Genomic DNA, 106,019 nt, shown 5'->3' with positions numbered 1-106,019 from the left:
GCCCAGGAAGGCAGTGGAAGATGGCCCAAGTGCTTGGGCCCTGAACCCGCATGGGAGACCAGGAGGAAGCACCTGGCTCCTGGCTTTGGATCAGCTCCAGCTGTAGTGGCCATTTGAGGGGGGTGAACCAACGGAAGGAAGCCTTTCTCTCTGTCTCTCTCTGTCAAATAAATAAAAAAATGAGGGGCCTCTTTGGGGGCTGGAGGGTGGATGGTGGAGGGCACCCCCAGTGTCCCCCACCTCGGAGCGTTCACATCCTATATCACCCCCGCTCCCAGAGCTGCTGGACATAATGAGCCTTCCGGAAACCAAGAGCCCAGGAAGGAGGTGCTCCGCGCTCCTCACTCCTCACCTGGCTCCTGCGCTTCCGCCCGTGACCTTGCAGCAGCCGTGACCTCTGCGGTGGCTGCTGAGACTGCCAGCTCTGGGTCCCTGGGTTCTCACCTCCTCCCAGCTCGCTCTGAGAGCACTGCCTGGCTGTGCTTGGCCTGCAAACTTTCTTCTCCCTTCCAGAAACCTCACACGCAGAAGAGCCAGGAAGGCGTAGGCTTTGTCGAAGAGCCAGGGAAGTCAGAAGAGACTGTCTGTTGAGGGCCCCGCCTCCCTTGGGAGCCCGGGATCCTCCCCACGGAGGTTGTGCCCGTCCTCAGTCACCTACACCTGGTCACTGGCCTCTTCCTCATCTGAAGGCTGTAGGTGTCTTCGGGCTGTGTGGGAGCTGGGATGATTGACAGCTGGAGCTCCTTGTGGGGCTCATTAAAGGAGGCTGGGTGGGGGGTCTTGGAGAGCTGCTCCCGCCCACCAGCCCCCGGTTCAGGCAGCGAGCTGGGCAGGGGCAGGAGAGGGGGTCGGAGCCCCCGAGGCTGGATGTCCTGTGCAGCCTGCCAGCTCGGGCCCCAGCTGGGCGCGTGGCAGGCCTGGAATATTCATGAGGGCGACCCTCCTGCTGCTGGGCCTCAGAGCCCCTGCTCCGCCCTTCCCCGCCTTCTGCTGCACAGACCCGGTGAGCCCCGTGCTCTGCACCCAGCGCTTCCTCCTCCTCGTCCTAGGCCTCTCTTCCCACCTTGCCCAGGCCTGCCGGACCCAGGCCTGCCTGCCCTCGATTGGATTTCCAGCTCTCATTGCCAAGGAGCTGGGTGTAATGAGTAGTGTTAAAAAGCAGATGTGGGCCGGAGTCGTGGCTTAACAGGCTAATCCTCCGCCTTGTGGCGCCGGCACACCGGGTTCTAGTCCCGGTCGGGGCGCCAGATTCTGTCCCAGTTGCCCCTCTTCCAGGCCAGCTCTCTGCTATGGCCCGGGAAGGCAGTGGAGGATGGCCCAAGTGCTTGGGCCCTGCACCCACATGGGAGACCAGGAGAAGCTCCTGGCTTTGGATCAGCGCGGTGCACCGGCCGCAGCAGCCATTGAAGGGTGAACCAATGGCAAAAAGGAAGACCTTTCTCTCTGTCTCTCTCTCATTATCCACTCTGCCTGTCAAAAAAAAAAAAAGCAGATGTGGACCCCTCCTTCCCTGTCTATGTCCTTTTGTGCTGCGCAGAGATTCTTTAGTAAATTTCCAACTTGGGAAGAACAACGAATATTTCCAGCTTGGAAGGAGAAAAGGCTGTTAATTAGAACAAAGACTCCGGAGCCTGTTGAACTGCGTTTGAATCTCTATCCCTGGTGACCCTGAGCAAACCACTTAACCTTAGAGTTCTCGCGTGTGAAATGAGTGAAGCACATTCCTCACTCAGGGGATTCCAGGATTAAACAAGCCAAGGTGCATCGAGTTCTTCCTGATACACAGTAGGTCCCACCTATGTATTTAAGTGAATTTTTTTTTTTTTTACAGGCAGAGTTAGACAGTGAGAGAGACAGAAAGGTCTTCCTTCCGTTGGTTCAAGCCAGGAGCCAGGTGCTTCCTCCTGGTCTCCCATGCAGGTGCAGGGCCCAAGGACTTGGGCCATCCTCCACTGCACTCCCTGGCCACACAGAGAGCTGGACTGGAAGAGGAGCAACCGGGACAGAATCCGGCACCCCAGCTGGAACTTGAACCCAGGGTGCCGGCGCCACAAGGCGGAGGATTAGCCTAGTGAGCCGCAGTGCCGGCCTAGGTGAAAATTTGAAATTGAGCTCACTGCCCTGGAAGGCGACAGGTGACCCAGGTGCGAAGGTGTCTGTCTCAGCCCCTGCTCTCATCTCCCCCTGCCCTGGCCCTTCCTTCCCAAGGTCCAGACATTGGAATTTGGGCCACTCCTAGTGCCTATTCCAAGCTACTGGCCCAAGACAGTGCCCAACCCCTGGGTCCCTGGCAGGTGCTGTGTGCCTTCAGTCACCCCAGTCCTCTGCCCTGGGCTTCACCTGTGGGTCATCAGGGCCTGAGGACAGGCCACCCACATCCCAGTTACTCTCCCTTTCAGTATCATTGAATCCCACCGTTGCTGGACCACCTTGCCCTGCTGTGAAGACAGCGGTTCCTTCCCAAGGGCCTGATCTCTGTCACCGTCCTGTCTCAGCCCTTGCGCTACTTCTCTTGGGACACAGATGAACTTGAGGGTCTGTCACTGGCCCAGCCGGCCTCTGGCTGCAGAGGTGTGTGGGCAGAGACTAGTATTGGGACTGTGGGCAGAGCCAGGGGCAGTGAGAGGGCACACTGAATGGTCAGGGGTGTTTCTAACAGAAGAAGAGATGGGGCTGAGGGCATACGAGGGTGAGCAGTTGGGAACAGGGCAGCTGGGAGAGAAAGACAGCTAGTGAGGGAGAGCACTTCTGGGCTCCTTGCTTGAGAAGTGATTCCTCTTCTTTGTTTTTCTTTTCTTTTTAAAAAAAGATTTATTTATTTATTTGAAAGTCAGAGTTACACAGAGAGGAGAGGCAGAGAGAGAGAGAGAGAAAGAGAGAGAGAGAGAGAGATAGGTCTTCCATCCAATGGTTCACTCCCCAACTGGCCGCAATGGCCAGAGCTGTACCAATTTGAAGCCAGGAGCCAGGAGCTTCCTCCACGTCTCCTACATGGGTGCAGGGGCCCAAGGACTTGGGGCATCTTCTACTTCTTTCCCAGGCCACAGCAGAGAGCTGGATCAGAAGTGGAGCAGCCGGGTCTCGAACCGGTGCCCATATGGCATTAACCCATTTTGCCACAGCTCCGGCCCCTCCCCCCCTTTTTTTTCTTTTTTAAAGATTTACTTATTTTAAAGGCACAGTTATAGAGAGAGAGGGAGAGGCAGAGGAAAGAAAGGTTTCCATCTGCTGGTTCACTCCCCAAATGGTTGCGGCCAGGGCTGAGCCAGGCCAAAGCCAGGAGCCAGGAGCTTCTTCTGGGTCCCCAATATGGGTGCAGGGATCTAAGGACTTGGGCCATCTTCTATCACTTTCCCAGGTACCTTAGCAGAGAGCTGGGTCTGAAGTGGAGCAGCCAGGACATGGCACCCATATGGTGAATTTACCCACTACACTCCAACACTTGCCCCAAGACGTGATTCTAGAAGCATCTGTGTGACAGGTGTCTTTGGGCAGCAAGCGCCTCTGAGCTTCGGTCTGCTCACCGTGATACGGGATGCTGATGCCTTCCTCAGAGACCAGCTGAGAAGATGCAGTGAGATGACGCTGTGGTGACGATGAAGGGCTTAGTGCAGTGCCTGGCTTGATGGGTGCTTAAAACGAACACAGAAAACGCTTGGGGAGCAGGCGTTTTGTGCAGTAGTTAAGATGCCACTTGGGATGCCTGGATCCCATATTGGAACATCCACCCTGTGTTCCAGCCTCTGGCACTGTGGGAGGCAGCAGATGATGGCTCAAGTCATTGGGTCCCCTGCCACCCACATGGGAGACCCAGATGGAGTTCCCAGCTCCTGGCTTTGGCCTGGCCCAGCCCTGACTGTTTCAGTCAACTGGGGAGTGAACCAGAGGAGAGGAGAGGTTTCTCTCTCTTTGCCTTTCAAATAAATGAGAATAAATAAAAACTAAAAATAATTTTTGATTGTTGCAAACAAGGCCTGGGAAGTGGGCCCTAGAATCAGACACTGACTTTGAGGGAGGTGGCTATAGGCCAGAGATGTCACAAAGTCTAAGAGATGGGAGGTGGGTCTGGTATTGGCAGCAGCTCTTTTTTCCCCTGCCCTCTCCTCCCCTCCTTTTCTCTCCTCTCATCCCCACCCTTCTCCTTCTTCAAGATGTATTTGTTTCTTTGAAAGGCAAGTTACAGATAGAGAGAGAGAGAGAGAGAGAGAGAGAGAGAGAGATGGAGAGACAGATCTTTCACCTGCTGGTTCACTTCCCAAATGGCTGAAACGGCCAGTGCTGAGCCAGGCTGAAGCCAGGAGCCAGGAGCTTCTTCTGGGTCTCCCATGAAGGAAGCAGGGGCCTAAGCACTTGGGCCATCTTCCACTGCTTTCCCATGCACACTAACAGCGAGCTGGATCGGAAGTGGAGCAGCCGAGATTCGAACCGGTGTCCATGTAGGATGCTGGTAATGCATATGGCAGCTTGCCTAGCCACAATGCCAGCCCCGGCAGCTCTGTTTTCTTGACATTAGCTCCCCAAGGCATTCTCTGCCCCCAGATTTCTTCTCCTCTCTTTTGAATGCAGTTAAGGGATTCCTGCGGCTGAGCTGGGACAAGCGTTCCCAGGATGTGTAAGCAGTTTCCCCCGTCGGTGCTCACAGGGCACTGAGCAGGCTGCTCTCCCTGGAGGACAGCCCTGTCCTCTCTTGAGGAGGCACCAGGCACAGCTTCCCCTATCACCTGAATGCAAATCTACAGAGACAGATGTAGAGGTATTGGGAGGAGGAAGGAGAGAAAAGGGGGAGATATATATTTTTTTAATGGATACACAGTTTCTGTTTGGATAAAAGTTTTGCAAATGGATAGTGGTGACAGTTGCATAACCTTGAAATGACACTGGAGAAAGAAAGAGAGAGAGAGAGAGAGAGAGAGAGAGAGAGAGAGATCTTATTCACTGTTTCACTCCCCAAATGGCTGAAAAGGCCAGGGCTGGGCCAGGCAGAAGCCAGGAGCCTGGAACTCCATTTGGGTCCTCCATGTGGCTGGCAGGGGTCCAAGCACTTGTGCCTGCTTTCCCAGGCACATCAGCAGGGAGCTGGATTGAAAGTGGAGCAGCTGGGTTGGCGCTGCGGCTCACTAGGCTAATCCTCTGCCTGCAGCACCGGCACACTGGGTTCTAGTCCCGGTTGGGGCGCTAGATTCTGTTCCGGTTGCTCCTCTTCCAGGCCAGCTCTCTGCTATGGCCCAGGAGTGCAGTGGAGGATGGCCCAACTGCTTGGGCCCTACACCTGCATGGGAGACCAGGAGAGGCACCTGGCTCCCGGCTTTGGATCAGCGCAGTGCGCCGGCCGCAGTGGCCATTGAGGGGTGAACCAACAGAAAAGGAAGACCTTTCTCTCTGTCTCTCTCTCTCACTGTCCACTCTGCCTGTCAAAAAAAAAAAAAAAAAAAAAGTGGAGCAGCTGGGACTTGAACTGGTGCTCATATGGGATGCTGGCATCCCAGGCAGTTGGCTTAACCTGCTGTGCCACAATGCTTGCCCTGAATTGGATACTTTAAAATGATCAATTTAATGTTATGTGTATATTTGTATATATACATACACACAGTTTTCTCAAGTGTGCATAGAACATTCCCCAGGATAGAACATGTTAGCCAAAAAAGAAATTTTAATAAGTGTTTTTTTTTTTTAATTAATTTTAAGAGATGAGAATCATGGGGTGGGTGTTTGGTACAATGGTTAGGTAGCTTCTTGGGATACCCTTGTGCCATATTGGAGCTTCTGGGTTTGAGTTCTGGTTCTGTTTCCTGCCACCACCCACCCTCAGAGGCAGAAGATGTGGGCTCAAGTGCTTGGGTCCCAGCAGCCACACGGGAGACCACATTGAGCTCCAGACTCTTGGCTTCAGCTGGCCCAGTCCTAACTATTGCAGGCAATTGGGGAGTGAACTAGTGGATAGATCTTTCAAATAAAAATAAAAATTAAGCCGACGCCGTGGCTCACTAGGCTAATCCTCCGCCTTGCGGCGCCGGCACACCGGGTTCTAGTCCTGGTCGGAGCACCGATCCTGTCCCGGTTGCTCCTCTTCCAGTCCAGCTCTCTGCTGTGGCCAGGGAGTGCAGTGGAGGATGGCCCAAGTCCTTGGGCCCTGCACCTGCCTGGGAGACCAGGAGAAGCACCTGGCTCCTGCCATCGGATCAGCGCGGTGTGCTGGCCGCAGCGCGCCTACCGCGGCGGCCATTGGAAGGTGAACCAACGGCAAAAAGGAAGACCTTTCTCTCTGTCTCTCTTTCTCTCTCACTGTCCACTCTGCCTGTCAAAAATTTAAAAAAAAATTAAAATAATTGTTTTAAAAGATAGAAATCATATACATACCTTTTAAAAAGTATTTTTAGTTTAAAAAATATAGCTTTTAATTCATTTGAGAAACAGGGAAAATGAGACAGAGCAAGACAAAGAGAGGGAAAGAGTGACTCTCTTTGTTGGTTCACTCCCCAAATGCCTGTAATTGCTGGGACTGGGCTGGGTTGAAGCTGGGAGCTGGGAATTCAATATAGGTCTCCCACGAGGGCAGCACAAACCCCATTACTTGAGGCACCATCACTGATGCCTCCCAGGGTCTGCATTAGCAGGAAACTGGAGTCAGGAGCCTAAGGCAGGCATCAAACCCAGGCACTCAGATATTGGATGCGGGAATCCCAACTGGTGGCCTAACTGCTTGACCAAATGCCCATCCCACAAAATGTCTTTTCTGAGCACAATAGGATAAAAGCAGGAGTCCATCACAAAAGGAAAAATGGAAGTGACACAAATACTTGGGAATTAAACCAGACTTTTAAAACAACAGGGCCCAGGACTGCCCTGTTTCTGAACACCGACTGCAGGCAGCCTGCTTCTCCCACAGCCTCAGAGAACCAGGCTGAAGCAGGTTAAGGAAGAAATTAGAAGGGCTTGAGGAGATTGTGCCAAAGAAGATATCCAAATGGGCAATAAGCACATGAAACCATGCTCAACAGCATTAGTCATTAGTGAAATGCAAAACCACAGTGAAATGTCCTGTCACACTCACTCATGTGGGAACAATATAACAACACAAAACAAAAGCCAAAAAAACCACAAAAGAGCAAGTGTTGGTGACAGTGTGAAGAAACTGGAATTCTTATACATTGTTGGCATGAATGCAAAATGCTGCAGCCGCTATGGCAAATAGTTTGGCAGTTTTTCCAAAAAAGTTAAACACAGAATTACATGACATAGCGATTCCAGTCCTAGGTACTTACTCAAAAGATTTGAAAATAGGAATTCAGGGGGCTGGCAGTGTGGCACAGTGGGCTAAGCTCCTGCTTGCCATATTGGAGTGCCAGTTTGAGCCCTGGCTACTCTGCTCCTGATTCAACTTCCTGCTAATGCACCTGGGAAAGCAGGAGGTGATGGCCTGAGTGTTTGGGCCCTGCCACCCACGTGGAAGATGCAAACGGAGCTCCTGGCTTTGGCCTGGCCCAGACCTGGCTATTGCAGCCATTTGGGAAGTGAATCAGTAGATGATTCCTTGTTTGCTCGCTCTCCTACTCTGCCTTTCAAATAAATAAATACATCTTTAAAGAAAGAAATACTGCATGTACCATTTGCACATGTTCAAAGATGGAGATAACCCAAATGTCCTCACATGGATGAATGGATTAACAGATTGTGGCATATAAATACAAGGAGATATTCAGTCATGAAAAGAATTGAAGAGGCACATAGCTGGTTAAACCACCACCTGCCAACACTGGCATCCCATATGGGTGCCAGTTCAAGTCCCAGCTACTCCACTTCCCATCCAGTTCCCTGCTAGGCAACTGGGGAGTGAACCAGCAGATAGATCTCTGTGCCCTGGGAAAGCAGCAGAAGATGGCCCAAATGCTTGGGCACCTGCTACTAACGTGGGAGAACTGGAAGAAGCTCCTGGCTCCTGGCTTTGGCCTGGCCCAGCCCCAGCCATTGCAGCCATTTGGGGAGTGAACCAGCAGATGGAAGACTTCTCTCTCTGCAACTCTGCCTTTCAAATAAATAAAAATAAATATTTTTTAAAAAGGGATTGAAGAACTGGTCCATGCTACAACATGTACAGAAGGCCTTGAAAACATGCTAAGTAAAAGAATACAAAGTCAAGGCCAGTGTGGTGTAGTAGGTTAAACTACAGACTATGGTGATGGCATCCCATGTTGGAGTCCTGGCCGCTCTGCTTCTGATTCAGCTCCCTGCCACTTTGCCTGGGAAAGCGACAGATGATGGCCCAAGTACTTGAGCCCCTGCCACCCATGTGGGTGATTTGGATGAAATTCTAGGCTCCTGGCTTCAACCTGGCCCAGCTCTGGCTGTTGTAACCATTTGGGGGAGTGAACCAGTAGATGGAAGATCGCCCTCTCTCTATCTTTGCTTCTGTCACTCTGCTTTTCAAATAAATAAATCTTAAAAAAAAAAAAACCCACAAGGTCACAGTGTACGATTCCATTTATGAGCAATATCTACAATATGTCAATCCATAGAAACAGAAATCAGAGTGGCAATGCCAGGGGTTGTGGGGAAGGAAGAAAGGACAGTAACTGCCCGTTGGGCATGGCAGCAATGAAGATGTTCTAGAAATAGACAGAGGTGAAGGTTGCTGACATTGTCAAGGTGCTAAATGCCACTGGTGGTTAATTTTATGTTATGGTAGTTTAAATTCAATAAAAATGTAATTGTATAGTTCTTGGATGATGTAATAGAATCTGGTGGTAAAATAATTTTGATTACAGGTATAAATACGTAAAGTAAAACTAAACTTTGGAGAAAACATAACAAAATCTTCCTGATCTGGAGCGAGGCAAAGAGTTCTTAGACATGAAGATGTGATCAGGACACCAGACGCCAGCTGGACGAGAACAACTGAACATCATCAAAATGAAAACATTTTTCTGAGAAACACCACTAGGAAAATGAAGAGAGAGGCCACATTTTGGAACAAATTATCTGCACATTGTATATATTCTTGTATACAGAGTATATAAGAGAACTCAACCGAGTTAAAATATGGGTAAAACCAAACCAGATATAGATGGCTAATAAGGATGTGAAGGATGCTCAACTCCGTTTGTCAGTCTGGAAAAGCAACTGCAAAGCACAGTGAGATACCGTGACACACCTGTGAGTAGGTGCATTAAAAGGAGTATAGAACCTCTATTCCAGATTTGCATTTGGGAACTAGGGAAATGACCACTGAGCAGGGAAGAGCCTCAGTAGACCCTGGACTTCGCCCACAACTCCCACTTCTTGCCTCACCTCACCAGGTTCCTCGCCTAACCCATGGCCACAGTTACACGTTGGGTCTAAGACTATCAGTATCAGCTAGCGATCTGGGTCCAACCGTCCTCAAAATGCTTCAGTATCTTCCTTTTCCCAGTGGGTTCTGGGTTCAAAAACTGACAGTGTAGAACTGGGCCAGAAAGTGTGATTTTCCCACTGGGGCAGCTGCCCTTGGCTTCCTCATCACCCACCCTGGACTACCTTTGATGGCTCAGTTTGGGGAGCAACCTGGTCGGCTAACTGGCCAAGTGCCACTCACCAGCTCCGGATCTCCCCTCTGACCTGACTCTGCGGGCTGCCGTGGCAACACTGCTGCTCACTGACAGGGGCCACCCCTGGCTCCAGCAGTCAAGTGCTCCCCGAGTCCCCTGGGTGTCCCAGCCGGCTATGGCTGAGGTCACACAGCCTGACGTGGTGGCTGCAGCACCGACCACAGGGCACTGCACTTTCACCCAGTTCCCCCTGCTGCCTGGGAAAGGTGTAAATGGTTGTTCAGATAGAGGCTTCCAAGGGCTGAGCCTGGGCAACGGGGTGCGTTTCCGTTTTCATGTTGAGCCACTGCCCCCACGTGGCCACATCCTGAACGCCATCCTTGTGTGGTCCCAAACTGTAAGACTCTCACCCTGCTGCTAACACCCTCACCCCCCTCACCTGGCCTCAGCCTGGGACAGCGAGGTGTGACCTGTGGTACAGGGATAGCAGATGAATTGAAAGGACAAAATAAAACCATCCATCTAAACTCCGTAGATGGAACTAAGAGCCCAGCGAACAGCAGTGGTGGCCAGGCTTGGCTCCTTTCTTTCTGCAACGGGGGTGGCCTCACTCCCTAGCACACGTGGGCTGCGAAGTCGGCTGCAAGCAAGCGCAGGGAGTCCCCAGGGTCCATCCCGAGGCCACACCATTTTCAAGGCTCCATGAAAAACACGTGGCTGGGCTAGCCTGGGTCGGCTTGGCTGAGTCAGTCGGATGGGAGTAAAAGTGATCAAAAAGAGGAGGGAGGGCCTGGCTCAGCGCACCGAGGTCTCCGAGTCTGGGAGTGTTTAAGAGCACAAGTTCCTGGCCTGCAAGGCCCTGCTGGAAGATGAGTGGTGGTATTTGTTACAAGGGTTAAGCCATGGCTTGGGATAACTGCATCCCAGATTGCTCCCCCAAAGGGTGGCAGAGACCCAAGCACATGGGCCGTCTTCCACTGCTTTCCCAGGTGCACTAGCAGGGTGCTGTATCAGAAGTGGAGCAGCCTGGACTTGAACTGGTGCTCCTAATGGGTGCGGGTGTCACTGGCGGCAGCTTAACCCACTGCGCCACCATGCCGGCCCTCAATGTATCTTTTAATTCCATTATCCCACAACCATTCTGAAGTCCCCTCATGTGGCAAGAGACAGCCCTGCCCTCCTGCCGCTGGTGTTTGTGTGATGCGCTGACACGAGGTATGAAGGAACAAGCAGGCGGGGCCGGGGGACCAGAGAGGGCTGGGTGGGCGCAGGCCCAGGTTTCTGATGGGGTAGTCAGGGAAGGCCTCTCTGACCAAGAAAAGGGAGTGAGGGGACGTGCACCTGCTGAGAACAGGGAACTGAGAAGGCAAAATCCCCGAGGTGGGGTGTGCCTGAGGAACAGCAAGGTGGCCATGAGGCTTGGACAAGAGGAGGGAAGTGGAAAAGCGAGAGGAACCCTCCTGCAGGTCCTTAGGTCAGGGAGAGGACGCTGGCCTGGACCCTGGGAGGGAGCTGAGGTACAACCGTGCAGCTCAGGGACAGGTGTTTGGCACAGCAGGCTCTGCTGCCTCTTGGGATGCCCATACCGCATACTGGAGTGCCTGGCTCAAGTTCTGGCTCCTCTGCTTTCTGATTCAGCTTCAGCTAAGGCACCTGGGAGGCAGCAGATAATGGCCCCAAAACTTGGGTTCCTACCACTCACATGCGAGACCTGGAAGGCGTTCTGGGCTCCTGACTTGGACCTGGCCCAGCCCTGGCTGTGGCGAGCATTTGGAGAGTGAACCGTGGTTGGGAGATCTCTGCCTCTCAAATAAAAATAAGAAATAAATTCTGAAAGATGGGCCTGCTGCGGCCGGCACTGTGGCTTAACAGGCTAATCCTCCGCCTTGCGGCACCGGCACACCGGGTTCTAGTCCCGGTCGGGGCACCGATCCTGTCCCGGTTGCCCCTCTTCCAGGCCAGCTCTCTGCTGTGGCCAGGGAGTGCAGTGGAGGATGGCCCAGGTGCTTGGGCCCTGCACCCCATGGGAGACCAGGAGAAGCACCTGGCTCCTGGTTTTGGATCAGCATGATGCACCGGCCGCAGCGGCCATTGGAGGGTGAACCAATGGCAAAAAGGAAGACCTTTCTCTCTGTCTCTCTCTCTCACTATCCACTCTGCCTGTCAAAAAATAAATAAATAAAATAAAAAAAAAATTAAAAAAAGATGGTCCTGCTGCTGTGTGAAGACATTCAAGGGCTGTCAGTGGGAGGACAACGGTGGGAGGAAGGGGACAGCCTGGGCCGGGGGCAGTGCCTGGGAAGGTTGTGGAAACAGGGCAGAGACTTTGCTGATGAAGTGGATGTGGAGTGAGAATAAAAGTAGGAAATGAGAGGAACGGTGTTGGAAGTAACCAGAGAGAGCAAAGCTGTGCTATTTAGTGAGCTGGGGACATATTATGGTTTGTTTTGTTTAAGATTCATTCAATTATTTGAAAAGCAGAGTTAGAGAGAGGGAGAGACAAAGAGAGATCTCCGTCTGCTTGGTTCACTCCCCAAATGGCTGCAATAGCTGGGCCTGGGCCAGTCCAGAGTTTGGGATTCTATCTGGGTCTCCCACGTGGGTGGCACCGGGGTCCAAGTACTTGGGCTATCTTCTGCTGCTTTCCTAGGTTCATGTGCCAGGAAGCTGGATTGGAAATACAGCAGCCAGGACTCAAACTGGCGCACATATGGGATGCAAGCATCGCAGATGGTGGCTTAACCCACTGTGCCACAGCACCTGTCCTGGGACATCTATGTTTTGTTCACTGCAGAACCCTGAGGTGCCCAGAACAGTGGCTGGCACTTCGCAGGTGCTGAGATGGACTGAGGGTGGCAGGACCTGTAGGAAAGCCCACTTCCTTTTTGACACCTATGGTCACACCACCTAGAGTGTGACATTTATCCCCATGCTCTCAAACTCTTCAGATTGAGAATCGTGAGCTTTTGTGGTTTATACCAGGACACCAATCCTCATGGAGAGCCTTGCCACAGCTACTTAGAAGTGTTTGAAGGAGGTGGGGCTTGCACTCCCTGGGCTGTCTCTGGCCCTGGCTTCAAATCCTATTCTGTCTTTTGGCCACATTTGAGTGCCTGCTAGGCCGGCTGCCTTCACGCTCTTACCCTCACTTTGCACCAGGCCATGTGTGTCACACACTGTTTAATTACGGATAATCAACTTGACCGCGATCACACACTGCCCTTTGCCCTCCCCGCTCTGGATGGATGTTCCCAGTCAGGAATGTCTCTTGGGAACTCCTGCATTCGGAGGGCAACTGGACCTTTCCCACTGCAAACTCTTTTAACTACAGAGTTCCATCCTCAACTCAACTTGACTTTGAGCCCCATTCACTGCCCTTGATACAACAGCGCGCATCTCCTGACCACTGCCAAGAACTTCGGGTTTGAACATTAACCAATGAACACCATGGCTTCCCTGCTTCCTCTCCTGGGGCAAGCAATGTCAGTAATCTGGGGAATTCTGCAGATTCAAGTCCCGTCCAGAGCTGACCTTACAATTACTGCCCAGGATTTGGCTCCTGGTCCAGGTGGTTTGGGTACCTTTTTGGTGGGAAAGGACCTCAAGATGGCTAGCTGCACCCTCATTCCCAACGCTGAGGAGTCACACCTACGCTGTCAGCAGCCCAGCCACTTCTCCTTTTCAGCAACCTTGTTGCACGCTTTTTCCCCCGACTGCCACCTGTTGTGGCTGGTTATACAATTTACAAGCATCTAAGAACTGAGTGTTCTCCCAATACTTCACCATGTGCTCCCTTACATTCTAAATTGGAATGCCTTGAAACAATGTCTGCAACAGTACAGTAAGGCATGAAAACCGGTGTTCGACTGCCCTTTAAGAAATCTCAGATGGAGCTGGTGTCCATTCGTAGTGCTGCATGAAAAGAATTCCTGGCCCCAGAGCCCTGGACAAGTGCCTGGGTGTTACATTTAGCAGGTAGACTTGTTTGGGGGCTCTGTAGCCACAGAATGGCGAATACCTCAAAACACTATGGGGCTAGCGTTGTGGGCACAAGGGGGTTAAGCCACTGCTTCTGACACTGGCATCTCACATCAGAGTACTCTGCTGCCAATCCAGCTCTCTGCAGATGCACCTGGGAGAGAACGGGAAGACGGCCCAAGGGCTTGGGTAATGCCATGCTCGTGGGAGGTCCGGATGGAGTTCCTAGCTCCCTCCTGGCTTTGGCCTGGCTCAGACCTGGCAGTGGTGGCCATTTGGGGAGTGAATTAGTGGATGGAAGACCTCTGTTGCTCTTTCAAATAAATAAAAATTAAAACCATTGAGGATTAAAAGATTCACCCAAACATGCTCAACCCACTCTCCCCCAGAACACAATGGCTTAGGGGACAGTCCTAGAGCCCTAAGCTAAAGCGAAAGGCTTTTTTTGTTCAGGCCAGATGTTAAAATGTGATTTTCAATCACTTTTAACCTTACCCATTCACTGAAGGTAGCTGTGTGTCCAACAAGAGAAAAATCTCCAAAAAGTCCAGGGGAACTCTGAAGCAGGGAGGAACAGGTGAGCAACAGGCCTTCCCTCTGGTCCTGCAGGCAGGGACAGGGCCCATGGCCACTCTAAGGGAGAAGCTCCCACTCAAGGCCTTCTAGCAAACACAGCGCAGCCCTCCAACTGGGCCATGCTCCAGGGCAGCTCCAACTACTTATTTCTTAGGCGTGAGGCAGAGCCGCCAACCCTCTCATTCTAACTTGGTAGGCTTGGAGGGGTAGCTCACTTACCAGCCTGCTCCCCTATCCACCAAAGGCAATAATAGGCTTGGTGGCTTTTTGAATACCGCAGCTGGGGCAGGTGTTGTGGCACGGTGGGTAAAGCTGCCACTTGCCATGCCACATCCCATATTAGAGGTCTGGTTTGAGAACCCACTGCTCAGGTTCTGCTTCAGTTTCTGGCTAATGTGCTTGGGAGGGCAGAGGAAGTGGGGAGTGAACTCGTGGATTAATTCACACCCTGCCACCCACAGGAGACCAGATGGAGTTCCTGCTCCTGGCTTTGGGCTGGCCCAGCCCTGCCCATTGTGGCCATTTCAGGGAGTGAATCAGTGAATGGATGGTCTCTCTTGTTCTCTCCCCTCTCTTTTAAATAAAATGGTGGAGACAAGGAATCGGCCTCCAAAGGCTACAAATCAGGCATGTGCACCATGTGCACACTCAGGAGAGTAACCAGACACATAAAATCAGACTTTAGGTTCAACTGAGATCAGAGTCCTCCCCTTTGCCATTGGAAAAACCTGACCATGCACTACTCACCTGATGCACCTAAGATGGATGTAGATCGGAGCTTCTGAGATAAATCCTTTCAAAGCTGAAGCTGTCAGGTTGAGGAAGTGGCAACAAATGTCCACGTCTTTTCATGAGGTTTGCCGCAATATCCTTAATAAGGAACTCCGCTAACTTATGCAGCTGGGAGCACCGTCTGACAGCGAAGGGTCTGAGAGGCTAGCGGATCCAAGAGCTAGTGCTAACCAGAAGCAAACACTGCCTAGGCACAGGGGAAGCTGATGGATACGCAGGATTGGCTTTCTATTCTATTCTGAAAAAGTCACATGAACACGGCTTTGGAATACTGCAATGCACTATTCAGATATGGCCATGTTTAGTGCTGCAGAATTTCACAACCTACTCACAAATACCTGAAGTCTGCAAACTGCTGCTCCATCTTGCATTCTAAGCCTAAGCTCTCCTCACTTCAAGCTGGCTTCAGAGCCACTGGGATATTTCACACACGCCCTCTCCAACCCCTGCCCTACACCAGTATCAGGGAGAGAACTATTTCACTATCTTGTGCCTGTGTTATCAACCTTAAGGTAATTCTGCGAAGAACCTCAGGCTCTACTAACCTGGACAGTGCTTGCTGCACCTCAGGCTACAGGGTTCTCGGGCCTTCCTAAACCCCCACCATGCACAGTGCTGTGTCCACACTGACCGGATCAGTTGCAGCGCTCCTCTTCCTAAGGTCCTTCTCCCCAGCTGCCTCTTCCCTTACCCCACCCCTAGAACTCCCCCTTCCAAACTGATTCTTAGGACTATGAACCATGGACATCTACGCCATGCTGACAGCCATGGAGTGGGATGCTTTGTTCTGAGAACTAAGGTTTGGACCTATCCAGAAAACTCCTCTTATTTTATACGAGTCTAAGTATAATTGAAGTTAAGAATCCACTATCCTTCTAGTAGCAAACCTAGGAGCCTATTCTAAAGGTTTTTTTAAAAAAAGAATACCAATGTCATCTAAACACAAAGCCAAAGTGATGTGGCACAGCAGGTGAAGCAGCTGCTTGGGATGCCTGCGTTCCACATTAAGAGTGTCTGGTTCCAGGTTGGGTGGCTGGTAAAGTCGCCGCCTGCAGTGCCAGCATCCCATATGAGCATTGGTTCTAGTCCCGGCTGCTCCACATCCGATCCATCTCTCTGCTATGGCCTGGAAAAGCAGGGGAAGATGGCTCAAGTCCTTGGGCCTCTGCACCCGCATGGGAGACCCAAAGAAGTTCCTGGCTTCAGATCGGCAAAGCTCTGGCCATTGCAGCCATCTGGGGAGTGAACCAGCAGATGGAAGAACTCTCTCTGGCTCTCAAATACATAAGTATTAAAAAAAAAAAAAAAAAGTTTCTGCTTCCAGTCCTGGATACTCCACTTCTGATCCAAGTTCCTGATCATGTACCTCCTGAGAAGCAACAGGTGATGACTCAATTGTTCGGACCCTGCCACTCATATGAGAGACTTGGATGGAATTCTGGGCTCTTGGCTTTGGTCTGGCCCAGGCCCAGCTGTTATGGGTATCTGGGGAATGAACCAGTAGATGGAAGATTTCTCTTTCTCCTTGCCTTTATAATGAATAAAGCTTGATGCAAAGCCAACCACAGCAACTGTACCTATGCCTGCAGCTACAATAGGCAGAACAGCTCTTTCTATTTGTTCAAACACACACTTTTAGGAGAGTGGACGAGAAACAACCAAGGAAGTCATGAGCCAGATTCAACTACTTGGGTCAAACTCAAATTCCACCACTCTCTGTGCCTCAGCATCGAGGACAACGATGCCAATGGGTATTCTCACGCAGTCATGGCTTCCAGGGTACTGGAGGGGTGTGAGGCTCTTAAAACGCACTGCATATTCCATTCCTAAAGGTACACAAAAACATTCTCAGCAGATCTCACCCTTCACTGTAAAAATTTTGAATTCTCTATGAGTCAGCGAGGTCAACTTCTTGCAGAATACCTTGAGCAAAAAGATTTACATTATTTCCACACAGGAAGTAAAGACAAAGCACTGCAGAACATTTACAGACCCATACCCTAAACATTCAAAACTCAACAAAAAACAACTCTCAAAACTCAGGATCTGGTCCTTAGGAATTTGAAGGTGTAGTCAAAATAAACAATAGTATATTTTGACTTTGTCCCCTCTCCATCAAAGTCTCTGTGATTTATTTTTATTCAGTAGTACATCCAGTAGTAAGTTGTTGATTCAGAAACTAAAGAAAAAGGACACAAGGATTTGAAGGACTTAAATATATTTTATATTGATATTCTGTGTCTTTCTAAACCCTAAAATAATACATTATTATTGATTACATACAGGATGAGGTGAGGTATTTGTAAAATATCTGGTAAAAAATAATTAATATACAGTATTCTACATGAGATGGAATTTTATGAACCTTTAGGTCTTCTGAGTGTTAAATTGATCATCTAAATTAAACTGCCCTGAATGGACTTACAGTTGTTCCCCAAAACCATGTTAAAAAATGAAGGATCTTACATTTTCCCAAAATTTGTGCAGAAAAGGGAAAACACATAATTGGCAATTTCTTTTTCTCACATCCAAAGTAATGCATTCACACAAAATCAGGATCTTCATGTTTAGCATAAGAAAAAAAATACTGGATTAGAGATATAAAATCTCTGAGTAATACTTAGGCTAATTTACCAACACCAAAGAAATTCAAGTGGTCAACAGTCTTGAAAATGCTTTATTGAAATGTGTGACTTATGTGCAGAAGATGTGTTTGAAAAGACCACAGTTTGAAAAATGGTTTTTTGAAACTTCTCAACAACCAATTGAAAAAAAAGAAAATCCTTACTGGACTCGACTCCTAGTTTAACTAGAAGCCTGGTGTAAAATCTTCCTCTAAAACATCTTCCGTTACAGAAACTAAGGAAAACAAGGCTATCAGATTTGGAAATCCTTGGGGTCTGAAGTTTCAGAGGAGAAGCAACAGTTCTTGAGACATGTAGGATGACTTTTTTTTTTGGTTACATTTGGATGAACATGGATTTCACAGTTCTCAGAAGAACACCAGAGGGGTGTTCAAGTCTGTATGCTTGTCATGTGGAGGAAACAGACAGACGGGAGAGGAGAGGGAGGCTCGGGGACAGAGAACCGGAACAAGACATGATCAGGTGAAGTCTAGTTATGAATTTATCAGAAGCTGTGCGCACCTTTTTGTAAAGTCTTAAATGTACATTCCAAAAACTGCCCCCCAGCCCAGAAACCCGTTGTTCCTGCCTTGGAGCTATTGTGAAAGTCTATGCACAAAACTGGAACAGAAAATAAAAAATAACCCAGCCCTTGCAAACCCCTAAACAAAACCAAAAAAGCTGTACATTTTTTTTTACACACAGGATTAATAATATAGGCATATAGGTGGCATGATTCAATTAAAAGGCTTTACTTTTAATGCCAGGAAAAAACCCCAATAAATAAAAGGTGCTAAGGTTAGCAGTAAGAATTTGGTTGTAATATCATGACAAGATCTGGGAAGGCAAACCCTCGAAGCTCCCCTGATACTGACCTGTCTCAGCACACTACAAAGCAGATACATAACGCAAGGTATGATTGAGAATGTGAGATTTTTAAAAACAAAGACAACATAATTCAGGTTAACTTTGTTGAACAGTGAATAAATGAAATTCATCTACACCTGAATAAAACATATTTAACAATTGAAAAATTTTAAACAACCACAAAAAATAAAAACTTTAAACAAACATGAACAGGATTTGTTTTTAGGGCACACAAACGCCCCTGCAGCAGATTCTGACAGCAGCTGGACTGGCTGGTGTGTCTTCCACAGACTGAGTTAGAGACAGGTCGAGCTCCACACGGGCAGATGACTGACAGGGCGACAGGACAGTCACACAGGGCGGAGCGCCACACCAGGCTGCGACCCCCAGATCCGCTGCAGAGCCGGCTTTGTGCACAGGAGGCACACAAAGAAAGGGGATTCAGGCAGACATTATTCAAAAGCTACTTCGTCAGGCAGCCATTGAGTAATGTGCAGGAAAGCTTTGGGCTTTTTTTTTTTTAAGTTTTACTCCTTGTATTTAATTTTTTAAATAACAAGGTCACTAAAACTCATGCACGCTGCAAAAAACCTCATGCAGTAGTTAAGGTAAACCATCCAAGCAGTTTTTATTCATTAATATTCATAAATACACACAGCAGCTTCATTAGAGATTTCAATTTTCCTCTTCAGTTTGAATGTGGAGTATTAGGAGAGCCTTTGCATGTCAAGGTACAGGAAGCAGAGATCACCCCTGCACTGCTACCTACATTTACCTGCTAGAAGTAAAAATTAGTTAAGTGGAAATGATTATCGTATATATTCTCTCTTCCTTTTGCATGTACACAATGTAACAAGAGTGACAGACCTGAAGTTACAATCACCAAACAAACCCAAGACAGCTGTTGTCCACTTTCATTGGCAAATACAGCACAGAGGACATCGTCTGCGGATTGGGAGGTCATCAAAGAGGAGGTGGTGGAGGCTCATTTCCTTTATTACTCTCTTTGAGATTGAGATTTTCTAAAGCAACATCTAGAGGCATAATATCTACACAGCCCATAGCACCAAAATCTGCCAGCTCCCCCCGTTCCTCCTCGTCTGAGGACGAGCTCTCTTCGCGCACTAAAGTGGACAGAAGGAGCTCCTGGACAAACAGGCTGCGGTCTGCACGCTCGCTTTCCATGGACTGACGCTCTGTTTCAGACATTTTAGGATCATTCAACCTGTGTAAGTTAAAAAAGAAAATGCCTTATTGGTAAAAAGTCAATGAACAACGGCATCGTCAACTTCTACAGAGTCCTCCATTGTGCAAGCTTAGCACATCACAAAATTCAGAGTCACAGACATATTCCTGGAACACCTGGCTCTGATTTATCCCCTTAATTATGTTGAGATGAATCCCCCACATTGGTGGCAATAGTTACCCTGAAGTGGGAATTTGTGCCATAATTAGATTGAACAAGAAAAAAAACATACCATTTACATTTCACCTACTCCCCCCTCCAGAGAAAACTGCTGAAAATTCTGAGGAAAATAGTATTTTTAATAGGTTAGATGCTTGGGAAAGTAGTGATTTCCCTAATAGAATTTCACCTGTGGGTAGCAAAAATAGGAAAGCAGCAGCTGGTTCACAAAAACAAAATCTGTAGGGAGCAGAACAGTCAGCTGAAAAACACTCGCCAAGAATCTCCAACACGTCCACCTAACTTCCTGGAATGAAGAACGGCCAGCAGCCTGAGAGGGCAAGAAAACACACCCTCTCCTGCATCTCTCCTACCAGGGACCTGCAGCAGAGCAGGGCTGGCCCAAGATCTACCTGCACTATATTTCACATGCACTTAAGAGACTGGGACTACGCTAGGAAACGTGGCCCATCTGAACAGTCTAGACATACCAAGAGTTGAAAATTCTACTTACCACTTACTAAATGGCTTAAAAACATCAATTCTGGGGCTGGTGCTGTGGCGCAGCGGGTAAAAGCCGCCACCTGCAGTGCTGGCATCCCATATGGGTGCCGGTTCAAGTTCTGGCTGCTTCACTTTCAAACTAGCACTCTGTTATGGCCTGGGAAAGCAATGGAAGATGGCCCAAGTCCTTGGGCCCCTGCACCCATGTGGGAGACCCGGAAGAAGCTCCTGGCTTCGGATCAGTTCAGCTCTGGCTGTTGTGGCCATTTGGGGTGAACCACTGGAAGGAATCTCTCTCTGCCTCTCCTTCTTTCTGTGTAACTCTGACTTTCAAATAAATAAATAAATCTTAAAAAAAAAAATCAATTCTCCAATTAAAAACACAGGCAAATTCTGCTTAGCTTCAGTACCACTCTATACCTTCTATGGCAAAGAAAGGGAAACCAGTGGGAATAGCAGGGGTCAGGAAAAGTGAGGGAAAAGATGGGAGGACTGTGCGAGAATGCCTACTGGTCACACACGACAAGCACTTCTTCCTGACTCCACGCTTGTCACCGACCAGCACTCGGCAGAGAAGCAGCCCAAAGTCAGCATAAATGAATCTTACTGGGCCCTGACCATGGGCCAGGCTCTGTTCTAAGAGCTTTTTGGGTGTAGTAGCTTTTTTTTTTTTTTTTTTTAAGATTTATTTATTTATTTGAAGGTCAGAGTTACACAGAGAGAGAAGGAAAGGCAGCGAGAGAGAGAAAAGTCTTCCATGTGCCGATCCAAAGCCAGGAGCCAGGAGCTTCTACCAGATCTCCCATGTGGGCGCAGGGGTCCAAAGACTTGGGTCATAGTCTACTGCTTTCCTGGGCCATAGCAGAGAGTTGGATCAGAAGTGGAGAAGCCAGGACTCGAACCGGCACCCATATGGGATGTTGGCACTGCAGGTGGTGGCTTTATCTGCTACACCACAGTGCCGGCCCCTGTAGTAGCTTTTGTAATTCCTATCAGTTAGGACTTGTTATTACTAACTTTTTTTGCAGGAAAAGGAAACTGAAGCAGAGATTAAGTGACTTGCTCAAAATCTTAAAGCTCTTAAGTTTAAAACCACAACTGAATGATTAAATCTATGGCTCAGAAAACAAAAGATCAAAAATTTCAGAACTTAAAGAAAGCAAAGAATCTGAAAGGTAGTTACATAAAAGCCACTAAATCCATAGTGAAAGGTAATGATTGGTGATATTTATGGTTAAAACTAAGTGAAGAGGGGCCAGTGCTGGGCACAATGGGTTAAAGCCCTGGCCTGAAGCACTGACATCCCATATGGGTGCCGGTTCTAGTCCCCAGCTGCTCCTCTTCTGATCCAGCTCTCTGCTGTATCTTGGGAAGGCAGTAAAAGATGGCCTAAGTGCTTGGGACCTTGCACCCATGAGGGAGACCTGGAAGAAGCTCCTGGCTCCTGGCTTTGGATCAGCTCAGCTCTGGCCGTTGTGGCCATCTGGGGAGTGAACCAGTGGATGGAAGAGCTCTCCCCCCTCTCTCTGTGCCTCTCTGTAGCTCTTTCAAATAAACGAGTAAATCTTAAAACACACACAAACACACACAACTAAATGAAGAGTATCACAATAGAGTATCTAATAGGATAGGAGGTTAGGCAGTTTATTAACACACTCTCAATCCAAAACTATAGACGTGTTAAAACCTGAAATACACTGCATGTTCTTAGCTTTGGAAAAGGCCTTTGGTAACAAGGAAAAATCAAGAGAAGTCAAATCTATTACAGAAAGATTACAGGGTATATAGAAGACTACCTACAAAGTGATCAGGCAAACTGGAAACATACAGACTAAAGCCTTCTGCCCTTTAAAGAAAGCATGTGATTTTTTTTTTTTTTTTTTAAACAGGCAGAGTGGACAGTGAGAGAGAGAGACAGAGAGAAAGGTCTTCCTTTTGCCGTTGGTTCACCCTCCAATGGCCGCCACAGCTGGCGTGCTGCGGCCGGCGCACCGCGCTGATCCGATGGCAGGAGCCAGGGACTTATCCTGGTCTCCCATGGGGTGCAGGGCCCAAGCACTTGGGCCATCCTCCACTGCACTCCCTGGCCACAGCAGAGAGCTGGCCTGGAAGAGGGGCAACCGGGACAGAATCCGGTGCCCCGACTGGGACTAGAACCCGGTGTGCCGGCGCCGCAAGGCGGAGGATTAGCCTAGTGAGCCGCGGCGCCGGCATGATTCTAATATTACTGTTTTGACTTTCAGGGAAATAATTTAGAAAATGCTCCATTCCCAACGAGCATGTAAAATCTGATTCCCTGATGTGCCAAACTTCATTTGGGATCTAAAAAGGAATGCAAAGTGGTGAGGGCCTTTAATTTGGGGTTGGTAAAACTAGGTGGCTCATGGGGCCAGCGCTGTGGCCTAGTGGGTGAAGTCGCTGCCTGCAGTGCCGGAATCCCATATTCGATATCCCGGGTTCGAGTCCTGGCTGCTCCATCTAGCTCTCTACTATGGCCTGGGAAGGCAGTGAAAGATGGCCCAAGTCCCTGGGCCCCTGCACCCACGTGGGAGACCCGGAAGAAGCTCCTGGCTCCTGGTTTTGGATTGGCGCAGCTCTGGCCATTGCGGTTACTTGGGGAGTGAACTAGCAGATGGAAGACTGCCCCCTCCCCGCTTCTACTTCTCTGTGTAACTCTGACTTTCAATTAAATAAATAAATCTTTAAAATAAAAACTAGCTGGCTCCATTACAAATCTGACTTATATACTGAATCATTTTCTAAAAGGTCAACTATCTTGGACCCCCAAAAAACTGAGTATCCATCATCGATTCTAGGGCAACATGAATAGCAACTGTTGTGGGTCAAAGAAGAGATGAAAAATAAGACCCTACACATAACAGAAGAGCTTTGTGGCCAGAGACAAGCATTCCCCTGCAAACACTGCAGCTGTTCTCTTCCCTTGGAAATTCACAGTGCAGGTTAATACACTCGAAGTCCTAAGGAGTGCAATGGTCAGCAAATTCTTTAGTTTTCCTCAAACTTATTTGGCAGGAAAAAAACAGATAAGATTTGTAAGATACTATACATTTTCCTTAGAATATATACACTTTTAGACAGTTTTTGTGGAAACACTGCCTTCACTGAACCATGGATTAAATGATGCAATAAATAATGTGGAAAGCAGTCTGTAAGCTGCAAGATACTATGCAATGCACAGTATCAGGTAACAGAAGGAGGCTTCCAGAAGCTACAACAGAACCCAAGGAAAGCATGGAGGCCACCATGCCCTGGGAGCTGGATGTCAAGCATAGACAGCTGCCCAGAAAAAAATCCATAGCAGGCCACTGAGCAGTGTGGATTCAAAGAAAAACAGGGCAAGAGTGGGAAGACTTTTTTTTCAAAGACATTCCACCTGAAGTTCAATGAATACATGCATCGGTAGATCTGCCTAGACCTGGCAGAACAGTTAGTCCCTAAAGTAAGTAGTTTACATGGCAGCAAGTGGATCCATTTATGATCCTGTGATTTCTTCAGATCGAACCAGTATTTTCCAGTAGTAATCACAAACAATTACTGAGCTTGCAGAGATAATTCAAAGCTAAGTTCCCCACTTGAAACGTCCTCCTCAGACTCATAACAAATGAAAGCAACGGGTACCATTAATTGAGCCTTCACAAATGCCAGCAGCAGAGCCAGACCACATACATACCAGTATTCCATTTACTTCTCAAAATAATTCTCTCATGAAACAAAGCTGCTGGGATACTGAAGAGGACGCTGAGGTGTGGGGAAGTAAAGCAACATGCCTGTGGCCTGAAACCAGGAAGCAGCAAGGCCAGGGCTCTGGACCAGAGCACTCAAACACCTCCCATTCTGCCACTCAGCACATTATCCTAACTACACACATATACTACTGAATCGGCAGGGATATAAAAGCGTGAGATAAAGGAAATATAAGCTGCGATTACAACACTTTCTTCTAACATTCCAATGAGCAGTCATACACATTGCAATTTGGAGATAACAATGCACTATGCTAATGTCTTTTTCACTTCTTGGTTTTACTTTACATTAGACTATTTCACTAAAAGCCCAAATTAGTCCAGGTTCACTGTTGAGCTTAAGTGTCTCTCTACATCACTGCTCTTTTGAAAATTCTTTATAGGCATTTTATGGTTTTTAAGTATATAAAGTTTTGGCAGGGGAATATATTCCCCTGCTAAAAGTAGTTTCAGAAGCAATTAAGAATTGCACTCCATGCAGTGGAGAGGTTTACTGTGTGTACTGAATATTAATTACATTGAAGTAAATAATTTAAAAGTTATTTTTGGTGCCAACCATAAAAATTTAAATCCAGCTTATTTAGAAATCTTTTGGGGAAAAAAGTCCCATTGTATTACAACTTCTCTTGTATCTTTCAGTATTTCACAGGAGACTGAAATGGGCAATAAAAAGCCAAGTTGGTTATGCTAATAAATATATCTAAGATGACCTCTATATATAATGATATGGTGTTTATGTTTTATGTGTAGTATGGGCAAGAAATTTGTATTAGATGATAATATCTACTTAGAGAACAGGAAGACCAGCATTCTTACATTATCTAAAATAATAATTATCTTTCATATTAATATACTAAATATGCAGTTTTGATCAGGGATCTGGGAGTTTTAGTGGTTTGATCAAAGGTAAAAATTTTAAGGACATAATATTTGCACAAAAGAGATGATTACAGACTGCACAGTGAGAACAAAACGCTATTATACTATAATGAATAAAATTCTATTAATAAGCAAGCTAACCTTGTTAAAAGAAATTGGGAATTCTGTAGAGTTTGCTGGCTGCTTTCTGTATTGGCTGTGTTGGTTGTTGCTGTGGACTGCGTAATTGTAGTGGTGACACTGCTTGTGTTAGTACGTCGGGTTGCATTGCGTGCGGTCTCCAGTTGTTGCCGTGCTGCCTGGGCATGCTGCCGTTCGAGCTGCAGCTGCATCTGCAGTTGCTGTAACTGAGAAGCGGAAGGGCCAGAAGAATTAAGCTGTCCTCCTGCAGAACGTCTCACTCCTGATAACTGAGATAAAAGCTCTGCCAATGGAAATGAAGAGAGTTAATGTCTACTTAATGCTGAGGAAAACAAAATGCTACACATCACTTTTACACCAGAGGACTAGAAAAGAAGCATTGTGAACAGGCAGGTAACCAGGAACAACGTGGTTTCACTTAAGAGAGCTCCATACCCTGCTGAATGCCTCTGAGAGGCAGGAGTTACTAAGTATGGGGAACTCAAATATGCAGGCACTTCAAAAAGTTTGTGGAAAAGAGAATTAACAGATCTTAATTTTAGCGCTCCAAATTGTGAAATCTGCAGATGTAGGGTCTTCAAGAGGCTCATGGAGGGGTGGTGGGTGCTGTGCCACAGCAGGTTACGCCACCAGCTGGGATGTCTGTACTTCATTCTGCAGTATCTGGGATCAAGTCTCAGCTCTGCCTTCAAACCAGCTTCCTGCTAAAGTGCCTGAGAGGCAGCAGATGATAGCCCAAGTATTTGGGTTCCTGTCACTCACACGGGAGATCTGGATGGAGTTCTTGGCCTTGGCCAGGCCCAGCCCTGAAAGTTTTGGGTATTTGAGAAATGAATCAGCAGTAGAAGATCTTTGTCTCTTTAAATTAAACAAACAAATAAATACAGCAGATCTTAAAAAACAAGTTCACAGACAACACCTATTATAAAAAATTTTTGCACTAAAATAAACGCACACTTTTAAGTCCATTCTTCTGTGAACTTTCTGAAGTGCCCTCATGTAGTCCATCACTAAAATAAACTGACAGGAAAAATTTTTCACTGACAGAAAAAAAAAAAATCAAAGTAATGGAGATAATTCCTCAACTTTTAATTTTGCTCCCAGAAATTAATTTAACTTTCAGACTCTCCTTCCAAAGATAACAGGTAAACAGTCTCTTTGGACTAAGAAATATTTCTTTTAAAACCCTCAAACTCAGTTTATTGTGCTTTTTTTTTAGTTGTTGCACATGCAAATACAAAAAGCACATTTGGAATTCTACTGTGTACCTTACATTTTTAAGATTTTTTTCAGTAAGGCTGTTCTGAGTTTGTAAAACAGATTACACTTATAAACACTTCAGGTATTCTGCAAAGTGCTTTGTGGCTCCCAGGTGCACATTCCATTTTCAGAACAGTTGTTTTTCTTTTTTTAAAGATTTATTTGTTTATTTGAAAGAGTTACACAGAGAGGAGTGGCAGTGAGAGAGAGAGGTCTTCCATCCAAGGCTTCACTCCCCAGATGGCTGCAACAGTTGGAGCTGCACCGATCCGAAGCCAGGAGCCAGGAGCTTCTTCCAGGTCTCCCACGTGGGTGCAGGGGCCCAGGACTTGGGCCATCTTCTACTGCTCTCCCAGGTCACAGCAAACAGCTGGATTGGAAGTGAAGCAGCCGGTCTTGAACCAGCGCCCCTATGGGATGTCAGTGCTTCAGGCCAGGGCGTTAACCCGCTGCACCACAGCACCGGCCCAAGAACAATTGGCTTTACACTAGCATACATTGAGTCTTTCTACCTGTCTGCATCTTGCAGATCCTCAGTGACTTATTTTATTTTATTTTATTTTTTATTTGACAGGTAGATTTATAGACAGTGAGAGAGAGAAAGACTGAGACAACGGTCTTCCTTCCGTTGGTTCACTCCCCAAATGGCTGCTATGGTGGGACTTTTTTTTTTTTTTTTTTAAAGATTTATTTATTTGAAAGTCAGAGTTAGAGAGGGAGAGAGAGAGAGGTAGAGAGGAAGAGGAAGGGAGAGGCAGGGAGAGGAAGGGAGAGGGAGGGAGAGGAAGGGGGAGGGAGGGGGGAGAGAGGGAAAGAGGGAGAGAGGGAGAGGGAGAGAGGGAGAGGGAGGGAGAGGAAGGGAGAGGGAGGGAGAGGAAGGGGGAGGGGGGGGAGAGAGGGAGAGAGAGAGAGAGGGAGGGAGGGGGGAGAGAGGGAGAGAGGGAGGGAGGGGGGGAGAGAGAGAGAGAGGGAGAGAGAGGGGGAGAGAAGGGGAGAGATCTTCCATTTGGTGGTTCACTCCCCAGCTGGCCACAACGGCAGGAGCTGCACCGATCTGAAGTCAGGAGCCAGGAGCTTCGTCCAGGCTCCCCATCTGGGTGTAGGAGCCCAAGGATTTGGGCCATCCTCCACTGCCTTCCCAGGGCCACAGCAGAGAGCCAGATTGGAAGTAGAGCAGTCGGGACTCAAACCAGCGCCCATATGGTATGCTGGCACAGCAGGGGTCGGCTTTACCTGCTACGCCACAGCGCCAGCCTCTCTCTCAATGATTTCTGACATGTTATTTTGACCCTGACACTCTGCTGCTAGCTTTCAAGGTTTGTCATGCACGAAGTAGGCTTAACAACTTGGGTCATCAATTATAGGTTCAAACACGTTTAAATAAGATTTTCCAAAGTTATTAAAATATGTTTCTTTCAGTAATGTTCTACAAGAATACAGCTCTCAAATCAAGTCAAGGAATGTTTAGAAATTTCTACTTGCGGGGGGGGGGGGCAGTGTTGTGACATAGCGGGTAAAGCTGCCGCCTGCCATGCTGGCATCCCATATGGGTGCCGGTTCGAGTCCCGGCTGCTCCACTTCTGATTCAGCTCTCTGCTATGGCCTGGGAAAGCAACAGAAGATGGCCCAAGTGCTTGGGCCTCTGCACCTGCGTGGGAGACCTGGAAGGAGCTCCTGGCTCCTGGCTTTGGATTGGCCCAACTCTGGCTGTTGCAGCCATTTTGCGAGTGAATCAATGGATGGAATACTTCTCTCTCTCTCTGCCTCTCTAACTCTGCCTTTTGAATAAATAAATCTTAAAAAAAAAAAAAAAAAAAGAAATTCCTACTTTACAGTAGTTCCTCTTATCCATGGGGGATATGTTCTATGACCCCCAATGATGCCTGAAATTTCATACAGTGCTGAACTACAAATATGCTTTTTCCATGTTAACCAAGAACTTATCATACACTATGGCTTTAACTTTCAGTTTGAGGTCCAAGAATTGTTAAATTCCTTTACAATTGCATGATAGGTTCGTTTTTACTATAGATCTTAGCAACCTCAGCATAATTTCCTCCCCATTCCCTGTGAAATCGACAACTTCCACCTTTTCACTTAAAGGAAGCACTTTATGATTTCTTTTGGGCCCACTCAAATTTTCAGCATCACTACTCTTGTGCTATGGAGGCCACTGTAGGGGTTACCTCAACCCAAGAATTGTGATATTAGGACAGTGGATCTGATAAGCTGTGACAGCTACTAAGTGACTAACAGGCAGGTAACATATACAGTGTGAATATGCTGGACAGAGGAGTGCTTCATGTCAAGACCTGTACAGTGTGAGGTTTTGCCATATTATTCAGAAAGGCCCATAACTTAAAAACTATGAAATTTTTTTTGTGAGATTTTAATTCACAATTTCTGAACCATGGTAACTGCAGGTCACTGAAACCATGTTAAGTGAAACTAGTGATAGGACGAGACTAGTGTATTTTTTCCATGAAAAGAGCTTAATTCTTTAGTCTCATCAATTAGCTTTTTATCCGTGTACTTGTAGAGGTTGAACCATGGAATTTTGGAGGTCTTCCAACTTTGGACATTTTTTATGCTTTTCTGGGGTTACAAATGTTACATAAAGTCATTTATTATTATATTATGCTTTTAAGGACTTAAAGAAATGCCAGAAACAATGAATTAAATTCTGTTTAGTTTTAGGACAATTTATAAAATAATTGGGAATTTCTACATTAGGAACATAGGTGTACTATGAGGTACATAAGAGGTAAAACTAAATGGACAAATCCTTGGGGCAGGTACTTGGACTAATGGTTTAAAACTGCAGCTGGTTATGATGCCCATTTCCCACATCAGAGTACCCGGGTTCAAAACTCAGCCCTGGCTCCTAATCCAGCTTCTTTATGAAGACCTTGGGAGGCACCAATGCCTTCTCAAGTAGTTGAATCCCTACTACATATGTAGAAGTTTTGGCTTGAGTTCCTTAGTCATGGTTTCAGCCCTGGCTGCCCCCTGACCCCCTGGACATTGTAGGCATTTGGGGGAGTAAGTCAGCAGACAGGAGCTGTCTTGCTCTCTCAGATAAATAAAAAATTTACAAGAAATAACTTAAAAGGCGCTCTCCCCACACTCCTGCCCCCATTTCTTCTATTAATGAGAAACTAACTTACCAGCTATAGGATCCATGGCTTCCCTATTGCTTGGAGAATACGAACTTTGAGAAGAAGAAAGTCCACCAGTAGAACTGCTAGTAAAGTGCATGTTTGATCTGCGAGCACGAGGGCCTCCTAATCCCCGGCCAGGGTGAAACATTCTACGTACATGTCGAACACCACTCGATTCATCATAACTCAAAAGTTAAGGACCACAGTGCTTGACAGCAAGGAAAAAAAATGATTATTTCCACCTTTGTGAGACACAATTTCCTGAACCGTATGCATTTTAAAATGGCACATTTATTTTACAGTGTAAATGTGAACTCTATGAGGGCTATTCACTCTAAAAGAAGACTCAAACATAAAGCTGTGTGTGTGTAGGAGGGGGGACATTTCTTCCTGGGCTCCAGCTACGGTGACCACAGTTATGCTGCCAGTGAGGCCAAATGTTTGCTTGATCAGACAACCAAGGCGAGATTCTCCCTTACTAGATCTCGGTGTTGAATCTCATATAAATTTATATACAAGGAACCACAATTATTATTCGTTTTTACATCTGAGGAGAGTTGTACTAACATATAGCTAATGAAACTTAAATTATAACAAAAAAGGAACAGCATGAATAATTTAAATCTAGGAGATGAAAGGCTCCTTACAAATATTAGTTTTAATCTGTCTTCACTTCCTTTTACCCAATGTTGCTGATAGTAAGAGATTCAAATTTCCTGCACTCCCATCTGTGAGACACAGCTAGTGTGAGTAAAAAGGTCTGGAGTAGGTAACAGCTGTCAAAACTCACAAAGACAACTTCGCACTTTCCATGTGTGTGGAGGGGCAAGTCCAACAGTGCGGAAGGAACTTCTCTCTCACCGCAGCCAACTGTGGCTTCCCGTTTTCCAGCTGGTGGCTGTGGAATCTTTCAGCAGCCCTCAGGTGCCACTGGAATGTGCAGTTTCACGGAGCTTCCTGACATGGGCTTGCATTCCCAAGAACGTGGCATTAGGATCGCCCTATTGTTTTTAAAAGGCAGCTGGGTGTGCAGTCCACTTTAGAAGAAATCCATCAAAACAGTGAAAAAAAGAAGGAAAGTCCTGGTGCTGAGGTGGCTTACCCAGAAGACCCCTCCTGAAATCACACAAATAAAGCTCCTGGTCAGTAACACTTGAGAGACCTGACCAGGTTGTATGTTTTCAGGATAACAGCCAGGCACACCATTTCCTAGAACTTAATGGTAAGGCTCTAAAATGCAACACGCCTTTTATTGTTATGAAACACCTTATGCCTTTCTTATTGTCTTGCATAATTTAACTTTTTCTTGGTAAGCACAGACACACAGATCTTGTGAAAGTGGATGTAGATTTGGGATACTCTACTGAATGGATACAGGTATCACTACAGGTCTCTGAATTTGCAGTACAAGCTCAGGATGTCAGTTTGGTTTCAAGTTATTTGCTTAGTTTCTCTGTGAAAATGGAGTGATGTGCGGATGAAGCATACACTTCTGGGTTATTATTAGGCTGCCACTCTTGATTCCTTAGTTGGGTGACAATTCTTCATCTTTCCATTAGTTTTTGCTTATCTTCCCCTAAATCTAAGGAGTCGTATTTTCAATTAGTAAATGAGGAACTCTGAGCAAGGGACGCAAGCTGCAGGACAAGAAAACCACCAGTTTCTTCTTCAACAGGTCCAAGGCTGGATTATGACTGCCGGGAGGCAATCAAAATAATCAGAATGAAGTCTGGCAGAGAGAAAAGTTCTGATTTGAGATCTTAAATTGCTTCAACTGCAACAAATGAAAATCTTACAGGAAAACAGCACCCTAAGTTAATAGGTAATAGTTTTAGAAAAACAATTCATAACCTGAGACCAAAAGCAATGAGTCTACAAAATTAATTGCTCCAGTGGGTCAGCCATCTCAGAGAACACTGCTGGCCACTGTACACAGGGAAGGAATGAAGAAATGAAGGCAGGAAAGGAATTCGGAGCAGGGCTTGACTTCATTATGCTACTCAGAAACCAGGCAAGAAATGGCTCTCTAGAGAAGGGGATTCCAAAAGACAGGAAGGTCCCAAAATTTGACATTTGTCCCACCATGCCACCACACCACACCTATAACAGGGTAAGGCGGCCAAAGAACAGAGAAGGTAAGTGACTAAAGAACCTTTGTATTCAACAAAACAGATTTTAATTTCCTTCTTTTGTATGAAAACACTCTCCTGGAAGACCTATAACCTGATCAAACTGCCTTAAAGAAATCTGATTATAGATAGTGGGTACCAACAGAGACAGACAGAGAGGGAAGGAGGGAGGGAGGGAGGGAAAGGAACAAGTTCTCAGTGTTACACAGCATAATGGAGTGACTGTGGTTCACATACCTACTATATATTTTATGAGAAAATACAAGAGAAGAGCTCTAAGGCTGTAACCCTAGAGTAGTGTCAAAGAGGAGGAAATGTTAACTACACCTGACCTAATCAGTACACATTGTACACATATGCCAAAATATCACACTCCATACCCTATGAATATACATAATTAAATTGTTTAAATTGAAGAAAAAAAAATCTGATGGGCAAGTCAACTTTTACTTAATGAACATGGTTCATGTAATAGTCATACTTGTGTAAAAAGAGAAATAAGAAATCACCCTTTAACACTGAATGACTTCCAGGAAAAAGACCAAAAAAAAAGAAAAAGAGAAGAAAAGTTGGAGGGTGGGCATTTAGCACAGAGGGTAAGATATGGGTAGGATGCCCGCATTCCATATGGGAGTGCCTGGGTTTGAATCCCAGCTTTACCTCCCGCCAGTGCAAACACTGAGAGGCAACAGAAGGCAGCTCAAGCACCTGGGACCCCACCACTCACCAGGACCCAGACTGAGTTCTTCCCAGCTCTGTCTGGCCCAGCCCTGGCTGTTGCTCATATCTGCCTGCCTCTCTGCCTTTCAAATAAAAATAAATAAGTTAATTTGGAGGTTAATTTTTCTCTCCTGTAGGATATTATCCTTAAAAATAATCAAAATGACAAATGTTACAAACATTTCTTTCCCTTGTTGCCTCATAAAAGGATATTAAATCTCTAGGGGCTCTGTGTTCAAGTGTAAGATGAGCTGCAAAGTCATCTGTGACATGATTAGGATCGCCTCCAGGTAACGCTGCACAAATTGGACAAATCTGAAACGAAAGCATAGAGAGCAAGTTTAGTAAATGAAGACTGATCAGACATCTTTCTGGATCAATATTCTGTACAAATTTTACTATTATCAAATTTTAATCAGGCAAAACCACAGCAGATCCTGAACTAGTAAAAAATAGTAGAGGATTCAGTAAGAACTGTAGCCCATCAATTCTGTCAAACTTGATTTCTGGTAAGGCTTTCTAACAGCCTGAATCATCTAGAAAAAGTGGTGTCATAAAAAAACTTCAGAGGCGGGTGTCTGGCACAGCAGCTGTCACTTGAGATCCCTGCATTCCACAGGGATTAGAGCCTGGTTAGAGTCCTGGCTCCTCCATTTCTGACCCAGCTTCCTGCTAATGTGTGCTCTAGGAGGCAGCAGGTGATAGCTCCAGTACCTGAGTCCCTACTACCCATGTGGGAGAACCATACTGAGTTCTGAGCTCCTGGCTTCTGGCCTGGCTGTTTTAGGCATTTGTGGAGTGAAAAAGTGGATGGAAGATCTTTCTCTGACTTCCAAATAAAATGAAAAATAACTAATCATTGAAAAGAAAATTTTAAATTTATTATTTAGTGTACATTTATATCTAGAATGCCAAAGATACACAGAAGTCTGTGGCACACTTCTCCAAAGCAACCTTAAGAGACAGCAGAGGTCTGATTACAATGTAATTGTGCAACTTACTCTCTAATTCAACTTTTCTTCTGTGTAACTCATAATTTTTAAAAGCAATTACATGCTGGATTATGCATAGTTTTACTGCAGTATCATAAGACTGTGTAAGATTTTTATCCAAAGACAAAAAAGAACCACCAAAAGGAAAAGGCATTCTCCTTCTGAGATACTTCCCTTTAGATTGGCTTTTGGATAAAATCTATGCACGACCTGAAATGCACAAAGATAGCTGTAGAGCTTTAGTACTTTCAGGGCACATGCATGTTCTTAGATGAAACACAGTCACCTCGAGGATATATTTTCCTAGGAGAAAAACAGATAGCAAGCACAAATGCCAAATGTACTAAGAATGGCCAATAACCCTAAGTAACCTACAAACCAGAGAAGCACCTTTGAGTTGCGTATGTAAAATAAGAAAATCAAGATCTTTCATTAGTGTGTATTAACTTCAATTCTATGCTCAAAATCTTCTGGATTTCATTAGAGCAACTATGCTAAGACAGCAGAATAAGGTATACAGAGAGAAGTAATATAAAACCAATAAACCAACTTCCCCAGGATCAAGAATTGATCAGGATAAGGAATTACTAGGGTGCATTGAGGACCAAAGTTTGGCAGCTGGCACCGAATATGAAGAAACTGGGTTTAGAAACAAGGTGTCATGCTTGGCCTACAAGAAGTTAACTCGGACTCAGGAACTTGGAAAGGAACACTAAGCTCCAATGCCAATGGGATCAGAGGCCTGGCTGTCTTAAAATTCTACACCTTTTAAACTAAGTGAATTCATGTTTTAGTATAAAAACTCTAGTAATTCAAGGTTGTAAAGCATTCTCTGTGAGGTAATGGAGGGAATGAGGAGGAGGAAAATGAGAGCAAAGTGGGGCAGGAATAACAGAAGAGAGGTAGGGATACTTTTGCATCTCAGTGGCACAAAGACTGCTTAATTCTGAGTTTGTTCTTTATTTCCACACCCCAGTATCTAAAGCCTTTCACAGGAGGAACATTCTATGCAAAGGGTAAGCTGTTAGCCCTAAAATTATGCCATCGTGTCAACACTCATATTTATCATACGTCCAGTGTCACACGAGACAGCAATATCTACGAGGCATGCTGGAAAATTTCATATAACATCAGCTTAAAATTATGATAACTTGTGAACAACAAGTCTTATTGAACTGGTTTAAGTCAGTGCTGTTCTAAATGTGGCTAAGAATATAAATCACGTGGAGCGCTTGTTGAAAATACCTTTTCTTAGGGCTGATGCCGTGGCGCAGTATGTTAATCCTCCGCCTGCAGCCTCAGCATCCCATATGGGCGCCGGTTCTAGTCCCGGCTGCTCTTCTTCCAGTCCAGCTCTCTACTGTGGCCTGGGAAGACAGTGGAGGATGGCCCAAGTCCCTGGGCTCCTACACCCACATGGGAGACCAAGAAGAAGCACCTGGCTCCTGGCTTCGGATCAGTGTGGCTCTGGCCGTGGCGGCTATTTGGGGAGTGAACCAACGGAAGGAAGACCTTTCTCTCTGTCTCTCTCTCTCACTGTCTGCAACTCTACCTGTCAAATAAATAAAAAAGAAAATACCTTTTCTGGTGGGCTAGTGCTATGGCACAGTGGGTTAAGTCACTGCTCATGACACTGGCATTCCATACTGGAGCATCCTCAGATGCTCGTTCAATCCAGCTCCCTCCTAATGAACCTGGGAAAGCAGCATAAAAGGGCTCACGCTCTTGAGCCCCTGCTTCGCATGCAGGAAAACTGGCTAGAGTTCCAGGTTCTGGGCTTGGGTCTGGTCCAGCCCCAGCCATTGTGGCCACTGAGGAGTGCATCAGTGGATGGAAGATCTCTGTCTCTCCCTCTCTTCTGTCAACCTGCCTTTCAAATTAAAAACAACAGCAACAACAGAAACAAACCACAATTTCTGTGGTGGGTGGTAGGTGTAGGTTAAAATGCCGCTTGGGGCACCTGCATCCTATATGAGTACTTGGTTTGAGTCCTGGCTCCTCTGCTTCTGATCCAGTTTCCTTCCAATGGGAACCCCTGGAAGGTAGCAGTTGATGGTTCAGGTAGTTGGGTCTATCCCCTTGTGAAAGACTCAATTTGAAAACTTGGCACTTGGTTTTGGACCAGCCCAGCTCTGGCTATTGGGAACATTTGGGAAGTGAACCAGCAAACAGAAGATCCCTGCCCATTCTCTTCTTCTCAAATAAATAAGAATTTCAAAAAAAGAATTATATTCAAAACTGTCTAAAGTTAGATTATAAAAAAATCTGAAAAAAATCACTTTTTTTGATTTTTTAAAATTTCTTATCAAACTGGCAAAACTGGCATATACCACTATGTTATTTCAAAAGTACATTCATAAATAAAATTTTAAAAAAATGTAAATTCAGTATGTTACAAACACATCTAGGTTTTTATTAAAGAGGGAAGGAATGTACCACCAACGTATATGGAACGAATTTAAAAGCTGCAGACAACCCTAACTCCTTTTCTGAAGGGTAATTAAAATAAGGAGTAAATCAAATGAAAACTAGAAAGTGGAGTAATAGAGACTGCTGATTTACGGACCAAACAATGTGTTACAATTTTCTAGAAGTGCGATGGAACTACTGATGAGTCAAAAATATTTTATCTTTTCAGCATAATTTTCTTCATATAAATTGCAAGAAATTAAACAATGAACTAAGGAAGACTAATTACACATCACTAATGAATGGTATAGGCATGTATGAAGGCTTTCAAATTAATTGCAGTGCAAGTCAGTTCAAATCCCATATTTCAGAAAAATCAGGGAGCCCCTCTTAATATCCTTTTATGTTAAAAAAATAGATGCTAAAACAAAGCAAAGCTTCCCTAACCATGTTTGCACATCTCCCACAATCCTGGAGTTTCCTCAAGAGGTCCTTCCCATCTGCAATCCCATCTGACCTATACTGCTCACTTACACCATCAGCTCAATGGATTTTGAAAATTACAAACTATGCTACTCCTCCTTTAATTCTTCCCCAACCTACCAAATTTTGTGATAATTACGAAGCTTTTCAGAAAAGACTAGTGCTTAATTTCAAAATCACACTGTTCACCACATTTGGTGTTCATGCAAAGATTCCTGAGACTAAGCACCATACTCAATCTATACCATACTAAATTTTACTATGCAGTCTATGTCAGATGCTGTTGTATCACGGTTATTTGGTTTTGAAGAGTTCTCCATATCCTCAAATTAAGCCCCAAGTCAACTTAAGTTAATCTTAAGAAGGTGAACAAATCCTGTGTTGGAGTGTAGTCTCAAGATAAAAATGAGGCAGGAAAATATAGAAAAGGACTATAAAGTTGCTTTAACATCTACCCTTCAGCAGTCTTTCTTGCTATGTCAGGTATCAGTAAATTTTTTTTTTTTTAAAGATTTTTAAAATTTATTTTAGAGGTAGAGTTACAGACAAAGAGACGGAGAGAGAGAGAGAAATCTTTCATCTGCTGGTTCCCTCCCTAAATGGCCACAACAACCAGAGCTGGGCTTCTTCTGGGTCTCCTACAAGGGTGCAGGAGCCTAAGCACTTGCGCCATCTTCTACTGCTTTCTCAGGCTATAGCAGAGAACTGGATTGGAAGAGGAGCAGCCCCAGGACTTGAACTGGCACCCATATGGGATGCTGGCAGTGCTAACGGAGGCTTAATCCACTACACCACAGCACTGGCCCCTGCTATCAGTAAATATTTACTAGTAGTGACAGTGTTATCAGCAGTGATATATCGTATTGCCCCTGAATGTTCCAAAGGTATGCTGTTTAGAGGGGTGAGATTTTTAAGTCCTACAGGGAAATACTAATTAACAGTCAAAGGACACTTGCAGGAAACATGGGTGGGCGGGGTGGCAAAGCAAGAAAGCAAACTGAGCCTTTAGGAAGGAGAATGTTAAGAACAGAAAAGGAGATACAGTAAGTTGTTAATCCCTCACCAAAATGACATGAGTTGCTCTTGAACTTCATAAAAAATGTTTGATTCACCATAACTGGTGAACCACAGTGGGGTATGAGGCTATGCTTGGACACTGATATCTAACTGTGAATCACCTGGGTACTGACATACAAAAGCTGGCAACATGTTTTACATATAAGCACGCTTCAAAAACTTTGTGGAAAATGATGGGCACTTGGCACAATGTTTAAAGTGCCACTACAGTCGCCCACATCCCACAGAGTACCTGAGTTTGAGTCCTGGCTCTGCTTTCTGGTAATGTGTATTCTGGAAGGCAGCAGGTGATGGGCCAAGAACTGGCATCCCTGGCACCCATGTAGGAGAGCTGTACTGAATTTCTAGCTCCTTGCTTTAGCCTGGCCCTGTCCTGGATACTGTGCACTGAATCAGCAGAAAGGAGATCTCTTTGCCTTCCAAATAAGATAGAAAAATTATAGGCCAGCGCCACAGCTCAATAGGCTAATCCTCCACCTAGCGGCGCCAGCACACCGGGTTCTAGTCCCGGTTGGGGCACCGGATTCTGTCCCGGTTGCCCCTCTTCCAGGCCAGCTCTCTGCTGTGGCCCGGGAAGGCAGTGGAGGATGGCCCAGGTGCTTGGGCCCTGCACCCCATGGGAGACCAGGAGAAGCACCTGGCTCCTGCCTTCGGATAGGCGCGGTGCGCCGGCCGCAGCACACCAGCCGCGGCGGCCATTGGAGGGTGAACCCACGGCAAAGGAAGACCTTTCCCTCTGTCTCTCTCTCACTGTCCACTCTGTCAAAAAAAAAAAAAAAATATATATATATATATTGGGCTTGGGCCCTGCACCCCATGGGAGACCAGGAGAAGCACCTGGCTCCTGGCTTCAGATCAGCGCGATGCGCCAGCCGCAGCGGCCATTGGAGGGTGAACCAACAGCAAAAAGGAAGACCTTTGTCTCTGTCTCTCTCTCTCTCACTATCCACTCTGCCTGTCAAAAAAAAAAAAAAAGATTCTTGTGTGCTTGCTATTTCTCAGGTTGAAATGTCTGGGTGTGTTATGGGTGGGAACAGAGGTAGATGTGGTATTCATGCAAAGACAAGGCTAACAAGGAGGGAGAAATCCTCAAACTATTCCACAAAATCAATATGAAAAACCAGAATGGCAACTGCCTCAGGCTATGGATCAGAAGCCTAAGAACTTAATGAAGGCATACCACTGAACACAACTACAGAAGACAGGCTATAAAACCATTTGGAAAGGCAAGTATTTAATTTTCAAACTCTGTATCAAGTATTGAGGAAGCAGAAAAATTCTGACATCTATTCTCATGGAAAAAAAATAGGCAATGCTGCTAGGGGTTGAGTTCCATTTCATAAGACTAAGTAAAGTGGGGCAGGAATTGTGATGCAGCAGGTTAAGCTGCCAGCTGGGATGTGTGTATCCCCTGTCAAAAGAGTGCTGGTTCAAGTACCAGCTACTCCTCCATAAAAAAAAGTTATTTTTTGAAAGAGTGACAGAGTAAGGGAGAAGAGTTAGTTCTTCCATCTGCTGGTTCACTTCCCAAATAGCTATAACAAATGGGGTGAGGGATTCCACTTCAGGTCTCCCAAATTGGGGGAGGAGAGATGAAGACAGAGGAAAGGGTGATGGAGGAGAGAGGGGGAGGGAGAGGGAGAGAGAGGAGTGGGGAAGGAAAGAGGAGAGGTGAAAGAGGTGTAGGGAGAGGGGGAGGGAAAGGGAAGTATCTTCTAGCTACTGGTTTATCCCCCAAATGGCCCCAACAGCCGGGGCTGGGCCAGGCCTAAGAACTCTATTCCAGATTTCCTAAGTGGGTAGTAGCAGGAACTCAGGTACCCAAGCCGTCACCAGCTGTTTCCCAGGCACACTACTAGACAGACGGATCAGAAGGGGAGCACTCAATATGGGGTGCAGGTGTCCCATGCAGCAGCTCAGCCTGCTGTGCCACAACCCTGCTGTGGCTACTACTCTTCTGATCCAGTTTCCTACTAATGCATGCTGGGGGAGGCAGAGGAATTTCAGGCTCCTGGCTTTGGCCTGGGCTAGCCCTGGCTGTTGTGGGCATTTGGGGAGTGAACCCCACAGACAAAGGATCTGTCTCTGACACTTTGCCTTTTTAGGCAAATGGGAGAGAGATACCTTCCATCTGTTGGTTCACTTCCCAATGGGCCCCAATTTTCCAGTTCGAGCCAGGCTAAACCAGAAACCAGGAACTCCATCTGGGTCTCCCACATAGGTGGCAGGGGTCCAAACAATTGGGCCATCCTCCACTGCCTTCCCTGGCACATTAGCAGGGAGCTGAATTGGAAGCAAAGCAGCCAGGATTTAATGATTTTAAGAATGCTTAATTCACAAGGGAGTTTTCTTCCTCCACCCTTTGCTGTACTGTATCTAGGTAAATGAAGTGCCCAAACTTAACAGAAATTAAATCAAAGAAAAATGATCCAAAACAACCAGGATGGTATGCAATTGAATTGGGATATGTGGAACCATACCAAATGGAAGCAAATAAAAAGAACTTTCCAGAATAAAAAAAACAAACTAAGAAGAGTGGTAAACATGATGGTAGTGATCGGAGGTTCTCCTGGGTTTAAGATGAGAACTCTCCTGAGCTTTTAGTAAAATCTGGCTCAAGGATTACATAAAGTAAGCTTACCAACTGTTTAAATCTTAGAACAATGTAACATCACACTAGCAGTATCAATGGGAATGAAGGAAGACTTGTATTACTAATGACTGCAAAAGCAGAGCTGTAGTAGAGTTAGAGACTCTAGAACCTAGAGACTTTGGCTGACGTTAGACACCTGCTGCTGCTGCTTCTTACTAGCTGCATGTCCTTGAACATGATGCTACTTTATTTTTTCTGGATTTTAGTTGATTTGTTTCAAGTACATTTAGGGGCTTATTAGTTGACACATGTACAATTGTTTTGTGTCAAAGTTCTCCAAATTCATTATTATAGTTCCATACAGAATCTTCACTTTACCTATTATTACCAATGGTAAAGAGGTATGGGAGAGACTCTTTTGGGTGGACTTTATCATTTCTTGAAGTTGGATGCATGCTGACTCAGATGTCAAGTAAACAATCCAAAAAGTTTTCAAGTAAGACTGTGCATTATTCTGGATCCTTGGCTTTTAGCCACTGGAAAAGATCAGGGAAGGAAGAACTTCGGGGGACCTCAGGGCCTTGACCTAGGAAGCAAGAGATTTGACCTGATAAAAACCAAGAAAGGTCAGGGATAGGCTACAATGAGATGTGGCAATGGATTACTGCTTAATATATCACCAAAATTAAAAAATTTTCTCATAGAAGAAAAATCAAGAAGATAGCAATAGCAAGAATACAATGAAAAGGTGTGCTGCAGGGGTGTCCTCTTAACTTTTTCACAACATATTTAATGAAAGTGCTTCAAATTTGTTCAAGATTCCATGCTGTGCTCTTAGTCATAAGGCAAAAAAGGCTAGTGTGGACAAATAAAGGGCATTCTTCTAGTATAAATGCAGCCTCCAAGAATTGTAAAATTTGCTATATAACATCATTTTAATAATGATTTTGCAAATAATATCAGTATACCGAGCAGAAGACAGATGGTAGTGACCTAGCTTGATTACTGTTAGGAATAATGCACTTGACCACAGCAGTTTAGACACAAGGCTGCTTCACTTACCACCTCTGTCGATGTTTCTGCATGTTCAGAAGTAACATGTTCTTGAAGAGATGTCTCCGTATAGCCCATTTTTCCACAATAGGGACAAGTAAAAGACTGTGGCTGCTCTACAGAGAAAGCTTCCCCACCATAGTACAAATCTGAAAAAATAAAGTGCAATTGCATTGAGAAATAATTATTTTCAGTTTTTATAAAAATGTAATAATATGGTCAACAATGTAAAGTAAAAAGTATGCCTGAAGATTCCGCCAATAATCGCACTGTCAAGGAGTGCTTAGGTGCCTCTCTGTTTACATTCATAACATCTTTGTTCTCACAATGATTCCATGGCATTTGCCAAAACTCTTTACCCAGATAGCTGCTATAGGCTTAAGAGAAAACAACATAAACAACTGTTCTCCCCTTATTTAACTTTGAAGCATCACTCATTTCATTTCTGGCTCTAATTTTACTGTAATTTATTGTTTTCCTGAATAAACTGCATACACTGCTATCAACAGAGAGTCGGCAGAGTGCACACATACAAGGACACAGTGCTCAGAGGGGATAAGAAATGAACACGAGCAACATGCCAACACCCAGGTACAGCGACTTGTGCACAGAACACCTGTTCTCAGAGCAGGAAGGACCCTCACAATCAGTTTTTGCAGATGCAAACTTGAATGGGCACTACCACAACACATTCTGCCTAACTGCGCAACTAAAGAACTAACCTTATGGGGAAGAATTAGCTCACCTTGTTAGCACAGCACAGGGATTAACTCTATTTTTCTCTATGGGCAACATAAGAGAAAATGAAACCGCAAGTATATTCAAAGTGCTATGTTACTTCACTACAAAGAATTATTTGACCCTTTAAAATGAAACAAATTCCAAACTTTGAAGCATATGATCAACTTTTGTGTGAAGAAAAAAAAAGTGTTTTACAATACAATAGATTTTAGAGATTTAAACGATCTTAAAAGTATTTACCATCACAAATAAGTTAACTATTATAAGACCAGTCATGTAGACTTTGGGCTAGGTGGTGATAAACATACCAAAAAGAGCAACATACCAAAAGGAGGATTTGGCCCAGCAGTTACAGTGCCACTTGAGATTCCTGCAGCCCATCTCCAAGTGACTGCCTTCTAGTCCTAGCTCTGCTACCAATTCCAGCTTTCTGCTAACGCATATCCCTGGAGGCAGCAAAGGACAGCTCAAGAAGTTGTGTCCCTGCCACCTACCATGGAGGTCCAGACTGAGTTCCTGCCTCCTAGATTCAGCCTTGGCCACTGCAGGCACATGGGGAATGAACCAGTGGAAGGAGATTTTTTCCATCTCTTTAAAATAAACTAAATATATATATTTTTAAATTTAAATAAAAATTTTTAAATTAAAAAAATGTATGAATATATTTAGTTTAAAAAGAACAGAACCTCCTTGGTTGGTAAAGAACATCAACCAAAGACTCACAGCTAACATCATACTGGTGAAAGACTGGATGCTTTTCCCCTTAGAAAGGAGTAGGACAAACGTGTCTACTCTTGCCACTTCTATTTAGTATTTTACTGGATGATCTACCCAGAGTAAATGAAAGACACTCAGAGGGGAAGGAAGTAAAATGATTTCTGTTTACAGATGACATGACCTTGTATACAGAAAATGCAGAAAATCCTAAAGAATCCACTGAAAAGCTATTAGAAATAATAAACAAGGTCAGCAACATTACAGGGCGCAAGATTCATACACAAAAATTGTTTTTCTGTATCCTTGCAACAAATATTCCAATAATACAATTTTAAAATTCCATTTACAACAGCAAAAAGAATAAAATACTTAGGAATACATTTAAAGAAAGAAATCAAAACTTACACTACGACTTTGTCAAAAAAATTTAAAGAAGATGTAAATAAATGAAAAGATATTCCATGTTCATTGATCAGCGGATTTAATATTAAGATGGTGATACTCTCCAAACTATTATACAGATTCAACACAATCCCTATCAAAATCCCAGCTGGCTTCTTTGCAGAGATTGACAAAATGATCCTAAAATTCACACAGAAACTCAAGGGACCCAGAACACCCAAAATAATCATGAGAAAGGATACAGCTGGAAGACACACGCTTCTTAACTTCAAGACTTACTACAGGCCGGCGCCGTGGCTCAACAGGCTAATCCTCCACCTAGTGGCACGGGCGCACCGGGTTCTAGTCCCAGTTGGGGCGCCAGATTCTGTCCCGGTTGCCCCCCTTCCAGGCCAGCTCTCTGCTATGGCCCGGGAGTGCAGTGGAGGATGGCCCAAGTTCTTGGGCCCTGCACCCCATGGGAGACCAGGAGAAGCACCTGGCTCCTGCTTTTGGATCAGCGCGGTGCGCTGGCCACAGCGCGCCAGCTGTGGCGGCCATTGGAGGGTGAACCCACGGCAAAGGAAGACCTTTCTCTCTGTCTCTCTCTCTCTCACTGTCCACTCTGCCTGTCAAAAAAAACCAACTTACTACAAAGCTAAAGAAATCAAGACAGTCTAGTACTGGCATAAAGACGGAAATAAAGATTAGTAGAATTGATTCAGAGTCCAAAATAAACCTTATGGTCAACTTATTTTCAATAAAGAGTATCAAGACGATTCATTGGCTGAAAAAGTCTTTAACAAACATAACCATGTGCAAAAGATAAAGTCAGTCCTCTACCTCACACTATATATAAAAATTAATTTTTTAAAAAAATCTTTAGGGGCTGGTACTGTGGCTGCCTGTGCTGGCATCCCATATGGGTGCCGGTTTGAGTCCTGGCTGCTTCACTTCTGATCCAGCTCTCTGCTGTAGCCTGGAAAAGCAGTGGAGGACGGCCCAAGGACGGGGTCGGGGGTGTGAGGCAGGCAGGGGAGGCCCTCGTCCGGCGCAGCAGGTGGGCGCATGGTCTCCCCCTCGCCGGGTCCGCCCCCGGGGCCACAGTTCCGCACGGTGCCTCGCCTCTTGGCCGGCGCCTAGCAGCCGACTTAGAACTGGTGCGGACCAGGGGAATCCGACTGTTTAATTAAAACAGTGCACCCTGTGGGAGACCTGGAGAAGGTTCCTGGCTCTTGGCTTTGGATTGGCACAGTTCCACCCGTTGTGGCCAATAGGGGAGTGAACCAGCGGATGGAAGATCTCTCTCTCTCTCTCCTTTTCTCTGTAATTCTGACTTTCAAATAAATAAATAAATCTTTAAAAAAACACATTTTTTAAAAAAAAATTAATTTATTTACTTGAAAGTCAGAGTTACAGAGATCTTCCATCTGTTGGTTCACTCCCCAAATGGCTGCAAATGACCAGGGCTGGGCCAGGCAGAAACCAGGAGTTTCATCAGGGTCTCAAGCACTTCGGCCATCTACTGCTACTTTCTCAGCACCTGCACATCAGCAGGGAGCTAGATCAGAAGTGTAGCAGCTAGGACTCGAATTCATAGCTATATGGGATGTTTGCATTGCAGGTGGCAACTTAACCTGCTATGCCACAATGCTGGTCAATTCCAAATGGAACAAGAGCTACATGTAAGAGCTAAAACTATAAAAATCATAAAATACCATATAGGCTTAACTCATGACCTTGAATTAGGCAGTGCTCGTCTGTGTATGATACCCAAAAATCACAAAAATGGAAACTTAGATATATTCTATTATCCTAACATTACTGTTAATGTTGTACAGCAAGTAAAGCTGCTGCTTGTGATGCTGGCATCCCATGTCATAGCACCTGTTCAAGTCCTGGCTGCTCCCCTGCTAATGTGTCTGGGAAAGCAGCAGAAGACAGTCTAAACATGTAGGCTCCTGCCACTCGGATGAGCTCCGGGTTCCTTGCTTCAGCCTGGTACAGCCCAGGCTATTGCCACCATTTGGGCAGTGAAACAGCGAATGGAAGAACCTCTCTGTCTCTCACTCTCTATCATTCTGCCTTTTAAACAAAAAAACTTTAAAAACTTCAACATTATCAAACTTTTGTGTTTCAAAGTACACTAACCAAAAAATGAAAAGGACAACCCACAGAATGGGAGAAAAATTTTATAATTATCTGATAAACAACTTATAAGGAAAATATATGAAGAAATATTATATTTTAATAATTAAGATGCCTCATCCATTTAAAAAGTGAGGCAAATGATCTGAACAGACATTTCCCTAAAGCAGAAATACAAATGGCTTATAAGCATTAGATGCTTAACATCATTTGCCATCAGAGAAATGCATATCAAAATCCCCCAAGATTCCACTTCACATCTAACTAGCATTGCCGTAACCAAAAAAACTGTGACAAGTGTTGGCTATATAAGAAATGATAGCATGGAATACCGATCTTTCTTACAGACTCCCAATGTCCTCTAACCCATTGTAGAAATGATCTGCTTTCTATAACCACAGCAAGAACAATTTGATTTTTTTTCTTTTTTTTAAAGATTCATTTATTTATTTAAAGGGCAGAGTTACAGAAAGAGACAGACAGAGAGCAAGATCTTCCACCTGCTGGTTCACTCCCCAAATGGCTGCAACAGCTGGAATTGGGCCTATCTGAAGCCAACAACTTCCTCCAGGTCTCCCATGAGAGTGCAGGGTCCCAAGGACTTGGGCCATCTTCTGCTGTTTTCCCAGGAAATTAGCAGAGAGCTGGACAGGAAGTAGTGCAGCTGGTACTCGAACCAGAGTCCACATGGGAAGCCAGCACCAGCACTGTAGGCAGTGACTTTACCATGCTATACCATAGTGCCGTTCTCAACTTTACTTGTTCTTTATCGAGGCAATCTTCTGTTTCTCATCAGTTGTGTATATTTTGGAATGGCTTCATAAACAAGTAAACTGTGATTAGGGGACAGAGTTGCTTAGAATAGAAAAGCAAGATTCATTGCATTTTTAATAAACTTTGAACCTTGAGTATGCCATTGGGTATAACTTTAGAATTTTCCTCTAATACTTACCAAAATCTACCCTTGTTAATATGCACTGCATTGGGTGGTCAGTTGTATGTCTTGTTGTCGTTGCACCACTTTCATAACAAGATGCACAAAGATCGTAATCGTAGCAAATTAAACACTTGTATCTGCGACCTCGAAAGTTTCCTTTTAAACATGCATCACAGCTGACACCTATGAAAAAAGAATTATCTTTAATTAGTCACTTCATTTTTGTAAATGTTTAAGGTGCTCATTTAACCCCGTATCCTTTTCAAAATGACTAGCAACGACATAGGAAATAAGGGAATTTCCAGCAGTATGGTAGATTTGTTGCTCTGATTCATACTCCTAATGTAAATTAACTTACAATGTTACAATGTAAAAGCCCCTTTAAAAATGTTTTGCTAAGTGAGCAAAGTGGAAACATTAGGTGGCTTTTATACTGAGGGCATTTATTAAAGTAAGAATCCAGGCTTAGCCTTCCACAGCATGGCAGGGCAAGCATAGTAGCATGGCCAAGGCCCACCAAAGGCGGGGTGTCTAACAAGAGTTTCCTCATGAGGCTGAGACCTACAGTGCCCCAATGTGGCATGAGCTAGACATTTCAAGGGATTATAAAAAGTACCCTGTGAATCCCCCTCAACCCTGACGGGGAGGGGCAAAATAACAAAGAAATCTATAAAAGTTATAACCATAAACTCTCTTACAGGCTGATAGCCCAATTTCTACCCAATGGTCCAAAAACCTTGGGTCAACAATTTGGTTTAGAGTGGTCTTAAATTAGTTTACCCACCAAGAATCTGGCCAACATAAATTTAAAAGGAATGATTTCCATTTAAATCACAAAATACACAACAAAGCACCACCAAAGAGCTAGCAGAATCAGACTGTAGGAGTTCCTATCAGAACAGGATTCAAGCAACAATTCCCAATAGGTTAAAAGAAATAAAAGAGAAGTTTGAACAGGGCAACCAGCAGATCCAAAAATGAACTAATCAATTTCTAGATTTCAAAAGATATGTAGCAAAAATCAATTATTAAAAATCATGCCATTTAGGATTCCACCTATATTAGTCACATTCATAAAGCTGAATAGCAGTTACCAGGGGCTAGGAAAAGCAGAATTGAGCTACCACTTAATGGGTACAGTTTTCAGTTTGAGATGACAGAAAAATCCTGGAGCTAGATGGTGGTGATAGAGGACAAAGATGTAAATGTACTTAATGCCACTGAATTATACACTCAGAAAGCATTAAATGGTGAACTTTGTTATGTTATGTATCTTCTATAAAAAATTTTTTTTGCAACAGCATTTTTAAAAAGTGTCTATGAACAAATCTAACCAAAGACTTAGAAAAATGTATTCAAAGACATTAAAAAATATTCAGGGGCCAGCGCTGTGGCATAGGGGGTAAAGCTGCTGCCTGTAGTGCTGGCAACCCATATGGGCACCAGTTTGAGTCCTGGCTGTTCCACTTCTGATCCAGCTCTGTGCTACGGCCTGGGAAAGGAGTAGAAGATGGCCTAATTCTTTGGGCCCCTGTACCCACGTGGGAAACTCTTGGCTCCTGGCTTCGGATTAGCCCAGCTCCGGCCGTTGTGGCCAACTGGGGAGTGAACCAGCAGATGGAAGCCCTCTCTCTCTCTCTCTCTGTGTAACTCTTACAAGTAAATAAATAAATCTTTAAAAAAACAACTTAAAAAATCCAGATTCATGGACTACTAGGTTCACAATAAAGGACCAATTATTATTATTATTTTTAAAGATTTTATTTATTAATTTGACAGGTAGAGCTACATAGAGAGAGAAAGAGAGAGAAAGGTCTTCCCTCCATTGGTTCACTCTCCAAATGGCCGCAACAGCCGGAGCTGCGCTGACGCGAAGCCAGGAGTCAGGTGCTTCCTTCCTGGTCTCCCATGTGGGTGCAGGGGCCCAAGGACTTGGGCCATCCTCCACTGCCTTCACAGGCCATAGTAGAGAGCTGGATTGGAAGAGGAGCAGTGGGACTAGAACCAGCCACCCATATGGATGCTGGTGCCGCTGGCGGAGGATTAACCTAGTGTGCCATGGTGCTGGCCCCCAAGGATCAATTCTTAAGTTGATCCATGGAATCAATATAGTTCTAATTAAAATCACAAAGTAATTTTCATAGAACAAGCTGACTCAAATTTCTACACAAGTTACAAGAACAGTCAAGACACTCCTGAAGAAAAAGATGGAGGGACTTGTTTAACATTATCAAGAACTACAGTAACAAATACAATGTAAGCTGCAGTGATTAAGATAGAATATATTTGTATGAAACAAAATGACCTATGCAATACAATAGAAAGAGTAGTAACAAAGTGCTGAAAATTTTCATGACATCAGGGTCACTACAGATCAGCAGGGAAAAGAGGGAATAGACAATAACTGGTACCTACAGGTGATAATCCACATGTAGGAAAAGCAGAATTAGATCTCTTCCCTATATCCTATACACAAAAATCAACTCCAGATAGGTTAAAGACGAATATAAAAGAAAAATTAAAAACTCTCTAGAGAACAGAGGGAAATATTTTCATGAGCTCAGATTATAAAGCATTTTTAAATCTCCCTTTGCCTCAAACATACACAGTCTAAGCCACTAAAAGAAATATAACCACATTAAAATGAAGACTTTCCTCCCATGTTTTAGCACCTTAGAGTGACTGAGAAGATGAGGCTCAGAAACTAGTGATATGTACAACACACACGGCAAGCAAAGCTGGCATTCAGAATACATTAGGACATCTGACATATCAATAAGAAAATGGGCAATCATGTCAATGGGCATTATAGAGAACATAAAACACAAATGGCCTATAAATTCAAGAAAAGATAATCTCATCCGTCATCAAAGAAGTGCAGATAAAGCCATCATGAACTATCATTTTATCATTTTACATCTACCAGTTTGGTAGAAAACTGTAAGTCTTATGATATCAAGTACTAATGGAGATAAAGAACAACAGAAGCACTCATTCCTTGCTGGTGAAGTGTACATTAGAACATCACTGAAAAATCTGTTTACATTCTAGCCTAATTAAACACATATACTTCCTGGGGTGGGCATCTGGCCTGGCAGTTAGGACATACTATGTTCTACAGAGTACATGGGTTCAATTCCTGGCTCTTGTTCCTGATTTTTTGTTGTTTTGTTAAAGATTTATTTTTATTTATTTGAAAGGCAGAGTTATAGTGTGTGGGGGGGTATCTTTCATTCACTGGTTAACTTCCCAAATGTTGGCAATGGCCAGGGCTGTGCCAGGCCAAAGCCAGGAGCCCAGAGTCATCCAGGTTTCTCACCTGGGTGCAGGAAGCTAGATGAGAAGTGGAGTAGCTGGGATTCCAATTGGCACCCATACATGATGCTGGTGTCACAGGTGGCAGCTTAACTGCAATACTACAATGCTGGAACCTCTGGTTCCTGATTTTCTAATTGAGGCAGTGGTGATGGCTCAAATGACCAGATTCCTGCCTACCACGAGGGAGGCCTGGATTGAGCTTCCAGCTCCTGGTTTTGGCCTGTGGCACTGCGGGCATTTAGGATGTGAACCAGCAGCTGGGAACTCTTAAATTAAAAACAAAAACAAAACAAAAGTCTCCAGCTGTTAAATTTTTTTCCCCAAACATGCATGCTTCTTATGACACTACAAGTCTACTCAATTAAATTTCCCGAGCAATCTTCTGTTCATGGACCAGAAGAAATGGAGAACAATGTTGACAGGTTTTTTTTGTAACTAGGAAACAAACTGTTAATGACCTAAAGCCCTGTCAACAGTTCATATTCATAGAATGAATAGAAAAAGAAAAAACAAAAGGAATGAGTCATACCACGGGAGAGAACCATCTAAGAGACTCAGGTAAGTGAAAGAAGTCTCAAGAGAACACACATAGTATTCGAAAACAATAATAATCCAGTTTAAGCAATCAAACATGCAGTGAGACTAAAAACAGGAAATAAGGAACTGACAAATTTTTGATCAGTGGTTCCCTGAGGAAGGTAAGGGGGGTAGAGGTGGGCTAAGAGATCCTTAGGGATCTTAAAAATTAACTTTCTTTTTATATGTAGCAAAGGGAATGTGTTCGTTTCAAATATTCTCATATACTCTATGTATACATATACATAAAACTTCCTTTCTTCCAACCAAGAAAGGGCGGGGGGAGCAGGGACTGTTCACAATACAACCAATGGGCTGTCAGTTCAAAATAGAAAACCATCCACAATTAGTTTTGGCAGATTACAGACCCTCAGTGTTTGCTGAGTGAATATTAAAAAAAAAAAAAACAAAAAAAAACATGGGATTTTTTGTATTAGACAAATCACTTACTGTTTCCTGATCAGTTTCTTTATCTATCAAGATGTAGAAATTATGAATATGATGGGTCAACTGTATATAATTTTATTTCAGTAATATTCACAGCCTTGGGCAGGACATAATTAAGATGTCAGTTGAGATGCTCATGTCCCATATTCATGATTCAATGCTTGGCTCTGGTTCCTGACCAGCTTCCTGTTAACAAAGACCCTGGGAGGAAGTGGTGATGGTCAAGTAGTTGGTTTCCTGCCACCCACACGGGAGACCTGGACTGTGTCCCCAGCTCCCAGTTTCTACCTGGCCTACTTCCTGTCTTTGTGGGCATTTGGGGGAGGTACCACAGATGGGAATTGTTTCTCTGCCCCTCAAATAAATAAAAAGAAGTTTTAAAAATATACAGACCCAGGGCCAACACTGTGGTGCAATGGGTTAATGCCCTGGCCTGAGGCACTGGCATCCAATATGGGATCCAGCTTTCTGCCATGCCCTGGGAAAGCAGTAGAAGAAGGCCCAAGTCCTTGGGCCCCTGCACCCACGCAGGAGACCTGGAAGAAGCTCCCTGGTTCCTGCTTTTGGATCAGCGCAGCTCCGGCTGTTGCGGCCTACTGGGGAGTGAACCAGCAGATTAAAGGCCTCTCTCTCTGCCTCTCCTCTTTCTGTGTAACTCTGACTTTCAAATAAATAAATAAATCTTTAAAATAAATATACAGACCCTTTTAAATCAAAATATTCTTTAAGATTTCCAAAGTTACACTGAGATTCCACCAAATTACGAGAGTCAAATGATGGCATCAAGGCAGAAATTTTTCAGCAAATTCAGCAGATAGTGATGATCTATTAAGTAATATATTCTAGGTGTTGGGGATAAGCACTGAACAAAAGAAAGCCCCCCCCCCTAACATTTTGGTGGGTAAAGACAAGAATAAAAACAAAGTTACAGGGGCTGGTGTGCTTGCAGTGTCGCATCCCTTTTTGAGTCTGGCTGCCCCACTTCTGATCCAGCTCTTTGCTATGGCCTAGGAAAGCAGTAGAAGATGGCCCAAGTCCTTGGGCCCCTGCACCCACGTGGGAGACCTGGAAGAAGCTCCTGGCTCCTGGCTTTGGATCGGCACAGCTCAGGCCATTTGCAGCCAACTGGGGAGTGAACCAGCAGATGGAAGACCTCTCTCTCTCTGCCTCTCCTCTGTGTAACTCTGACTTTCAAATAAATAAATAAATAAATAAATAAATAAATAAATCTTTAAAAAAAGGTTACAAAACATGTTAGAAAATTAAGTGCTACTAAGAAAATTAAACAGAGGATAAGCAGTTGACAAAAAAAAAAAATCTTCACTGAGAAAGATAATGTGAGCCAGGAAAGATGGAAGGCTTCAAAACTAAAGCACTTAAAATTAGCTTCCAAGTATAAGAATGTTCTAAGCATAACAGTAAAAAGTAGTATGGACAGAAATAAATGGGGGGAGTCTTCAAAAATTCATGGAAAATGCATATTATGAAAAAACTACACGTATTTAAATTCTTTAAGAGCAAAATAAACTTTTAAAGGGTTAATTCCATCTTCCATGAACTTTTGGAAGTAACTTCATATTTATTTGAATTCACAAATCAAAGTTTAATACGACTGGGTTACAACAACCTTGACAAGCAAACATAGTGTGAACTTAGGTACAGGGAAGTGAACTCAGCTCTGAACCCTAACTATGGGTGTGGCCTGACATCAGTCTAGCCAGCCTTCTCTTTGCTGCTGACTGACAGTGCAAAGAAGCCCTGGACTGAGCACAGCAATACAGCCAAACGCCGCATCATTTTCAGTAGAAAGATCCTGGCGGTGCTTTCCCCTTGTCTGCTATTCTAATTCAAAGCTCTCTAAATGGTTCATGTGAAGGGTGGGGATGGTGGTCTCAGGCTTCACTTCTAATACAGTTAGATCCTTTATGTTGACCCTTTATGGATAAGAAGTCAGGGAAGCAAAAATGTCATAATAGCTTGCTATCTTTTCTCACTGTTTTGCTAAAAGCTCTGTCCTGATTTCCTTTTATCATCATCAACTTGTTAAGTCAATATCTAACTTTATGGAAGGTTTCACACCACCTCTCATCTGAGAGTAGCTCTAAGTCTACATAAAAAGTGCAGGCCATGCACAGCCACTGGCAGTTTCTGAGCAGCAGTCTCTTGTCCCCCTCTGCCTGCTGTTCTCATTTAGCATTGAAAGGGACCTCAGGCCCTATGCAAACCAGACCCCTTCTATGTACGGCTATCAGAATTTATTATCATTTTACAGCACAAACTAACAAAACTGGCTCCTTTAGTGTCAACTACAGGTAATCTACAGTTCCTTCCATAAGCAAGCTCTTTGCTGCTGTTCCTTGAGTAACAACAGGATTTCTGCCTGGTACCAGCAGGCTCAGGGAAATCACAACCCAAACAGAGAGGTGCCATAGGAAAACTAACGACTCCTTCACAGAAAGAATGGAGCTGCTTCGGAAGCAATACCAGGAAGTTGTATCCAAGATAATAATCAAAGCTTCTACAGAAAATTATCATGACAGAAGTAAGAGTTCAGTTATTGAGTGGCAAGGCTGGAAGACTACTACTTGTCTAGATAGCATTGAGATCTATCAGATTTTTAGAAGTCTAGGTTTCACTTATCCTAACTGCATACATCCTGTAAAACCTGAGTTAGTCAAATAACAGAATATGCAACTTATTGTTAAATAATCTATGCTAACTAGCAAAAACCACATCATAAATTTATGGTGGGATTTTTTTTTTTTTTTTAAGATTTATTTATGTGTTTGAAAGTCAAACAGAGAGAGAGGTCTTCTTTCTGATGGTTCACTCCCAATTGGCTGCAACGGCTGGAGCTGTGCTGATTTGAAGCCAGGAGCCAGGAGCCTCCCCCAGGTCTCCCACACGTGTACAGGGGCCCAAGGACTTGGGCCATCCTCCACTGCTTTCCCAGGCCATAGCAGAGCACTGGATTGGAAGTGGAGCAGCCGGGCATTGAACTGTCACCCAAAAGGGATGCCAGTGCCTCAGGCCAGGGCGTTAACCCACTGCACCACAGTGCGGACCCCAAGGTGGGATATTTATGATCCCTAACCACTTAGCAAGATAAGAGAAAATGCTCAATTTTGACACAAGTAAAACCTAATGATAACAGTGGTGTATACAAAAATGGCTCTCTGAAATTTTTATCTGTATACATTCATATCCTCAGCATTTACTGTGTTTTTAGCAGTTCTGAAGCATACATAAAAAGTATCAACAAAAGTTAGAGAAAAGGGGGGGTCTGTGTTTGGACGTAGCAGGTAAAGCCACCATCTGACTCTGGTATTCTATATGGGCACTGGTTCGTATCCTGGCTGCTCCACTTTTGATCCAATTCCTTGCTAAAGGTGTGGGAAAAGCAGTGGAAGATGGTCTAAGTCCTTAGGCCCCTCCAGCCATGCTAGGAACCCAAATGAAGCTCCCGGCCACCATCTGGGGAGAGAACCAGTGGATAGGAGATCTGTCTCTTCCTCTCTCTCTTTCAATCTGACTTTTCAAAATATAAGATTTAAAAAAAGAAAGAATATTTGAGGGAGGAGTGGGCTAATTTAGCCTAGTGGCTAACATGCCTGCATCTCACATTGAAGTATCTGAGCTGGACTCTAAGCTCCAGTTCGTTACCCCAGCTTCCTACTAATTCAGACCCTGGGAGGCAACAGTGATGGCTCAAATAATTGGGTTCTTGCTACTTGGGTAGGTGATATGGATAGTGTTCCCAGATCCTGGCTCCAGCTGGAGTCCAGCCAGGGCTACTGTAGGCATCTGAGGCGTAAAGCAGCACATGGGAACCCACCGTCTTGGTTGTTCTGCCTCTCTTCCTCTTGGAGAAAGAAAAAGAGAAAGAGAGAGAGTATGAATGAGAATATGCCCTCTAGTGAGAACAGATTTTTCTTTTTAAATTTTTTTTAAAAATTTATTTGAAAGACAGAGTTACAGAGAGAGGCAGAGAGAGAGAGAAAGAGGTCTTCCATCCACTGGTTCACTCCCCAGTTGGCCACAAAGGCTGGAGCTGCACCAATCCGAAGCCAGGAACCAGGAGCTTCTTCTGGGTCTCCCAAGTGGGTGCAGGGGCCCATAGATCTGGGCTATCTTCCACTGCTTTCCCAGGCCACAGTAGAGAGCTGGATTGGAAGAGGTGCAGCCGGGACTAGAACCGGCACCCATATGCCAGCGCTTCAGGCCAGGGTGTTAACCCGCTGTGCCACAGCACTGACCCCTAGATTTGTTTTTCATAAAAAAAAAAAAAAATTATGAAAGAGGTTTTGATATTTATTTCCTTATAGCTTTTTTCCCTGAAATATTATTTATTCATACATTCAAAAGGCATAGGCCGGCGCCGCGGCTCACTTGGCTAACCCTCCCCCTGCGGCGCCGGCACCCCGGGTTCTAGTCCCGGTTGGGGTGCCAGATTCTGTCCCAATTGCTCCTCTTCTAGTCCAGCTCTCTGCTGTGGCCCAGGAAGGCAGTGGAGGATGGCCCAAGTACTTGAGCCCTGCACCCACATGGGAGACCAAGAGGAAGCACCTGGCTCCTGGCTTCGGATCGGTGCAGCGCGCCAGCCGTGGCAGCCATTTGTGAGGTGAACCAACAGAAAAGGAAGACCTTTCTGTCTCTCTCTCTCTCTCTCTCTCTCTCACTGTCTAACTCTAACTCTGCCTGTCTTAAAAAAAAAAAAAAAAGGCCTAGTGATGGGAGGGGGCAGACACTGAGATTTTCCACCCACTGGTTCACTCCCCAAATGGTCACTAGAGCCTGGTCTGGGCAGGGCGAAGGTAGGGGCCAGGAACTCCATCTGGGTTTCTTACATGGGCGGCAGGGACCTATGGATTTGGGCCATCTTTGGCTGCTTTCCTAGGCACATTAGCGGGAAATGGGACTGGAGGCAGAGCAGCCAGATTTCACCCCTGCTCTGATATGGGATGCAGGCATCATTAAGTGGCAGCTTAACCTGTTGCACCACAGCCCAGTCCTTCCTGATAGCTTTTTTTTTTTTTTTTTAAAGATTTATTTATTTATTTGAAAGTCAGAGTTACACAGAGAGAAAAGAGGTGTGTGTGGGGGGAGAGGTCCTCCATCTGACAGTTCACTCCCCAATTGACTGCAATGGCTGGAGCTGTGCCAATCCAAAGCCAGAAGCCAGGAGCCAGGAGCTTCTTCTGAGTCTCCCACATGCGTGCAGGGGCCCAAGGACTTGGGCCATCTTCCACTGCTTTCCCAGGCCATAGCAGAGAGCTGGATCAGAAGTGGACCGGCCGGGACTCAAACTGGCGCCCCTATGGGATGCCAGCACTTCAGGTCAGGGCTTTAAGCTGCTACGCCACAGCGCCAGTCCCCCTGATAGTTTTTTAAAGGGGAAAATACCATGTTAGTACAGCTTTTATTTTTTATTGGAATTAATTTTTAGGTAAGGAATAGAGAGTTGGTGATAAGTAAAGATCAATAAAGGACAAGTTACAGGTCAACCCAGTGAAAACGAACACAGCAGGAAATTGACCCTATTTGAAATGTGTAGCCCGGATTCTAGAGAATATACAGCATTTGCCATGACAACAATTTTGACTTCTAGATACCAGGTTGTGGTGGAATGAGAAGGCCATGCCAAGATGGCCGCTGGCAAGCGAGTGTCAGTTACTCAGGAAAGGCTTTGAATCCCACCTGGCAACAGAGCCTGCCTGGCAACAGGCTGTGATTGGATGGCTTTGGAAACTGCCTGGCAGCAGGCTGTGATTGGTTGGGGCATAGACCACCCCTTGACCGGATTGGCTGGTCTTGACTATATAAGCTGTTGTACTAACTGAAATAAACGAGTCTACGGGCTGCTTGCCTCAAGCCCACTTTCACCCGACTCCCGGGGTCTGTGTGGTGACTCCACGCCTCTTGCCCCCACCACGCTCCTCCACTCAGAAACGAATCCACTGCAACATTGTTGAGAAATCCACTGCAACACCACGTCATTTGGAGTCTTTTTTATTTTTATGAAATGTCAGAGTATTATCTCTTTGAGTCCTCTGTTATCTTTCCAGTTGCTATGACTTTTCCAAAAAAGGGTAAGTCCATACATTACATATATATGCTATAAAATAATCTTAACAAGCTGCATAGAGAACTATACTAAAAGAACTACAACAACAAAGATAATTCCCAAGAATGGGCTCTTTGCATTTAGGCATTTGGAAAATCTATAACCCTTTGAAGAGGACCTCAGATGAACACAAAAACAAATAAATGAACTGCAGCAGCTCAGTGAAAAGCAGAAGTAGCCAGAATTACCTCATATAAAGATAATGGTCAAAGGATATTTCCAAAAGGAAAACTGCTGTTAGAAAGAATCTAATTTATTTTAAAGATTTATTTATTCATTTGAAAGGCAGAGAGAGAGAGAGAGAGAGAGAGAGAGAGAGAATATCTTCCATCTGCTAGTTCACTTCCCAAATGGCTGCAATGGCCTGAGCTCCTGAGCTATGCTGATTTGAAGCCAGGAGCCAGAAGCTTCTTCCAGGTCTCCCACATGGATGCAGAGCCCAGATACTTGGGCCAACCTCTGCTGCTCTCTGGGAAACATTAGCAGGGAGCTGGATTGGAAGTGGAGCAGCTGGAACTCGAACTGGCACCCAAATGGGATGCAGGCATTCGCTTTACCCACTAAGCCACAGCACTGGCCCTAGAAATCTGATTTTATAATTTTTCACAAGCTGGGTGCTTAGAGGAGGAGTAGCTCTAAGTTGCTTATCCTTCTACAGAGAATCAAAGTGAAAAAAGAAACAAGCCTGCCTTGCAAAAATTATAAAGTAGCTTTAGGGATTTCTTTAAAGGAAAAAAAAAAAAAAAAAGCTCAACTTTACTTTTATTTTATTAGAGATTTATTTGTTTTACATGAAAGAAGTTATGGGGGGGGGGGATGAGAATGAGAATCTTTCATGTGCTGGTTCACTCCCCAAATGGCTGTGATGGGCCCATCCGAAGCCAGGAGCCAGGAGCTTCTTCTGGGTCTCCCACGTGGGTACAAGGGACCAAGTACTTGGGCCATCTTCCACAGAGAGCTGGATCAAAAGTGCAGCAGCCAGGTCTCGAACCAGCACCCATAAGGGGCTGCCAGATATATACACCATTTTACATATGTATTTTAAAACTCTGCCATGTTTTCAAGGGAGAGACTCGAGAGAAAATAGGGTACAGCTGTCCATACAAATATAGCTAAGCAGACCCCAGGAACAGGGAAAGGAAAGCAAGAAAGGCATATGTAGTCAGATGAGAGGAAGATCATGAAGAAAGAACTGGGTGACTGAGAAGAACATTAGGGTAGGGGAAACATGAGAAGCTTGGTAAGTAGATTTGCAATGCATGCTCTTCACATTTAGTTCGAAACTGTAATACACTCACCCAACAATTTAAAACAACCCCGTTGCACAGCAGGTTAAGCTGCCACCTGCCATGCTGGCATCCATATGAGCACAGGATCAAGTCTTGACTGTTCCACTCGTGATCCAGCTCCCCAGTAACGTGCTGGGGAAAGCAGTGGAAAATGACCCAAGTATCTGGATCCCTGCCAGACAGAGACCCAGATGGAGTTCCAGGCTCCTGGCTTCAGACTGGCCCAGTGCCGACCTTTGTGGCCACTTGGGGAGTACATAAGCAGATGGGAGATCTCTGTCTTTCAAATAAACAAACAATCCTTAAAAAAATTACACAACCTTTTCCATACTGGGAGTCAGCTTTTCTACTTCATTCAGGTGCAATTTTGCAGGTTCTATGAAACATGACAAAAAGAAGCATTCACCCATTCATTATTTCATTATTTATGGAGTACCAACTATGAGGGTTCTTCAAAAAGATTGTGGCAAATGCATGCTGTGAAAAAATCATGCATGAATTTCAAAAAATTTTTTTTTGCACCAAAACAAACATGTTTTACTATGAACTTTCCAAAGTATCCTCATTTGTGCCAGGATACAAAATGACAAACAACTTTGCTGGAGTTGACAGCAGGAGGACTGGGCATTTCGTCTAGCAGTCAAGACACCCAGGCCCCACACTGGCATGCCTGTGTCTGACTCATGGCTCTGGCTCCTCATCTCAGTTGCCTGCTAATGCATGCACTGGGAGGCAGCAGTGATGGCTCCAATTGTTGATTTTTTTTTTTAAAGATTTTATTTGAGAAATAGAGTTACAGAGAGAGTGAGAGACAGAGAGAAAGGTCTTCCATCTGCTGGTTCACTCCTCAAATGGCTGAAAAGGCCAGAGCTGAGTAGATCCAAAACCAGGAGCCAGAAGCTTCCTTCAGGTCTCCTGCGTGGGTACAGGAGCCCAAGCACTTGGACAATCTTCCTCTGCTTTCCCAGGCCACAAGCAGAGAGCTGGATCAGAGAGGAACAGCCGAAGACATGAACCGACGCCCATATGGGATGCTGGGGCCGCAGACAGAGGCTTAGCCTACTATGCCATAGTGCTGGTCCCGACTGCTCCAGTTTATTGGTTCCTACCACCACATGGGAGACCTAAACTGAGCTCCCCACTACCAGTTTTGGCTCAGCCCAACCATAGCCAACGTGGATATGATGTGGAGGGTGAACCAATGAGTGGGAGCTTTGCCTTCTTTCTAAACAACAACAAAATTCTGGGGGGCACAGCAATGAATAAAAATATTTGCCACACACAGCTGACACTTCAGTGGTATTAGCAGCAACTTCCTGTCACTTATGTGCCAGATGCTTTACATACATCACTAATTCAATCAATTTCTACAAGGTTTGGAGATAGGTGGAAAGTGATAGAAGTTTTGTGGCTATAGATGATTCAAGGCTGGTTTAAACCTGCCCAACAAAGTGGATGGAAAGACAGGGGCTGCATATTTAAGAAATTCCTTATGAACTTTGTCAAAGAAGGAAGTTCAATTCATTTTTAAAAGTTGACAATGCAGAGGAAGTTGGTCCATTTTGGAACAGTTACTTGATGTGCCTGATTGTAAAGAACTGGTCTATACTTACTTAGTTCATAGAAATGCATCCCTGGCCTGCAAACAGAAACCTAAGTAACAGTGGGCTTACTCATGAGTGAGCTGAGGAGCAGCCTTTCAGAGGCTCTTATCTGTTAACAGAGAAGTTTCTATAGCACTCAACCTACTGTTATACTCAGCCATGAGTAGAGCTGTTTTCTGACTCACAAAAAGGTGAACAATGTGGGTATAACGAGTGCCTGGGATGATGTGTGGACTCATTGAATACCTGCTGAATGAATGAAGTGTGAAAGAGAGAAGGGGACTTTTTTCTGTAGCAATTAGAGAAAAGTTTGGAAAGGGGGATTAATATCTGTATATAATAAATTTAAGATTGACTGAATAAGGAAAGAAGAGAAGGAAAAAGAACAACAGGTACTCTCCCCCTACAGGTGGAGAAATTATGCAGGTTAAGGAATCCTTTGTCAGCCACAGTTTTGTGATTACAATTTGGTAGAAATATGAAAACCAGTATTTTCATGTATATGTACAACTCTCAGTTTATTTGTTTTAAACAACATACTCTGGACAGAAAACTGCTCCTTGTTGAAAACAGGTCTGTGGTGGAGTGTAGACAAGGCAGACAGAACTTGGTTTAAATTCTAGTTCTCCCAAAACACAAAATTCTTTAGGGAAGGCAATAATTTTTGTGAAAGTATGTAGAGCCTACATGAGCAATTCATAAAACTTTGTAAGGGAGAATACTAGTTAAAAAATAATACATTTTTGGGGCCGGCACTGTGGAGCAGTAGGTTGCTGCTCCTCTTCTGATCCAGCTCTCTGCTATGGCCTGGGAAAGCAGTGGAAGATGACCTGGACATTTGGGCCCCTGCACCCACATGGGAGACCCAGAAGAAAACTCCTGGCTCCTGGCTTCGGATTGGCTCAGCTCCAGCTGTTGCGGTCATTTGGGGAGTGAACCAGCAGATGGAAGACCTGTCTGTCTCTCCCTCTCACTGTAACTGCATCTCTCAAATAAATAAATGAAATCTTAAAAAAAAAAAAATACATTTTCAAACTTGTACTGTCCGATTTGAAAATTAACACACTTAAAAAAACCTGAACATGGCACAGGATAATCTTTTGCCAATCATCTTTGCACAGCAGCATTCCCTCAATAACCAACTGGTGAAGCAGGCATTTTGCAGAGCTGTTAGGATGCCAATATCCTACCAAAAACACACCTACGTTCAATTTCTGCCTCTGGTTCCCAACCCCAGCTTCCTATTAATGAAGAACCTGGGAGTCAGCAGTACCAGCTCAAATAATGGGGCTCCTGCCACCCATGTGTGAGCTTCAGACTGAGTTTAATGCAATAGCCTGGGCTCATCCCCAGTTGGCATGGGCATCTGGGGAGTGAATCAGTGGACAGGAGTTCTCTGTCTCTTTCTGCCTGTGCCTCTCAAATAAAATAAATAAATAAAATAACCAACTAGTGTTTAATGATTTCATGCCCAAGGCACCTGCTAAAGACTTAGTCAATCAACTGTTGTTCTTCTACTAATTAATAAACTGAGACACACAAGAGTATACAGTCATATGAGTGGTTACCTATTAAAACTTAAAAAAAAAAAAAATTTATTTGAAAGGCAGAGTTACCGAGAGGCAGAGGCAGAGAGAAAGAAAGAGGGAGAGAGAGGTCTTCCATCCACTGGTTCACTCCCCAAATGGCCGCAATAGCTTTGGCTGGACCAAACCAAAGCCAGAAGCTTCTTTTGGGGCCAAGCACTTGGGTCATCATCGGCTGCTCTCCGAGGTGGGTGCATTAGCAGAGAGCTCAATCGAAGTGGAGCAGCCAGGACTCAAACTGGCACCCCTATGGGATGCAGGTACCACGGCTTTCTCAGCAACACCACAGTGCATGTCCTGAAACTTACCCTTTTTTTCTCAAGGTTTTTATATTGCTTTAATTTTATTGAAGCAAATATCTGTTTAGTTATAATTTTATTTTTTTCCTCCAGTTTTGACCCATCACTTCCAAGAGTTACTGCTAAAGTCATCTTAGAATTAATATTGATCAAAAAAGGTTTCATATATTTACAGCTTCAGAGTTACTGTTTGCTTTTTTAACATTTGTGTTTAAATTTGTTTTATTTTTTACTTAAGTTATACAAGTTCCACGTATTTCATATATACAGATTTAGGAACACAGTGATACTTCCCTCCATCCCACCCACGTTTCAACCCTTCTTCCTCCTCCCTTTCCCATTAGAGTGGGAATGAAATGTATCTTTTAAAAAAGGTTTTGGGCCGGCGCCGTGGCTTAACAGGCTAATCCTCCACCTTGCGGCACCGGCACACCGGGTTCTAGTCCCAGTTGGGGCGCCGGGTTCTATCCCAGTTGCCCCTCTTCCAGGTCAGCTCTCTGCTATGGCCCGGGAAGGCAGTGGAGGATGACCCAAGTGCTTGGGCCCTGCACCCACATGGGAGACCAGGAGAAGCACCTGGCTCCTGGCTTCGGATCAGCGTGATGAGCTGGCCCCAGCGGCCATTGGAGGGTGAACCAATGGCAAAAAGGAAGACCTTTGTCTCTGTCTCTCTCTCTCTCTCACTATCCACTCTGCCTGTCCAAAAAAAAAAAAAGGTTTTTTATTTATTTGAAAGGCAGAGAAAAAGAGCTCTCCCATTCCTGGTTCATTCCCAAATGTTTGCAACAGCTGGGGTTGGATCAGGCCAAAGTCAGGAGCCTGGAACTCAATCCAGGTCTCTCCCACATAGGTGGCAGGGATCCCAACTACTTGAGTCATTATCTGTTACCCCTGTGACACATCAGCAGAAAAGTGGAATTGGAAGCAGAGCTGGGACTCAAACCCAGGTACTCAAAAACAGGACACAGGCATCCCAAGTGGCATCTTAACCACTGGGCCAAATGTTTATCCTGGAAACATATCTCCAGTAACAATCAGACATTTCTGTTTTCAGAAGTGGATGTCTTCAGAATTTTTAATTTATCATGGTTTAAAGATATATTTAACACCATGTTTATTATTTGCCCCAACTCTCTACCTTTTAATACCTTAATTTCTTTAAATTTTTTAAAAATTTATTGGAAAGACAAATACAGAGAGAGAAGGAGGGAGAGAGATCGATTTCCAATCCACTGGTTTACTCCTGAGATGGAAACAAATGAAGCCAGGAGCTTCATCAGCGTCTGCCACATGGGTACAGGGGCCCAAGCACTTGGGCAATTCTCGCTGCATTTATAGGCACATCAGCAGGGAGCTGGATTGGAAGTGCAGCACTCAAGACACAAACTGGCGCCCACATAAGATGCCAGCACTGCAGGCAGTGGCTTAACTTTCTTTGCCACAGTGCTGGCCCCGCCTCTTAACACCCTAATTTCATCAATCATATAATGTAGAATGGAACCTGACGTTGAGGAGCTATTCTTAAAGCAGGTTTTCATGATTTTCAAGGTTGATAATCAAATATAACTCTACCTAAATTATTCTTTTCTTTTTATAAAAATATTTATTCATTTGTTTACCTGAACCTGAATGGCAGAGCAACAGAGAAAAGTACCTGCAGGCCACTGGTTCACTCCCCAAATGGCTGCAACAACTAGGCTAGGCCGGGCTAGGCTGAAGCCCAGAGCCTGGAACTGGGACTCCCACATGGGAGGTAGGGGCCCAAGCACTTGGGCCATCTTCTGCTGCTTGAGGTTACGACTATCTGTTTTTTTTTTCCTTAAAGATTTACTTATTTATTTGAAAGTCAGAGTTACACAGAGAGAGAGAGGAGAGAAAGAAGAGAGAGGAGAGAAAGGAGAGAGGGAGAGAGAGGTCTTCCACCCGATGGTTCACTCTCCAATCTGCCACAACGGCTTGAACTGTGGTGATCTGAAGCCAGGAGCCAGGAGCTTCTTCTGGGTCTCCCATGTGAGTGCAGGAGCCCAAGGACTTGGGCCATCTTCAACTGCTTTCCCAGGCCATAGCAGAGAGTTGGATTGGAAGTGGAGCAGCCAGGTCTCAAATCGGCATCCATATGGGATGCCAGAGCTTCAGACCAGGGCATTAACCCGCTGCGCCACAGCGCCAGCCCAAGTTACTATTATCTTTTAAGTTCCTTCTCTAGTGTAGCATTTTCTCAACTCAGAAAATCCATGTCCCATACTGCAAATGTTTTCTAACCTTGCCACCTCCTTATCTTCAACTTTCTCAGTAGGCTAGAAATACAACTGGTACCCCTTCAGATCACTACAGAGTAGTAATCAATATATTATCTCTTTCTCTTTTTTGTTTTACATTTTAAACTTTTATTTAATGTGAAAGATGCATAGGAGAAAGCATGGGGCGGGCAGGGCGGGGCTGGTAGGTCAGGAAGCCACCTGCCCTGGAGGCACAGGGCTACAGCCAGCCCCCTCCTGGCAAGAGGCCAGGGAGAGGGAAATGGAGGAAAAAGCAAAATATTCTCAAATACATGATTTTAAAATTTTTGTCCCTTTCAAACAAATAAAGAAATATGGCATACCCACATCTTTGGACATGAACAAACGTGGGAATAAACAACCTATGACACATGACATAATCGCATAAAGAAATACTAAGGGGGTTGACGCCGTATTCTGTCCTGGTTGCTCCTCTTCCAGGCCAGCTCTCTGCTGTGGCCCGAGAAGGCAGTGGAGGATGGCCCAAGTGCTTGGGCCCTGCACCTGCATGGGAGACCAGGAGGAAGCACCTGGCTCCTGGCTTCAGATGGGCATAGCTCTGGCCATGGCAGCCATTTGGGGGGGTGAACCAACAGTAGGAAAACCTTTCTCTCTGTCTCTCTCTCTGTGTAACTCTGTCAAATAAATTAAGAGAGAGAGAGAGAGAGAGAGAGAAATACTAGGATACCACACTGCAATTGACTAGACTTACACATACAAGCATCATGAAAACAAATCACAAAAGATGCATACTCTATTTAAGTATATTTAAAAAATACATTACAGAGGTCACTGCTGTGGCATAGTGGGTTAAGCTGCCACCTTGCAATGCTGGCATCTCATATCAGTTCTGGTTCAAGTCCTGGCTGCTCCACTTCCAACCCAACTCCCTGCTAATGTCCTGGGAAAGCAATGGAGGATGGCCCAAACGCTTGGTTCCCTTCACCCACATAGGAGACCTGGACAAAGTTCCCGGCTCCTGGTTTCTGCCTGGCCTAGTCCCGCCTGTTGTGGCCATTTGGGGAGTAAACCAGTGGATGGGAGACCTCTCTCTGTAACTCTGCTTTTCAAATAAATAAATTAATTAAAAAAAAATCAATCAATTTCAGGTGCCCCAGATGCAAAATCCCATGATCCTTTAAAAAAATACACAAAATAAAAATACATTACAGGGCCTTGAGTGGTGCAGAGGGTTAAGCTGCTGCCTGTGTTGTTGGCATCCCATGTGAACACTGGTTAAGTCCTGACCACTCCACAATCCAGCTCCCTGCTAATATGCCTGGGGAGGCAGTACAAGGTCTGAGTACTTGGACCCCTACCACACATGTGGGAGACCCACATAGAGTTCCAGGTTCCTGACTTCGGCCTGATCCAGCCCTGGTTGCAGCCATTTGGAGAGTGTAGCAGTGCTTGGAAGACTACTCTTCCTCTCCCACCCCCACTTCCCACTCTGTAACTCTGCCTTTCAAATAAATAAATATACAAGTCTTTAAAAATATATACCACAAAAATGTACATAACTGTTGATGGGCACATATGTATATAAAAATATTGTGAAATGTGGATAGGAAGGATACATATCAACAGCAAAAAGTGATCACCTCTGGGAGGTAAGTGGGGAAGGAAATCAACTGGAATCAAGAAATCAAGAAAGGACGTATAAAGCAGCACTTGCCTGTAACTGCAATGCTTTCTTTTTTTTCCTCCCTATATTTTTTAAGTGTTTCATTAAGAACACCAAACCAATATGGACAAATTCCCCTTCCCACCCAGTGGAAAATAAAGTAGCATGTAAGATGATTTATGATGACAGGATGGCTGACTGTATGAAGGGGGATAAATGGGTAAAATAGCTGACCACAGGGACTGGCATTGAGGCATAACGGGTAAAACCACTACCTGAGACACCAGCATTGGTTCATGTCCTGGCTGCTCCAGGTCTGATCCAGCTCCCTGCTAAAGGCCTAGGAAAAAGCAGCGTAAGATGGCCCAAGTACTTGGGCCCCTGCCACACAAGTCAAAGACCCAGATGAAGCTCCTGGCTTCTGGCTTGGCCCAATCAGCCCTGGTCATTGTGGCCACTTGGGAGTGAATCAGCAGATAGATATCTCTGTCTCCAACTCTGACTCTGGAATAAATATATCTTTTAAAGCAAAATAGTTGACATAACAAATTGATTAAATAAACTGTTTTGGCCGGTGCCGTGGCTCAATAGGCTAATCCTCCGCCTTGTGGCGCTGGCACACCAGGTTCTAGTCCCGGTCGGGGCGCCAGATTCTGTTCTGGTTGCCCCTCTTCCAGGCCAGCTCTCTGCTATGGCCCGGGAGTGCAGTGGAGGATGGCCCAAGTCCTTGGGCCCTGCACCCGATGGGAGACCAGGATTAGCACCTGGCTCCTGCCATCGGATCAGCGCCGGCCACAGCGCACCGGCCACGGTGGCTGTTGGAGGGTGAACCAACGACAAAGGTAGACCTTTCTGTCTGTCTGTCTCTCTCTTTGTCCACTCTGCCTGTCAAAAAAAAAAAAAAAAAAAAAAGAAAAGAAAAGAAAAAAAGACTGTTTTGTGTGTGCCCTCAGAATTGGATCCGATATTCCACATTTGTTAACTTCTGTGCAGTCACTGAGTTTCCATCTAAGTACTCACAGATGATTTCTCCCAAGGAGAGCACATGATCTATGTACGCCAGAAACTCACAGGCAACATGACAACTGGACTACTGGGCAGTGGCAGCATCGTCTACAGCTGTTCAGAGTGCTAACAGTTTGCAGACAACAGTAGGCAACTTCTGGCCTCCAAAGACAGATTGCATACATTTGTGAGAAGAATGCCATTTCAAACAATTTAGGGTTAAACATTTTTTAATGGGATTTCCCACCCCTTGGAACTTCTGGGTCTAACTGTATATAAGCACATTTCAAGTGATTTTCCGGAACTGTTGAGACCAAGAGGAAGAAAAGTGAAAATCTTCAATTTTCCACAAGATATGTCAGAAGGAACAACACACAGTGTTTACCTAACGATATCTAAGCTAGAAGTGGCTACACATGCATGTGTGGTAAGAGTCTCAGTCATGTAGGGCACATGATGGCTTTTTCTACCGTAATGGAAAAAGATCTGTCCTAGATCTATATTAGGACACCACTTCACATTGACTTACATTACTTCAATCAACAGAATACTCTGAGCACTTACAGGACCCATTTAGTGCTTAAAGCCTAATGGGGAATAAATACAGTATGGAGATGAAAGGGCAGATTACTGCGGAAACGCAGCCAACACATGAACACAATAAAAGATGACCTGCTGCAGGGGCAGAGGCAGTGAGGTGGGGGCAGCAGCCTCACCCTGCCACAACTCTTTCTCCTGAGGCATCCCTGAAGTATCTTCTCTTCAGAACACTGAGGTACAACTTCAGGTCTCTACGCTATGTGTTCCCTACACACACAGCATTTATCCTAAATCCAGTCTCTGAAACCCACCATAGACAAGAATTAAGTTACTTGCTCCTCTTTTACAGACAAAGCAATCTAAAATCTAACTGGTTTTCCAAAGTCCTAACTCCAACTGTTAACATCATTTTTCTCTATATCTGCTCCAGTGTCTTCATGGATTTTAAACTGAAGGGATCTACAGCAGACACAAAACCCTGGTCAGGACTAGCAATAACCAAGACAAAACAGATGGGGCTGCTGCTGTGGTGCAGCAGGTAAAGTCACCACCTGCAGTGCCAGAATCCCATATGGGTGCCAGTTCGAGACCCAGATGCTCCACTTCTGATTCGGCTCTCAGCTATGGCCTAGGAAAGCAGCAGAAGATGGTCCAAGTCTTTGGGTCCCTGCACCCACATGGGAGACTTGGAAGAAGCTCCTGGCTCCAGATGAGCCCAGCTCCAGATGTTGTGGCCATTTGGGAGTGAACCAGCACATGGGGGATCTCTCTCTCTGCCTTTCTGTAACTCTGCCTTTCAAATAAATAAGTCTTAAAAATTTACATCTATATAAAGAGACAAAACAGACTACTCCAGGACTGGGCAGTTTCTATCTATCTTCTGGCCTGATTTTGTTTGTTTGTTTCACAGGCAGAGTTAGAGAGACAGAGAGAAAGGTCTTTCTTTTCTGTTGGTTCACCCCCTATATGGCCGCTACGGCCGGCGCACTGCGCCAATCCGAAGCCAGAAGCCAGGTGCTTTCTCCTGGTCTCCCATGCGGGTGCAGGGCCCAAGCACTTGGGCCATCCTCACTGCCTTCCCAGGCCACAGCAGAGAGCTGGACTGGAAGAGGAGCAACTGGGACAGAACCAGCGACCCAACTAGGACTAGAACCCAGGGTGCCGGCGCCGCAGCCGGAGGATTAGCCAAGTGAGCCGCAGCGCCGGCCTTCTAGCCCGATTTTGGACATGGCTAGTTTGAGGTGATAAGGAGACATGCAAGGGGAAAGGAACAGTAACCATCAGGCTGCTCAGTTCTTTGGGAGACTTCCTTTGAGAGAGGATGTGTCACTGACAGTGACATAGAACAGTATGGAATAGAAAATGGAAAGGACTAAACAAAGAAAATGAAGGAAATGGAGAGTGTTTGTACCAGTTTAACATGACTGTGAAGGAAATCAAAGCATACAAATGTAAATATCCAAACTTAAAAAAAATCCTAAACACTAGCTTTAATATAAATAGTGCTCCTGATTCTTTATCCCTCCATTTACGAATATTTTCAGCCATGCTTCTGAGCAGTCAGGCCACCACAGGGCACCATACAGAAAACTAACCCAGATGACAATGTATCAATAAAGATTTTGAAACAACACTCAAAATAGCAGTTCACCCACTTAAAAAATAGGGTAACTTGGCCCAGAAAATTCCAGAGCAAATTCTGAGAGCATTGCAACAAATATCAACTTCATCAGCAAGGATCTGAAACCTGCCAGAGTATAGAAATTACTGCTTCATTCATATTTGCTTCCCTTGTCAATTAAAAAGAAAAGAATGGGGATGGACATTTGGTACAGTTAAGATACCACTTGGGATACCACATCCCATATTGGAGGGCTGGGATACAGGTACCAGCTCTGCTCTCGATTCCAGCTTTCTGCTGATGTGCCTCCTGGGAAGCAGAAGATGATAACTCAAATAGCTGGGTTCCTGCCACCCATGCTGGAGACCTGACTGAGGTCCTGGCTTCAGCCTGGCCCTGCCCTGGCTGTTGTGAGGGGAGTGAATTCGTTGAATGGGAGATCCTCCTCTTTCAAATAAAATAAATATTTAAAAACAGGAAAAAAAAGAAGGGGCAGGTCTCACAATAGAGTACCTGGCTTCAGTTCCTGGCTTTGGCTCCTTACTCTAGCTTCCTACCAATGTGGGCACTGGGAGGCAGCAGCAGTGATGGTTCAAGCAACTAGGCCTCTGCCACACATGTTGGAGACCTGGCTTGAGTTCTCTGCTCCAGACCTGACTGTTGTAGATCTTAGTGAACCAGTGGATGGGAGCACTCTCTGTCATCTTATTTTCTCTCTCCCTCCCTCTGCTTCTCAAATAAATTAAAAAAAAAAAAAAAAGAAAGAAAAGAAAAATTTTAAAGAGGCAGGAGTTTGGCCTAGCAGTTAAGACACTTGTGTCCTGTATTACAGTGTCTGTGGTCTGAGTCCTGGCTCTGGCTCCCAATTCCAGGTTCCTGCCAGTACAGACCCTGGGAAGCAGCACGTGTGAGAGAGGCATTGAGTTTCCAGCTCTCACCTTTGGCCCAGTCCAGTGTATTACAGGTATTTGGGGGAGTGAATCAGCTAATAGGAACTCTCTAAAACAAAACAAAATAATAAATACAAATGAAAACCTTCATAATGTCTATCTCAGGGTTGTCACAAGCACATAAACATTAATTTCTTCCTCTTCCTTCACATTTCAGGTATTGCTAATGATTACTCAGCTTCAAGTCTAGTCTTCTATACTCTACTATGCAATGGTTCTCAACCAGGAGCTACTGCAATGTTTTCAGCCATTCTCAGTTTTGACAACTGGGGGAAGGGTGGGAAATACTGGCATCACTTCTGCAGAGGCCAGGGATGTTACTGAACACCCTACAAAGCACACAAGAGCCCCCTGGCCTAATATGTCAATGATGCCAACCTTAAGAAATCATAGTCCAAGGTATGCCGATTTAATCAGACTCCCTTGGCAACTGGCTTCTGGTTTATGATCTGCCAAAGATGAGAAGAGGTCAGCATCCCTCAAGCAGCACAGTGGCCCCAGTACCAGCCTTGGCAGGAATTTCTCATCACCAGGCAGCTGTATCCAACTCATAAGACCAAGTGCCAGCTGTGTGGAGATGGGTGGTGGCCTTTGAATTCCTAAACTCTAGGAACCCCAATACTCCCCTTTTTTGTGACAACAGAAATGCTTCACATCTATATTGTCTAACATAATAACCACCAATAATTAAAATGCTTTGTCAGCTGCGAGGACCTAGAAGCAGTAAGGCCCCAGTAGCAATGAGTTACCAAGGAAGCACCCATACTTTGGTGTCCAAATAGCCTCCTCCACTCCACTAAGAACCGGGCTCCTTAGAGAAATGGATGGTTCCAGATGGGATAAGGCAAACATGTGAGCTGTAACATCCATTTTGAGAGTAAATGATCCAGAAATAATCCAGAATGAACGGTAGGACATGGAAGAAACCTTGAAGGCATTCCCATTGGCCAAATCTGGGACAATCTGAGCATGAATGTATGTAGTAAAAGTCACAGGTTATAGCCCACTGAATGTAACAATCCATAAGCTCATAATATAAGTTAAAAAATCAGGTAGAATGAAACAAGAAAAATCTTCCTTATGATGGAAATATTTACTAGAACTTACATTCCAGCTTCTACTTCCCCAGTACTGGAACTGCACTATCTAGTATGGTAGCTATTAGCCACATGTGACTATTTATTTAAAGACTAATGTATTTACTTGAAAGGTAGAGTTAGAGAGAGATAGAGAGACTTTTCACCTGCTGTTTCATTCCCCAAATGGCCACCAATCAGCCAGGCTTGACCAGACCAAACCCAGGAGCCTGGAACGCCACCCAAGTCTCCGGGGTGGCTACAGGGGTCCAAGGAATTGGGCTGTCTTTTGTTTTCCCAGGCATATTAGCAGGGAGCTGGAACAGGAGTGGAGCAGCAGGGACTTGAACTGGAGCTCATATGGGATTCTGGTGTCACAGGTAGCAACTTAACCCACTGTGCCACAACTCCAGCCCCCTCACATATGACTATTTACATGTCATCTATTAAGATTACATAAAAATTGAAATTCAGTTCCTCAGTGGCACTAACCACTTTCCAAGTACCTGTGTGGCTAATGGTGGTTACTGTGTGGCATGGTGTGGCACTGGGCAATGCCACTTAACACCTTGAGCCATGTATTTGTGGAGATAAAAGTCTAGAAAAGTTTCAAGGCATGATCTAATTTTGTTCCTTTCAAAACTTTTAAAATTTTGTAAGGGAATAAAAAGCAATTTCTTAAGGATAAGGAAAGTCTAAAAATATGAACAAATTTTCGAAGCTGGAAAGCTGAATCAGATAATCGAATTAGAAGAATGTTTATGAGCAAAGGGAAAAGCTAAGAAACAACCCAGTTACAACACAGCTTCAACAAAATGTCCGAAGTGGCACCATCAGGTACTGCTAAAACTAGGGTTAGGCTAGAGAAGTGGTGAGAGGGACAAATTGGGAAAGCTCTCTAAGAAGTAGTTAAATTACTACACTGCCTCTCCAAAGTTATACTCCGCTTGAAATAGAAAGCAGTTTATTCATTAAAGAGGGTAAACAGAGGGTCTCTGACCTTGGGGACTCAAGGCATCACTGAGAGTAGAGTACAGAGCACACTCACTTCTGAGGGGCTGACATTGTGGTATAGTGGGTTAAGCTGCTGCCTGTGATGCCAGCATCCCATATGGGCGTCGGTTCGAGTCCCAGCTGCTCTACTTCCAATCCAGCTCTCTGCTAATGTGCCTGCGAAAGATGAAGATGGCAAGCTCCCGGAGTCTGCCTGACCCAGCCCTGGCTGTTGCGGCCTCTGTCTCTCCCTCTCTTTCTGTAACTCTGCCTTTCAAATAAATAAAACAGTCTTAAAAAAAAAAAATCACTTCTGAGAAGACATGACATAAAATACAGTCACAGACAGAAAATAGAAGTAAACTGGAATACTAGGGAATTGGATATCCTGGAAGCGAGAAAATGGAGGGGAGGAAATAATTAACAGACTAATTCAAGAAGAATTCTGAGAAAAGAGACTAGACAGACTTACGGTGCTCACAGAGTTCTCAACACAAGAGATAAAAAGGTAATTTACTAATGTCATCCAAGTTTCAAAGAAGAGCAGCAACTGGCCTAGTGGTTAAGATACCTGCATCTGACATCAGACTTGGTTCTGGATCTTAGCCCCAGATTTCCTGCTAACGTGCACACTGGAAGGCAGCTGGTGATGGCTCAAGTGGTTGGGTCCCTACCACCCACATGGGAGACCTGGACTGAGTTTCTAGATTCTGGTTTTGGCCTGGCCCAACACTGGCTATTGCAGGCATTTGGGGAGTGAACCAGTGGATGGGAGTCTCTCTGCTTCCTAAATTAAAGCAAAAAAAAAAAAGTTCCAAAGGAAATAATTTCCAAATTAAAATTCCATATCTAGGAAAATTCAAGTATGAGAGCAGTAGAACAACATTTTTGGACATGTAAGTTCTGAAAAAAATTACTTCCCATGTACCTTTTCTCCAAAAACTATAAAAAGCATGTGCACCAGAAGAGTGAGAGAGGAAAAAATAGGGAGGGAATCTAGGAATGAAATGCAACCTGAGAGAAGCTCAATTTGACAACAAACAGGAGGGAGAACCGCAGGATAGCCATGCAGCAGAAGAGGGTAGCAACTCCACATCACAGATGCTCACACAGGAGATCCTACTGGAGGTGAGGATTTATCACTCAGATCCTGTAGTCGCAATATTGTTTCACTCTGGACACAAATCATAAAGGCATAGCCTGGTTTTCACAAAGGGAAAGCATCCTGTGTAAACAATGTTCTGCATCAAGGAACAGAATATTACCAGAACCCTAGGAGTCTCTCCCACACCCCTAGAAGTCTCGCCCATACTCCCATACTCCCATACCCCTAGTTATTAACAACTCCAAGTTCTTATCTTGAACAACCCAGATTAATTTTATCTGCTTTGTTTATGTAGATGTAAAAACATTACAAACACGAATACATAAGGCTGGCGCTGTGGCATAGTGGGTAAAGCCACCACCTGTAGTGCTGACATCCCATATGGGCGCTAGCTCAAGTCCTGGCTGCTCCACTTCTGATCCAGCTCTCTGCTATGGCCTAGGAAAGCAGTAGGAGATGGCCCAGGTCCTTGGGCCTCTGCACCCACATGGGAAGACCCAGAGGAAGCTCCTAGCTCCTGGCTTTGGATTGGCACAGCTCCGGCTGTTGTGGCCAATTGGGGAGTGAACCAGCAGATAGAAGGTCTCTCTCTCTCTGCCTCTCCTTCTCTGTGTAACTCGGACTTTCAAATAAATAAATAAATCTTAAAAAAAAAAAACATGAAATAGATTTCAATACTTGCAAAGTCACTCTGGTACACACAAAGAACAGCAAAAAAGTTGAGTCACCTAGTATGCACATTCCCAGCTGAGGTCTCCAGTACCGGTAGAAACAAAGGCCTGCCTTCCAAGTTCAGCTCTTACAATGTAAACAAGTTTTGTTCCATAGACAAAGCCAAATGGCAACAGATGGTTAAAAAATCTGTAAGAAATATAATAAACAATAGATTCCTAAAAATTAAGAGACTAGGGCTGACACTGTGGATCAACGAATTAAAATTCCAACCTGCAGCACTGGCATCCCATATGGGTGCCAGTTTAAGTCCTGACTGCTCTACTTCCGATCAGCTTCCTGCTAATGTGCCTGGGAAGGCAGTGGAGGATGGCCCAAGTCCTTGGGCCCCTGCACTCGAACAGGAGACTGGAAGAAGCTCCTGATTCCTGACTTTGGATAGGCCTGATTCCAGCTGTTGCAGCCATTTGGGAAGTGAACCAGTGGATGGAAGACCTCTCTGTGACTCTTTCAAATAAATAAAATAAATCTTTTTTTAAAAAAATTAAGAGTTCAGGGCTGGCACTGTGTTGTGGGTTAAAACCCCAGTCTGCAGTGCTGGCATCCCATATGGGTGTTGGGTTCAAGTCCTGGCTGTTCCACTGCATGGGAGACCCAGAAGAAGCTCTTGGCTCCTGGCTTCGGATTGGCACAGCTCCAGCCGTTGTGGCCAATTGGGAAGTGAACCATCGAATGGAAGACCTCTCTTTCTCTCTCTGCCTCTCCTCTCTCTGTGTAACTCTTTCAAATAAATAAAATGTTTTTTTTTTAAATTATCATTTTCCTCTCTTAGCACATACTTTAAGTATATGATTAATAGCTTTCATTCTAGTTATCTATTCCTATCTCTAGCTCTTTAATTTTCCTGTACTTTATGTACAGAATACGCCTTTCAATCATTTCTTTTACATCTAAACTTACTGTCAGTAGGTGCAGGCACTCAACTACTTTACTGTAATGTCTAAAGTAATTAAAAACATACTGTGGCATAGTGGTAAAGTCACTGCCTGCAGTGCCGGCATCCCATATGGGTGCCAGTTCGAGTCCTGGCTGCTCCACTTCAAATCCAGCTCTCTGCTATGGCCTGGGAAAGTAGCAAAAGATGGCTAAAGTCCTTGGGCCCCTTCACCCACGTGGGAGACCTGGAAGAAGCTCCTGGTTCCTGCCTTTGGATAGGTGCAGCTCTGGCCATTGCAGCCATCTGGGGTGTGAACCAGCAGATGGAAGACCTCCCTTACTCTCCCTCTGCTTCTGTATCTCTGTAACTATGCCTTTCAAATAAATAAATAAATCTTAAAAAAAAACTATCTATTGGCCGGCGCCGTGGCTTAACAGGCTAATCCTCCACCTTGTGGCGCCGGCACACCGGGTTCTAGTCCCGGTTGGGGCGCCGGATTCTATCCCGGTTGCCCCTCTTCCAGGCCAGCTCTCTGCTATGGCCCGGGAAGGCAGTGGAGGATGGCCCAAGTGCTTGGGCCCTGCACCCGCATGGGAGACCAGGAGAAGCACCTGGCTCCTGGCTTCGGATCAGCGCGATGAGCCGGCCGCAGTGGCCATTGGAGGGTGGACCAACGGCAAAAAGGAAGACCTTTCTCTCTGTCTCTGTCTCTCTCTCACTATCCACTCTGCCTGTCAAAAAAACAAAATTATCTATTAATTTTGTTTCAGGATATCAACAAGTGTTAAGATATCTGCTATAAAAATAACACTGGGTTTTGATAGGGTTGAAAAATCACTAATTTATTTGATCAGAAGTAGAATTTCTTCTTAAGAACAGAACAGAAATGAAAATTATCAGACTATACTGAAAATACGATATTTCATTAAACACTTGTTTTCATTATGTGGTTACTTTCTGGATGCTATCATTTTTTTTTTTTTTCCCTGCTCTGAGTCAGGGTAAAGTAAGTTTGCAAGCTACTGTTAAGTGCTCCCCAGCCTCAAGGTCTTTCAACACTTAGAGCCAAGACATAGTAACTTAACAACTACTGCTCAACAAGTCTCCTGAGGGCCCTCCCCCTTCCTGCTTCCTTCACAAAGTCTGCGCTGCCTGAGCTAGGTGTTCCTCTGCAATCCTCTCATTCCCCCGTGGCCTTCTCCTTTCTCTACAGTGCATGCTCTCACCTTCTCTATTCCCTATGTGTATGCCTTCTTCAAGTCACTCTCAACTGCTTTTCTATCTTAAATGCAAACAAAAAAACCATGGTAATGGCAGTGGACCTTTTAGGCATGATGAAATCCAGAAGGCCTGAAGAAAAGGAAGACGACACGCCTAAAATGAAAATCTAGGGCAGGGTGGAATGTTTGGCGGAGCAACTCAAGGTGCTGCTTGGGATACTCACATCCCTTATCCCAATGGCTGGGTTCAAGCCCCAGCTCTGCTCCCAGCTTCCTGCTAATGCATACCCTGGGAGGGAGCAGGTCATGGCTCAAGGAGTTAGGTCCCTGTCACACACATGGGAGACCTGGATGGAGTTCCAGGCTCCTGGGTAGGGCTTGGCCAAGTCTTGACTATTGGTGGCATTTGGGAAGTGAATCAGCAGATGGGAGATCTCTGTTTCTATCAAAATATAAAATAATAACAATTTAAAAATATATGAAAATCTTGGCCTCCTGGTGCTTACCAAAGGCTGTGTTCTTACACTGACTATATAGAAAGAGGAGGCAGAGCAGGTCTTCCCCATGTACACCTCAACTCAGGCCTTGTCGTGCCTGGGCTGTATTATGAAAGGGAAGCCAAGGAATTGAGGAAAAAAAAAAAAGAAAAGAAAATCTTTTAGGGGAGCCAAGGTACCACATACAAGCCAAATAAGAATGGAAGAAAAGTTCCATAATATAAAATGGTTTGAGGGCCCAGGCATTGTGGTATAGCAAGATAAGCTGCTGCCTGTGACACTGGTATCCCAAACAGGAGTGCCAGTTCCTGTCCTAGGGCCCCATTTCCAACCTAGCTCCCTACTAATGTGTCTGGGTAAACAGTGGAAGGTGGCCTAAGTGCTTGGGACCCTGCCTATGTGAGAGACTCATCTGGAGTTTCTGGTTCCTGGCTTCACCCTGGTCCAGCCCTGGCTGTTCTGGCCATTTGGGAAGTGAACCAGCAGATGGAAGATCAATCTATCTCTATCTCTCTCTCCTGTCATGCTGCCTTTCAAGTAAATGAAATAAATCAGAGAAAGAGAGAGAGAGAGATCTTCCATCTGCTGGTTCTCTCTCCAAATGGCTGCAACAGCAGAGTTGGGCCGATTCGGAGCCAGGAGCCTCTTCAGGGTCTCCCACACAAGCGCAGGGGCCCAAGCACTTGGGCCATCTTCTGCTGCTTTCCCAGGCCATAGCAGAGAGCTAGACTGGAAGTGGAGCAGCTAAGACTCGAACCGGCACCCATACTGGATGCCAGCACTGCAGGCAGCGGCTTTACCTGCTACGCTGCAGTGCCGGCCCCAATGAAATAAATCTTATATATATAAAAAAAAAAGTTTGCCATTCCTAAGAACAGCACCAATTGCAAAGAAACAAGTGGTTCTATGAGAAGAAAGACAAAGTACAATAAAAATTTTAACATGAAAATTAAGTTGTGCACCTAGCCTGTGACCTAGAAACTGTTACATTTAGGTGTATATCCAGCCACTTTTAATTATCTCATTAATTCTAATAATTTTAAAACTTCTTAGGTTTTTTTTAAGATATAAAGTAAAATCAGCAAAAAAAGAGATGATTTTTATCTCCTGTTTTCCAATGTCTACATTGGTTATTTGATTTCTTATTATATTTGCTTGATCAGTGGTTCTTAATTTCTTCAGTGGTTCCCAGAGGGTCTTTATGAAAATGTGGTTGTCACAACGACTTGGTGTTGTCTTGGCATTTGTGAGGTGACTCAATGTGGTCTGCAGTGTGATGGATAGTACTATACTCTCACCTTTCAGAAGACTTTCAAATATCGATATCCAGCAGAAAAACTTGCTCAAAATTATTTGAATTCAGACACTGATTCAATTTTATATATAGGTACTAAGTACTTCTGCATGATTTTTATTTTTAAAGATTTAATTTATTTATTTGAGAGGTAGAGTTACATATAGAGAGGGGTAGAGACAGAGAGAAAGGTCTTCCATCCACTGGTTCATTCCCCAAATGGCTGCAGCGGCTGAATCTGAGCCAATCCAAAGCCAGGAGCTTCTTCCAGGTCTCCCACATGGGTAGAAGGGCCCAAGAACTTGGGCCATCTTCTATTGCTTTCCCAGGCCACAGCAGAGAGCAGGATCTGAAGAGGAACAGCCAGGACTAGAACTGGCGCCTATATAGGATGCCAGTGCCGCAGGCGGAAAATTAACCTATTGTGCCACAGTGCTGGCCCCTGCATGATTTTAACGTACACTGAAATTGCCAGTAATAAAATTGTTTGGGTAAATTATTTGCAATAGACACCATAAGTTGTTCAAAAAGAAACATTGATGGCAACATTGTCAGTGACACAGCATTTGAAACTAATAGTGATTCTAGGTCCCAGTATCTAACCTCTTCATTGTTTCCTTTAAATAACCTCCTAAGCCACTAGATCTTGAAAAACATTAGATATTATTGTTATTTTTCCTTTATATTACAGCACTTTTGTGATTTCTTAAAAGTACAGGAATAAGAGTTATTCACAGTGGAATTCAAATGAATATATACATACAAAAAATACTAAGAATGAAAAAAATCAAAATCTTGAACATGAAACAATGGATCCTGGAAGCTCACATCAGTGATGGCCAACAGATCCCAGTATCTGAACTAACTGAGACAACCAGAGACATGGTCTTCTGCATGTGATCTAATAAAAAGAATCATATGATATTTATTGGGGCTAGCGCTGTGGCATAGGGGGTAATGCCATTGCCTGCAGTGCTGGCATTCCATAGGGGCACCAGTTTGAGACCCAGCTGCTCCACTTCCGATCCAGCTCTCTGCTATGGCCTGGGAATGCAGTGGAAGATGGCCCAAGTGCTTGTACCCTGTACCCCCGTGTGAGAGCCAGAAGAAGCTCCTGGCTCTTGGCTTCAGATTGGCATAGCTGCGGCTGTTGCGGGCATGTGGGGAGTGAACCAGCAGATAGAAGACCTCTCTCTCCCTCTCTCTCTCTGCTTCTGCCTCTCTGTAACTCGGCCTTCAAATAAATAAATCGTTTTAAAAAAAAAAAAAGATATACTTGGCCACTAGGAACACTGAACATGAGCTGGGTATTAGATAATACTACAGAATTACTGTTCATTTTGTGAGATGTAATGATATTGTAGTTTCTCATACACATACCCCATGCTGTAAGAGTATTGTATCCCTATCAGTTACAGATAAACACTGAAATATTTGTGAATAGAATTATATGCAGTCTGAGATTTGCTTTAAATGGTCCAATCGAAAAAGGAGAGATGGGGCAAGACGTTGCTGTATGGAGACTAGGTAACAGGACAAAGGACTATATTAACTATGTGTTAATCTCAGTCAATTAAAAAAAAATCTTACAACAGAAAAAACAATCATATCAGTGGTCCTTTCTTACTGCAGGCTGATACTAATCTATGGCTCAACACTCTGAGTAATTTGGTCAACAAGTGAGGAGTTCATATCATTATCCAACACATCTATCATGTCCATGAGGACAATGACAGTCCTTAATGCACCTTAAGGAAGACAGTGTCAATGGTGCCGCTTTGATAGACCTATGAACTGAGAAGCCAAATCAGAAAAGATAAAAGCCCAGTTATACCTGCTGTTGGTACATTCCTGATGGATCCTAATCACTACTATCTTTGAGGGCCTTTTCCTTGGCACATCTGTTCTTTTTTTTTTTTTTTTTGACAGGCAGAGTGGATAGTGAGAGAGAGACAGAGAGAAAGGTCTTCCTTTTTGCCATTGGTTCACCCTCCAATGGCCGCTGCGGCCGGTGCATCTCGCAGATCCGAAGCCAGGAGCCAGGTGCTTCTCCTGGTCTCCCATGCCGGTGCAGGGACCAAGGACTTGGGCCATCCTCCACTGCCTTCCCGGGCCATAGCAGAGAGCTGGCCTGGAAGAGGGACAGAATCCGGCGCCCCAACCGGGACTAGAACCCGGTGTGCCGGCGCCGCAAGGCGGAGGATTAGCCTGTTAAGCCACGGCGCCAGTGGCACATCTGTTCTTTTCACTGTCCACAAGCCCCTCTCCCTCCTTGTTTCCCTATCTTAGCTGCCATCTAACACACTTGCTGCCTTCAATGTCTGCTTCTAGTCTATCCAGGCAAGCCCCGTCTGTAACAAAGCTTGCTCAGCCCTGTGGCCTTCATCTGAACTCATTCTCAAGTCACAGACTGAAAAGGAAGAGACTAGTCATAGCTCTCACTGCCCTATTATTTTAAGTAGGTAAGCCCTATAGCCCATATTTTTACACTTCCTCTCCCATTAGAATGCCAATTCCTGGAGGGCAAAGATCATACTTTATATAAGGAAATATATATTGTGAGTCCTCAAATTAAGATAGGTCCCCACAAAGACTAAGTATGTGAGGTAATATCTATGTTAATTAGCTTGATTTAGCCACTCCACAATATATACATATTTTAAAATATATACATTAGCAAATATATATAATTTATATGGCAACTTGAACATATATAAAAAATCTTTAAAAATTATAAGTGTTGTAAGTAATTACAGTAAGGATAGTAGGCACCTATTTTCTTTGCCCAAGATAAAAATAATGACAATTAGGGGCCAGCACTGTGGCACAGCGGGTTAAGCTGCAGCCTGTAGTACCAGCGTCCCATGTGGGTGACAGTTTGTGTTCCTGTTTCTCCACTTCCAATACAGCTCCCTGCTGATGCACCTGGGAAGGCAGTGGAAGATGGCCCAAGTTCCTGGGCCCCTGCCACCCATGTGGGAAACCTGGAGAAGGCTCCTACCTCCTGACTATGGCCTGGCCCAACCCTGGCTGTTGTGGTCATTTGGGAGTGATCCAGTGAATCTGTTTCTCCCTCTCTCTCAAAAACAAAAAAGAAAAAAAAAAAAGACAATTATTAACAGTGAAAACAATGAGTGCTTACTATTTGCCAGGTACTACCACAAACATTTTCTCTGTTAACAACCATAAAATACAACCACTCTCTGAAGTTATTTACATTCATGAAATGAGGCAGAAAAAATAAAACACACTTATCTAAGTCAGTTTGTAGGTGACTAATCTGGGATTTGAACCCAGGCAGTCTAGCTCCAAAGTTCTACTGCTAACTTCACTATTCAGTATTTGAGGAAAAAGAGTGGAACAGGAAAACTTCATCCACTGTGGACATCTGGCCTCAGGGCAAGAATTAATCAATTCTCGAGGAGCCTGCAGCCTGGGATCTCCCAGTCCGGCCGTATACACAGTAGAAAACGGGCTGAAGAAGTTAGGAGGCTTGTCACCTTTCTAGACCACAGCGGGAGGCAGAGGAGGATATGGGGAGAGGAGGAGGCTGCTGTAGCTGATTTCCTTCTGGACCAAGTGGTCTACTATTCCATCTTCCCCTTGATCTTACTGGAGAGAAAAAGACTAAAGTAAACTAATTCATTCCCCAGCTGCCAAACTGGCCTAATTCCCAGCAAGATCTCCAAGCCTGGATGTGCTCTGCCACTGGCACAGAAGAATCGGCGGGTTGCTCTCCACCTCCAGCTAGTGTGGGAAAAATAAGCTTCATAGGCCAACAAACTGCAGTTACCTAACCAAAGACCTGGGAACTCAAGCCCAATAAACTGGAGAGACATGCAACATAATCTCATCAAATCTTGACTTCAAGATTCAGCATGTGTTTATTCATTTTCATTCAACTAACTGAACTCCAGTTGGTTCACCAAATGGCCTACACACTTCCACTGGAACATTTCTAACTGAACAGGTCTGAAACAGGACTCTTGATCCCCGCCTCCAGAGGCTTTTCCCCCTCCCTCTGCCTGCCACACCTTAGTAAAGGGCCTTCTCCTCTGGTACATGCCTTCACAGTGAAGACCTAGTATCATCCACAGCTCCTCCTTTCCCCCGTGCTATACCAGCAAGTTCTGCTGGCTCTATGTTCAAAAGAAACTCAGGTTCAGACCATCTCTCATCACTTTCATGCCTTCATTCTAGTTTAAGCCACCTTCTTCTTTTGCCTAAAGCCCCTAGCAACTGGTCTCCCTGCCTTCGAGTCTTTGTTACTTCACTTCATCCTGCAGACAGAATGATCTCTTTTTTTTTCTTTTTCTTTTTTTGACAGGCAGAGTTAGACAGTGAGAGAGTGAGAGAGAGAGAGAGAGAGAGAGAGAGAGTTATAGACAGTGAGAAAGGTCTTCCTTCTGTTGGTTCACTTCCCTAATGGCCGCCATGGCCGGCGCTGCGCCGATCTGAAGCCAGGAGCCGGTGCTTCCTCTCAGGCTCCCATGCGGGTGCAGGGGCCCGAGCACTTGGGCCATCCTCCACTGTCCTCCCGGGCCACAGCAGAGAGCTGGACTAGAAGAGGAGCAACCAGGACTAGTACCCGGCACCCCAACCGGGACTAGAACCTGGGGTGCCAGCGCCGCAGGCAGAGGATTAGCCAAGTGAGCCACGGCACTGGCCAGAATGATCTCCTAAACACAAATCAGATTAAGTCACTCATTAAATTTCAATTCTTTATATTGCATATAATGCCCCATGTAACATGGATCCATCTTATTCCTACCTCATCTTCTCTATGTCTCCCCTTTGCTTAATTAGCTCCAACTACCCTGCTACTTCTCAAACCACCTACCTTCTTCCAACCCCATGGTTTTTATTTTTCAGAGTCTCTATTCCAATGGCTTTCTCTTCCCTAAAATAGCTACAAAGACCATTCATATACTTTCCGTGGTTACTGAATCCTTATTTTCTCTGTTTTATTTTCTTCAGCATATTTAACACCATCCAAAGTTCTATGATGTATTTCATTTCTGTCTTCTGTCTCCACTAAGATTTGAGTTCAATAATGAGAAATTCTCTATCTTTCTTTGCTCTGTCTCCAGCTTCAATAACAGTGTCTGGCACAGTATTTGTTGAATGAGTAAATTCCCTCATTCTCAGTTATATGCCAAACTCTATACTGGGTGCTAGAGACCTCCAGCTGTTGTCATCTCTCATTCCCTTCACAGCCAAATCTTTGCGTAGTGTCCCTAATTTCTCACACTCATTTAACACATTGCAGCCCCAACCCACTCCTATGAAACTGCTCATTGAATTCCACATTCTTCTCCACTCTATGGCCCAGGCCAAAGAACACTTCATTCCTATCTTTGTGACCTTTTTTGTGTTTAAAAAAGATTTATACATTTGAAATGCAGAGTGACAGAGAGAGTCACTCCCCAAGTGGTCACAACAGCCAAGGCTGAGTCAGGAGCTTCACTCAGGCCTCCCAAGTGGATGACAGGGGCCCAAACACTTGAGCCATCTTCCACTGCTTTCCCAGGCCATCAGCAGGGAGCTGGACTGGAAGTAGAGCAGTTGGCACTCAAAGCGGCACCAATACGAGAAACCAACATTGCAGGTTGGGGCTTTACCTTCTGCACCATAATGCCAGCCCATCTTTCTGACCTTTCCACAGCAATCCTGACCAAACTCTCCTTCCAGAAACCACCTCCCTAAATTTCAACATCAATACTCTCCTGGTTCTTCCATCCTCCAGGCTATTTCTATTTTCAGTCTCCTGTTCTTCAACAAACAGTGTTCTCTAGGGTTTGAAGATTGATTTCCTTGTCTTCTCAATCTATTGCCTCTCACCATCCCTGCACAATTAGCTTTTCTATCATGGATTTGTCTTAGCTCAGATCTCAAGCTCACATGTTCACATCTACAAGAAGGTCTCACAGGCATCTCAACTCCAAGTGCTAAAAACCAGACACTTCTCTTGCTCTGCTTCCCATGTCCACCCTTGCAGCAGGCTTCTCTGGCCTCCACATGCATCAGGCCAGAGACCTGAATATTCTTTGACTTTTCATTCCTCCACAATCCCCACGTCTAATAAGTCATCAAATATGCCTGTTTTACCCCAAAACTATCTTACGTGCCCCACCCCTACCTTCCTCCCTGCAAATCCATCCTCCAGAGTGTAACTTTCTAAAACACAAAAGTCAGATGTTATTCCATGGCTTAAAATGTCCTAATTTACCGTACCCTCCCGTTAAGATCATCTCCTAATATTAGTCTCTCCTTTTCTGCCTCAGTATTGCTATGCCTTCTCCTACACCATAAGCCTAGCAATCCATTCTTTGTAAACTCACCCACGCAGCTGAGGCTCTTCCTCTATTCTTCCATTTTAAGAGTATATTTATTACAGTTCTTATCCCACAGTATTATAATCACTTGCCTGATCTTAGAGTGCTAGAACTCATCAGTACCCAGCATGTCTCCACAAAGAGCAAATACTCAATAATGTTAATTAAATGAATAGATTAAGGTAAAGGTCAGCAAACCATGGCCTGTGGGCCACACTGGGTTCTATAACCACATTCGGTTTTACACAGTCTGTTAGCAATAATGGTTTTTACATCTTTAAATGACTCAAAAGGAAAACCTTTAAAACAATATTTAGTGATGCCTAAAAATTATATAAAAGTTAAATGTTAGTCCCTATCAAGATTTATTGGATCATAGCCATGTTCATCTGTTTACGTACAGTTTCCTTGCGTACAGGCTGCTTTCACCTACAACAGTGGAGTGATGTAATTGCAATTGAGACCACATGGCCCACAGGCCACATCTGCTATCTGGAACTGTAGGAAAAAGTTTCCCAACCTCTGAGTTAAATATAAATGAATATGGGTTTTGGTTTCTGAAAGAACTTGGTTTAAAATTCTAGCTTTAGCATGCGCTATCTGTGTGACTTCGGATAACTACCTGACTTCTCTGAGATTCAGCTTCCTAATCTGTAAACAGCATATACCTTTCTGAGTTGTTCTGAAATTTTATTTATTTCTTAAAATTTATTTTTTATTTATTTGAAAGAGTTACAGAGAGAGGTAGAGCCAGAGCCAGAACGAGAGCGAGAGAGCGAGCGAGCGAGCGAGAGGGGTCTTCCATCTGCTGGTTCACTCCCCAAATGACCGCAACGGCCAGAGCTGAGCTGATTCAAAGCCAGGAGCTTCTTCTGGGTCTCCGACGTGAGTGCAGAGGCCCAAGGACTTGGGCCATCTTCTACTGCTTTCTCAGGCCATAGCAGGGAGCTGGATTGGAAGTGGAGCAGCCGGGACTCGAACCGGTGTCCATATGGAATGCCGGTGCTGCAGACCGCGGCTTTAACCCGCTGCGCCACAGTGCCAGCCCCTGTTCTGAAATTTTAATATGCTTTTTAACTGAGGTCTCTCCTGTAGGAACCAGTCTATAACGTGTCTACCAGAGAATACAGCTTAATGGTGAGAACCCGGATCTGGGATTTTTTTTTTTTTTTAAGATTTATTTTATTTATTTGAAAAAGTTACACAGAGAGAGGAGAGGCAGAGAAAGAGAGGTCTTCCGTCTGATGGTTCACTCCCCAGACGGCCACAACGGCCAGAGCTGTGCCGATCCGAAGCCAGGAGCCAGGAGCTTCCTCCAGGTCTCCCACATGGGCGCAGAGGCCTAAGGACCTGGGCCATCCTTCACTGCCCTCCCAGGCCACAGCAGAGAGCTGGACTGGAAGTGGAGCAGCCGGGACTAGAACTGGTGCCCACATGGGATGCTGGTGCTTCAGGCCAGGGCATCAACCAGCTGCGGCACAGCGCCAGCCCCAGATCTGGGTTTGAATTTCCTCTCTCACATACTCTGTCATCTTCAGCAAGGTTCTTAACTTACCAGTATATAAATTTCCTCATCATTAAAACTTGGATTTTATATCTATACACCTATATATCTTACAGAACTACTATGAGAATTAAATAAGTTGGTACATGTGAAATGCTGAGAACAGTGTCTGGCATAGAGTAAGTACTCAATAAACATTACTACTAATATAGCAGATGATTGGTTAACAGTAGTTTCTCCCCATTCTGCCTGTTCATCTACTCCGCCCCCAACTCTATTCCCAAGAAACCTACACTTTAGGGAGAAGACAGGCCAGTAAGTCAATACTTGCACGTCAGGTACTACTATAGAAGAGTGTCCAGGTCAACATACAATCATGATTCTTCCTCTTAGCTCTCTAACTTCTACCCTGACTCCTTGCCTGTCCTCTGCTCCTAAATATGAATTCCTTCTTCCTTCTCTATCCTTCCTTCCTTAGGAAGGAATCTAGCCAATCCTCAAGTAGCAATGCAGAAGGTGATAACATTCTTTAAAAAAAAAAAAAAATTTTAGGGGCATGCATTGTGGCACAGTAAGTTAAGACTCTGCCTGCAGTGCCAGCATCCCACACGGGTGCAAGTTTGAGTCTCAGCTGTTCCACTTCCAATCTAGCTCCTTGCTAATGGCCTAGGAAAGCAGTAGAAGATGGCCCAAATCCTTGGGTCCCTGTACCCACATGAGAGACCTGGAAGAAGCACCTGGCTCCTGGCTTTGGATTGGCCCAGCTCTGGCCATTGTGGCCATTTGGAGAGTGAACCAGTGTATGGAAGACTGCTCTCTCAGTCTCTGTAAGTCTGCCTCTCAAATAAATGAAAAAAAAATCTTCAAAAATATATTTTAAAATATATTTAATTTATTTATTTGAGAGGCAGAGACAGAGAGAAAGCAATCTCCACTGGTTGCTTCACTCTCCAAATGGCTCTGATGGTTGGGGTGGGCCAGGCCAGGCCAAAGCCAGGAGTCATGAACTCCATCTGGGCCTCCTACGTGGGTGCTGTGGCCCAAATATTTGGGCCACCTTCTGCTGTTCATGCAGGCCCATTAGCAGGGCTCTGGACTGGAAGTGGAACAGCTGGGACTCAAACTTGCACTCTGATCTGGGATCCAGTATCATGGGCAGTGGCTTAACCCCTTGCGTGTTAACACTCGCCCTAAAATTCTTATATTTAATGCTGATTTCTCTTTCCTGAACTCAGTGTAGTACTTCCCAACTTTTGATTTGTATATAATGGCCTACCATCAACTTAAATTCAAAATATCAGAAGCTGAAAGTCACTCTTTCTCCTGTCTTCCTAATTTATACAAGAATGTGCTATTCCAGCACCCTGACTGGACTGTCCTGCAATGAGACTTAGACCCTAAGTCATCTTTTTCTCCTCTGTTCTTACTGTCACTGACTAATTCAGATCCTGTTTATTCCAAGCTCATTCTAGCAAAAAGCCTCTGATCAATCCCTCACATACTACCACATACATCTTCCTAAAACACATATTTCAATGTGCCCTTTCTTTGCTTCAAAATGTTTGATGCACCGCTTTGCCCCCATCCTGTAATACAAGCCAACCTCAAAAAGTTCATGGAAAATTCATATTATAACTCTATTTTCCATCATTTTCTAAAGTCCCCTTTTATGCAGAAAAATGACAGGACTGACCTTAGCATGTCAATCAAATTCCTTCAGTTATGTACCCTGGCCAACCTCTATCTCTAATCTGATCTCCCATAATAAAATGCCATCACCTTATATTTATGCCATGCTTTATCTACCTTTGAAACCTTCCATGCACTGGCATTTCATCTCCACAATCACCCTACAAGAGAGGTTACACAGACCTCTTTCACAGATGAGAAAACAGACTTCCAGCAATAAATATGAAGTCAAAACAAGTGAGTCCTTGTGCCATTCCCTACTCAGAACCTTACTTAAGGTAAACTGGTCAATCTTGCTAACATACCTCACTACGTAAGTTTCTGTTCCAGAAAATGTGGGCTCCTCAGTGCTGACCTGCCCACCTCCCTCCAACACACTTCGTGTTTTCTTAGCTCTGCCCTTTCCTCCAACCTTTCTCTCACTGGCTAGATACCTCCACCCCAACTCTTACTATAAAAACACAGTATTCCGGCCGGCGCCGTGGCTCAACAGGCTAATCCTCCGCCTTGCGGCGCCGGCACACCGGGTTCTAGTCCCGGTCGGGGCACCGATTCTGTCCCGGTTGCCCCTCTTCCAGGCCAGCTCTCTGCTGTGGCCAGGGAGTGCAGTGGAGGATGGCCCAAGTCCTTGGGTCCTGCACCCCATGGGAGACCAGGAGAAGCACCTGGCTCCTGCCATCGGAACAGCGCGGTGCGCCGGCCGCAGCGCGCTACCGCGGCAGCCATTAGAGGGTGAACCAACGGCAAAAGGAAGACCTTTCTCTCTGTCTCTCTCTCTCACTGTCCACTCTGCCTGTCAAAAATAAAAAAATAAAAAAAAAAAATAAAAAAAAAAAATAAAAAAAAAAAACACAGTATTCCTTCACGTCTTAAGTTTAAATGACACCCTTTTGGAAATGCCTTCTCTGACACCCAAATAGCACCTTGTTTTACTTGTCAACACCAAGGAACTTGCAGTAATTGACACTTTTTACTGCTCTAGTTACACTTAAGCTGTTTTATTTTACATACTTAGATCTTCCTGCTTCAGCTATACTCTCCAAGAGAAACAATTTGGAATTGTCTATGTAACTTAGCATCTATCACAATATCTTGCACCTGAGCACTCAAAGTTTTAGGTTAGATAGCCTAGGCCAGTGGTTTCCAAATAGCAGGTCACAAGCCATGAATAGAATGTGAAAACAATCCAAAAGGTAACAACCAGTAATTGTTTAATTTCTTTTTTTTTTTTTTTTTAAGATTTTTTTATTTACTTGAAAGGTAGAGCTACAGAGGGAGGGAGAGCAAAGAGAACAAGCTTCCACCCGCTGGTTCATTCCCAGATGGCTGCAACCGCCAGGGCCGAGCCAGGCCAAAGCCAGGGGCTTTATCCTGGTCTCCTAGTGGGTGCAGGGGGCCCAAGCACTTGGGCCACCTTCTGTTGCTTTTCCCAAGCCATTAGAAGAGAGCCAGATTGAAAGTGGAGCAGTGGGGACATAAACCAATGCCTATTTGGGATGCTGGCATCTCAAGTGGTGGCTTTAACTGCTGCCTCACAATGCTGGCTCCATTTGTTTCTTTTAAAAAATGTTTCAGGACTCAAACACAGGCATTCTATATGGGATGAGGGCATCCCAAGCAGTGTCTTAACCACTAGGCAAATGCCCACTCCACTAATTTTTCTTTTTCTTTTTTTAATTTGACAGGTAGAGTTATATACAATGAGAGAGAGACAGAGAGAAAGGTCTTCCCTCTGTTGGTTCACCCCCCAAATAGCCGCCATGGTCGGCGCTGTGCCCATCTGGAGCCAGGAGCCAGGAGCTTCTTCCTGGTCACCCATGCGGATGCAGGGGCCCAATCACCTGGGCCATCCTCCACTGCCCTCCCGGGCCACAGCAGAGAGCTGGACTGGAAGAGGAGCAACTGGGACTAGTACCTGGTACCCATATGGGATGCCGGCGCCACAGGCAGAGGATTAACCAAGTGAGCCACGGCACCGGCCATAATTTTTCTAATTAAACAGAAAACAAAGTAACTCCTTCAAAATAAAAATAGAAGTATCTGGTAAAACTCTCATTTAATTACACACACAACTAACAGATCATATATTTCTGCATGTTATATTTTTCTAAAATGTGAAAGTTTCTAATTTAGATGACTCCATTTCTAGGCTGAAGGGTTTAACACTCAAACCAGGGAGATCTGTTCTCCACCAAAAATCCACACCATCCAGGAAACATGAGCTAAACAGAGAACAGAGATAGATGGGGCTGAGGAAAATGAGAGTGAAGGATGCAGGGGAAAGTTTGTAAAGAAATGTTTCTTACAGATGTTTCGAACACAACACGGGTATTTACTTTCCAGCTTTTGCCATCTGTTTGGCCAAAAAGACTCCTCATAGAAGCAGGGCTTCTGAAATGTGTGACTCACAGTTAAACTGCCCTTGATGCAGGATTCATTACACAGGAGTGCATGAGCTGGCCACAACTATGCCAATTTCATTTCCTATCCCTTTCTACCTGAATCACTGTCCTCTAGCCACACGGCCTCTGCTGTTCCCAGAACGTTCCAAGCTTTAGGCCTCAGCACTTACCATGTCCTCTCTCCTTTAAATAAGTATATCCTTCTCCTTTAAATATCCTTCACTTAATTCAGGTTTTTCTTTAAATATCACATCTCTACATAGGCCTTCCCTGACCACCCTGTCTGTCTAGCCCCACCGACTATTCCCTGACACTGCTTTATGGGTTTTAACAGTGCTTGTCATCTTCTAACATGCTATCACATAATCTTTAACAGACTATCCCAAGGATTCCGTAAAGAGCCCGGTGGTAAATTTATTCAGCATTCTGTTTTCTACCACTGTAGCACAAAAGCAGCTTAAATGAATGATGTACCTGTGAATAACACTTTATTTGCAAAAATGGGCAGTAGGGATGGACAGTTAGTCTAGGGATTAAGACACTCAAGTCTCACATCTGAGTGCCTGGGTTTGCTACCTGGTTCCAGCAAAGTGATGCCCAGTTTCCTGCTAAAGCAGACCCTGAGAGGCAATGGTGATGGCTCAAGTGATTGGGTTCCTGCCACCCATAAGGGAGACCTGGATTGAGTCCCCAGCTCCCAGCCGGGCCCACCCCTGGCCAACAAAGGCATGTGGGGAGTAAACTTACAGATCAGAGTTCTCTATTTGCCTCTCAAGTAAAATAAAAACAAACAGGAAGCAGTCATGAACCAGAGCTTGCCAACTCATGGTATACATCCTTCCTACTACAATGTCAGTATCACAAGGATAGGAACTTTCTCTGTTTTGTTCATGATGGTGTCCCTGTGGCCAAAAGAGTACCTGACCCCAAGTATGCATTCAATAAAAATATACAGTGAATGAATAGTACTAGACTGGAGTGGGGAGTATGTGCTTCTGTTCCTTCCTTGGGTGACAATCCCACGTGCTCAAGAAGCATGAGGCTAAGGCCAATTTGGTAACTGGCCCTTTCAGCATCAGTGTTCTAGTCACCAGCAATAACCATCTTAAACATAAATACCTTTGGTCCGATATGGGTTTAACAGAGAAATTCCAACTCAATGGGGATCAAAGAATCTGCATTTCTAGTAGGTTCCAGATCATACTCACACTGCTGGTCCTGGGACCACAATTAGGGAAATACTCTGTAAGAGTACCCATCTATAGTTCTAGCATTTTTTTGTTTGTTTGTTTTTGTTTTTAAATCGCTCCAGGGATGCTCCAATGACTTGGCTAGTGGGGACCGAAACAGAACCATAAAACATGACTGTCCAATGGAACTGTTGCTTAGGTAAAACAAACGGAGAAAACACTAGACCCAGGCCTCTAATTTGCCTCCTGTGTGTGTGGATGCATAAGGGCATGTGCATGCTGAATTTCAGTGTCTTTTGTGCTCTTCTCTGTGCATGTTAATATTTATATTTTTTAAAGACTTATTTATTTGAAAGGTAGAGCCACACAGAGAAAGTGCGAGAGAGAGAGAGAGAAAGTGCGAGAGAGAGAGAGAGAGAGCGCGAGCTCCTCCATCCAAATGGCCGGAGCTGGCCTGGTCCAAAGCCAAAAGTCAGGAGCCTCCTCCAGGCCTCCTTGGTGGGTGCAGGGGCCCAAGCACTTCCCAGGCTACTAGCAGGGAGCCAGACCGGAAACACAGCAGCTGGGATCTGAACTGGTGCCCACATGGGATACCAGCATTGCAACCAGTGTTGCAGGCAGCAGTCCCAATATTTATATTCTTTATTCACTTGCATTCCTTCCTTATTTTACCTATTTCATTTTATTCTCTTACTGCTGTGATACTTATCCTATTGAATGACCTTACCATGTTTCCTCTTAATAACCACTTACTCTTTTCTTTCTTTTTTTTAATCAAAAGGCAGAGAGAGGCAAGCAGGCAGAGATCTTCCAGTTCACTCCCCAAATGTGTGCAACACCAAGGCTGGGCGGGCCACAGCCAGGAACCTGGAACTCAAACTAGGTCTCCCATGTGGGTGGCAGGGATTACTGCTGCCTCCCAGGGTGCACAGTACCAGGAGGCTGGAATTAAAAGAAGAGCTGGGACTCAAACTAGGCACTCTGATAAAGGACGTGGGTGTTCCAGGTGGCATCTTAACTGCTATGCCAAATGCTTGCCCCCAAAGGCCTCTATTTTTTTTTCAAGATTTTATTTATTTATTTGAGATAAGAATTACAGACAGTGAGAGGGAGGGAGGGAGAAGGGAAGAGAGGCAGGAGGAAGGAGAAGGGGGAGGGAGAGAGGGAGTGAGTCAGGGAAAGTGAAATGGAGAGGGAATGGGGGGAGGGAGAAGGAGAGAGGGTAGGAGGGAGGCTTCCATCCACTGGTTCACTCCCCCAAAAGGCCACAACGGCAGAACTGCGCCAATCCAAAGCAGGAGCGCTTCTTCTGGGTCTCCCACACTAGTGTAGGGGCACAAAGACTTGGGCCATCTTCCACTGCTTTCCCAGACCATAGCAGAGAGTTGGATCAGAAGCAGAGCAGCTGGGACTTGAACCGGCACCCATATGGGATGCTGGCACTGCAGGTGGCGGCTTTACATGCTATGCCACAGTACCGGCCCATAAATCAGTTTTCTTAAAATTTATTTAAATTAGAATCATCACCATCTGCTTTTCTATTGCTACATGTCAAGGACCTTCTCAGGATAAATAATAGAGATCAAATACACCTACAATAAACTACCAAGCCTGGAGGTCAGTTTATTCAAATGATGAAAGTTCTATCTCCACCAGGTAGAACGCCCAACTGCCCTCTGAACTTACCATACAACTTGCACCTGACTGGTTACACTTAATTCAAATGATGGAGCAGGAGACTTTAGAATACTTACAAACTCACACTGAATTCACCCCAAAGACATTACTTACTCTTCCAACCTGAACCACCCATAAAGGGATTAAAATTTAAATACATGAGTAGCTGTTTATAATTGCTATATGGTAATGATTATTTCTTGCTAAAATAGGTTTAAAAAACAAGATGAAAAAGTAACATAAAAAGTAGGTTCTTGGGGAGAGAATAGAAGCAGAAATCCAAAATAGTAGTGAATAGAAGGCAATACTGTATCAAAATGTACCAACAAAAACATGCAACATACGATGAAAAGATGAACTAGCAGATCCTTAACCCACAAGTCTAAAGATGTTTTCCAGCTAAGATCAGGTATTTCTCATGAAAACTTAGCATCTAATTTAAAACATGCTGAGTATATAAAATGCACACCAGACTTAAAACTTTGTTAGTGAAAAAAAATCTCATTAACAATTCTTATGTTACAAACTGAAATGATATTTTGGATATACTGGGTTAAGTTACTAAATTACTAAAACTAATTTCACTTCCTTTTAATTTTTTAAAACATGGCTACCACAGACTTTAAAATTACATTACATAGCTTACATTACATTGTTATTGTATAGCAATGTTCATCCCAATTCTGCAGGTAGATTAACTCTGATGAGATGGCTTTAAAAAAGCTTGTAGGAAATGATCTGGAGCAATGAAGGAATGTAAAGATCTACAGTAAGTCTCACATGGAGTGAAGATCCTTGATCCCACCCTTTTGGGGTCATCCACTGTCACTTAAGGTTTTAATGACCATATTTCCTAGGGAAGGGAAAATTCATCCTACCTCTTCCACCATCATGTATGTGCATATCTACAACCACAAACAAGCACACTGCACAGTTCACATTTATTTCAAATTGCAATGAACTGTATAGGTGGGTTAAGTCACTGCTTGGGTCACCTGCACCTTGTTCGTATCAGAGCGCCAAGTTGAGCCCCAGTTACTCCATGCTTCCAATCCAGCTTCCTGCTAATGCACCAAGAGGCAGCAGATGATGGTCCAAGTACTTGAGTTCCTGTCATCTACATGAAAGACTTGAAGTTTCTGGCTCCTCCTTTGACCTGGCCCAACCTGGGCTGTTGCGGCCATTTGGGGAGTGAACCAGCAGACAGCTATTCTCTCTCTCTGTTCCCCTCCCTTCCTCTATATCATATTGCCTTTCAAATAAATAAAAAAATTAAGAAAAAAAAAAAAGAATCCCCAACAGTGATTTTTTTTTTAAAGATTTATTTTATTTATTTGAAAGAGCTACAGAGAGAGGTCTTCCATCTGCTAGTTCACTCCCCAGATGGCTGCAAAGGCCAGAGCTGTGCCAATCCGAAGTCAGAAGCCAGGAGCTTCTTCTGGGTCTCCCACATGGGTGCAGGGGTCCAAGGACTTGGGCCATCTTCTGCTTTCCCAGACCATAGCAGAGAGCTGGATCGGAAGAGGAGCAGTCGGGACTAGAACCAGCACCCATATGGGATGCTAGCACTTCAGGCCAGGGCTTTAACCTGCTGCACAACAGCGCTGGCCCCCTCCAAAAGTGTTAATAAGGCTGAACATCAAGCTCTCTGAAAATGAAAACTACCTAGTTCCTTTCCATGTAGTTCCCCACTATTACCCAACCATTTGCAGCTCCCAACATATACTTCATTCCTACAAAACAAGGTACATTTTTATATAATCCCTGCCTGCTTTAACTTCACTGACCTTAACTCCTAACCTAGAATACTTATCATTTGCTTGCCCTGCCAAATATCTACAACCAAAGGGCAGTAAAGGAGAATTCAGGTGGTCCAAGAATTAAAAGTAGTAGAGTCTCGCTACTCACTCCAGCTGTTAACTATATAACCATTAAGACTTCACAAAACCCTATAATACGAAAACTATACTTAACACAAAATTAAACATTTAATCTTCTGGGCTGTTTTCTAGGCATCAAAAGATAATTACAGGGGCCAGCACTGTGTAGGTAAAACAGCTGCCTGTAGTGCTGGCATCCCACATGGGCACCGGTTTGAGACCCAGCTGCTCCGCTTCTGATCCAGCTCTCTGCTATTGCCTGCGAAAGCAGCAGAAGACAGTCCAAGACCTTTGGCCCTTGCATCCGTGTGGCAGACCCAGAGGAAACTCTTGGCTCCTGGTTTCGGATCAACGCAGCTCTGGCCACTGCAGCCATCTGGGGAGTGAACCAGTGGATGGAAGACCCCCCCCCCCCCAATATCTACCTTTTTCTGTAATTCTGTCTTTCAAATAAATAAATAAATAAATATTTTTTAAAAAAGATAATTACAAACTTGTTATGAATCTTCGTGAATGTACTTTTACACATACAGATGTGTATTAAGATTTCAGCGTGACATTGTAGTTGAAGGGCAATATTGTTAAGGAAAGAAATGTATTGCTGGGCATGGAATGTAAAGGAAAATAAGCTCAAAGTGGGAGGGGGGAAGGTGCATATACAAATACTGCCAAAACATCAAAATACTCACATGATTTAATTACCCTGTTGTGAAACAGAAACTCCAAGCACTAATTCCACCAGACTGGCAAAGAGTCACAGCCTATGCTACAGAAAGGAATTTGATTTTCAAACACACGTTCCAAACCCACTGAATATTATCATCCTCCAGCAAGGGTCAACAACTTGTGACAAGCACTGGAAATGACTTTGAGTGGTGCATACTGAATAAACCAAAAAACTCAATTAATAAGCAGAACCTATGGCCAGCGCCACGGCTCACTAGGCGAATCCTCCGCCTGTGGGGCCGGCACCCCGGGTTCTAGTTCCAGTTGGGGTGCTGGATCCTGTCCTGGTTGCTACTCTTCCAAGCCAGCTCTCTGCTGTGGCCCAGGAAGGCAGTGAGGATGGCCCAAGTGCTTGGGCCCTGCACCCACATGGGAGACCACGAGGAAGCACCTGGCTTCTGGCTTCAGATCGGTGCAGCACGTCAGCCGTAGCAGCCATTTGGGGGGTGAACCAACGGAAAGGAAGACCTTTCTTTCTCTCTCACTGTCCACTCTGTCAAAAATAAATAAATAAATAAATAAATAAATAAATAAAATAAGCAGAACCTAGGGTGAGTTCTGAGATCAGAGCCAGTAATAGAACAAAAGAGTACTCTCCTTTTGGACCCAAGATATTCCACGAGGGGTCAGCTCCCCTAAGTTATTTTTGATCTATATAGCTTAGTCACCCCTCATAGATCTTTTTTTTTTTTTTTTTTTTTTTACAGACAGAGTGGACAGTGAGAGAGAGACAGACAGAAAGGTCTTCCTTTTGCCGTTGGTTCACCCTCCAATGGCTGCCGCGGTAGGCGCGCTGCGGCCGGCGCACCGCGCTGATCCGATGGCAGGAGCCAGGTGCTAATCCTGGTCTCCCATGGGGTGCAGGGCCCAAGGACTTGGGCCATCCTCCACTGCACTCCCTGGCCACAGCAGAGAGCTGGCCTGGAAGAGGGGCAACCGGGACAGGATCAGTGCCCCGACTGGGACTAGAACCCAGTGTGCCAGTGCCGCAAGGCGGAGGATTAGCCTAGTGAGCCGCGGCGCCGGCCTCCCTCATAGATCTTTGAGAGTTCCAAGTCTTCTTTCCCAAAATCCCCTCCCTTTTGACTAGCTTCACCAGATAAAAAACAAAGGAGAGAATTTTCCAGTCTCACCTTTTTTTTCTAGACAGGTATTAACATATCTAACAATCACCCTCCCACAGGTCAGACACTAAGTTAGGTGGCAGGTACAAAGGTAAGTGTAACACAGTACCTGTCACTCAGCTATCCTATTGGGAAGGCAGACAAGTAAACAATAACAGCTGGGAGAACAAGGCAGGAGTGATGCTGGAGGGACACACAACTTTCTGAGTGGAAAGGAAAAATAAAAGGTCATAACCAACAAATAAAATCACAGTAAAATATACCTGTGACTGTTCTAACAGTTAACTCAGCAACTTGGCACTCTAAAATGTGACTCTCTTAATGAAAATCCTCTTACTATATACAAACAAACAAGTTGAAGCTCATGACATGGGCATGGAGTTCCAGGAAGATAAAGCAGCTCTCCCCCGCCCAATTTGACAGAGGATAATGTACAAATCTGAAAGTCATCATGTCAAGAGGCTTTATCCACTTTCTGGTCCATCCCTTCTAGTTGAAATGGACGCAATGACTCACCCTTGTGATCTGCTGTTTCTTTCTAGCAGCAGAATGGATTCACAGGGATCCACCCATGCTTTCCCCCCATACTCCTTGTGGTTATTGGCAAAGTCTGCTGGCACTGTGGAAGAGACACAACCAACTGATGGTGTACATGAATTGCTAGGCCCCAAACTCTGCTTTGCTACAATCTAGAAAGACAACTAAAAACAATCTCATAGGCAGCGGCTATGGAAGCCCATGAGGAGGGAGAAGCCCATGAGGGAGGGAGGAGGGATGGCACTGTGAAGGTGTCCAACCAGGCAATTCATTTCTTGTTCATTTCACTGAAGCTCCAGCCTCCCCTCCTGGTAGCCAGCTATCAGGGCATTCCATCAGGCTTGAGAAGTAGGTTTTCCATTTTGGACACTGTGTAGTTAAAGACCATTTCCAAGCTTCACACCCACCTTGCCTGTTTTCCCTCTGCCAACACCTGCCTGGCTTCTTATCCTTACAATCCTAAGATTACCCAGTCTTTTCCTAACCACTCACTGTCTTCCTATGTAATCTAGATATTCCTTTAGAAATTGTCTTCTTCATCCCACATCTCCAACATGAATTAGGGCATGACTAACATGTAAAAACTACATTTAAAAAATGCTGTGATGGGGCTGGCGCTGTGGCACAGCAGGTTAACGCCCTGGCCTGAAGTGCTGGCATCCCATATGGGCACCTGTTCTGATCAGCTCTCTGCTATGGTCTGGGAAAGCAGAAGATGGCCCAAGTCCTTGGGCCCCTGCACCCACGTGGGAGACCCGGAAGAAGCTCCTGGCTTCGGATCAGCGCAGCTCCAGCCATTGCAGCCAATTGGGGAGTGAACCAGCGGATGGAAGACCTCTCTCTCTCTCTGCCTCTCCTTCTCTCTCTGTGTAACTCTGACTTTAGAATAAATAATTAAAATCTTTAAAAAAAAAAGATTTTATTTATTTATTTGAGAGGTAGAGTTACACAGTGAGGGAGAGACAGAAAGGTCTTCCATCTGGTGGTTCATTTCCCAAATGGCCGCAATGGCAAGAGATGGGCCGATCTGAAGCCAGGAGCTTCTTCTGGGTCTCTCATGTGGTTGCAGGAGCCCAAACACTTGGACTTTTATTGCTTTCCCAGGCCATAGCAGAGAGCTAGACGGGAAGAGGAGCAGCCAGGACACGAATCAGTGCCCATGTGGTATGCTGGCACTGAAGGCAGAGGCTCAGCCACGGCACTGGCCCCTCATCAACTTTTTTATTTTAGTGACTAAAAAGAAATAGCTCATCATTTTAACGAAAGAAAAAAAAATCAAGGCCCTCTGCACAACAATAAAATATAAAATGAAGTTTCTATATACACATAAGAAAATGCTTTATCTTATGAAAACCGTTTTACTTTTGGTGCCAGCATTATGGTATAGTGGGTAAAGCCACCACCTGCATTGCTGGCATCCCACATGGGCGCTGGTTTGTGTCCTGGCTGCTCCACTTCCAATCCAGCTAACTGCTAATGGCCTGGGAAAGTAGTGGAGGATGGCCCAAGTGCTTGGGCTCCTGCACCCACATGGGAGACTCATATGCTCTTGTCTTCGGCCTGGCCCAGCCCTGGCCAGTGCGACCATCTTGGGGAGTGAACCAGCAGATGAAGACATCTCTCTCCCTCCTCCCCCTTCTCTCCCCATCTCTGTAACTTTTAAAATAAATAAATAAATCTTTTTAAAAAGTGTTCTACTGTCAACTCCTGTGAATGTTTCCCCAGAGTCCATACTCATCAAAGCAGCTCTATAGTAATATTTAAAATTTAACAAAAAAATTACTTCTAGGACAATTCAATGATACTGGAACTTTTACTAAAAACAACTTTGGAACCACTAGTTTAAAAATAATATTGAGGGTGGTTATTTGGCACAACAGCTAAGAAGTTGTTTGGGGGAGCTGGCACTGTGCCACAGCGGGTTAAGCCACTGCCAGCAGTGCTGGCATCCCATATGGGCTCCTGTTCAAGTCCCGGCTGCTCCACTTCCAATCCAGCTCTCTGCTATGGCCTGGGAAAGCAGTGGAGGATTGCCCAAAACCTCGGGCCCCTCCACCCGCGTAGGAGACCCGGAAGAAGCTCGTGGTTTTGGATCAGCACAGCTCCAGCCGTTGCGGCCAACTGGGGAGTGAACCAGCGGATGAAAGACTTCTCTCTCTCTGCCTCTCCTCTCTCTGTAAATCTGACTTTCAAATAAATAAATAAATCTTAAAAAAAATTAAAAGTTGCTTGGGACACCCACATCCTGTGTCAGAGTAGCTGGATTCAAGTAACTGTATCCTTACATTCCAGGTTCCTGCTAATGTGCACCCCTGGAGGTAGCAGGTGATGGCTCCAGCATTTTGGTCCTACATGGGAGATCTGGATTGTCTTCTGGACTCCCAGAAGACACCTGGCACAGCCCTGACTTTTTGGGCTTTTGAGAAATAATCCAGTGGATGGAAGCTCTTTCTCTGCATTTCAAATAAAATGAAAAATCTTTTTAAAATCTGGGCTAATATATATTGTAGTTATTATAAAGCTGATGTTTTAAAAGTTGATCTATGATCTGTAAATTTATGGATCTTTTTAAAAGGTTGCAAGTCAAATTTAAGGGATCTGTTTGACCATTTCATATAAGATGCTTAAGTTTCAACTGTGAAAAAGTTTACTAACTTTAAACAAGATTGCTGCTGATATACCTTAAAGTTTTAAAACCACAAGGCCAGTGTTGTGGTATAGCAGGTAAAGCCACCACCTACCATAATGCCAGCATCCCATGTGGGCACCTGTTCAAGTCCCAGCAGCTTTACTTCCAATTCGGTTCCCTGCTAATGTGCCTGGGAAAACAGTGCAAGATGGCCCCTGAACCACAGGAGCCCCAGAGGAAGCTCCTGGTTTAAGTCTGGTCCAGCCCAGGCCACTGAGGCCATTTGGAGAGTGAATCAGCCAACAGAAGATCTCTCTGTCTCTACCCCCACCCCCTCTATCTAGTTCTGCCTTTCAAGTAAATCTTTAAAACAAACAAACAAACAAAAAACCTCTAAAACTAAAAGGAATTTCTCCCCAATTACATTCCCAACCTAAAACAAGAAACTTGTATTTTACTGCATTTTGATTTAAGCACAAATGTCAAAACAGAGGAAAACAGACTTCAAAATGAACTTTATATGAAATCATGGAATCAAAGACCTTAGGGCTGGCACTGTGGTATACAAAGTTAAGCCTCCACTTGCAGTGCCAGCATCCCATATGGGCACAGGTTCCAGTCCTGGCTGCTCTACTTCCCATACAGTACCCCACTAATGGCCTGGAAAAGCACAAGAGGATGGCCTAAGTCCTTGGGTCCCTGTACCCACTTGGGAGACTCAGAAGCACCATCCAGCTCCAGGCTTCAGCCTGGCCCAGCCCCGGCCATTGCGGCCATTTGGGGGAGTGAACCAGCAGACAGAAGATCTCTCTCTCTCCCCCCTTTTCTCTCTGTATCTCTGCCTTTCAAATAAGTAAATAAATAAACCTTCAAAAAAATCAAAAACTTAAAATATGATGTATTTCCCTCTAAATTTACATTCTCACCGATCCTTTATTCAAAGTCAAGGTAAATGTAATTCATGATTTATTAAGAATGTCATAATTTTTAAAAAAGATTTATTTTATTATTTGAAAGGCAGAGGCAGAGATAGAGAGGTCTTCTATCAACTGGTTTACTCCCCCAATGGCCGCGGTGGCCAGAGCTGTGCCGATTCGAAGCCAGGAGCTTCTTGTGGGTCTCCCACACGAGTGCAAGGGGCCCACGGACTTGAACCATCTTCTACTGCTTTCCCAGGCCACAGCAGAGAGCTGGACAGGAAGTGGAGCAGCCAGGACTCAAACCGGCGCCCCCATAGGATGCCGGCATTGCAGGCAGAGGCTTTACCCAGTATGCCACAGTGCCAGCCCCAAATGACATAATCTTTTAACAGATTAAAGTAAAATAAATTTTAAGAGGACATGATGGTAAAGATCTTGTCAGTGGGAATCAATTTACTTTGCTACAGAAGTTACTTCTGTTACTTTGCAAAAGGCATATTAAAAATCATGTGCTTCTCCGTCTCCAAGTACTGAAAACAAAATTATTGCAATTCATTCTGGAATTGTTCAAGTAAGTGTCCTTAGTGTCAGAGAGCATTTTTTGAGAAGAGAAAATTAAAATTTACTGAGAGTACAACAGTTTTCAAAATCTGAGGACTACCATTTTTCTATATGTACTTCAAAAACATCATACTATTCATGATAAATATACATACTTTTTGTCAATTTAAAAAAATAAACAAAAAATGTAGGGATTAACCAGATTAATGACTTATACAGTCTTGTACTTTACATTTTGAAAATTAACAGCTTCAGAGGCATCTAAATTTAGACCAAGCATACACCACCTATCCATTTATCCACTACCATTTCTACATGTGAAAACCTACAAATGCTGGGGAATTATAAATCAGGTAAAGGTAAGTACTCTATTTGAGGTCTCAAAGAATTTTACTTAAGATCAACAGGGGTCAGAAAGAGTTAAGAAGGTACTCAGGAAAAGTGTTAGGATCGCTGTGCAAAATTAGTAAGAAAAAAGTTGGTAATTATTTGGTCATCATTTTGCTTGTCACTTCCTTACAGTACATCTCACTTTGTGCTGTAAAAGATGTATGCAAATGCATCTTCCTCAAGCAGCTCACGTGAGGAGCCCTGTCTCATTCAGTACTCCCTGTGTTCCCTGTACCCGCCACAGTGCCTTATACATAGTAGCGACTGAGGAAAGGCTGAATGACTGAAGGAGGTAACTTATCAATTGGTAACTTCAGGTCATCAATTATGCACCAATTCATGCAAGAAGATTCATAAGTTAATTTCATAAACATTCAATGACTTGATGAGTTTTTTCTTAAATCTGTAAAGCTATATAGAATGGGTCTTAAGCTATGAATAACATACTTATATTAGAAATGTATTTAAAAGAAAGTAGGAGAGCTGCTGCTGTGGGGGGTGGGTTAAACTGCTGCGAGTGCAGCCAGCATCCCATAAGGGCGGCAGTTCGAGTTGTGGCTGCTCCACTTCCAATCCAGCTCCCTGCAAATGCACCTGGGAAAGCAGTGGACGACAGCCCCAGTCTTTGGACCCCTGCACCCATGTGGGAGTTCCAGATAAAGCTCCTGGCTTTAGCCTGTCCCAGCCCTAGTACATGCTGCCATCTGGAGAGTGAAACATCAAGTCGAAGATCTCTTTCTCTGTTTCTCTCTCTCTGTACCTCTTTCAAATAAATCTTAAAAAAAAAAAAAAAAAAAAAAAAAAGCATGGTGGTTTGACATTTTAAAAAATATACAAATAAAATAGAAAACCACTGGTTTTGCCATGGGTGACCCAGAACTAGACACTGGTGGTATGAACACAAAGTGACTGAGCATTAGCGTTTGTAAAATATTAACATGACAGGCATATCACAAAGCAAATCAAAGAAGCTGTGGAATTCTAGCTGGCAAAGCCATACCAGACTAGCAGGGCAGTTAACTGATGTACAGTATTGCCATCTCCACTCAGGGTCTGGACAGCGGAGAGCTGTTCCTCACTCTGAGGAATAATTACTTGGATCTTAAGATTGGAACAATTACTTGTTGCTGGAAACCACAGAGAAGAGTTCGTTCAGCCCATGGGCTCGGCTCTGAACAGCTAAAGGAAAGGATGGAGCACCAAGCAGAGTGGCTACTTCTGCACCTAAAAGTTCCAATTCCAATGATTCTCTCAAGCTCTCGAGAGCCAAAGTAGGCAAACTACAGCCCTCGGGCCTAATATGGCCAGCATTAGTTTTTGTACTGCCTGCAGGCTAAGAATGATCTTTACACTTTTAAATGATGGAGGGGGAAACAAATGAAGAATCATGACATATGAAAAAGTACATGAAATTCAGATGTGAGGGCTCATAAATACTGTTTTTAACTGTGTGAAGGAGGCCGCACTCATTTGATGACATTCTGTCTTACAGCGGCTCTCACACCACAAAGGCACAGTCACCTCTTACAGCTCACCAAGCCCACGGTGCTTACCACCTGGCCCATGACAGGGAAAGTACGCTACGCTGACCCCTGAGCTAGAGCATTTCCCTATGTTCCTAGTTGGATCTCCTTTCTCAGAGGTGGTCCACTGCTTCATAAGGTTGAGTCTCTAAATGCAACAGGTGTCCTGTCCATCTTGGGGCTGTACCACCCAAAATTACAGCACTAATAACAATCATATGATATACTGCAATTCATTAGAGTGGTCACAAAGTAACAAATTACTTGCTTACAGAAGGTCCTGAAAAGGAAGCATGATACAAGCACAACCTTACAGGCCACACAGTTCGGACCTTCTACCAAACTGCCACATCCAGTTCTGGTCACCTTACTGAAAGGAGGTAAGCCCTACAGAGAAGGTGAGAAGGGTTCTAAAACCACACTACCAAAGCAACGCTTAAAGAAATGGGATTAGTTGGCCCAAGGAAGAAAAAAAGTGAAAAAAGAACTGATAACAGCATCCTACTGATGAAAATAACAGCAGTCTAAAGTAATATTCCACAAAACACCTATCTGATAAATTAAATGTGATTCATCACCCTGCCATTCCTGTTTTATGCCATACCCCAGACCCTTAAGAGACAATCACTCGTCAAACACTGTTACTGTGCGTCTTCAACAGAGGAACTGATGAACGCTTCTTTTTCAGAAACACTTGGCATTAATATAAGTTACCAGACTCTTGTGCTCTTACTGCGCTGGGCTTCAGTAATAATCAAGTACCTAAAAGGCAACATGAGCATTGTAATTACATGCTTTTCCACAGGACCAAATAGGGGTAAAAGGATTTAAATTACAAGATGTATGTTTCTTCTGAAAATGTCCCAAGTAGGGGATGTTAATGACTCTAACAGAGCGCTGAGGGCGAAGGGATCCTCTTCCCAGACTGCATTCAGCTGGAATACTCAGCTTGCAACTTTCTGGATGTTTTTACAGCAAGGAGGAAGGGCTCAAGCACTCTTTCCATGGTTATAATTCTGTAATTTTAACTCTCCCAGTGCTTATGAGTAAGGGAGCCTGCAGCCATTGCTCACTTTCATTTTGTCTTGAAGGTGGTCAACGTACACACAACTACAGTCTAAGACAAACTTTAATAGCCCTAAATGAAGCTTAACTATAACTTTAATCACAACTTTCCGAAATTACAGAACTAGGGGATACATTTCCATTGAGTAGATAAAATGGAGAAACAGGCATAGCTTCCAAGTAGTTCTCTATTTCTTTCAAGGAGAAATACCTTACTATTTCAAAATGCCCCACCCTTGGACAGTTAATGCTGTGTTCAGAGTGTGATTTCTTACTAGTTCTGTAACTTTTAAAATACAGAATCCTTCTCAACGTCACAATTAGTGATGCAAATCTTGAAACTTGCTCCAAATATAATGTTAATCAATCTGAGACTTTCAACCTTGAAATTCCAGGGTCTGTTTTTCCCTAAGAATGAATACCTTTCCCACCGCGTGAAGCACATACTAACTGAGCTGACTCACTTAACTTTCTCCACTCCTGCATCACCTATGCAGATTTTTAAAATTCAGAGTGTACAACACTTACAAGCCACTTCTACAACCCTGCATTAACCTTACCAGGGTAAACTTTTCGCCAAGTCTCTCAAACACGTCTTATTTAAGAACCTGTAGTAGCGAAACAAAGAGAGCACAACCCCCTCCCCTTTTCTCAACCATATGGCAGTGAATGGAAGTTAACTTATTTTTTTTACCAGCTCACATCTATACATCGGCCCTACACGTTTCTCTCTTTGTGCCCTAGGACTGGGCTATACTAGAGCTGCCTGCTTATTTACAGCTTTCCCCTAGCCGTGTTTTTAAATCGTACAGCAAAGTACAGAGCAGCCCCCGGACCATTCACAGACCTCCCCACGGTCCTTTACCCAAGCCGGGTCTGGTTGGCAGCGCACGCCGGCGAGGGCCCCGGAGCCGACGGGGAGCAAGTCCCGCTCCGGCGCGGTGACTGAGCAGGGAGTTTGCTAGCCGCGGCCGGGCCGGATCCGCCCCGGGAACTTGGTTACCCGAGCCCAGGGACGCGCCGAGGCCTAGCCGCGAGGCCGGGGCGGGCTCCAGGCGGCGAGGGCTTCCCGTCCCCCGGCCGCAGTGTCTTCCCGCCCGCCCCGCGGGCGCTCGTCTCCCGGCGACCGGACGCGCCTGCTGGGTCCCGGGTCCGCTTCCCTGCCTCCTGCCGCCGCCCGCGGCCCGGCTCTGCGACCGCGCCGGGCCCTTCCGGGGCGGCGGGAGCGCTAGGCCGCGCCAGGGCCCGCGGCTCCGGGGCCGGCCGGGCGGGCCTGGGCGTCCGGTATCAGTCCCGAGGGCCCGGCTCCCGCCGGTAACGGGCCCCGCTGCCTCCCCTCCCCCTCCCCCGCCCCATGACAGTGCAAACCCTCCGGCCGCCCCGGCCGCCCCGCCTCCGGCACCAGGCCCAGCTCAGGGCCGCGACCACAGCCGTGGCGGCGGCGGCGGCGCGACTCTCCGCCTTCGCTCGCTCCTGGACCCGGAGCCTCGGGCCCGGCTCGGGCCCGGCCGAAGTCTCCGTCGCTCCCCGGCCGCCCTGCGCGGCGCCCGGCCCGGGCGGGGTAGGCCGAAGCCCGGGCGGTGGGGTGGGGGCGGGGGCTCCTCTCACCTTCATGTCGGGACATCCTAGTTCAGACGGTGGCGGCGCGGCCCCTCCCGGGCTCCGGCTGCAGTGTCCCCCGCGGGGTCCCGGCGCTGCCCGCGCCGGCCGGCCGACTCCCACTCGACTCCCGGGCTCGGCCGCGGGGGCGGGGTGGGCAGGGGAGCGCTCCCGCGGCGGCGGCGGCGGCGGCGGCGGCGGCGGGGAGGCGGCGCGGGGTGGGAATGGGGCCGGGCCTGGCCGGGGCTGAGCTCCTCCAGGAGGCGGGTCCGACGCCGCGGCTCCGCCGGCGCCCGCCGTGACTCGGTCACTCTCGGGCCCGCCGGCTCCCGGCAGCGGCGCGGCGCTCCGCAAATCCCGCTCCTCCCCTCCCCCGGCCCACCCCCCCCCCCGCCCCTCTCCCCCGGCTCCCGGCCGCCGCCTCCTCCTCCTCCTCCTCCTCCTCCTCTTCCTCCTCCTCCGCCTTCTTCCGCCGCCCGCACGCCGGCCCCGCCTCTCGCTGCCCGCGCCGGGCCCAGCTGCCCGGAGGCCCCGCGGCCGGCGGGCGCGGCGGGGGCGGCGCGGCGCTTTGCCCGCGCTCGCCGGCAGGCCGTGATCGGGCGCCCGAGCGCAGCCTCGGCCTGGCTGCCGCCGCCGCCGCCGCGCGACGCGGCGCGCAGGGAGGAAGAGGAAATGCCCCGCGGCCGGCACCCGGCTGCTCGCCCGGGCGGCGTCTGCCGGCCCGCCGGCCCCAACCCCGCCCGGTGCCTGGACGAGGGCGGACTGCGGGCGGCGAGCTGCCCGTCCCCGGGCGCATGGCTGCCGCGCCGGCCGCGGACCGTCTGGGAACGCGTGTGTGTTTCTTAGGCGGCGGCGGGCTCGGGTCGCGGCCGGGCCGGGCCGTGTCTCCGACACCGGCTCCTCAGAAACCGACTCGGCGCCGGCGGGGCCCGCGCAAAGTTGGCTCCAGCGCCGCGGCTCGCCGGGAAGGCACTTCATTGACAAGTTGGCGGTTATTTTTTTGTTTGTTCGTTTCCTGCCGGTGGACTGCCTCACTGTGTTATCTGTCTTTAACATTTGTACCTTCCTATTGCCAACTTTGTTTTCACGCATTTTAAATTCAACGGATAACTTACACGGCCTCGTACCACGTGGTAGCTCGGGAGGCGAGGCCGGACGTGCAATTCTGTTTCTGATCTCCGTGTAACCTTGGACAAGTTATTTAACCTTGCCGAGCCTCCGTCTGCTTTTGTTTACCTGGTTGATATTGGTGGTTATTTTAATGTGTCCTTTTCTATTTGAAGTTGCTCTGGGTTTTTGCATGACGTAAAGCTGTATTCCTAGGCTAAATCTGGAATTGGGTGCTGAGGTACAGCCTGCT

At 45.2% G+C, this 106,019-nt stretch overlaps 1 protein-coding gene and 1 non-coding gene across 3 annotated transcripts; one reads left to right on the top strand and one right to left on the bottom strand.

The window, feature by feature from the left end:
- Positions 1–17,109: 17,109 nt before the first annotated feature.
- On the bottom strand, positions 17,110–104,775 carry KCMF1 (potassium channel modulatory factor 1). 2 transcript variants are annotated; one of them, XM_062209749.1, is made up of 7 exons: positions 104,669–104,775; positions 45,868–46,035; positions 40,938–41,077; positions 32,535–32,636; positions 29,479–29,653; positions 25,052–25,334; positions 17,110–19,583 (listed from the first exon to the last, which is right to left on the bottom strand). In XM_062209749.1, the coding sequence occupies exons 1-7, from the start codon at positions 104,682–104,684 to the stop codon at positions 19,322–19,324; spliced, it is 1,146 nt and encodes a 381-aa protein (XP_062065733.1). In that variant the 5' UTR covers positions 104,685–104,775; the 3' UTR covers positions 17,110–19,321. The 2 variants fall into 2 exon arrangements, with proteins under 2 accessions (XP_062065733.1, XP_062065734.1); XM_062209750.1 differs by lacking the exon at positions 104,669–104,775 and adding an exon at positions 103,908–103,926.
- On the top strand, positions 75,607–75,741 carry LOC133773094 (small nucleolar RNA SNORA51). The gene has a single exon (XR_009867880.1). It is a non-coding gene; the product is annotated as a small nucleolar RNA SNORA51 (small nucleolar RNA).
- Positions 104,776–106,019: the final 1,244 nt, after the last annotated feature.

Source organism: Lepus europaeus, chromosome 13, assembly GCF_033115175.1.
Source record: "Lepus europaeus isolate LE1 chromosome 13, mLepTim1.pri, whole genome shotgun sequence".
Lineage (NCBI taxonomy): Eukaryota > Metazoa > Chordata > Mammalia > Lagomorpha > Leporidae > Lepus > Lepus europaeus.
Note: the sequence above shows the minus strand (reverse complement) of the source record. Positions and strands in the feature narration are given on the sequence as shown.

Coding starts and splice junctions, on each gene's coding strand:
- KCMF1 (XM_062209749.1), bottom strand. Junction 41,078..45,867: donor ATTAACAAGGGTAGATTTTG/GTAAGTATTAGA, acceptor TTATTTTTTCAG/ATTTGTACTATGGTGGGGAA. Junction 32,637..40,937: donor CAGAAACATCGACAGAGGTG/GTAAGTGAAGCA, acceptor CTTTCGTTTCAG/ATTTGTCCAATTTGTGCAGC.